We start from the raw sequence: 144179 nt of genomic DNA, 5'->3' as shown, positions 1-144179 counted from the left end.
TATGTCTGAAATGATCCAATTTAAGGGGTGGTTCCTTTAAGGCTTGTCAGTAAATGGCCACTGTTATGATGTCATCAGTATCACCATCAACTCACTATTGCAAATGAACAAGTGTTTTGAAAACATTATTCATATAAAATGTAGCTGCTGTGAGATTCAATAGGCTACAGATTTAAGCAGATTATGGCAGAAACATAACGTATACTGTATACTGTATCCAGTGTAGACAGCCTCCATGATTATAATTGGTTCTATTTGCTTTTGAACACGACAACGCTCGCATCCGATAGGTGTAACGATTATATTTTATTCTGTTCTGTTTGGGCTATGTTTCATTGTATTTTTAGGGTATGTATATACAACAACAATGTCATAAAAATTAAAAAGTTTTTCCTTTGTACAGATGACGTTATCAAAACACAGATCCGTGCAAATGACTAAAAACTCTGTATTACGTATGACTACACTGTAAACCCTAATGCTCAAAATACTTAATTCGTTTGAGTAGGACAAACTTAAATTAAACAAATTAGTTCAGTTAAATTAACAGTTATGAGTATTTAAAACTTTCTTTTACTTTTGAGTTCACAGCACTGACATATTTCAAGTAAACTAAACTGTTTTAGTTGCAGCAGATTTCTAATTCCCAGCATGCTTTGCATCAGACTGTCTAAATGTTGAAATAAAGTGTTATTTTGTGCGTTTTTGCATAAGATTAACATAGGGAGACATAAGTTAGTGTTTAATGTTGTGTTATGTTGGGATTGACAGGGGGTTCTGTTATGTTAGTTTTGTAGGGTTACCGTTCTGGTGAAGAGTAGACCGTGTGGTTAGGTTGAGGATGGGCTGCAAAACTTTTAAGACCACATATACTGTATGTTGTTTGATTATATACATGCAAGTATATATTGACAGTCTCTTTGATAATTATAATAGCATGTGTTTTTTGCTAACTAACATTTAACCAAGATTTGAATGTGATGTTTATGTAAATTAACTATATGTACTTGAGTAGGGCGAGGCTGAGAACTGTGGGAGTGAAGGAATGCCAGTGATGTGATTGTTAATGAGAGACACCTGTGCACCACACTAGCATTGCTCCACTTCCATGGCTCTCGGCCCCGCCCCACTTGTCACAAAAAAATTAAGTTCTACTAACTTAAAAAAAATAAGTTAGTTAACTTAAATGTTTTGAGGTAATAAGTTTCCTCAAATGTTTTGAGTATTCTGAACTTATTGAGTTTTACAGTGTACACGCCTGCGCACATACGCATTCTTTTACAGTTTTTTACCATGCTAGCCTCAGCGAGCGATCTAAGGCACGCCTACCAGAGAATGGTCCTCGAGACAACTTCGCCACATTAGTAGAGTCAGTGCTGCCATCTGCACCCACCAGCCTCACTCCTCCTGACACCCAGTCAGTCATCACCCAATCAGACAGAGCTAAAGCAGAACTCCACCACAGACATGGAGCCTGAGCCTGCCGGAGTTAAAGTGCCAGTGAGCCCAACTGATCCATACCCCGCCTCGGAGCCTGAGCCTAACGACATATCTAACCAGGTGCGCGAGTCACCAAAGGAGTGCTTGTGGAATTCGAGGACAGGGAGGGAAGCTCCGCCCACACCCCCGCCACTGTGGCTGAGTTATGCCTGGCCTCTGGACATTTTTTTGTGAAATTTGAGGAGGATATACCTCTGGATCTTCTGTTTCTGCTGGTCCAACCCAGCTTCAAGTCTCCTTAATCTCCTGTCTTTCCTTTCTTTCCCACCCAGCCTCCCTCTCCCACCTCCTCTACTGAAACCAGCCAGTTTGCCAGCCCTGCCACCGCTGGTTTCTGTCTGTCCCTCGGCTCATCCTCAGTTGGTTCCATATGGTGGTGTGGATCCCCCTTAGGCCTTCCAGTCCACAGCTCCATCTTGTTGTGAGGATCCCATCGCCACCTTCAGCAACTGAGCCCTGGACTCAACCTCAGCCCTCGACCCTTCAGTTTCAACTTGGCTCCATGCTCCCTCATCTCCACCGTGGTTTTAGACTCAACCTCAGCCCTCCTACCCTTCAGTTCCACCTTGGCTCCATGCTCCCTCGTCTCCACTGTGGTCCGTCATCCCACCAGCTTCGGCGGGCTCCCACATCCGTCCGTCTGCACCCTGGTCAGGTGTAACCCTGGTTCCACCACCAGGATTCCTGTGATGCCAGCTGCGCCTCTGCCTTCCATCCCTTCTCCATCAGCACGTCAGCATGTCTCCTCGGCTCCGTCACAGGAGATTGCATCCCTATTTTACACTATATTTGCACATTCTATATATGCCTTAATGCATAGAAGATCACAAGTTTATCTTAGCAAAATGCAAATGTCAAATTCTATTGAAATTAGTAGAATGTCAAACCTCCAGTGCGTCACAACAGAAGGTTGTATTTTTTACCAACCTGAGGTAGTGACATTGCCATGATCTCTCTACTTTTGCAAAAAAACACATACACCTATTCACAGATGCATTAACAGGAATAATTCTCCAGGATTATCAGGCAGGTTGATCTGTGCCTGTCAAAAAGCGGTGGTCGGCGCTTGCTCAAAGTGGATTACCTGGTGAGGAACTGATTGGCTGAGGGATTTAAAGATGTTTGTGCGTTTCGTTTCTGTTTATTTTCTCTTTTTTATCTACTCAGGGTCAGAGTAATTCCTTTAGCAAGGTCTCCAAACTCTATAATCTCCTCAAGATATACCGCCAACGCAAGGTCAAAACTCGCATACAAGACCCTGTGGACGGGATGCATAAAAATGAGAAAATCCACAGACTGACAGAATACATCATGCTTTCTTATCATAATGGTGTCAATGTACTTATACATGACCCTTAGAGTTAAATAGCCTGTACACAGTTGTGCACAGTTCATTTCATTCATGAACAGGTTAAGTTGCTAAATAATGAAAAGGAGCTGATATGTAAATGTAGTTGGTTATATATGCTATTATGCTCATGGTTCTGAAGAGGTTTTTTTGTGCAGCATAGCTAAATGGATTTGCATTTTGAAAGAGTATTAAATCAAAGTATTTCAAGTGAGCAAAAAAATTGTGTTTTAACATTTAGGCACAATTTTGATTGAGCGCTATTACTTAGTAATTAAAACTTACTAATTAGTTTCTTGTTCGTTCATAGTAGTTACTAGAATGGTAATATTGTGTTACTCATTTGTTCCTGTGTAGTTTATTAATGAGGGAACAGTATTCTAAAGTGCTTAAAAAAAGGTTTAGTGGGCTACTATACCTTTAGGGCAACAGCCCTCAAATGTACTTTAAAACATTCTCCACTCTTCATGATTATCAAAGTGCCACCCTAAAGATAAGACATGATGACCTGCCATCTCTTTTACAGTCACAGTAACATATAGGGAGTATATAAAAACATTGTTCACAGCCGACATCTATTGATCCAACAGCATAGCCTTTGAGGAACTGGGGATTACGAGTCGTGTCTACAAGCAGCGATTGATTTTCATTCCCCTTCCCATAACACCTCAAGGAAGAAACTATCATATATCCTTTTTTTTGTTTTCTGCAGTATGGCAGTGGTCACTGCTGAATTTCATCTGTCACCGAGCAGCCAATTTTGCTTTCACAGTCGAAATGTCCACTGGAGCATGAATTTCCCCTCACACTCCTCTTCAAAGGTGTTGTTCTTAGAAAGCATACTGTACCTGTGACCGCATGTTAAGTCTGCAATGAGAAAATGGCCTACAGCTCAAATTTACACAAATTTTACAAAATTATACAATATTACTTTTCAGAAATGTTTGCAATCGGAAGTAATACATTTTTATCATACTGACTTTAAAGAGGTGGCAATAGCACTCAACACCACCTCAACACCCTATTGTAATGTATATATCTGAGTGAAATGGCTTCTGGAACAAGAAAAAATGTTGGGCAGGACTTGATTTTGTCCATGGGGAATTGACTGAATGGTTGGACGGTGGTTTGCTATTGGTCAATCTCATGTGAGTGGCAGGCTGCCCTGCTCTTGCGCCAGTAAACGTGTCATCAGAGAAGAGAAGAGATGTCGCTGCAACAGGGAGTGGAAGTTATTTTGATTGTAAGTTTTGATTTCATGGTGACTTTAACTAAAACTATAATCAAAATTTTAAATGCAACGGGTTCTATGTTTGTGAAATGCCTAAAACTGACCTAAAAATTATAATTCTGTAATAATCATTTTCATCATGAAAGAAACAATAGCATGACACAATGCACACTCCTGAGGGGGAGAAAAATGGCCAAAGCCAAGAATGGCAAAATATTTAGTGGTCTTTTAATGGTCTTAATCATTTTAATCACAAATCACTGGTCAGGAAATTTGCAAGATTTGCACAAATACTGATAATGTAATGTAATATAATGTATGTAAGATAATGTAACTTGCATGGAATAGCCTTCCCCTTTGTTTGCTTTAAATGTTTAAGCTGTGTGGATAAACTTGCAGACAGCTATTTACAAGAAGAGTCAGTGTTGTTCCACTCAGTTGAAAAATTTCTCCTAGTTAGTATGACCAGGCCAAAACATGAGCCTGATGGACTGGTTCTATACTAGGGGTGTAACGATACGCTCAGGTCACGATACGGTACATATCGATACGGAGTTCACGATACGATAAGTATCACGATATTTTGAACAAAATGAAACTGAAATTCAAACAAGATTTATTAAAAAAAACATTAACAAATTTCAATAATTTTCCTTGTTGTACATACAAGATCACATTTCAATAAAATAAATAAATTTACAATTTTAATGAAAACCTTCTGTATTCAAATTAACAGTTGAATAGGGCTGTCTGTCACTGAAAAAAATGTTAAATTTAACATGAACTTAGAATTATGAATAGGGACGTCTAAAAATGCGTGGAAGGCGCAGCCGCACCGCTTCTTTCCAAAGCGCTTGCGCTCCCGTGGCGTCGGTCGTTGCTATGCAACCATGAACTGCGCCCTCGAAGAGGATCAGGAAGTTTCTGCAAAGGATAAATGATTTCTAGCCCTTGCATTAGTTTTACTACGAGATATATTGATGGAGATAAGATATAAAAACCACCATGTACAGCTATGATCAGCTGCTCGGCTGAGCTTTTGATGTTTTGTTACGGAAAGGCCATAGCTGATCGGTTGATTCTAGTCACACGACCTGCGGTGCGCTTGCGGCATTCTGAGAAGTTGAGAATTGCATGCGCGTCGATCCCATTATGAGCGTGCCTGCCGCGCGGCTACATTTGAAAATAATAACTGACTTGCACACGGAAAAGACGCAATATGTGAACGGCCCCACAGAACTTCTTAAAGCAAAGCATCGCAAGCGTCTTTTGCCTTTCTGTGAGCACAGCTGTTGCTGTGCACTGCGGTGAAAGAAAGCCACGACTTTTCTCACGCGACCATGCAAGAGACTGACATTAGAAAAGTTTAAACCTGCTTGCAAGATTCAATGTGTGCCCGAAACACTTGAACTAGAGAGCTGATTGAGACACACCATCTACGATAAATCGTTACACCCCTAATACTTATAGTAATTTAAAAATGTGGTAGCATTGGATCTGGACAGGAAGGATAACTCTGGGAGTTGGAAGGGGTGTGTCGTGATTCTGCCTTCTCACATCGCGATACAGGTTCGTGGACCTGCGTATCGCAATTTCGGTTTCATATCGCATATCGTTACAGCCCTATTCTATACATTTATTAATTTTGATCTCAACATAACACAAATCTCAACATAACACAGACTGTTACGTAACAGTTGGGGTGTACGCCCCCAACATTATGAAAGGCATTACACAAGGGCAGCTAGTATTAACGTCTGAATCATCAGACTAGGTAAGAAAGCAAGGACAATAGCGAAAAATGGCAGATGGAGCAATAATAACTGACATGATCATTGATATCATGATATTTTTAGTGATATTTATAAATTATCTTTCTAAATGTTTCGTTAGCATGTTGCTTAAATGTGGTTAAACTTACCATCAATTATTACTGTATTTGCAGAGACAAGAGCAGTCACTATTTTCATTTTTAAACACTTGAAGTCTGTATAATGCATAACCACAACTTCATTCTTTATAAATCTCTCCAACAGTGTAGCATTAGCCGTTAGCCACGGAGCACAGCCTCAAATTCATTCAGAATCAAATGTAAACATCCAAATAAATACCATACTTACGCGATTACACATGCTGCATGACAAACACTTTGTAAAGATCCATTTTGAGGGTTATATTAGCTGTGTAAACTTTGTTTATGCAACGATATAGTCGAGAGCTCTGGGGGGGGGGCGGAGAGCGCAAGCAATTAAAGGGCCAGCAGCATGAATCGGTGCATAGTTAATGATGCCCCAAAATAGGCAGTTAAAAAAAAAATATTAAAAAAAATAAATAAATCTATGGGGTATTTTGAGCTGAAACTTCACAGAAACATTCAGGGGATACCTTAGACTTATATTACATCTTGTAAAAAAAATGTTCGATGACACCTTTAATCCTAAGCAAAATACAAGTGATTCATCGTGAAGAGGCAAATAGACACAAGAAGTGCTCACAATAAAAGTTTCAGACATTGCTTACAGTAGCATAAGCTAGAATAGGGAGGGTTTAAAAGAAGTGATTTTTTTTTTTAATGAGGTTAAGTGCTCTCGAAAGAGATGAGTTTTCAGCTGTTTTTTTTGTTTGTTTTTTTGAGTACTGCCAGGGATTCTGTATTTCAGATCGGAGATCATTCCACCAGCAAGAAACAGTGAATGAAAATGTTCTGGTTCTGTCACTTCTTGGTTGTCTTTGGATTTGGGCAATTTGCAATTAAGCTCATAACCATAGTAACCATAATCGCATTAAACTAGTTGGTGTACGCCAATTTTAATTGCAATTAACAGGCATGTAAACACCTAAATTGCATTATTTCCACTCTGACCAAAGAGCACATGTGCTCAGACGTACATAGATGCTATGTTTTGTTCACACAACTTCATGAATGAACTCCGTGACATTAATCTGAAGTTTCTTGTTCTCCAAATTGCTAAACTCTGTCAACACAACTCGCTGCGTAGTCTCTGCTCTGTATCTTCATCCAGATGGCGCGAAGAACGTGACAGAGGTGTCTTAACCTAGTTGCAGCAGTGCAATAATATTACGCAGCGCCCGTGAGCCCCTGCTTGCACAGGGAACGTGCCTTGCAACCATGGAGACGTTTGTGAGAGACGCTGCGTAATATCATTGTTCCTGCTGCAGCCATGATACGGCAGCAAAGTTCCTTGATTATTACGCCTGAATGAGAGTATAGTTCCTAGCCATATCAGCCTAGAAAATCGCAAATTTTCATTTTCTGTCGGTCTTAGTACACGATTTAACTACAGAAGAGTCAAGTTTTAAATAGGAAAAATATCAAAACTCTTTGGTCATTTTTAAGCGCGATGCTAACGGTCTAATCAGATTCAATTAACTATGCTAAGCTATGCTAAAAGTGGTACCGCCAGAACCGGAGATCGGCTGAATGGATTCGAAAACAGTAAAACTCAACTGTTTAACTCTAGGGGAGTTGGAAAATTAGCCTATTTTCAAAAAAAGTGGAGTGTTCCTTTAAAGGTGCTGTATGCGATTTCTCAAATTCGTTGTTGAATACTGTTGATATTTGAAATCAACCCATACAAACCCCTCTCACCCCTCTCTTCATTGTGCCACCCCCAAAACTCACACTCCAATCCTAACCACCCTGCACTAAGTCTATCTCGAACCCCAGCCCAATCGCTGCTGGCATGCGAGGCGAATGCACTATCAATGACGCTAAACACCTCATTCTCTAGCAGGCGTCAGTGTGCAGTAGTTTACCTGAAAAACTCTCACTGGCCTCTGTTACACAGGTAATGAGAGTGGATGTCTGTTTATCACAGCTGACGCAAAACAAAATGCTTCACAAAAAATAAAGCGCAGATGATGAACAAATGACAAGGAAGCACAAAAAATTAACATACAGTACACAAGAGTAAATAAAACAAGAGTTTCTTGTTAATATGACATTGACTACAACAATCACGATATGCTTACATCTTTTAACACATTTTTAAAAAAATATTTGAATTAAGGTTGAAGATGTCAATTTTCATATATGGTTGGACATCACATTTGACCACTACTCTATGGCAGTTCATTGACTTTCCAACTGACCATCAAACCATGCGGCAAAAGAAAGCTACTTTTATGTTGACTGTGGGCCTCCCTGGAGTTGCTGGAGCCGTTGATGAACTGATGACACATCATTGCACTAACTGTAAATGAGGAGACATACATCAATAGAAAAAGATTCCATACCATCAATACTAATGTGTGATAATTTTGCACAATGCAAAGCTACTACTTTTAAATAAATTTAAATATTAAAAAAATGTGTTTTTCTTATTATTGTTTTTTTTATAATAACATCAAATGATTGTTATTGTGCTGCTGTGACTTCACCCTTCCAGGCTCACTATTGGCTCATTCAGAGGTTAAGGGCGGCCATTTTGAGTTGACATCATTGTAGTCCTTAGTTCACAACACTTAAGTCAGCACTCAGGGTTCCCACTCTTTTTCAGTGATCATTTTCCAGGACTTTTCCAGGACATTTTCAATTTTACAACAATGGGAATAAAAGACTGGGATTATACCCTAAAGTAATATATTGCTCTCTAAATCTTTAAAAATTGCCATGACATAACTATAAAATCAGTTTTTAATATGAGCTCTTAATCATACATTATGACTATGGAAGATTTTTTTTTTTTTTTTTTTTTTTTTTTAAAATAAAAAAAGGTAATTGCGACTTTTACTTTTTATCTCACTATTCTGACTTTTCTCGCAATTGCTAGTTTAATTGTGATTTGATATTCGCAATTGCAAGATATAAAGTCAGAATTGCATGATAGAAAAGTACAATTCTGACTTTTTCTCGCAATTGCAAGTTTATATCTCACAATTCTAAAAGTAGTAAGAATCGCAAGATATAATCTGTAAAATGCCAGAAAAAAGTAATAATTACTGATGCACAATTATTTTTTTGGCAGTAATTTATTGCGTCTTTACTTCTCCACCTGTTGTTGTCTGACCCTGCTGACCCAATGAGCCTTTTGCTGTCCAATGGTCCTGCCTTAACTGCAATTTTTAGTATTGCACTAGTATTGCATCCTTCTCGTGGGAATTTTAATTTTTGACCTTTCAGTCTGAAATAAATCTCTTTTTGGCTCATTTTACCTGTAAAAGAAAACAAGCCTTCATAAACTAACCTCATAAACTAACTTCATAAACTAACCGCCAGCAGTTCCTGTGTTGTGATTCGACAGCAGCTTAGCGCTCCTTGCCCGGAAAGGTCACGCCTCTTACCATAACGTGCGCTGCACATAGTTTTACATGTGGATTATTGTGGTTTTGTTCTGAATGAACACAAAAGACAATAATTCCAGACTGAACTCTTTAATCTCCACAAGCAGCGACAGAAAATGTACAATGTTAGCACTCACTCAGAAGAGTACCTCATACGGAAAACAGCCATATACATAAACATAGTCCCCTCTTGTGGCCATTATGTGCACTGCAGTCCAACATTAACTATTGCAGTAAGGATACCACAATAATAATTTTCGGGAACCGAGTTAAACATAAATTGTAACCATTGATCTCTAAGTACAGTGTCCCTGGGAAGGCCAAACAAAGGTGATTGGACTGCGGGATGAAAATAACAGCATTTCGACGACATGGCGACAAACACACTCTACAAACGAAACTCTGGCTCTTCTCCGTGGGAGCACAACAAGACCACGCCCCCTTTTTTGTGTATTCCTGTGGGCGGAGGTTAGTCAAAAAACTGTTTTAGTGACGTCATTAAAGGAGGAAGTAGAGGGATGTAGTCCAAACTGGCCGTTCGATGTAGGCGACTTCTGTTAAATAAAATATCTCGCTTGGCATTGAACTTTGAGCTTTAAAATTTTACAGATTTTATTCATACTCTAACAACAACATTACACACTAACTAAAGTTTGAAACATGGGATCACGAAGAACGGGACCTTTAATAGTAGTTATTAAGATTGATTGGTTTTGGAATTGGTAAAATGTGCTTGGGAAAAATATGATCAGAAAATCAACTTGCATAATAATTAAGCAAAAGATTATGCATTTAAGCAGTTAATAACATACTATAATATTATAATAACAACTGCTGCAAGTGGCAACACAAGACTAAACATAATCATTGAAAAAATACTACTCTAAAATACTACTCACGTGTCAAAACTCAGCATTCCTAAATATCGCAATTTCTGCAAAATCTAATGGTGATTGTTTTAGGTCAGTGATAAACTCTGGTCTCGACTAAAAAAAAACCCCAAGAACTTTTTAAAAAATAATTTTCCAGGACAACTACAAGATTTTGCAGGACATTTTAAATTTTCTTTAATTTTCCATGTGTTTTACAGGACTGGAAAATTTGTCATCAATTTTCCAGGTTTTCAAGGTTTTCCAGGATGAGTGGCAACCCTGAGCACTTAAAAATCTGTCTTATACTTTACTATACGTTGCTTTTAGCTTCTTTATAAAAGTCTCCTACTCTTAGAAAACTCCTACTCTTTACTAAGAATTTTTTTGACACTTAAGACACTTTGAAACTTAAGACTATCCTTAAGAGCATTTCTAGGAAGTTTTATACATACGGGCCCTGATCATTAGATAAAAAAAAAAAAAAAAAAACATTTCATTTGTGGGAAGCAAGCCATTCTGCAATATTCTCCTGTACTCCAAAGCAAAATTACTCAAATGACTTTTCACAGTGAAGTAGTTCACTTATACCAGCAGCTAAAAAAGGCTTCCTACACAATGACACTTCTTCCTCCATGCTTCACTGTGGTGAATCCAGATAAACTATTCAAAAGCACAAAAGTATATAAAATCAATTCAACTCATGACCAATCACTGCAAGGAACCATCCTTGTGATTGATAATTGATGGTTCTTTGCAGTGATTGGTCATGAGCCAAGTTAATTTAATTTATTTTTGTGCTTTGAAAAGTTTATCTGGATATGCCTGATGAAGGCCATGGGACCGAAACGTTGTGATAAATAAAAGATTTTGATACTTTTGTTTTGATAGTGTGCAGGACTTTCTTTTGATTTAGATTTTTGACTATTTTGGTCCTTTCCCCTACGCACCTATCACCTGCAAGATGTGCGAAGGTAATTGCTAATTAATGGTTAAGACAATTAAAAGCTAGTGTTTATCCATTTTGGGAAGGAGTGTACCTTCACACACCACATTTAAAGGTGCCCTAGAACCAGTTTTTACAAGATGTAACATAAGTCTAAGGTGTCCCCTGAATGTGTCTGAAGTTTCAGCTCAAAATACCCCATAGATTTTTTTTTTATTAATTTTTTTAACTGCCTATTTTGGGGCATCATTAACTATGCACCGATTCAGCGCGCTGCCCCTTTAAATTGCGCGCTCGCCTGTTTTTCTGAGGTCTTTTAAACAAATGAGATTTACATAAGAAGGAGGAAACAATGGAGGTTGAAACTCATGTATGTCTTTTCCATGTACTGGACTCTTGGTATTCAACTATGCCAAGGTAAATTCAATTTTTGATTCTAGTGCACCTTTAAACAATCTCTCAAATGTGAATGGACTCTGAACAAGAGCAAAAATAAAGAAACATTCTGCCTTTTGGATCTGTTAACAAAGCTATAATAAAACCATCCTCAGCATTACTTCATGTCAAAAAAGATTATGTGTACGTGAGTGTTCAGATTGTTCCATGTACATCTGCCATCAAAAACAGTGTTATGTATCTTTATCTCTTATGGCTTTTCGTGCACATAAGAAGAATTACAGAATGAGATTGTATTTGCCTTACAACCTGTTGCATCACAAGCAGCTTTTAATAAACTGTATCTGTGAAATGGAGGCATTTCTTTTTGTAGTTTACTGTGAGAGGCACCGTTTGAGTACATATGACTAATGACTGTAAAGAGTTTCAATCTAAAAACAGAGTCAATATGACAAAAAAAAGGAGAGATATTAATCTAAACTAATTTATTATCAAAATCAGGTGTTTAGACAAACCGTAAAGACTGATTTATACTTCTGCTTCGAGTGTACGACGTAGCCTGACGTGCACCTAAACGTGTTCAAAAATGTAACAACGCATCAATTCTACACGGAACGCAATCTCTGTGATTGGTCTGCTAGAAGCCCTCCCTCAGGTAAAAAAACTGACGCAGAACAATCGGAGAAGAGCGAGCATTTAAACTTCCATAGGAATGACAAAATGCTTTCAGGGGACACATGCAGTCATACTGCAACAAAAGTTGTTACCTATTTGCTGCTTCTCTGCCGCTTCTATTTGTAAGCTTCTCTGACAACATACATGACAAGCTGCTTCTTCTTCGGCTTTTGCCTTGATACGCAACATGACTGCGGACACTGCCTACTAGTGGTCTGCATGCGCGCCAACGGGGACAACGACGCAGAAGTATAAATGAAAACAGACGCATAGCCTATGGCGCAGAGGCTCTGGCGTAGGTCCAACGCAGCAGAATAAATCAGCCTTTAGACTTCTAGAACAATGTCCTTTGGACAGATGAGACGAGATGAGTGGAGATGTTTGGCCATAATGCACAGCGCCAAGTTTGGTAAAAAACAAATAAGCATATCAGAACAAACACCTCATACCAAAAGTCAAGCATGCTGGTGGAGGGGTGATGATTTTGGGACTGTTTTGTTGCCACAAGACCTGGGCATCTCAGTCATTGAGTCGACCTTGAACTCCTCTGTATACCAAAGTATTCTAGAGTCAAATGTGAGACCATCCGTCTGACAGCTAAAGCTTGGCTTAAAACTGGGTCATGCAACAGGACAATGATCTAAGGATCATCAGCAAATCTGCAACAGAATGATTGAAAAAGTAAAGAATCAAGGTGTTGCAATGGCCCAGTTCAGTCCAGACTGAAAAGCTGTGGCGAGAGCTGTGCATAAACAAATGCCCACAAACCTCAATAAACTGAGGCAAAGCTGTACAGAAGAATGGGCCAAAATTCCTCCAGAACAATGAGAGAGACTGATAAAGTCATACAGAAAATTATTACATAAAGTTATTGCTGCTAAAAGTAGATCTACAGGCAACTGAACCTTCGCAAAGACCCGACCCCCTTAGTAACTGTTGCTTTGTCCGACAAGCCATGGCGCTGTTACGTCACACATAGTGAAAAATACACTGCGGAGAAAAGAGGACACCGACAGAGCAGGTTACTTATGATATTAAACAAAGTCCCAGCTTTCAAACTGTGTAATTTAAGAAATTTGAACATAAAAATAAAAAAACATTTAATGTGTTGTGACAGATCGCTGTATTGCCTCAGCTCAAGCAGCTTGATCATCTCTTCCTACTAGTTCATTTATAGCATCAAATAAACATGAACGAACATGAGAAGGAATGTTGTTTCAAACGCGGAAAGACGTCAGTACAAGTTCAAGTTCACCGAGGTTAATCTTCTCCTCCTGACTGCTTTGTTGGACAAAATGGTGGATTTGCCGTTATGATTGGTTCGATTGCTTGTCAATGAGTGGGTGTCCTAACTTAGTAACCCATGGTTATTCCATCTTGGCTTTATTTTAGTTTTTTATTAAATAAATAATGACATGACGACGAACTGCAGTCAGGTCGAGACCCCGATGAGAACGACGAGCATGCATATGAGCATGCAGATGAATTGAATGTTCATTTCTCTACCATAAGCTGTCTCCAAAGGTGATTCAGAGAATTTGGCAGTACATCCAACCAGCCTCACAACCACAGACCACATGTAACCACGCCAGCCCAGGACCTCCACATCCAGCATCTTCACCTCCAAGATCATCTGAGACCAGCCACCCGGACAGCTGCTGCAACAAGAATTTCTGCACAAACTGTCAGAAACCGTCTCAGGGAAGATGTGTGTGTGTGTGTGTGTGTGTGTGTGTGTGTGTGTGTGTGTGTGTGTGTGTGTGTGTGTGTGTTTAAGTAGTAAATGTATTTATTTATTTGTTTATTTATATATTTTTGAGGCTCTTGAAAGTGTGACTAGAACTTTGTAGTCATAGCTCAGGATAGTGAAAGTTATGGGACTGTTTGTGCTTTTGTGCTGCCATAAGCTAATCAGTGTTGTAATAGGTCATTTTTACATATTTCCAGAGTGATCAGTCATATGACATTTATGACTCAGGCAATTGGCTGAAAAAAATGTGTTCCTAGAACTGGGTGCCCTGAGCAAAGATGGCAGCAAACAGGTGGTGTTCTTCCAAGGAATCCTGTGCCAGATGACTAATTGCCATAGAGATAAATGGGGATGTTAATGGATACCTCTCTCTAGGTATATTATTTTTGGCTTAAGTTTTTGGCTTAGTCAGCATGCCAATTAGCCAGCTAAGCTACTAATATCAGGCAAATAACATATCAAAATATTGATTATTGTGCTGTATGATAAAATGCTATTTTGAATATTTCCTTGGTATATCTGTTTTATTTAGGCAACAAATCAGAAAGAGTCTTTATAGTCAATGTAAATCCACAAAACAACATCATATGAAATTTACTATATGAAATACTGTTTGTGAATTTACTTGGGTTTTTCTATTAAAAAAAAAAAAAAAAAAATCACTTTTGTCTAGCTCAGGGGTTCCCAACCACATTCCTGGAGGCCCCACAACACTGCAAGACCTCAAATAGGTGTGTCAGACAAAGGAGATATACAAAATATGCAGTGTTGGGGGGCTCCAGGATCGTGGTTGGGAACCACAGTCTAGCTTAATAAAGATCTTAGCTGGTTTCTGAGGCTATGTCCACACGAAGCCAGAGCTTACCCTATCCGATCTTTTTTTCCCCCTTGTCTCAAGAAATATCTGCGTACACACAAAACCACTGAAACAACTCAAAACGATGTAGTATACATGCCAAATCAGTATGTGGTGCTGCAATTCTGCAATAAAGATACACTAAAAACAAAGAATAAGACTTGAAGCATGCGCATTAACCTTGCGTGCTGTAAAGCTTCGAAATAAAGCTTTATTTTAATAAAGCTTTAGGCTCAGTAGCTTCTGCAGCACAAACACAAGCATGTAGTACGCTATTATTGTTGTTGTTGCTGTTTTGTGCCGTTAGCGGTGTCTGACTAGGGTCGACCCGTGGGGTGATGACATCATCGTTTCACAACATTTCACAAAGTTTGGCTTACAATGTTTTTTTGTTTTGTTTTTGATGTTTTAATGTTTTAACCTTAAATTTCATGTCATTTCCATCTAAAAATCACCATTTATCCAGAGATGGAAATGACATTTTTAAAAATACAATGACTCCAAAAGTATCTTTAAGGATAATTTCATAACTAGCTATTCATGTATCCTAAATAAATATAAATATTATCATAGTTTTTAATCAAATGTTTGTTTTGCAGTTAATATCCTTATAAATGGAAGCCTAGTGGGCAAAAACATATAGCCGTGACTCGATAGAATCGATCATCAACTGTGTGCCAAGTTATTACCACAATATAATATCTAAAGGTTGGTTTGTTTGTTTAATGTTTATTCAACTTGTGTCATGACCATGGTACTTTTGACTGGTATCTGTGCAAGGATACCAGAAAGAGGCATGATGTAACTATCCTTAGAGCACTATTTACATTGAGTTGAGTTCAAGTTGAGTTCCCCAAACTTTAAGGATGAAGGACGTGTTGAAATATTCTGTGGTAAAATCAACAGAATGCAACAGATGAGTAAATATTAAGTCAGAATATCAGAGCCAGAATATGTCTTCAAGGTCAAATTTAAGGGGTCAGATTTTAAAGTCAGTTTTAAAGCCTACAGCATATCTCATACTGCCAAACATGAAACTGATCAAATAAATACATAAAGCTGCAGTATTAGTGAATGATTTTGTGATTCACAGCTCAGCTGAAATGTCAAGTCACAACAGTTTCAGCTCAAACTGAAATGCGGATGTTTGCTACACTCTTCTGTTTCCTTATTTAACTGGAGGCTCATTATCACCATCCACCACATTAGCTGCAAGGCACTTTCTATGAATGTGGCCTAAAAAAATTAAAGGTTTAATTATTCTGATCCTGACATACACTGCAAAAAAAATATTTTCTAACTCAGTATTTTTGTCCTGTTTTCCAGTACAAATATCTAAACATTCTTAAATCAGGATCCATTTACTTGAGAAGCAAAATGACAACATATATGCCTGGTTTCACAGACAAAGCTTAAGCCTAGTCCCAGACTAAAAGTCATGCTTGAGCTGACTATTTTAACAATGGCTTTACTATTTTCTGGACCTTGAATGTGGTAATTACGTTGCTTTCAATGGGGGGGGGGGTAAAAAAACCTCTCAGATTTCATCACAAATATCTTAATTTGTGTTCCGAAGATGAATGAAGGTCTTATGGGTTTAGAACGACATGAGGGTGAGTTCTTAATGACAGAAATTCGGGTGAACTAACCCTTTAATCTAAGCGCTGTTTGTGAAAACAGGTAATTAAATCTTAAAAGGTATTAAACCTTAAAAAAAATGTATCAAATTTAAGTGAGTTGCTTAATACAAGAAAAAATATTCTGCCAATGGGGTCAAGAAGCAAGAAAATCTTTTTTCTTTTTTTTTTTTTTTTCAGAGTAATTTGTAAGTTAAGAATTTTTTTCTTATATTAACTTGAGTAAAAGCGTTGAATGGTTTGAGCTTGATAAATGCAATCAACACTAGAATTAGCACAAAGACTGGGAAAATGGAGTGATGTGTCAATGTAATTCATTGAATATTAATTGTTATAAACTCAATTTATGAGCTTGAAACCATCTAATTTTCATGGTAGGTTAATTTTAAATTATTATCTAACATATCCAATAGTTATCACAAAAAAAACAAAACACTTTGTCTCTAATGCTTATAAGTCGTAGGACATCAAACAGCCACAAGCGAATCTACATCCCTTGGCCACACACTCTTACACAAACACACACTCGTGCTCAACTGCGTAGTTTAGAGCTGTAATGTCTTTCCACTGTCAAAACATCTGCTTTGGAACCGTCTTCAGGCTTTCCCTCAGATAGCTGACTGTTCTGTGTGCTGGTTGCCCAAAGGCATCGAACAAAGCACACAAAGGCAGGCTGACGAAACTGTGGCACATACAGTATCAAGCTCTGGGAAGTTAAATTTGCCCAGTGGTGCTGGGTTTCATATCAGCCTCTTATTCTAAGATATTCAGTTCAAGTTGGGTCACACCACTTAAGCATATTTATTAATAATATAATTAGCTTTCATTTTTCATCCGGCAGTATAGTATCGGCATCTTTAGTATGGCTTTAAATTCAAGTTGACAGGAATTTGCTTCACTGACGCCGATGGCACTTACTTATAATGTCTTCAGAGTTTCAATATAAAGTCTTTGTAGTATTGTAGTCACTTGTACCTTTAAGTGCTGTTTCAGGTTACTGAATCTGTCCTGATTTTTAGAGCCGTGTAGGATGAAAATGGGGAGAAAAAAAACCTATCAAGGTCAACTTCAGAGAATTGTCTTTGTAATTTTCTCTAAAAAGAACATTATGCAAATTAAATTCAGCATTCTTCAAATTCAGCTTTGCCATCTGCCTCGTAATTTTCTCAAACATTTCATCTGATGCGAGACAGCTGGAGTAGCTTATTATAGGGACGTTCCAATTACATTTTTACCATTTTCTGTCTACCCGCATTGCTGTTGATCCTCGCAGGTCTTTTAAAAACCTAAATGCACAATAATTGCAGATTTTGGAATGCGTCTGGTAAACTAGCATAGCTCAATGCATTGTCTCCTTATTACAGTTTCCATCTCATGTTATGTCTGCTCTGATTGCTTGTTCTACATTTGAGGAATGTTGTAGATTCTTTATTTGTACTGCACTGAAGTTATTTATCTTTTAATGGATTTGAGCACAACTATGCAAAACACAGTAGTCTGCATTTCCCTGTCATACTTCTATATAAAAAGTTATTGCCAAATTCATCAAAGGTTTGTAGTTGCATATATGCATATATATACAGTCGTGCTCAAAATTTTTCATACCCTTGGTAAATACGACCAAAGAAGGCTGTGAAAATAAGTCTGCATCGTTAATACTTTTGATCTATATTTTAAAAATCTACAAAAATCCAACCTTTCATTGGAGAATAATAATTTTAAATGGGGGGAAAATCTCATTATGAAATAAATGTTTTTTTTTCTAATACACACTGCTCACAATTAATCATACCCTTTTATTCAATACTTTTTGCAACCTCCTTTTGCCAAGATAACAGCTCTGAGTCTTCACCTATAATGCCTGACAAGTTTGGAGAACACCTGACAAGAGCTCCATGTTGGTGCTTCTTCTCTTCAGTTCACTCCACTCATTTTCTTTAGGGTTCAGGTCAGGGGACTGGGATGTCCAGGGCAGAAGCTTCATTTTGTGCTCAGTGACACATTTTTGTGTTGGTTTTGATGTTTGTTTTGGATCATTGTCCTGATGGAAGATCCAACCACGGCCCATTATATGACCTCCAGCAGAAAAATAGGCCCACAACATTAAAGATACAGCAGTATATTTCATTGTACACATGGGGTACTTTATATTCCTGTGTGCACTAAACCCATCTTGAGTGTTTGCTGCTAAAAAAAATTTTTTTTTTTTGCTTCATCTGACTATTTTAAAATTAATTGTAAGCAATGTGTATTAGAGAAAGTATTAACGATGCATATTTATTTTCACAGCCTTCTTTGGACATATTTACCAAGGGTATGAATCATTTTGTTGACAGGAGCTGCGTCTCATTTCAGAGGCTGCGTCCTTCAGAGATCACATTTCAAGGCTGAATACTTCATCAAGGACGTCATATTTAAGAAAAGTAACATAATAAAATTGACTGATATTCATTGTGAGGTATAAAATAGGGCTGCAACAACGAATCGATAAAATCGATAAAATTCGATTATTAAAAGAGTTGGCAACGAATTTCATTATCGATTCGTTGTGTCGTGCGACTATTACGCCTGTCAATGAGACGCGGAGATGTTTGAGTATATAAACGCGTGGTTGAGCGAGAAGCAGAGCGGAGCAAAAATAAATAAATAAATAAATAGCAGAGCGGAGGTAGAGGAAAGACCATCGGAGAGACCCGTGACCCGTTGTTCTGAACAGGCGTGCCGTTGTCAGGACCCCCCAGTTTTGAAAAGACAGAAATCGACCCCCGCACTTTTGATACAGGCTGCTTCAATCAGTCACACTATACATGGGTTTCATGTGACGTCACTGTATTCTATCGCCGCCATATTTGGGACCGGTCACAGCTGCGCGCCCTGTTAAAGTCTATGGTGACAGCAGCTACAACTACCAGAGGAAGGCCAACGAAATGCTCTCAGAAGGTTCACAACAAGTTTACAATATATCTTGGATATGTGGTGCTGTTAGCCGTTTCAACAGTCGTCAGAACTACAAATTTATTTGATCCCAAAGTAGTTAGATCGGCAGAATTATTGGCTTCATTCAGAAAGGACCACACCACTGGCAGCCAAACAGCAATGCACAACATAATAACTGCTGGGACTGTAATTTACATAACATTACAACGAGAACACTATTGTAATAAAATGTTGTGAATTCTCTGTGTTGTTGTTTCAGCGTGTTGTTGTGGAAAGAGCGCGTCGACTGAGTTTGATTACATTGATTACATAACTTGTTCAAACTTCACTTGTGCATTCGCGTCATTTTGTACAGATAAAACGTATTAATTTTATTAAGTATAAATATCTGATTATTCTCATAAAGGAGGTGTTTCGTTGAGGTAAATAACCCACAGAGCTGATGATCATAGCTTCGCTCGAGCGCTCAAAAAGTAAGACAAAACATTAATATGATTGCGACTGTCTTCTTTTTATACATGATATTATAATCATATATACTTGTATAAAATATATATAAATATATATATAAATATATAAAATATACTTGTAAAATAACGTTGAGAATTATTTGGGCTTATTTGCTGTGTTTCGGAGTTTCAATGACCTTACTTCAAGTTCATCTGTGCGTGATTTTGTGCAAATACTAGTTGTAATATTATTTTTATTTTGTATTAATATCTGGATTATTTTATATAGGATGTGTTCCGATGAGTTAATTAACTTTCAGTTTATGGGTTTTTTATTCTCTTCAGCTTCAGCGTGCGCAGCTCAAACAGCAATGATTAAGTCATTAAAATGTTTAACGTTACTACACAGTAATATTAAAACTTTAATATTTTTTAGAAAATGAATGCATTATTTTTAATAACTAGCTCTTATATTGTTCTAGTATTATTTTCATCAACACATAGTTTGATTAATAATAAGGATCATGAACAATAACAGATTTTTTTTTCTCAAATCATCTCATTTTGATAACAGTATTATTTGAGCTGCGTGCGCTGAATGAACACCCGTAAACTGAAGCGCTTTGCTAGAAGGTTAATTAACTCAACGGTACACATCCTATATAGGGTAATTCATATATATTTATACAAGATATACATAAAATTACAACTTATATTTGCACAAAATCATGCACCCATGTACTTGAACCAAGTAATGTAGTCAGCTGGTGTCGTGAATTTGTTCATCCTGTAACAACACGCCGAAACACAGCAACTAGAATTCACAATATTTTCAAATAAATCAAATAAATTTGTAGTTCTGACGACTGTTGAAACGGCTAACAGCACCACATATCCCAGATATATTGTAAACTTGCTGTGAACCTTCTGAGAGCATTTTGTTGGCCTTTCTCTGGTAGTTGTAGCTGCTGTCCCCATAGACTTAAACAGGGCGCGCAGCTGTGACCAGTCCCAAATATGGCGGCGGGCATAGCGGAAGTGACGTCTTTGAAACCCATGTATATCATCTTTTAGCTTTGGATATTTTCTTTCAAATGAGACCATTTTCACGTTTTTTCACACTTTCGTTCATAAATAATCAACTGTTTTGTCACGAATGTAAAGAACAGGAAATGCGCTTCGAACAGAGAAACACGCGATCTCCAAACAATCGATCAAAGCATGCTAACGTTTTAGGACAGGTCGATGGTATATAAATCATGCCCGAATGTCAATCAAGCCAAACTGTCCATTCAGAAACCGAGAATTTGACCACTTGACAAGGTAAGGAGGCTGATCTCTCAGGTTGACGCGCGAGCTGGCTTGACCGAAGTTTTCGTGAGGATTTAAGGTTTATGGACTGCTTTGATTTTGGTAATTACATCTATACAGATAAAAGCATTGATGGCATCTATGAAATAGATATCTGAAGGCGAAACAAAAGTGATATGACCTCGTCCAGTGAGGAGGACGCACGAGAGGAGACCTGCGCGTTTAATTGGTATGTGTACTGTAATACTGCATTTACAATGCTTATCAGTGGCATACATTTCGATTGCGAACGTGAAAATCCAAAAGACCATGACTAAAACTAAATAAAAATTTGCTGTCAAAATTAACACTGATCTGTTGTCATGCATTTATTCTGTGCTTTGTCCCATATCGGTTATTGTTGACAAATATATGTTTGTTGTACTTTTTAAATTTCATTTTAAAGTTTTTTATAGCATTTGGTCATCTTAAGCTAAACAAAATTATACATCTTTTTGTGCAATTTATATTAAAAAAAGCCCTATATATTTGGCAGATGTAAAGCATACATGTGTATGTTTTTTGTGTTAGTCCATTTGTTTTTTATTACTTTAACAGCTCAGGGATGTTAAAAGAGCAACCTGTTTTTGCACATTCTGAGGATTTTTTTGCACTGTGAATTTGCACTGTCATTTCTGTTTTGTGAATAAAAGGTTGGAAATTAATTTTTTTTCCCCCTCCGATTCATCGATTAATCGTAAAAAAATTCGTCATATTAATCGATTATTGAAATAATCGTTAGTTGCAGCCCTAGTATAAAATACTGTAATTTCTTTCTTGCGTTGCAATCTAACGGTTAACTTTCTTGAGACTGCCTCGATGATGTATGCAGCCTTCAAAGGGTGCAGCTCCTGAATTGGGACACAGCCCCCCAATTTTACTTTTTTGAAAAAGTTTTTTGAATTTTCTAAATTTTCAGAAATTACGAATTCAGCCAATCAGATTCAAGCTTGTGATTTGATTTAAACTCTAGTGTTTGCAATATTGCAATACTCTCAGTGTGTTGTGAATTCAATTAAAAAAAAAATAAATAAAAAAAAATTGTCCAGTTTTGTTTATTTATCTGTGTGGAACTTTTGTCAGTCACTGCTGATATTACAGTGCTTCCGATTTGTTCATTACATTGCAAATGGAAGGTCAAGTAGGTTAATGTTACAAAGGCATGTATTCGAATCTCCCACATGATCACAATGGTTCAAAGTGTCTGGACAGGATTATATATATAGTATAGTCAGAAGATAGAACAAGAACAGAACATTTTGATGGAGAAAAGTGCTCCATTTCAAGCTTTAAGAAAGAAAGAAAGAAAGAAAGAAAGAAAGAAAGAAAGAAAGAAAGAAAGAAAGAAAGAAAGAAAGAAAGAAAGAAAGAAAGAAAGAAAGAAAGAAAGAAAGAAGGGGAGTAACAAAAGTCAAAGAGAACATTATTTAGTATCTTTTCATACCTCATTACTTCTGCTTCAGAGGTGAGTCTGTTCCGTTGTGGCTCTGGTAATGAGTGAGGTTTTAATTACCCACTGATCCTGTGCATCTGCTGTGACAGAGAGAATCATTAGAGATGCGATTTCTGGAGTATTACAGATGGATGAGAAATGTTTGTTTGGTTACTTCAAACAGTAAGCTAAATAATAATAGTAGTGCATAGATATTTAGGGGACTTTGTAAGAAATTACAAATAACGCGAGTTATAAATTTAATACAAACCAAAGCTGGTCCCTAGTAAGCATGGCGCTCATGCGGTGCAAATCCAAAATCTGTTGTGCTTTGATCAATTTCTCCCTAAAACTTCCTGCACTTCTAAGGGCAGCTACATGAACTTGAACTGCGTGTGCTTGTTATTTTGCATTTTAGGCTTATTTTAAGCAGAAAGTATGTGTGTATTCTGCATATGTTTTTGTTGCAAGTGTATTTGTTTAGTTTTTTTATATAACGTTAGGCTAGTAAAATAAAATGTGGAAATTACGGCGTTGTTGTGACTGCGGAATTGACGTTTAAAATTGTGCAAAACAATCCCGCACCCTGTTGAGGCCCATAGTATTACTTTAATTTAACACGAATAATTAGTATGTTACTACCTTGAAAGCGATAACGATGTTTCTTTTGATATTTGACGATAACGGCGCTCTGCTTTCGTCCAGCTAACTTACGTTCTTCTTCATGGAGTATTGGCGCGCGCGCGACCAAGTAAAATCCGTGTAGCTCGCAGCGCCATCTGTTGGTGAATATAATCACTACACGATCGCTCTTATAACCAGCTATGTTGGTCGGTTTTTTTGGGGTTTTTTTGCAAGGTATTTCGGGAACGAGCAGTAAAACGGAGATATTTCCGGGGACAATATAAGTCTTTAATAACACTTTTTTATCATTTCAACACATTCTTGCTGAATAAACGTATTAACTTCTTTCACAAAAAAGAAAGACAAAAATAGGCTACTGACCCCTAACTTTTGTTACTTTTCAACTATATTGTTACCAAATATTTCTATTTTAAATAAATTCTGTTATTTTTTTATTTATTTTTTTATTCATCAAAGAATCCTGGAAAAAGTATCACAGGTTATAGGCTAAAAAATATTAAGCAGCACAACTGTTTCCAACATTGATAATAAATCAAATCAGCATATTAGAATGATTCCTGAAGGATCATGTGACACTGAAGACTGGAGTAATGGCTGAATAAAATTCAGCTTTGCATCACAGAAATAAATGATATTTTAAAGTATATTAAAATACAAAACCATTATTTTAAATTGTAATAATAATTCAAAGTATTGCTGTTTCTGTTTTTGATCAAACCTTGAAAGCGACAGCATGTTTTCTTTCAAAAACATTACTAATAGTAGTTTGTCCAAACTTTTGACCGGTACTCTCATTACATGTGGCATGTCGTGAATGCGCTCTGGACCATTTACAGAGGCTGTGGATTACAGGTAACAATGCTGTAAATAATGTTCCATTTCTTGCACAGATTTCGCTTCATAAGACCACAATGTATCGTCAGCAGCCATGGGTATTAATTTGCCAGTATTTTTTATTTTTTTTTTGGACCCTCAAAGTGACAGTAGCCGTTGACTTGCATTATACGAATCACCAAGGACAACAGATTTTAGCTCAAAATCTTCTTTACTGTTCAACTGAAGAAAAAAGTGACCTACATCTTGGATGGCCCATGAGGATGAGTAAATTAACAGCAAATTTTCATTTTTGGTGAACTATCCCTTTAATTCACATAAGTATAAACATGGAGACACAAATAGGAAGTCTAAAACCATCTGTAATGGACATGGACTGAAACAAGTAGTGTCTGGAGCGACAAGAAAGGCCAGTCAGCTTGATTCAATCTTTACCAACATTGCTCTGTTTGAGTCTCCTGAGCATTTGCCCCCTGTTGGCTCCTCTGACCATCAGACTATCATGCTGAATGCTGGTAAATGGACCTCCAAGCCTATTCAGCACATTTTCTGCAAAAAAATGTACCCTTGAGGCTATAGTTCCTTTACTTCCACTATCAGGCTATTTTGGTCAAAACATTTTCATTAAAGAAAGTTTCTACTACAAATATGCCTTGGATGACCAAATTAAAGTCATCATGAAATAAAAATTGACCCTATTTACTTTGTTAGTGCATATTACTAGTTTTGTGTTGAACAATTAATCCGTGCAAGTTAATACACAGAAAAAGATTGTTTGTTGTGGTAATCTTTAAAGGTGCCCTAGAATCAGAAATTTGAATTTACCTCAGCATAGTTAAATAACAAGAGTTCAGTACATGGAAAAGACATACAGTGAGTTTCAAACTCCATTGTTTCCTCCTTCTTATGTAAATCTCATTTGTTTAAAAGACTTCCGGAAAACACTCGGATCTCAACATAACATAACTCGGGATCATTAATATGTATGACCCCAATATTTGCATAATGCCAGCCCATTGGATGCATTAGACAAGGAAAGGCAGTATTAACGTCTGGATCTGTGCACAGACAAAGTAAGCAAGCAAGAACAACAGTGAAAAATTGCAGATGGAGCAATAATAACTGACATGATCCATGATATCATGATATTTTTAGTGATATTTGTAAATTGTCTTTCTAAATGTTTCATTAGCATGTTGCTAATACTGTTAAATGCATCTCTTAAAGGGGCCGTGCTGAAAAAATCAGTGCATAGTTAATGATGCCCCAAAATAGACAGTTAAAAAAATTAATTAAAAAAAATCTATGGGGTATTTTGAGCTGAAACTTCACAGACACATTCATAATTAAATTCAACATATACGAATTGAGTTAGAATTAACCAAATTAATTCCTTAAAAGTCAACCATTTAAAATGTGTAAAATTTGCAAACACCATTACAAAAACCACAAACTGACATAAAAAGCAAAGAGTCAAACTGTCCAACTAAATGAAACACTGATCACCATAATGTTAACCAAACATTTTCAATAAAATAAACATCTAAATCTTTGTTAATTCTTGTGTTTCTCTTTCTTTCAGTGATTCTGCTTGTTATCATCAGGTGTCTTCAAAAAATAAATAAAGAGTTCTTAATTCATCTGTTATTCAGATATTTTTTTTTTTTAATTTTACTTAAATTTTACTTAGGTTAATTCTAACTCAATTCTATTTGTTGAATTTAATTAATAATATTGCTTGTAATCTGTTGCCAAAATTTTGTGGAGTAGATATAGTGTATTACTTTTTACAGTGAGCCAAAACTGTGGTTTTAAGGACTTTGCACACTGAGTCCGAAATTTTCGTATGCATTTTTCGTATTCATAATCCAAAAAATTAGTCAAGCACAGAAATCTTGCACGCCAAGTCTGATGCGTATTAATTAATCCTTTGCGGAAAAATTAGCAAAAAAATGCAAAATGGGGTCTTCAAGCAGAGAGGGTGATTTTGTTGTCCTCTCTCTTGTTAAAAAGTGAAAAAGAAAGGAAATATTGGGTCCATCCAATTCTGAGATTGCTTAGAGAGGAAGAAGAGTTCCACCTCCTTTTCAAGGAGCTGCGGGATTATCCCAAAATCACTACTGTAGGTGTAGGAAATACTGATGTAATACATAGTCATAAAATCTTTTATATTCCGCACTTTATCAGTTATTTGTGTCATGTGAGAAGAAGTGAATCAACTTGTGAGATGCCATTCTAGATTTTGCTGTTTGCTTGCACGGTGGCTCTGAATTGTCAAAACACCTCTCAAAATGCTTGCTACAGATGCGAAAAACACAGAAAATTGAACCAGATCCGATTTTTTTTTTAAATTTTTTTAATGGCAGATGAAAGTTTCGGAGACAGTGTGTAAACATGATTGGCACAATGTGAGGTCTTATTTATTTTTTAACGTGCAAAAATTCCGGACGCAAATTTTGGACTCAGTGTGCAAAGACCTTAAGTCTGTGAAGGCATTAATGAGGATGGAAGGAGACTGGAAAGAAGTGGTGTCTCAGGATTATAACATCTTGCAACATGAGTGTGATACCTTGGTTAAGCATTTTGCTTCCGTGTGGCATCAAGTGATCAACACTTCTCCCTCTGAAGATGATGTTATTCACAAGCTGTCAAATGGTGGTATTGGGCAAGTTAAAGCTAGACTTTGCAAAATTAATGCAGTGAAGGCTGCTGGTCCTCACTGTATTCCTCCTTGGGTCTTTCATGAAGACCTTTCGTGAAGAACTGGCACTTGTGTTATGTGGTATCTTTAACACATGCATTCAACATAATATCTTTCCAAAACAATGGAAGGAGGCTATGGTCAAAGCTGTTCATAAAAAGTGAAGCCTTGTTTTGCAGCAGATTACTGCCAGATTTCATTAATCAGTTGGGTTGGTGTATGTGTAAGTGTAATTTGGTGTAGGTGTAAAGTGTCTGAAAGAATCTTCAGAGATGCCAACGTTCAACAAATTGGGTTACTTTTTCACTGTTGCCGTGGGTTCTTTTGCAACTCCTTGGGTTGAAGTGGCTGCACTAACGTGATATTTAACTCCCGGAAAGCGTTTTTTTACAGCGATACCCCACGGAACGCGATTGGGATAGTTTTGGACAAGTTTTTGCCTAGTTTTGAGAAGCAATTGAGTGGATTTTGTGGTAAAAAACTGACAACCCCATTTGTATTGTTCTTTTTTGCATGTAGGTGAGTTCAGAATACATTCAGAATTCATGATATGTTCACACTAGAAATCTGATATTGGCTGATAATAAACAACAATGCGAACAGCTATCAGATCTGTGCAAAAATCGGAATTGAGCATTAAGGCTCGTAGTGTGAACGTAGATTGCGCCATTGCAACATCCTCCCTTTTAGTAATTCCTATGCTGATGAACACCAGGCCAATTGTTGGCAAGGTCACTTTTTAAAGAAAAACTACATTAGACTGAACACCTAATCACCGTGTTCAAAATTTCGCATTTTTGTAGCTTACACAGAGACAATAACGGTATCGTTTTCTAAAACTTGTACTTGAACCCGTTTTCAAAAGTTTGTGTTTTCAGGCCCCCAAAACACAATTGTCGTGTAAATGAACGGTCAAAATGCATAAAAAGCTGCTTCTGTTAACAGCAAACCCCGCCTTCTTTGATTTTATTGGCCATCTCAATCACTTAAACACTGATGAGCGCTGAAGCAGGTAATCCTAAAATAAGCAACTAAATTAGCAGCAGCATCAATATCAAATATTGGGATGACAATTTGGCCATATCTTATTATTGCAATAAACAGTAGCTAGCCTATGCTAGTGTAATATTCTAAATGCAGAAAACAGCTGACTGCTGAGAGTAAAAATAGATATATTCACACTTTAGATATGATAAAGACTACATGCATGGAACTAGTGCAATTTGCTAGTGTAGCATCATTTTTCTTGGTGGTGATTGCACGAAACTGCTATTTTCTGAATTCTGTTGGTCTCCTGCTCTGTCCCCCACCGGCTCCATTCATCCTCACTCCAGCAGAGAAGTGCAGACTTAGCAGGACACACCATCTGAAAGTTTTCTCCTTAATAAACAGGGAGCTGAGACTCACAGTTTACCCATTTCCCCATTTGTAACAGAAATGGTGGTGTACACTGAGAGGAACAATACTCTTTGATACCATGACTAGAACATCCACTGAAAGCTCTTTCTCATCAATCTCTCTCTCTAAAAAAAGACCAAACCAAAAGTTGCAGTGTTTTCTTCCAGGTACTTATGAGACCATCACCTCCATGTTTTCTCTCTGTGTAATGACTTCTCTCAGGACAATGAAGATACTGCAGCTAAATTTGGTTTCTCTTCTGAGAGCTTAATCTCGTTCTGTACACACACAGTTCGGTCATTTACGGGAGTGATGTGTGTATTGTACATGATTCATTCCCCAAAAATTTTGGTAATGTTTATTCACTGAAAATTCCTGTGCTGTAGCTCTCAAATCAAACATGGAAATTGAAATCGAAGTATAAACATTGTTAATGAAAGAATATAAATGCACGCTCAAAGCAAAGGGTGAAGTCAGCGTATTAAATAAAAGCTAAATTTAAAGATATATTGACACAGAGAAGAAAGTTGAGGAAAGAAAAATGAATCTACAGGAAGTTCTCTGTATTATATAGCTGTGACTGCGGTCGTTGTCTGCTGTGAATACAAATGGAAACAGCTGGAAAGCTCAGGGGAAGACATCTCCACCGAGCTTTGCTTCAAAGTCACATCAAACTAAGCGTGTGTGTGTGTGTGTTTGCATGTGTTGGTAAAGAAACGTCAACATAATCTAAAATGATTACTTGTACTTGCTTAGTATCTATCTATCTATCTATCTATCTATCTATCTATCTATCTATCTATCTATCTATCTATCTATCTATCTATCTATCTATCTCACAGAAGTGAGTACACCCCTCACATTTTTGTAAATATTTTATTATATTTTTTCATGTGACAACACTGAAGAAATGACACATTGTTACAATGTAAAGTAATGAGTGTACAGCTTGTATAACAATGTAAATTTGCGGTCCCCTCAAAATAACTCGACACACAGCCATTAATGTCTAAATCGCTGGCCACAGAAGTGAGTACAACCCTAAGTGAAAATGTGTCAATATTTTGTGTGGCCACCATTGTTTTCCAGCACTGCCTTAACCCTCTTGGGCATGGAGTTCACCAGAGCTTCACAGTTTGCCACTGGAGTCCTCTTCCACTCCTCCATGACGACAACACGGAGCTGGTGGATGTTAGAGACCTTGCGCTCCTCCACCTTCCGTTTGAGGATGCTCCACAGATGCTCAATAGGGTTTAGGTCTGGAGACATGCTTGGCCGGTCCATCACCTTTACCCTCAGCTTCTTTAGCAAGGCAGTGGTCGTCTTGGAGGTCTGTTTGGGGTCGTTATTATGTTGGAATACTGCCCTGTGGCCCAGTCTCCAAAGGGAGGGGATCATGCTCTGCTCATTCATGGTTCTCTCAATGAACTGTAGCTCCCCAGTGCCGGCAGCACTCATGCAGCCCCAGACAATGACACTCCCACCACCATGCTTGACTGTAGGCAAGACACACTTGTCTTTGTACTCCTCACCTGGTTGCTGCCACACATGCTTGACACAGTCTGAACCAAATAAGTGTATCTTGGTCTCATCAGAGCACAGGACATGGTTCCAGTAATCCATGTCCTTAGTCTGCTTGTCTTCAGCAAACTGTTTGCGGGCTTTGTTCTGCATCATCTTTAGAAGAGGCTTCCTTCTGGGACGACAGCCATGCAGACCAATTTGATGCAGTGAGTGGCGTATGGTCTGAGCACTGACAGGCTGACCTCCCACACCTTCAATCTCTGCAGCAATGCTGGCAGCACTCATACGTATTTCCCAAACACAACCTCTGGAAATGACACTGAGCACGTGCACTCAACTTCTTTGGTTGACCATGGCGAGGCCATCGTCTTGGCCACCATGCTGCAGCTCAGTTTCAGGGTCTTGGCAATCTTCTTATAGCCTACGCCATCTTTATCTAATCATCTTTTAGATCCTCAGAGAGTTATTTGCCATGAGGTGCCATGTTGAACTTCCAGTGACCAGTATGAGAGAGTGAGAGCGATAACACCAAATTTAACACACCTGCTCCCCATTCACACCTGAGACCTTGTAACACTAACGAGTCACATGACACCGGGAAAAGAAAATGGCTAATTGGGCCCAATTTGGACATTTTTACTTAGAGGTGTACTCACTTTTGTGGCCAGCGTTTTAAACGTTAATGGTTGTTGTAACTAAGTTCAATGTCAGGAAGAAGGAGGCGGGAACCGGCGAACATTCCACAAACTTTAATATAAAATAAACAAAGAACAAAACGAAAGTAATGCCGGCAGACGTCCGCGAGGGTCGCAGTGCCATGCGGTGGCACTGGACGCTCGGTGGACGGCCCGATCCTCGACCGCCTCCTGGCGGCCGCCGATGGCTCCTCCGACTGAGGGCAACCGGCAGCGAGTCCCCCGTCCCCTGCTCCTCCCCTTCATGGCAGACGGCAGCAGGCTCCGGCCCACTGCAGACGGCGGCGACTCCTCCGCTCCCTCCAGGTCCAGGACGGCAGCCACCCCTCCTCCTCCCAGCAGCACGGCATCCGGGTCTCCGTCCCACCTTTCACAAGGCTCCAGCACCACCGCCTCGGGCAGCCTCTCGCGGTCTACACACACTCCCGCGCTGCCCGAACTCCGCAGCACCGCGATCCCCCTCAGCAGCGAGGGCTCTTCGACAGCATGTCCTTCCTTCCTCCCGGGTTTCGGCACCAATGTAACGAAGTTCTATTTCAGGAAGAAGGAGGCGGGAATCGGCGAACATTCAACAAACTTTAATATAAAATAAACAAAGAACAAAACGAAAGTAATGCCGGCAGACGTCCGCGAGGGTTGTTCTTTGTTTACACAAACATAATAAAACATAACAGAAAGTCCAGGCCTGGTCCTCTCTCCTCCTTCACTGTAGTCGCTCCTCCTTTTATGCCTCCGGAGCTCCTCCGTGAGAGACTCGAGGCCGGCACGCCTCGCAGGTGACGCTCATTATCACTCACGTCACCAGCCTCGCGCCGTTCCCTCACTGCTCTCGCCCGCCCTGCTCGTCATAGTTGTGTGTTGAGTTATTTTGAGGGGACAGCAAATATACACTGTTATACAAGCTGTTGTCACAGACACGCCAGTCTCTACACTCACCCAATCACAGTGCACTCCCTCACCAGAAAACTAACAAGCCACACCTGACACTCATCACAAACACCATCAAAAGCATTACAAAGGACACTCCAGAACACTCAGTCACTGTCCGTTCTCGTTAATGCATACCAACCTGTTATGCTTACCTCAAGGACTCCTCCAGCGAATACTTACCTGTCTCTAGTGTTCTCCACGACTCCTAGTGTTCTCTGTGTCTCCTGTGAGTGTCTCTGTGTCTCATCAGCTCCTCGTCTGCCTGCCATACACGATCCCTGGGAATACAAGATAAGCATCAGCTCCACGATCATCATCAGTCACGGAATATATCTACATTTACTCACCTGCACTCTCTGGTTGTTTAATAAACATCTACTTGCACTTTACCTGTGTCTCCGTCCCCTGTTGTCACATGAAAAGATATAATAAAATATTTACAAAAATGTGAGTGGTGTACTCACTTCTGTGAGATACTCTATCTATCTATCTATCTATCTATCTATCTATCTATCTATCTATCTATCTATCTATCTATAAGGTCTATAATCCTTCAAACTTCAATGGCTTTTTAAGCTTTTTTTTTTTTAATCTGTCAAACATGTTTGTCAAGCCGTCATTCAAAGTTTGTCTTCGCTTTTCTAGTTAATAATAGTTATTTGAATTTCTTTGCTATTTCAAATTCAGTTTGCAATTGTGCATTCTGTTTGCTGCCTAAAATGAAAATCAGCAAAGGTATTCTCAACTCAATTCTGAATGGTGCAGAACCCTGCATATAGACACCCTAACCATAAATCAGGTTTTAGTGTTATTTTTTACATTTCCAAGAACCATTTCCTTTTGCTCTAAAATTATTGTTTTCTTCTTTGATTTCCTCCATTCTTCTTTTCTCCGTGGCCCTTTGATGAGAGGTCAGTGGCGAGGTGCTCAGAGAGATGTGCATAAGAGCTCTGGTGCTGAACATAATGGGCTGTTAATGGATAGACAGACGCACCTTCAGAAGTCCAATGAGAAGTGCGGTCTGGCACGGCGGCTTCATGCATAGCCCCTCGTATCAATCAGTGGGTGTTTGTGTTTTCTGTTTCATCTTTAATGAAGCCAAACTGGAAGCCCTCATCGCTGCTGCCTCTTTAGCGCCAGTGCTGTTGTGAGACCCCGGGGGTCACCGCAGCGTTATAATGAGAGAGAGAGTCTACAATTACAAGTCAGAGCAAAAGTACCTTATTCACTTTACTTTAACTGATTTGTCTTGATTAGACAACACACTCTCACTGATGTCTTAAGGTTTTTTAAAAGTTCAAGGGTCTTCAACAGGGGTCGGTGGCAATACCACAGGGGATCTGCTGATTTTGTTTGATCTCAAAATATTTTTTGTAAAAACAAAAATAAAATAAGTAAAAAATAAAAAAAATCAATCAAACCTTTTTTACCAAGTTTTACTGTCACTCTCACATTAAAATATATTTAGTGAAAATGAATTCTTTTTAATTTGTGATAATTTTGACTACACAAACTACGAAAACATTTTATTATATAAATAGTTTATGCATAGAAAAAAAAAACTAAATTTTCGATTCATCAAAATATCCACCATTAGCAGCTATCTGACCTAAACTGGGTTCTAATTGGTTCGTTGTGCTCTAAACTTAATTGGCAATCAATTGTTGAAGCTATTAAGGTGTGCTGCTGACCCAAAAATCTTTTACAAACCTGGGCCAAGTTTAAACCAGTAACCAGGCATCACAGCTGGCAAAGGGGCATGTCTGTTGCCATTATTAAGTAATCAAAATGAAAATTATTATTGCGGGTCTTCACTGATAATGTCAAGTTATTGTAATGTATTTGCACCAAAAAAAGGATTTATGCTGATATCGTCCAAAACCACACTTTGCCAGGGGTGTTTCCAAACTTTTGGAGGGCAGTGTGTGTATGTATATATATATATATATATATATATATATATATATATATATATATATATATATATATATATATATATATATGGTGAACTTTAAAAATGCAGCATAGGATCCAATTGAAGCAATAATATTTATTAACAAAACAACCAAAAATATAGGAAACAGAACAACAAGGAACTTGGGAAACAGAATTAAAGCATTAAAGAATTGTGGACTTGAGACTGCCAGGTATTCCAGAATGCATCTCGCATTAACCAGCAAGCATCAATAGTAAAGGAGAAAACCCGCATAATTTAAAAATATTACTGTTCTTGTCATGATATGTAGTTTTAAGATTTTTTCAGGCGAGAATGTATTGGTTTAAAGCTCAAATTTATGGCTTATTGATAAAGATAGCGCCTTTTTGAAAATTTGATCTGACATTGTTGGAGTTGTGAGATCCAGGCAATCACCGGGCGCTCTGTGCCCAGCCGAGAGCAGCCTTACCTCGGCTAGTCCTTCTGACGTTTGCCGCTGACTCTGATGTTAAACATGAGATAATTCGTCTTTTGTATATCTAACAGGTGATCTTTGGTCTCACAAATCTATCATTTGTTCCGTGACAAATCATTTTGAGGGCAAAGTGACGTTTCATAACTTTATATATTTAGGCTATTAAACTTTACCATTGTAGCCTACTAAAGTGCTGATTTTGTACAAACCCGATTCCAAAAAAGTTGGGACACTGTACAAATTGTGAATAAAAACAGAGTGCAATGATGTGGAAGTTTCAAATTTCAATATTTTATTCAGAATACAACATAGATGACATATCAAATGTTTAAACTGAGAAAATGTATAATTTTAAGGGAAAAATAAGTTGATTTTAAATTTCATGGCATCAACACATCTCAAAAAAGTTGGGACAAGGCCATGTTTACCACCATGTTTTCTATGGGTGAAAGATCTGGACAACAGACTGGCCATTTCAGTACCCGGATCCTTCTTCTACGCAGCCATGATGTTGTAATTGATGCAGTATGTGGTCTGGCATTGTTATGTTGGAAAATGCAAGGTCTTCCCTGAAAGAGATGATGTCTGGATGGGAGCATATGTTGTTCTAGAACTTGGATATACCTTTCAGCATTGATGGTGCCTTTCCAGATGTGTAAGCTGCCCATGCCACACGCATCCAGTATGGTTTTCCGGCCTTGACCCTTACGCACAGAGATTGTTCCAGATTCTCTGAATCTTTGGATGATATTGTATATGATATTGATATGTGCACTGTAGATGATGATAACTTTTGCAATTTTTTTCGCCGCAGCATTGGGGGAATTGGTGATCCTCTGCCCATCTTGACTTCTGAGAGACACTGCCACTATGAGAGGCTCTTTTTATACCCAATCATGTTGCCAATTGACCTAATAAGTTGCAAATTGGTCCTCCAGCTGTTCCTTATATGTACATTTAACTTTTCTGGCCTCTTATTACTACCTGTGCCAACTTTTTTGGAATGTGTAACTCTCATGAAATCCAAAATGAGCCAATATTTGGCATGACATTTCAAAATGTCTCACTTTCAACATTTGATATGTTATCTATATTCTATTGTGAATAAAATATAAGTTTATGAGATTTGTAAATTATTGCATTCCTTTTTTATTCACAATTTGTACAGTGTCCCAACATTTTTGGAATCGGGTTTGTACGCTTGACTGAATTGTTTGCTTTATTTCTTATTGTATATTCTTATACCTTTTTATGATGGCTATTATTGATCATTAAAACTGACATTTAACAAAAAGAGACAGGGTTGTGTTTAATGTTATAATTCATTTTATTACAGTGAAGATAATCAGAGTATGCACATTAATATGTTTAATATTTTTGAAATGTAAACATTTGTTTGTTATTTTGTTTGGTTAAATACTATATATGCAGACATTGAAGATAATCAATGAATGCATTGCCTGAACCACATTTGTGAAGCTATTAATATGTTTTTTAAATAAAACGAAAAGAGGCAGACTGGTGTTTTATAGCACATTTCGTTTTATAGTTGCCTAAAATGTACAGAGATAACCGAAGCCAGAGCGAGCTGAGTGACATTATCAAGTACACTGCTGTGCCATTTGCAGTATCACCAGACTTGTGTTCTCCCGTTCACTGGAGTTTGTTCTCCTGAGTCAAACTTGCCAAGTCCTAACTACCAAGGACGCAAGTCCGAACTTGGTATTGAGAAACGCCTAAGGTAAGGAGGCAAACAGGAACTAAACACAAGAACAAAGGGGACAGAAAACACTTCAACTTAAAAGTCCTTTACAAAACAGGGAAACCCAGGCTAGGATCATGACGAAAACAAAAAATTAGTGGAGTACTTTTTACAAGAAAATACTATTTCAGTTTTTCTACTTCAAATAATTTTGTGTTTAATGTGTTACTTGTCATTTTTCATTGTAAGTGTTTGTGAAATGTTTCTGAGTGAAAATTGTTTGTACTCATTTTTGGAGACAAAACGGAGTAATGCATTTTAACACCGGAGTGTCTATTTATACTAAGTTCAAATAGCGTCCCTTGTTGGCAAACGCTATTTACACTATTTCCGCCCACCAATGTCTTGTTGGGCCACTCAAGTTTTAAGAAAGACTCACAGAATTCAGCTTCTTCAGTGAGTAAGGCTTGCAGACCTGGCTTTTAACACGATCGACACAGGTTCGAATCTGCCTTTTGCCGAGCTTGCATCTAAAAGTGGAAATAAAAACCACGAACAAGTGTTTAATAAGTGTTTATTAGGTAGGGTCCCAGCATCCATTTAATAATTTTAATAAATATAATCATTTACACTCTATGTTATATTGCATCATGTTAATGTACAAAAATACTGAGGTGCAAATAGTATTTGCCAATATAAAATATAGATAGCATTACTATTTATTTACTCATATTGCAAAGAACTGATACTTTTACATGGTGTAAATAGAATCGCTATTTTTACCTAGTGTAAACAGCATATCGCTAAGAAATTGCTGTTATTGTTACTTAGTGTAAATAACATCTATCACTAAGAAAATATGTGTAAATAGCATCTATTGATATTTACACTTAGTGCAAATAGCTGCTGCCTTTTAATACATTGTTTTGCATTTTTTTAAATAGGCCTTTCTAAATTGGTTCCTTTTATTTGGTGACCTGATTCAAAAGTTGGCCTGAATGATTCATTAGCAAATCAGTCTCATTTTCAATGATATTTGAAAATTGAAATGACAGGAACTGTGATGGAAAAAGTAATTTTAATTGCTTCATAAGCACTCATCACGTGTATATAAATCATATGCTGCATTTATCAATTCATTTCCATGTTTTTATTGCCAGATTTGCGTGACCTTTTCTAATATGGTTGACATGGCTGCTAGTTGCTAATGTGGTATTGATGCCAGCATTGCAGAATGAGTCTCCTGATTTTTGCTGGTTTGCATAGCCATGCTGTTCTCCAGCAAAACTTGGTAGGTGAAGGTGGTTGACCAAAGAAGTCTTGCTGGTTTATGTCTCGCTCAACATAAGCCAGTCACCTTCTTTTTGCAGGGTAACAGCAGGTCTCACCGAGTTAAAACGGTCACCGCTATCAGTACGACATTCACTTTTTCAGCTGTTTGAAATTCTCGCCTCAAGGCATTCGGATACTTTATTTGATGTAAAACACACTCAGATGGTAGATGTTTGCTTGTCCTTGGCAAAACAGTCATTGACCGGAGTTACCTCTCCATGGTGCAGTTTGGAACCGTGAACGTGGCTCTGACAACAAACAGACGACTCGAAAATTTTCTGACAAGAGTCTCTCTGAAATATGTTCTTATCTTCTTGATGGCTGTCATGTGTTGTCCTTGTTCCTGCCAAACGTACGTCTCAAGACTGTTGCTCTCTCTCTGTCTGTCTCGCACTCTGTCCCGTTTTAACTCGGCGGTGTTCAACGGCTACAAAATCAAGGCTCTCTGGGCTTGTTGTAGGACTTTTTAGAAGTCATACGAGATTGTAGCGTCTCTTGAGGCCTACCAACATCAACGCTAAGCCCTCAGGTTCTTCATTCAAAGTCACATCAGTTTCTCTGTGGGACCTGGAGGGAAAAAAAAGGAGAAGAAATACAAAGAGAAAAAGCACAAGTCAGTCCCTGATTTTTTATTTTTTTTTTCCATACTCTATGCAGAATTTCAAACAAAATAAGATCAAACAGCCTGTAATATCTGAGGGATTGAAACCAGACAGACGTGTAGAGAAGTAACAATGAGCTGGACTACATATATCAGGATGCCTTCATGATGTTTATGAGAATAAAAGTTGACCTGTTCACAAAGTTTTACTCACTTTGTTGACTTTAGGTTACTTGGTTTTCATTATCCAAAACACTAGTGTGTATGAATGAGTATGTAATGTCTAAGATAGAAAGATCTAGAATAGAGTGCTACAGAAATGAAAAGTCCATCCTGAAGTTAGTGGGTTTTTGGTTAACACAAGCTCTGACATAAAGTACATGTCTTGATAAAGCAAACAAGTGGCTAAATGGGACTTCAGAGGTTGTCTGAGAAATTAAACTCCATCACTTGGAGCAGAGAAACTCATCTATGTGTTCATGCAATCTATTCTAACTCAAACTTCCCAACTTGTAGTTTTAACATAAAAATGTATTTGTTGGAAGCTTAGCGATGATGATATTGAAGTCATGTGACCATGGTGTATTTCCTTTATAGTCTACTTTAGCATTTTACTTATTGTGATTGTATTTAGGCTTCAAATTTTTTGTGTTCATTTGTGAAGATTATCTCGAAATAATCCATCATATTGGCGTGTTGTCAAGTGTGATTCTAACTTTCAAAAATACATCATCCCTGCAGCACTCTATTACATGGTGGAAGGTCCAAGATCTCAAAGTCCACAAGGTCGTCTTAAGAATGACCAAATGGAATATGTGCTGATTCTCTGGTGGAAAATCAGTGGAATGGTGATATGAGAAGTTGAAAGAAATGCACTGCAAAAAATGAATTTTTGACTTGTTTTTAAATGATCAAAATATCGATGTACCCCTTTGGCAGATTGTTTTAAGCATAAACTCACTTAATTTTTTTTAAAAGAAGACTTAAATACAAAGTTCTGTCACAAAACTCTAGATGGCACAGGCTGATAGGTCCTTAAAGGGATAGTTCACCCAAAAATGAAAATTATGTCATCATACTCCCCATCAAGTTGTTCCAAACCTGTTTAAATTTCTTTCTTCTGCTGAACACAAAGGAAGATATTTGGAAGAATTATTGTAACCAAGCAGATCTCTCAAAGAACAAAGAAACTCATACAGGTTTGGAACTAGAAGGAGTAAACGAAATGCTGTTTTGGTCATTTTGTAATGCCTGAGCAAAGACTGTCCTTAAAGTGGTTCAGTATAGTTCCCTCCCAAAAGTGCATCACATGATTGTGTTCACAGACACCAGGCATCTGAATGCAAAACAACATAACAGCATTTATTAGGTTTCATCAGCAAGTAATTATATACAGAAATTATTATATACAGTGGCTTCTACTGCTGCAACTTTCATTTTTCTTAGCGATATTTAGTGCCAGTTTATAAGGAAGTGATGATTTTGTTCTTTGACTCACTGGATGGAAACAGTGCTTTATTCACAAATGTTTTATGCGATATGGAAACATAGCTGTTCTCTACAGGCACAGCTGATTGGCTACTGATACAGCAGGAACCAATCAGCTCGCTGCTCAACCTTCAAATACTTGGTCAGCATTTGCTGTAGCAGTTGCAGCACACTTTCAGAAACCCTCCACCTTCCCCAGCTCCACCTGTATAGATCTGCTATGGGTAATTCATGTATGCTATATTGTACAACAGCATCATGTCTTATTTGCTCACAGCAGCATTTTGTGTATGTATTGACAGTAGCAAATCAGCAATAACAGCAGCAGCATAGCAGATATATTCTGCCATGACCAAACATATCAACATTGTCATATCCATTAACATGCCAAACACAGAGTTGTAATGACAGAAATATCTTAAAGGTCCCGTTTGTTATGATACAGACGGCACGGAGACAGAAGTAAAAGCAGGTATAGTGGTTTATTAGAGAATCAGCAATAAGCAGGTGAGTAAATGGAAGATGGAGGGTTTCAATGAGAAGGTAGAGGTTTGATACTGTCCTTGTCTTTGCAGATGGAGTTGGTAGTCGAGGAGATGGAGTATGGTAGACGAGGAACACTCACACACACGGAAGGAGGAACACAGGAGGTGGAGCCTGACGTGTCTGTGACACCGTTCTTCGTGATCCCATGTTTCAAACTTTAGTTAGTGTGTAATGTTGTTGTTAGAGTATAAATAAAATCTGTAAAAGTTTTTAACGTTCAATGCCAAGCGAGATATTTTATTTAACAGAAGTCGCCTACATCGAACGGCCAGTTTGGACTACATCCCTCTACTTCCTTCTTTAATGACGTCACTAAAACAGTTTTTTGACTAACCTCCGCCCACAGGAATACACAAGAGTTGCGTTTGTAGATTGTGTTTGTCGCCATGTTGTCGAAACGCTGTTATTTTTGTTATTTCGTTACGTATTTCTGAAGGAGGGACTTCATAGGACAAGGAAGTCAGCAGCCCGTTTTTATGACAGTGGAAACAGCTGTAAATTAAGTAAATTATGTGAAAAATACTGTGTTTTTTTACACGCGAAACATGAATACATGTTATATTGCATACTATAAACACAATCAAAGCCTCAAAAAACCACGAAAAACGGGACCTTTAAATTATTTTCCTTCTCAAGTAAATGCTTGTAAGAATTTGCAAGTATTTGCAATAGAAAACAAGCAAAAATACTAAGAACATAGCCAAAATTAGTCTTGTGGATCCTTGAGCCACACCAATCTGATTTTGTCACCTGCAAAATGAAAGTGCAGTCAATCAGTTGTAAAGACTGTGTCGAACAAATTCCTGGACACTTTTGTGAGGAGCATGTCATCGTAGCAGGCATGAAAATTATACTGTTCACTGGCTGCTTCAACTAGTTCTTTTGATCTTGCTGTTTCATAAATGACTTTTGTCACACGCAGTGGTGGTGAGTATGTTGCGCTTTGCCTCTTCAGATGAGGGCTGACGCATTAACACTTTTGATTAGCATACTGCAGTGTCCTCTGCTCTCCACACCTCTGTTGCATTCATTCACCTGTTAAACACGGTTCTGCTCAGTGTTGTTTGTGTTAGGATAATGAATGAGGAGTGTTTTGGCACCTTGTCATGTCTGATTTCATCAGACCTTGTTATTTATACTTCAGAAAACTTGAGGTGCACACTTCTGTAAGAGAAACATGTTTTTTCTGTTGTCAGGGTGAGAAGATGTGGAATTAACCACTCAAACATAAGCAATTATATCTTTAGTAGTCCTTATCTTAAAGGGATAGTTCGCCCAAAAAATGAAGATTCTGTTATCATTTACTCAGTTGTTCCAAACCTGGATCCCATTGACTTCCATAATATGGAATATATATATATATATATATATATATATATATATATATATATATATATATATATATATATATATATATATATATATATATATATATATACAGCTATGGAAAAAATTAAGAGACCACTTAACATTGATGTATGAACTTGGAGAGGTCTCTTAATTTTTTCCATAGCTGTATATATATATATATATATATATATATCTATATAAATATATATATATATATATATATATATATATATATAAATATATATAATGGAAGTCAATGGGGCCCATCAACTGTTTGGCTACCAACATTCTTCAAAATATCCTTTTTGTGACAGAATTTTAATTTTTGGTTGGACTATCCCTTTAACTACCCTGCTGGGGGTGGGGAACAGGTCAAACCAGCTTAAAGGTGCAATATGTAAAATTTTCTGTCCGCTAGAGGTCACTAGAGGTCTATTCAAAACAAAGGCGTAGCCTGATGGCGCCAAGTTTGAGCATGGAATCTTGGGACATGTGGTCTTCACCTCAATGCCCGGTGGAAAAGAAGTGGGATAGGACTCGGGAAGAAATCATGTTCATGGATGTGATTATTAACGTTACTGTAGTATGAAGCAGAGCAGGACCGAGTGTTGTGGGAGCTGAATGAGGCCGCTGGAGCCATTGCACAACACACGCCACGAACAGTGGAACTTTCATTATGACACAGTCACCGACGCTGCTTCCGCTTTTCCAGTCATGAGTTTGAGGTAACGCAGCTCTGTTTATCATATTAGATACATTTGAGTGTGTTGAAAATGTTATAACGTTACTCTGTGCGTTCACTCGGCTGCTGCTGTGAGACACTGTTGCACACTGCAGTAAGATAGATCGATTTTAGAATATCATATTAAATGCTGGATGGCTTGTGTTGATAAATGGCATGAAATTAATTTTAAAAGGTATTGTATGATGGAGAAAATTCTGTATTACTGTTAATAAAAATAAAGCTGCATCTGATTATGCTATGTTAGATACTTCACAAAATAGTGTTTTTCTCTGAGGCATGGTAAAGCATGGTACTTGCAAAAAAACAAGAAAATTAGATTTAAACAATAAGATTAAACGTGTTGAGCTATATAACAATAATTAGTTTTCTGTCTATAAATATATCAAAAGTTGTATTAAAACATGTAATATATTAAAGCGTATTTGGTGTTTCCATGGTTTCTACAAAATAAAACTGTAAACTGAGGGTAACGCGAGTATGACGCAATTGACGTCCCGGAGCCTTGGTTAAAGCTGCAGTCCGTAACTTTTTTTGGTTAAAAATGATCCAAAATCAATTTTTGAGCAAGTGCATAACCAGCCAGTGTTCAAAACTATCTCATTATCTTATCTCAATTCACAACGGTAAGCTTGTAGTAATGTTTTATAATAAGAGCGACATGGTGGATTACAGCGGGAAATTCGAGCATGCAGCAGTTCGTCTGTGCGACTGCAACTTTAAAATTGCAATTTTCTCACAATTTACAAATAGTTGCAAACATTTGGGATTTTGTACGTACTTAAGTGAACAAAATATATAACACTGGCCTAGTGGTTTTTGGATATTTTAGAGCAAAATTCTTACATATTGCACCTTTAACATTAGTACCATGTTTTTGAATATTTGGCAAAGTACCATGATATTTTTGGAAATGCTTTGGAGCTCCATGGTAAGCATACATGAAATTTGTGCACCATGGTTTTTGCATGAATTTAATCTACAAATATGGTACCACGTCCAAAAAAACATGTACCATGGTATTTTTTGTGAGTGATACTGATAAATAAAGTTTTGGGGCAGCAAAGAAAACATTTGACAAAGAGATATCCATTGACTGCATAGAAAATAACCTGCACTCTTCTGAATAATTTCTGAAACATCTCTGCTTGTAAATTTCACAAATAATTACAATGCAATTGGGTTACACTTTTATTTTAAGGTGTCCTTGTTACACTGTAATTATACATTTATGTACTGAGTAATCTCAAGTAACAGCTCTTGACACTGTAAAATAAAATGTTACCCGAAATTGCAAGTAACACAGTGACATTGAATGAAACAACATGGATTCAATTATCTTTGCTTTATTTTACACGTTCACACCATGTACCAGAAAATGTTCAAATAATGCTGTTTGGGTAGCCATTTCCTGAATTAGGATTACATATATCAAAAGAGAATTTCATTGACCTCATTAAAAGCTCCTTAAATGCTCAGTTATGTCACTTTTGGTACTTATTCAAAACAAGTGAGACTTGAAATAGTTCTCATAAGGACACACAGTACTTTGGGTGGAGCCCACCAGATGTTCTGGCCCAGTGAGAATAGAGCCTCATTTCCCTCTTGTGGTGATTCAGTGTCATAGCAGGGAGGATTTTCTGTCAGTGTTAGGTCAAGGCATAAAGTTGATCTAATAAGATAAAGAATAAATAATTTAGAGTAATAGGCAGTAAGCCTACAAAAAGTGCCAACAATAGTTAAGAACATTTATAGGCCTAAGTGTTGAGATTATGGGTTCCACTTAAAGATGAGAAATAATGGATGGATTAAGTACATTTCAGAAACAAACAAAGACTAAAAGTCTAAAAGATTAGAGACACTTTATATAATAGGAAAGACTTTATATAATAGAACATAAGAAATATAAAGCTTACTTATATAAAACATACAAGTAAATATCATTTGCAGAATTGTCGTACACTTGTATTTCAGAAACAATCCACCTGAAATATCCTTAACCTTGAAAGATGCTAGTTTGTGTTCTTTAGTTTGAACCTTGCAGGTTTGATACCATGTTTTTGGTTACCTGTCCAGAGCTTTAACTACTTTGCCTATCCTGTATTATAGTATACAAATGTACCATGGTATTATGGACATGTTTTTATTTCTTTCTGACTGATTTATGTGCCATAGTATTTACACTATGCTTCAAGGTACTTCCAAGAATAGCTTGGGAACTACAATGATATTTTAGGAGTAGCCTGCCTTGATATGCTGAGAAAACATTGTTGTAAGAGGGAGACTCTAATCCAAATGTTCTGTATTTGTAATGTTCTCTCTCACTGTAAATTCATAAGACTGTCGGCCAGTCTGTTGATTGTCAGAAGAGGGCGCTGTTGAGTTTCTCATCTCATAAGAACTGGAGCTCTGTTGATACTATTTGCTCTGACTATTCCGCTTAAAGCAACTGTCAAAAAATGTAAAACATAAAAACATTATATATATATAAAATGGAATTACATGGTGATATCATGAATATACCAAGATGGAAAATCCATTGTGCTCTTTCAAGTACTGTTTAATAACGTGTAGCTGAATAATCATGCTATACACAAACACAATGTCATATAAGTATACTATTATTCAAAATGTAAGTTCCTTTTTGTAAGGGAATTTATGTAATATGCATTGTATAGGCCTATACGTTACAAATAATCTCTCAAGAACACAAAAGGAAAAGCGATACAGATGAAATGTAATCTTATATCATGTTCGAAACACAAGGTGGCATTGTTGTTCTTTCCCGAGCTGCTTTCTCTTTATCCGGTTCACAAGGAAATTGGCCATTCAGAACGATACTAAGATTTATTCATTGCCCCACTTGTTGAAATATGAGACTAGTTTACATATTTCTTGTTTCAATTGCTTTCAACCCGCTTTCATGTCTTTCCCTACCTCATGTATAGGTTCATTACAGACACTAGAGGGCGCGCAAACTAAAAAAATGCTGTTAGCCTATATTATATTATTTTTGTTTATTATTTATATATATATATGCAAATTGATATAGTTTACATTATGTCTGATTTAAGGCAAAAAAAAATGATCGAATTGGTATTTATTCATTATTAATTTTATAGGCTGCCTAAGGAAAAATACATTTTCGTCACTATATCAACTATCTTTTTTCACTAAAAATATTATTATCATTGTTGTTGTTAGTTATAATATAAATATTTAAATAATATGGATGTTTGTGCAATAAAAGCTTTAAAATGCACCAACACTAAACAACAACAACAACAATAACAAAAAAAGTGCGTACATGAACTGCTGCCGCATTTTTCTATCTATCTTTCTATCTGACTATCGCTTAGGCTGTTTTCACATAGACTACACATACATTGATGCTTATGCATATGTATCATTAGAGCAGAATTAGTATGGTTTATTTTCATGCACACGCATGCATTCCCTATTTGGCCATATTGGATGATTTTTGCTCGTGCATATGGCGAATGGATGGTGCACTGAGTGACTGGTGCGTTCAGTCGTGCGTCAGACACAGAGGTCCTCCCCTTGTGTTTCCATGTTGCTCCCCCCCCCCCGCTCTCTTTCTATCCCCCTCCCTTCCTCTCTTCTCTTCTGGCATCCCCCATCCCCCATCGCTTTATGTGCTTCCATACAGCCTGAAAAATCAACCGGAGGAGGAAACCTTCACACTCACGGAGAATAGACTGACCCTCAGCAACCCAGAAGATCGCTCTAAATCGGGATCACAGACTGGATCAGGGTGACCCATCTAAACCATCGCACACTGGTAAGTAACATTTTATGTAGTGTGATTTTCAAAGTAGTGTAGTGATTTGCAAAGTCCAGAAACACCATCCAACCACCATTAGAGCTTCACCACCATCAAACAGCAGCAATGCTTTTCTCCTGCCAGTGTGTGTTAGTGATGGTGAGGCTCTTTCTAATGCTGTCTAATGGTGATTTAAAAAACAACAACTGATGCACTCGCTTCAGCTATTCGAGTTCAGAATATCGGTTAACGCCGTTTTCGGGACGGATCCATGAATGAGATGGATTTTTCATGCTGACTTTGTTCATTCCCTTGTCATGCATTTGGACATTCCATAGAGCTGAGACACAGAGACACTCAAAATGGTGTCTGAGGAGTTTGAGGCCTTTAAACACACAAGAGATCAAATCATAAACGCTGTTATGAGGAAATACTAAGCGCGATCAAAAAAATCGGACGCGTCCATGTGTAACAATGTAACAGCGATTATGACGCAATAAAAGATCTTTTGTTGATCAGCGTTACGGTGTAACGCGCATTTGAGCGCCTGTGCTACTTTCTCTCTTTTTTTCTTTTTTTTTTTTTCTCGCATTGATTCACGATGCTTTCGGTTTTATGCCATTATAATTTTTAATTTGCCATATTTTTATCATTGCATCTTGATTTATACAAAGGAAAACCGCACATTAGTCGGTATGGTGTGTTTTTGACCATTTCTGTGCATGTAATTTCATTTTTACAGCCATCCATACCTTGTATGTGGGTACTTTGTGTTTTAGCAAGGGAATGCGAAACAAAATTAACTCCATCAGCTGATGTAACAATGGGTGATATTTTACATTGCATTGTCTATGTTACATATCGATAATTAATGTACATTTTATGTATGTGTGTGTTGTGTTTTTAATGTGATTGTCTAAAAATCTATATATTATTGCGTCAAAATCCAGAAATAAAACATTATTGGACATTTAAATGAAGATAATCAGTATTGGCTGGTGTAATTATAATTGATTGGTTACACTAAAAAGAATGGTATTGTTCTAGCTCTAACCAAAATCATGTAATGTGAAGTTACCCAACAAACAAAAAAGGCCAGAAAGCTGATGTTTATTTAAATCTGTGACGATGCTCTGAATCAGTGATGCTTGGATTCTTGCAGACGGCTTCCTTGTCATGTGCTGTCCAATCCACCATTCCTGCAATAAAAGCGTCAATAGCTTTTCTGATAGATGGTCTTAACGTCACAGTGGCTGAACAGGCGCAGAAAACGCTTCGTTTGTTTTCATTGATAGTTTCATTATCAGCTTGAAATTCAATTTGTACAGAAAAGCTTGCCATCGCAGTATGACTGCAAGTTATTAAAGGTTTATGGATTGTGCTGCAAGTATGCTGAAGCATTTGGGGTTTTGTCATAATTAAAGGACTTCTTTTAGTCGTTTGTAGGAGTGACAGGTGCTGGAATGGAAGAGTGGGGGGGGGAGGTAATCATAAAGATAATTTAATCATACAATTACTATTGTTTTGCATTAATAAGTGCAGTTACAAATAATGTTACATGTTTATTTCTTAAAAAAAGTGCATATTTGACAGTAAAGCATTGAACTTGAGTTGAGATGCAGATAAAACTGAACTTTTATTAACAATAGTAACATATTTTTAGGGGGGAAAATGAATAAATATTCTACTCTTAATAAAAGTAGGCTACCATTGTTCTTCTATGGTATCATGCTAAACTGACTGATAGCTTTAGTGATTATAAAAGGAGCACTCTTTAATTTCTGTGTAATTCATTCGCAATTTGAAGAAGTTTTTGTTTTTCATGACACTTTGTGTACAAATAAAGTGTCAAACTTTGAAAAATTATTATTAATTTTAATAATGATTTCATAATGTCTAAATATAAATTCAAAGGTATGCGAAAAACGTGTAAAAATATATATATTAGGGAGTGGAAATGGCTAATAATCCAATAAGTGCTCTTCTGCTGCCATCAACTGGTTATAGTGGTAATTTCATCTTTTTATTTTTAAATAAAATTGTTTGTTTGCCACCAAGTGTTAGTTTTCCTGCATCTTGAAACTTTTAGTTTTACAATCGTTCCATCTTTAAAGGATGAACAAATAATGTTTTGGGTCATCACATTAAAAATAACATTTAAATTGGATAATATTTAGAAAAAAGTTTTATGAAGCACTTGAAAGTCCTTGAAAAGTGCTTCAATTTGACTCTCAAAAGGTTGAACAAAACCTGAAATGAATAATGTAAAAACATTATTTCTGCCATAATACCATGGTTACAGTTATCATTTCTACATGATATGTGGACTGAAAAGCCTTCTATAACTTGTTCGTTCATGGCCAAATCCTAACAGAGAATTCCGTGCTGAATTTGAATGCTTCTCACTAGATCTCGCCGCGATGTTATCATCCTGCAACGAATTTAAACGCTTTCTCACTGGATCTCCCAGCTCTGTGTAACGTTGTTGCGTGATCGAGATCGAGATCGGCCCGCGAGTAAAGGCTGCTTTCAAAAATTGAAAAATGTTGCAGTCGGAGGATGCATTCTAAGGTAGGAAGGCATCAAGGCACGTCAGAATCCAATGTTAGCCTCACTTCCCACCTCCCGATATACCTTCATTTGATTGATTTTTGAAGGCAGCATAGATGTATCTCTCACTGCCTTTGGTATCCCACAATCCTGTGCTTTCCATTCTGTGACAGTTAAAAAATAAAAAATAAAGATGGCATCTGAAAGTTAAGGTTGGTGATCAGTTTGTGTGTAAATGTTTGTTTTTGACCAAAGTTTTCCACTTCTGATGTCATGTCTAGTGACAAATTTCTATTGTAGTAATTAAATATTTGCTTAATTATCACCAAAGCTTGATATACTTTGCTGTAGTGTAGATCATTAAACAGTTACGCTGCCTCAGAAGTCTGTCTGAAATGAGTTTTGTGAGGTAACTTTGTGCGCAGACACAGCCAAAGCCCAGTTTATACTCGACGCGCCGGCACAGCAAAATTGACATCACCGTTGTATGGGTAGTTGTGCAAGTTGAGTGTAACTTTTCACGCAGCTTTGCTTCTGAAGATACACGGCTTTGAGGTGATTCTGGCCAAGTAGGAACGTCTGTACCGGCATCTCTTATCAGCACCCAGTTTGCGCTTGTCTAAATTAATTGCTTACATTTACAAAATAAGCCTACAATAGCAGAAATAAGCCTTTTTAATAAAAATAAAGGGCCATGTTTAATGAAATTACAAAACATTTAAGAGATTGTTATTTAATTTAGTTTTATGCATATGTTCTCATATCCATATATTTGTTTTTAATATCACATGTTATAATCTCCCAGGTTTAGTGGGTTTTACAGGATTCTTTGGTTCTTTTGTAGCATGGGTTTGGTGAAGTGTAATAAAAACAAACACTGTTTCTTGATGGTTTAGAAGCTAATTACTCCAAGTCGCCTGCTGTCATTTCAAAGAATACTACAACGGTGAGCATGTCAAGTAATGTATAAATGCGTGCAGCAAGCGAAGGCTCACGGTGCGGAGCCAGGCAAAAATTTAAACAAGGCTTAAACCTGTTCATGTGCTGCGCTGTCTATTATTCGTCTGAGCTGATAAATGGTCCACGCTGTGCAGCTCAAACGAGTGATGTTTCATTCCACTTTCGTTTTATTTACCATTTGATGTTTCTCATATGCAACAGAAATGGCAGCTCTTATCAGTTGGGCAACGTGGTGGTGGCATCAGTGCAACCTCAAACAAAATGCAGTCGCATCGGCAGGAAAAAAGGTTGCAAAATGCGACCATTTTGGTCACAGTCTGGAGCCCTGTACTTTTTATAGGGATTTGGATTGAAACGAAATTGTATATGTAAGTAAAAACATAAACTGTCACGTGATTTATGTATAAGAAGTGGTTCCCTACATTATTCTAGGAAAACATCATGTGATTACTGTGCCAATGCAGTAGAGCAGCTCTGAATATTGCTATTAAATGAAAGATAAAATATGAAAATATTTTATTTATGTTCATATTTTATATTATAATGAACAATGAAACTTACAGAAGCTTACATTTTAACAGGCATAATAAAAGGTTCCGTCGGCATAGTTGAATAACAAGAGTTCAGTACATGGAAATGACATACGTTGAGTTTCAAACTCCATTGTTTCCTCCTTCTTATAAACTAGGTAAGCAAGCAAGAACAACAGCGAAAAATGGCAGATGGAGCAATAATAACTGACATGATCATTGATAACATGATATTTTTAGTGATATTTGTAAATTGTCTTTCTAAATGTTTTGTTAGCATGTTGCTAATGTTCTTTTAAATGTGGTTAAAGTTACCATCGTTTCTTACTGTATTCACGGAGACAAGAGAGCCATCGCTATTTTCATTTTTAAACACTTGCAGTCTGTATAATTCATAAACAACTTCATTCTTTATAAATCTCTCCAACAGTGTAGCATTAGCCGTTAGCCACAGAGCACAGCCTCAAACTCATTCATAAACAAATGTAAACATCCAAATAAATACTGTACTCACAGGAATCGATGTATGCATGATGAACACTTTGTAAAGATCCATTTTGAGGGTTATATTAGCTGTGTAAACTTTGTTTATGCTGTTTAAGGCAGTTGAGAGCTTGCGGGGGCAGGGGAGTGGGAGATTTAAAGGGGCCGCACGCTTAATCGGAGCATATGTAATAATGGCTAAAAACAGACAGTTAAAAAAATTAATACAAAAAAATCTATGGGGTATTTTGAGCTGAAACTTCACAGACACGTTCAGGGGACACCTTAGACTTATATTGCATCTTTTGAAAAGGCACCTCTTGGGCACCTTTAAGCTGAAAATAACTGAAGAAAATATCTATTTGCTAAACGAATTAAGCCAGCTAATAGGATTGATGTTCTTTTGGTTTCTCTACCCAATATTTAGAAAAATACTGTAAATACAGATATCGGTAATCATATCGGCGCGTGTTAAAAATGAAATTATCGTTATTGGACGGTATTGGATGTGCGATGTCAAGTATAGGGATCGTAGTTGATCCGTGATCCATACGGACCAGGCTTTACAGTTCGAAGCGCACATGATTCTCGGATTAATTGCAAAGTGTAACCATAGAGTGAATGTTTATCATTTGTATGTGTTTTGGGTCCTGTCAGTTAGTTTAAACATTTAAGCTATTTTTTAAACCATTCAAGCACAAGAAGATGCGAAAGAGAACTCAATTCAGATCTCACACGCTATTTACTGTGCACACAGAACTGCACACCGAATTCCAGTCTTTTTCGCATCTATTCGTGCTTGAGCGTACACATGCATGAAAAATTGTTAAATTGGGCATCTCGGTTACGGCTTATGTTAACAAACTTTTGAGAAAGAAAACAGATGAGTATCATTATATTGGATCCGTGCATTAGGTCTAAGCAGATTCACTCCCCTAAAAAACACACCAGTTATTCTAGAATGATTCATTCTTTCCAAATAGAGCTATTCTTTTTTTTTCATATCGCAATATAAATTGAGGAAAAACAAAATATCTTGCTACGATTTTGACAAAACTCACAGCTACGTTTTCCTTGAACAGCTTTCAGACTTTGCAAGAACCTCTTATTCATCTGTCAGTGCAGAGTAATTGGGCTGCTGATATTTCTCACGAGTGTTGAAAGCCTGCAGTTTGCCACAAACATGTTACAATGCGAGTCTGTGGCAGCGCGTTAATCGTGTCTGCGCACTTCTGCGTTAATGCATCTTTTGTGAGAACTCTTTTTTTATTGGAGGTGGTTTTATTTTTGAGTTGAAAAATTGATGGATGTTTTTTGATGAATTGTCTGTGTGTGAGCCAAATACACAGTGAAATGAGAGGATTATGATCGACGGCACCTCTCAGCTGTGTGTTAGCTTATACGTTCACTTTAATAGTGCTTCTAGACCGCAGATTAACCATACACATGCACACCCTGAGGGGATGTTGGTTTCCCCTGATAAACAGGAGCAGAAAATGTTCAGAGATTCTGCCTTGTGGCTACAGGGAAATCCCATTAGATTTGCGATTCCGTTTCAAGGTATCAGTGTCTCCTCATGAGATCATCTAACAATAACATATAAAATGTAACGTCATACATAATATTATAATATATAATTGAACATGAGTATCTTGTGATTTGGAATACAAACCTGCAGTGGTCATAATGAAGAGTTTTTGTGCAGAGTTTGTGAATAAGGACCGTGCGCGGTAGATTACTTATAAATTTTAGTACGATATTGATTGCAAATTACATCGTGAAAATTGTAGTTGGTAATGTAATCGGACTACTTTTTGATTACTTTTAGATTATATTTTGAACTAACTTTTAAAAATCTTGTACCATAATGATTTAAAAATACAAAGAGAAATTAAATATATCCCATTCTTTGTTATCAACATCATAAAGTGCATTAAATATGACAAAAATGGGGTTCATGAAGGAACTGCAGGGAATTTGATGAAAAGCTAATCATTAATGTAAATTTTAAAATACATATATATAAAAACAAATACAAATTAAACACTTTATTATTTGTTTATCTGCATATCATGTGACCATTATTAAGTGACATCAGAGAACCATAAATATTTGAATGTGTTGTAAAATTATTAACTTAAAATCTCAGGGGGACTTGATAGGTCAAAGTTGTTTGGCTGACAAAAAAAGTTTGGGAAATCCTGCATTTACATTGAAATGCATTGCATTTTGATAATGTTTCAAAGACAAAATAGTTTCAAATACGTAGCAATATATGGTTAATTGACTTACTGGGTGATCATTCAAATAATAATTAACATGTTTGTCTGGAGTTGATTAGATATGCAACGGAGAGAAAACATTCCTTGAAAGTGAAATGATTTCTGTGAATACAGAAAGGAAATGTCTATAAAGAAAAATTTAAAAGAATAAAAAAGAAGAGTTATAGAGAATCAATAAATTATGAATTTACTGGCATTTGTGTGAATATATAATCATCAGTCAATAATAAAGGAACTTTAGTCTGATTATGAGTATTTTAAAATGTGATTTAATCCAAATACAAGTACCCAATTTGGAAGCTGATTACATAATCCAGATTTCATATAATCAGTTACCCACCAATATGTAGAAATTAAAGTTTAAAAAAACTATTATGTTACATTTTTTAAAAGATTATGATTATTAATGGCGTTATCATTATTTCAGATCTTCTAAAAGCATAACATACACCAGAACACAAAACGTACTGTGGGAGTACCATGGTAAATCTTATGATTTGTATTTTTGGGACATATACCATGGTTCCTTAATTATTGAATGATTATAATATTCATGTAGTGTTCTTACAGTGTTTACATGATAAAAAGAGTAAATGTCCACACACTATTTTAATTGCACTTAATTATTTATTTTAATTTAAATTACCTTATTTATTTCTTTAAATGTTGTATTTGTAGAATAAAATTTGTAGCAATAATAACAGGTTATTTATTTATTTATTTGCATTGTGTGCTACACTCAACATGGTTTTGATGTGCATATTTTTTCTATAATTAGAATTAGGGTTTACCATGGCACTTGGATTCATACCATGGATTCATAATTAGTGTGTAAATTTTAGCGGCATCTAGCAGTGAGGTTGAGAACTGCAACCAGTGGTACTCACCTCTACTCACCGCTCCCTTTCAAAGAAAAATAGAGAAGCTATGGTGGCCGTCTGGCCGACACAAGTCAAGGATGTCATTGTCGTCTGAGACAGCAGAGAGTAGCCAGTCAAGCAATGAGGTTTCTTCTTACTTCTAACAAAGAACGGTCTCTGCTTCTAATAATCCAGACGACTACTACTACTACTTCTTCTTCATGCGTATTCAATGTAGTGACGATGCATGCTGCCTCTAAAACATGAATGATTTAGAAGAACAACAACATAGTGATGAAACGGGCTTTGTAGAGTGTTTGTCCGTTTAGGGCTGCTGTAGAAACATGCTGGCGCAAAATGGCAACTTGACGTAAGGGGACCCATGGTGTATGTCGATATAAATGTCTCATTCTAAGTTAATAAAAACATAACGATTCATAATAATAATAATAATACATTTTATTTGTAATGCGCTTTTCTTAAACCCAAAGCGCTACAGTAAAAGAATAAAACAAAAACAACAAAAGCAATACAATTCATTAGAGAAAGACAGCATTATGTAAGGTCCACTAAAAACATAGTTATGTACATTTCTGTCAATAGATCCTCCCAAATTTTACACATTGCACCTTGAATCGTTAGTCTATACTCAAACACATTTAATGCACCTTTATCATTCATTTATGTTGTTTTTCTTACAGGAAAGATTTTTAAAAGTCTCTTCATGGAGAACCATATAATGAACAATCAGAGATTCAGAGCAGAAGGTGGATCTTTAAGAGGATAATAACCAGCTTGTGAAAGCAGGACTTTACTAGAGTTAGTGAGATTATCCTTACAAAGTCCAGATAATTCTACTTTGATGCTAATTTTTCATGATGAAACTCAAATGCTCTTTGGTTAAAGACTTCGAAGAGGTGGCTGAATATATCTTTGACTTTTAGAGCTTTCAAAGCCTAATTAGTGTTCCTTTTTAGGAATTAGTGAGAAATTAGACCAAATTTTGATGACAAAATGGCATTAACAAGTATTGTGCGGATGTTAGTGAGTGTGTGTTTGGAGTGATGCTGACGCTAATTGTTAGCAATGTGAAGAGCAAACGTCTACTAAACATCATCCGAGCGGCGTGTAGGCTGAGACGGTTCTGGATGGGCGTATTTTTGGACTTTCTGTGGGCAGACACTGAAATCACAGCCTTGCTGAATTTCTCTGAGGGAAAAATGAAACTCCTACTGGTTTTGTCACACCAAGCATATTAAAATAAAAAAAGATTAGTCTCCTTTTCAAGGGAGTAAACAAAGGAGTCTCTCGCTGTGCGAGTGTCTCTGGCTCCTTTGAAAAGCTGCTGTAATTGAGCTACTATAAACTACAGATCATAAACACATCACATGCATACACATATGCTCACAGCCACCCAAATATTCATTCACGTCTATTTCAAGACATCCCACAGCTGTGACATGTAACACGTGGTTTAGGAGCATTTTAAGTAAGTGTAATGAAGGTTCTGTTGTGGTTCTTTGCAGCACCACAGGTTGAGTAAAGAACCTTCTACTTATCTTTTGTCTATATAGGGTTTTTGAGCTGCTTTAATGTTCTTTTTTGGTAAAAAAGGTTCTTAATGTTTCATAGTATTTTTTTATTGATACTTTAAAGTGCCGGATGGTTTTCTTGAGACCCAGTGTAATTTTAATATTATTTTTATAATTAATTTGTGTGCGAACAGTAGCGTACATGCGTAAAAAAATGAAGTACCGATCAGTAAAAAAAAAAATAAATGCTTAATCGGACCTGATACGTATTCTCGAGATCAACTCTGGACCTCCCTAGTTGCATGGTAATTAAAGGGTTAGTTCACCCAAAAATGAAAATTCTGTCATTTATTACTTACCCTCATGCCGTTCCACACCCGAAAGACCTACGTTAATCTTCCGGAACACAAATTAAGATATTTTAGTTGAAATCCGATGGCTCTGTGAGGCCTCCATAGGGAGCAATGACATTTAGTGTTAGTTTAGTCAGTGTGTGGTAGACAGTCCTGCAATAGTTAATACATAAATGCATGTATGATGCTGTGTGGCATTATAAATATGTTTGCACACCGCAATATTGCACCGAAATATTAATATTTAATTATAATATTATTAATAAAAATGTTACTAATTTACAAATAAAAGTATTTTATATAAAATAAAATTTAAATATTATAATATTAATAAATAAAAGTATTTTCTTTTGAAATAAATAGGTATTTTTAGTATTATAAATTTTGAGTTGTATCTCGTACCACCTGCGAGTGCATGCTTGAGAACTATATCAAGAAGCCTTTTGGTTGTAATTTGTAGTTGTATTTTGAAGTAATATTGGTTTATGTACAGTCAAACCTACATGCAGACTGTTGCTGTTTATAGATCAGATAATTGTATTCAGGAGAGTGATTTCACATGTATATACTATAAAAATAGTATGGAGGAAGAAGGTGTCAAGGTGAAGAAAGGAAAGAAGCTGAAAAATGCACCTCTTGTGGTGCCGTCGTTTGTGGCACCGTGTGTGTATCTCGAGGGGGTAAATGGATGTAGAAAGAATCAACAGAAGAACCTGGGGTTTGAATACAGATGGGGCATCTCAGCACACCATGTTGGTTTTGAGGCAATTGTTTGCTGGATAATGTCCTATACAAAATAGGACATTATTTTGTATAGGACTCATATCTCTCATATCTTCTCACCATCGCCCTCTCAGCATTACTGACCTTTGGGCAGTGCGCACACACACTTGCCTTCAGGTCTGACCAGCTGGCAGACAGAGTTTTCACATACAATAGCTGCCCGTCAGATCATCTGAATGTGCGATTGTTTCTGATATCCATTGATAAGATGAAGGAAATTACAGCTGTGTTTATCCTCTGTGTGTGTGTGTGTGTGTGTGTGTGTGTGTGTGTGTGTGTGTGTGTGTGTGTGTGTGTGTGTGTGTGTGTGTGTGTGTGTGTGTGTGTGTGTTTGTGGTATGGTCTCTCCACCAGCTGCTGGCTCCTCTCCATTGTCATAATTTGCACAGAAATCCTGCTGAACCAACACATTTAGGTAAATGTGGACTTTGGGTAGAGAGTGACTCGGTTTGTGTGTGTGTGTTTGGATGCTAATTTAATGTCACACAAGTACTGAGCATGTTCAGAGTGAACTCCCTCACACAAAGACTGTACGACAGAGAGGACAGAGAACGTGAATGAATGCATACATTGGCAGAATATTAGCATACTATTCAGTATATGCTGGGTTCTGCTTGTTGTATTTATAAACAATAATAGTGTGAAGCAATATGCATTATGCAATGGTAAAAGTTTCAAACTAATATGATCTAATTCAGTGAGTGCCGTTAAAATATTTTGCATTTTGAATCCATTATTTTGTGATCTGAACTAATTGAGGCTGTTTGGAATGGAATACTACTACTAAAATTTGCCTATTATTTTGTAGAAAAATAGTATGTAAATCAATATGAACTATTCAGTGATAGTCAACAGTGGTATTGTACTATTTTTTTTTTTCCTGAGTCCTGAAAAGTAGTTGTTTATGTAAAAATGTATTAAAATTTAGCAGTCCAGTTTGAATAATTTAGAACCTATCTCTATATTGTATGTAAATATGATTCTGTTTCAAAGCCAATGAGTTGATATTGCTTCCTGTTTGTCACACTGGAAATGTATGGTTTAGTACATTGCATTGTGGGAAGCAGCAAATGTAGTAGTAGTAGTAGTAGTAACTACTAGTAAAATGACAGTAAAGACATCAATATAATATAAAATATTCGATTTCAAATAAATGCCGTTCTTTTGAACTTTCTATTAATCAAAGAATCCTAAAAAACATATCACGGTTTCCACAAAAATATTTTCATTGATAATGATAAGAAATGTTTCTTGATCAGCAAATCAGCATATTAAAATGACTTCCGAAGGATCATGTGACACTGAAGACAAAGAGTAATGATGCTGAAAATTCAGCTTTGCATCACATGTATATACTATAAAAATAGTATGCTGTGAGAAGTAGTTCCAGTCAATCCCTTTGATAAGAAAACCATTCCCTCCTTTTTTCCATGGAGGAAGAAGGTGTCAAGGTGAAGAAAGGAAAGAAGCTGAAAAATGCACCTCTTGTGGTGCCGTCGTTTGTGGCACCGTGTGTGTATCTCGAGGGGGTAAATGGATGTAGAAAGAATCAACAGAAGAACCTGGGGTTTGAATACAGATGGGGCATCTCAGCACACCATGTTGGTTTTGAGGCAATTGTTTGCTGGATAATGTCCTATACAAAATGGAGGTTGTGCCTCAGTGAAAGGCAGGATTTGAGGCAGAATAGACCTTTTTAGAATCAGAGAGGACAAGCTCTTGCAGGGCAGTTAAAACAATGGCGTTTTTTGGGAGAGAGGCACTCCCCTCCATGCCCTGTTCTCATTCAGGTCCCGTTAGGGAGCCGCTGGGTGGGGAAGGGCCTATTGTGTGACTGTTGTTTTTGAATAGCTAATTAAGCTTCTTATAAGTGTTTTTATGAAGTCACTGTGAGATTAAGGCTCGAATAGCTTCCCTTGGGTTTCCGGATGGCTCAGGTGTAATCTTTCCTCAGCTCCTGCACCTGTAAGTCTGTAACAAATTACTAGCATTAACTGCAGCTGTGTTAGAAGTTTTCTCTTGTGCAAATCAAAAGTTAGTGCTTGACCCAGTTAGAGGAACATTCAGGGTTCAGTACCACTTAAAGGAATAGATCACACCAGTTACTCCCCCTCATATTCCAAACTTGTACTTGTATGGCTTATTTTGTACTCTGGAAAACAAAAGTACACTTAATTTTGGGGGTGATTAGGTTTATATATATATATATATATATATATATATATATATATATATATATATATATATATATATATATAATCTTCTATATACTTTTATTTAGCAAGGAGGCCATTGAAAATTTTATTTGAAAGTGGACTAATCCTTTAACCTTAGTGATGTCTTCATTATTTAATGTATGTTTGAATAAATCTGTTATGAAAACAATTTAATACAATTTATTGTCATTTAAATGTTTATATTTCACCAACAAATTGGATTAGAAGCAATTAGCTATTTGGGAGTTGATTATTACTTTTGAAAAATGAATTTATTATTAATTTATTATTTATTTTTAGCTTCAGTTTTTGGTCAAGTGCATCCTAAAGTTTCGTTTTCGGCCCAGAATTTTCATCTCGGTACATCCCTGCCTTTTAATTATGCAACAAGGTGTTTTTGGAATAACAACACCAAAATTATATGAGTACAAAATCACTGAAATTGATATTGATACTGTTAAGTGACATACAGCATGTTCATACATTGTGTTAGTGGTCTGCTATATGAGCAACAGAAAAAAATCCGATAATACTTTACAATAAGGTTCATTAGTTAACATTACTTAACTACATTAGTTAACATGAGCTAATAATGAACTGCCCTTATGCAGCATTTATTAAAGGTGCCATCGAATTGAAAATTGAATTTACCTCGGCATAGTTGAATACTAAGAGTTCAGTACATGGAAATGACATACAGTGAGTCTCAAACACCATTTTTTCCTCCTCCTTATGTAAATCTCATTTGTTTAAAAGACCTCTGAAGAACAGGCGAATCTCAACATAACACCGACTGTTACGTAACAGTAGGGGTGTACGCCCCCAATATTTGCATATGCCAGCCCATGTTCCCAACATTATGAAAGGCATTAGACAAGGGCAGCCAGTATTAACGTCTGGATGTGCACAGCTGAATCATCAGACTAGGTAAGCAAGCAAGAACAATAGCGAAAAACGGCAGATGGAGCAATAATAACTGTCATGATCCATGATAACATGATTCTAAATGTTCTAAATATTCTAAATGTTTCGTTAGCATGTTGCTAATGTACTGTTAAATGTGGTTAAACTTACCATCATTTATTACTGTATTTTTAAACACTTGCAGTCTGTATAATTCATAAACACAACTTAATTCTTTATAAATCTCTCCAAACTCATTCAGAATCAAATGTAAACATCCAAATAAATACCATACTTATGCGATTAGACATGCTGCATGACGAACACTTTGTAAAGATCCATTTTGAGGGTTATATTAGCTTTGTAAACTTTGTTTATGCAATAATAGAGTCGAGAGCTCGGGAGGGGGCGGAGAGCACGAGCAATTAAAGGGGCCACAGCCTGAATCTGCGCATTTCTAATTATGCCTCAAAATAGGCAGTTAAAAAAATTATTTAAAAAAAATCTATGGGGTATTTTGAGCTGAAACTTCACAGACACATTCAGGGGACACCTTAGACTTATATTACATCTTGTAAAAAAACGTTCGATGGCACCTTTTATCTTTGTTTGTTCATTTCAACATTTATTAATACATTATTAAAATCTTGTTAACATTACTTAATGCACTGTGAACTAGCATGAACAAACAATGAACAACCGTATTTTCATGAACTAACGTTAACGAAGATTAGTAAATGTATTGCTCATGGTTAGTTCATGCAAGTTAATATATTAACTAATGTTTAACTAATGAACCTTATTGTAAAGTGTTTCCAAAAATCCCACTCATAGTCTGTATCGGAGCTGATGAATCGTAGTAAATCTTCTGAAAACAGAAAGCAGGTGTAGGAATGCAGTATTTATAGATTGTGTGTATGTGGATACGCATGTCTATGTATGAACGTTTTTTTGTGGGATCTCAGCTGTTGAAGTGCTTCTTCTACTACCAAATTATATGACAGAAGCTCACACGTGGTTTGTCACCAGCATATGAGTAGCTTTCTCTTTGTCTGTCCTACTGTTTCTCTTGTTATTACTGTTGGGAATTGAGAACCTGTTTTTTGTTCAAAACTTGGAATTGGAATCGGAATTATTAACGATTCCTGTCCCTCTTTGTCCATTTCTCACCATCCTGTCGTTTGAATCTGTAATGTTACTGTAAATCACCGTTATTCCTCTCACGTTGATATTATAGACCTTGGCAAGTGCAAGAAAAGGAAGAAAGGGTGAGCGAGATGACGTGAGGGGGATGGGGAGGAGAGATGGTCTGGGTTACTGCTGTGAATTTACGGTGGTTCAGCAGGCAGCTTGGGAAATGAGACGGGCTTTGTTAAACACAAGACTGTCTGGGAGGATTTTCATTCATTCAGGTCCTCGTTGAATGTCAGGTAGTTCGTTCCTTCATTCAATTCTGCATTCGATGAGAGTCCTTTAAAACAGTACATTTGTACCACAATTGAATGGGTTTCATTGATTAACGGCTGTAAACTCTAAGTATCTAGAGAGAATTATTTTGTTAACTCAAAAACATTTGAAAACATAATTTGTGATCTCTGTTATTTGACCAAGCAGTCAATTAGTGATAGACTCATACATTGGCCAGATTAATCAGGGCTGTTTTGAGATTATCTGACATATCCTGCCATATTATGCATGGTTATCACTAACTATGTCATGATATATAGAATTCAATACATTACAATATATAATTGGTTAATTTTTTAAATTTTAGAGAGAAGCCCAGTGTGAATCTATGGTTTTAATCTCTCATGATTGGTATCAGTCTGACTTTATATAAATAAATAATTATTAATTATAAATACAAGAATCTGAAGGACACAGTATCACAGTATATAGATATATGATGGTATCGGCACAGCCCTAATGCATGTTGGTTTCCAAATCTATTAAAGGATTAGTTGACTTCAGAATTAAAATTTCCTGACAATTTACTCACCCCCATGCCATCCAAGATGTTTATGTCTGTCTTTCTTCAGTTGAAAAGAAATTAAGGTTTTTGAGGAAAACATTCCAGGATTTTTCTCCATATAGTGGACTTCACTGGGTCCAAATTGCAGGTTCAATGCAGCTTCAAAGATATCTACTTGATACCAACTGAGGAATAAGGTATGTACATAAAAATGTTCTTTTTAACCACAAATACTCGTCTTGCACTAGCTCTGTGATGCGCCACACATTACGTAATCATGTCGGAAAGGTCACACTTGACGTAGGCGGAAGTACCGCGGTAGGGTAAAAAACTCATTTTCTCCTCCAAATTCCCTACGTTGTTTTACTTTTTTTTTGTAAAGGCCATTTGATTTAGTCTTTGCACATTAACTTTGTAGATACTGGATAGGTTCTTCCGCTGATGTCACGTGTGACCTTTCCAACATGATTACGTGATTTGTGGTAGGCCTGCACGATTCTGGGAAAAATATGAATCACGATTTTTTAGCTTAGAATTGATATCACGATTCTCTACAACGATTTTTTTTCTCATGAAATGTAATGTTTATTGCACACATGAACCATGACAAAACAAAACAAATTGGAAGTACCAAAAATATTTGTTTTGGCACCTATAGAACATTGCACATCACCACAAGCCTGTAGAGGCTTCAATATAGAACTACCGCGCTCGCTTGACGAGTGAAACACGAGACTAGCGTTCACACCAAACGCGAATAGAGCGTCAAATTCGCGTCTACCGCGTCTAGTTTGCCGCTAGAACATTTTGAATGCATTCGCGCGTCTAGAGCGAAATAGACGCGCGTAAAAAACAAGCGTATGAAGCGAAATTGACACGCGTCCGAGGCGAAATCCGCTTCTTGTGGGAGGTGCAAGTGCTAGGCGGTTGTCTGTTTGCAAGATGGCTGATGTTGATCGTGCGTTCATCGAGAGAGATACCGCTTTGTTTGTATTTGCTCTGGAGAGCAGAAAAGCGGCGTAGGAGTCAGCGTCGCGGGAAGGCTGCGGGTCGATAAACGTGTACGTGACTCAAAAGTGAAATGTGTACAACTTACCAGGTAGCCCAATCTCCTCACCGACACTCTTCCAAGCGAGGGCCTTCTTATTCCTGTCTGAAGTATGAACTTGTGTCATAAATCTCTGTGTGACTGCTCACTGATAATATCAGTCGTTCTTCCATTTTGAATGAGTGACTTCGGACGGGCCTGCCGCCACAGCAGCAAGCAGGCTCCTGATTGGCATAAATTCGCGCCGCGTTAACCAAAGTTCAAATTTTTCAACTCGGGCGTCAGACGCGAATTCGCGTCAAACGCTAAATGCACAAAAAGCACCATTCGCGCGAAACGCCTCATTCGCGCCGCGAGACGTCCAGTGCGCGTAAACGCGTCTTTACATTGACTTAACATTGAAATCATTCGCGCCAGACGCTCTATTCGCGTTTGGTGTGAACAGGCGCTTTGTCGTTGGCTGAGGGTGAAGAGCGGTCCTTTCAAAATAAAGGCTGATTTTTTTTTTTTTTTTTTTTTTAAATCGAAGTCATTTAAAAATTAAATCTTGAACAGGGTGAATCGAGATCGCGATTTTATAACGATTTATCGTGCAGGCCTAATTTGTGGCGCATCGCAGAGTTGAAAAATTAATTTGCAATGCAAAACAAGCATTTGTGGATAAAAGGTATATATATATATATATATATATATTTTGTTTTCTTTAAAAATGACATGATTTCGCTAGATAAGACCCTTATTCTTCGGCTGGGATCGTGTAGAGCCCTTTGAAGCTGCATTGCAACTGCAGTTTGGACCTTCAACCCACTGTACCCCACTTAAGTCCACTATATGGAGAAAAATCCTGGAATATTTTCCTCAAAAACCCTAATTTCTTTTCGACTGAAGAAAGAAAGACATAAACATCTTGGATGACATGGCATGGGGGTGAGTAAATTAACAGGAAATTTTTATTCTGAAATGAACTTGTTAGTGGATTTTGAACAATTTCTGTTTTTGTAATTGTTTTGGAACAGATATGAGTAAACTGGGCACAGTTAAAGGCTGATAAAAGGTTGAATATATCAGCCGATATGTTGTAAGCTGCGTGATAACTCTGTTTGAGATGGCCTATGTCTTTGTGTGAATGTGTCTGTCTTTGACAGTAGCCCATGACACCAGGGTATGCATGTGTGTGTGCACTGCGGTACAGGTTAGCTTGTCTTTCTCCAACTGTTTGCACAGCTCACACAGCTGGACCTCACAGCAGAGACTGTTTTGTCCCCACAGCATGCCTACTGGCACACACACTCACACAGAAACACAGCAGCTCTTTGAGCATTTATTATCTAAATAATTCAGACGCCCCTGTGCTTCATGGGTCCCTCTCACACCCTGTGTGTGTATGTGTTTATGTGCCTTTGTGCGCAGTGCCTGTCAGATCAGAGTGACGGAGACGGAAAACCTCTTTTCCATCACCCTTCTCTCATCCCACACTGCAGGAATGAGGGACGGACGAGAGGAAAAGACACTGCTGTGCACTGATGTGCTCTTTATTTCACTTTGTTTGTTTTGTTGGTCTACTTGCGCTCATGCCATCCATCAGATTATTTACATGGTGTCTGAACAGAGAATTATAGGAATCAAATAGATTTTGACATTTCATTTTTTTGAAGAAAATCTGAGGTCTGTTTGCACATACATCCATTGTGCGTGGTTGCTAGGGTGTTGTTAGGTGGTCACTAGGATGTTGTTGCTAGGTGGATATACAGACATTAGATACAGCCTACACATTAATATTGCAGGCTCTTATACTTAAAATTTATGACTGTATTTCTGAGTATTTGTGTGTCTTTTACTCTTATGTGGTGCTCCACACACACCACGCCACTTGATAAAAGTAAAACCGGTCAAAATCATTGTGTTATGTTCAGGAATCAATCAGGAATATTCCATCCCTCTGGTTGAGCCCTTGGGCTGTTCTGTGCTACTTGCAGCGGCCATCATTAATTCAGTGTGTTTGTGCTGTTGAGCAGAAGAGAAGAGAGATGTGTTTGCCTCAGGACCAATCCACATAAACGGGAAAAAAACGTTTTATCTTGACAGTAACTCAAAGGTTCAGAAACTCGAGTTAGATATAAAATCTGTGTTCGTTTGACTAGCTCTGCATGCAGAGATCGGTTAATGTGTGAATGCAGTAGGAATGCAGAAATGTTGTCATTTTGGCAAGTGAAGATGAAAAAAATTTGCTTATGTTTTTATGATTGCCATTGTGTTATTCGGTATTTTTGAGAAGGATTTATCATGGAATTAAAGAAGCTCACTACAGGTATATGTGTTCATATGTGCCTTGAGAACCATGTGGTAACCATGTTTCTGTAATGCTTCTGCTGACTTAAATATGGTATTCGGTCTGAAATATCATTAATATTATTGGTAATACTTTACAATAAGGTTTCATTTGTTAACATTAGTTTACTACATTAGTTAACATAAACTAATAATAAACAAAACTTCTACAGCATTTATAAATCTTAAAGGTGCCATCGAACGTTTTTTTACAAGATGTAATATAAGTCTAAGGTGTCCCCTGAATGTGTCTGTGAAATTTGCAGCTCAAAATACCCCATAGATTTTTTTTTTTTACATAGACATGCGTATCAACATACACACAATCTATAAATACTGCATTTCCTACACCTGCTTTCTGTTTTCAGAAGATTTACTACGATTCATCAGCTCCGATACAGACTATGAGTGGGATTTTTGGTAACACTTTACAATAAGGTTCATTAGTTAAACATTAGTTAATATATTAACTTGCATGAACTAACCATGAGTAATATATTTACTACTCTTCGTTAATGTTAGTTCATGAAAATACGGTTGTTCATTGTTTGTTCATGCTAGTTTACAGTGCATTAAGTAATGTTAACAAGATTTTAATAATGTATTAATAAATGTTGAAATGAACAAACAAAGATTAAAGGTGCCATCGAACGTTTTTTTACAAGATGTAATATAAGTCTAAGGTGTCCCCTGAATGTGTCTGTGAAGTTTCAGCTCAAAATACCCCATAGATTTTTTTAAATAATTTTTTTAACTGCCTATTTTGATAATTAGAAATGCGCAGATTCAGGCTGCGGCCCTTTTAATTGCTCGTGCTCTCCGCCCCCTCCCGAGCTCTCGACTCTATCGTTGCATAAACAAAGTTTACACAGCTAATATAACCCTCAAAATGGATCTTTACAAAGTGTTCATCATGCAGCATGTCTAATCGCATAAGTATGGTATTTATTTGGATGTTTACATTTGATTCTGAATGAGTTTGACAGTGCTCCGTGGCTAACGGCTAATGCTACACTGTTGGAGAGATTTATAAAGAAAGAAGTTGTGTTTATGCATTATACAGACTGCAAGTGTTTAAAGATGAAAATAGCGACGGCTCTTGTCTCTGTGAATACAGTAAGAAACGATGGTAACTTTAACTACATTTAACAGTACATTAGCAACATGCTAACGAAACATTTAGAAAGACAATTCACAAATATCACTAAAAATATCATGTTATCATGGATCATTGTAGTTATTATCGCTCCATCTGCCATTTTTCGCTGTTGTCCTTGCTTGCTTACCTTGTCTGATGATTCAGCTGTGCAAAGATCCAGACGTTAATACTGGCTGCCCTTGTGTAATGCCTTGAACATGGGCTGGCATATGCAAATATTGGGGGCGTACACCCCGACTGTTACGTAACAGTCTGTGTTATGTTCAGATTTGCCTGTTCTTCGGAGGTCTTTTAAACAAATGAGATTTATATAAGAAGGAGGAAAAAATGGAGTTTGAGACTCACTGTATGTCATTTCCATGTACTGAACTCTTGTTATTCAGCTATGCCGAGGTAAATTAAATTTTCAATTCGATGGCACCTTTAATCTCAGCATACTAATACATTTTTAAAATCAAAAGTTGGACAGTTAAAGGGCTAGTTCACCCAAAAATTAAAATTCTGTCATTTATTACTCACCCTCATGCCATTCCACACCCGTAAGACCTTTGTTAATCTTCGGAACACAAATTAAGATATTTTAGTTGAAATCCAATGGCTCTGTGAGGCCTGTATAGGGAGCAATGACATTTCCTCTCTCAAGATCCATAAAGGTACTAAAAACATATTTAAATCGGTTCATGTGAGTACAGTGGTTCAATATTAATATTATAAAGTGACGAGAATATTTTAAAAACACTTATATTCAGGAAGCATCGTAGCATTATGAATCAGCGTGTTGAATCAGCTGTTCGGAGCGCCAAAGTCACGTGATTTCATCGGTTTTGTTGTTTGACATGCGATCCAAATCATGATTCGACACACTGATTCATTTATGCTAATTCTAGCAGCATCTAGCGGTGAGGTTGCGAATTGCAACAACCATCTTTGTCCACCGCTCAACTCCTCCCTTTCAAAGCGCATAGAGAAGCTACGATGGCCGGCACAGGACAAAGATGTCGTCGTCAGAGACAGAAGAGAGTAGCCAGTCAAGCAAACGCACTCTAGAGCAGTTTGTCCGTTTAGGGCTACTGTAGAAACATGGCGGCACAAAATGGCGACTTCCATGTAAGGAGCCCCGCGGGGTATGTAGATAGAAAATGGCTCATTCTAAGATAATAAAAACAAAATGGTTCATTATGTAAGGTCTTTATACACCACTGAAAACATAGTATGTATATTATATTGCATTTCTGTCAATATGTCCACCTAAATATTACACACTGGACCTTTAACACATTACAATAGAAAACAGTTCTTTTAAATTGTAATAATATTCAACAAAATTACTGTTTATACATCTTTGTATCTTTGTTGCATCTTTGTATCTTTGGTGAACATAAGAGACTTCTTTCAAAAACATTTTACCCAAATTAAACATTAACTGACAAATTATGTGAACATTTTTTTTAGTGTATGAAAAAGTAGGTTGTGGAAATTAGACATGATGTAGGACCTTAATATAGTACAATCTATTGAATGGACAAATGAAATAGGGCATCTATTCTGAGGATTTTTGAATGAATGAAAGTCATGACTAAGCAGCAGAATACGGTCAGATTGCTTTTGTTTGAGCTTTGATCAGCAAAATTTTTGCTTCTTTGTTGTTGCAGTCGTACCGTTCAGTACAAAGAATTACAGATTGGATTGTGAATGAAGCAGCATTACTCAAGACGCAGTCACAGGAAATCACGTCCTGTGCTGCAGAAAGCTGGTTAGTGGTGTGTCCCAATGTCACTATGACATCATCGTCACCGTAGGGTCACTGCAGGGTCAAAATGCTGAGTGTGTGAAGTATGCATGTGTCCTTAGATTTACCCCGACTGCCCAGTCAGCAGGGAAAACCTCCACCTGACTGAACTGCTGTCTAATGCGTTTTGAAAGACACAAGAACCCGATTGAATCTCACAAATGTTCAGGTCGCATTTTACCCCAAAATCAAAAAAGGAATAATACATTTTGCATAAAGAAAATTAAGCCTAGTTTTAAGAGCATTAAGATTTATAAATTGTGACTTTATTTTCATGACAATAAAGCACATTTTCTTCATTACTGTGACGTGCATTGATGTTTTTCTTTCGAATTTGTTTATAATTCTCATTATTTTTCATTATCTCAATGATTTTGTGATTTTATTGCAGTTATAAAATGCATATGTTTTATTTTTTACTAATATAATTATTTTAATTTACTGATTTATTTGCATTTCTAACTTTTTTTGCTTTACAAAAAAAGAAAATTTGATAGAATTTGATAGTAAAGATGTTCATGATCCTAAAAATAGACCAACAATTTGTGGTTAAAGTGTTTATTCACCCAATAATGAAAATTCTGTCATTTATTACTTACCCTCATGCCGTTCCACACCCGTAAAAGACCTTCGTTAATGTTCGGAACACAAATTAAGATATTTTAGTTGAAATCCGATGGCTCCGTGAGGCCTGTATAGGGAGCAATGACATTTCCTCTCTCAGGATCCATAAAGGTACTAAAAACACACCTAAATCAGTTCATGTGAGTACAGTGGTTCAATATTAATATTATAAAGCGACGAGAATATTTTTATTGCGCCAAAAAAAACTAAATAACAACTTATTTAGTGATGGCCGATTTCAGAACACTGCCGGATCGCGTGTCAAACCATAAACTGCCAAACTGCTGAAATCACATGACTTTGGCACTCCGAACCGCTGATTCGACACGCTGATTCATTATGCTCCGATGCTTCCTGAAGCAGTGTTTTGAAATCGGCCATCACTATATAAGTCGTTATTTATTTTTATTTTTTTTTATGCACCAAAAATATTCTTGTTGCTTTATAATATTAATATTGAACCACTGTACTCACATGAACTGATTTAAATGTGTTTTAGTACATTAATGGATCTTGAGAGAGGAAATGTCATTGCTCACTATGCAGGCCTCACGGAGCTATCGGATTTCAACAAAAATATCTTAATTTGTGTTCCGAAGATTAACGAAGGTCTTACGGGTGTGGAACGACATGAGGGTAAGTAATAAATGACAGAATTTTCATTTTTGGATGAACAAACCCTTTAAATATGATATGACCCAGACATTCTTGACAGGATTTGTTCAATTAAAAAAATATATATATAATAAATAAAAATAAAAAAATCACTCACCAATTGGAAAGATTTAGCCGCCATAAATATTTCTTACTGACCGTTAAACTGTATTCTGCATAATTGTTAATTTTTTGTCCTAATGAAATTATTTGCTAATGAATTACTTAGCTATTATTTAGCTTTATTGGGCCCTGCAATATACGATAGAATGTATTTTAAAGATATGATTCACTTTCTATAAATTTAAGCTGTGCTCACAGTTTAATGCGGAATTATCAAATCATATCCAGATTCACATCATCCTAAATATTGTATCAATAGCCAAATGAGGTGAATGTAATAGCTCTCAGCTTGATTTTACATCTGGATTTCCCCTCATTTTGTTTCCCGTCTCCTGATGCTGCAGGGCAAATATAATGAGCACTATGCAACGCACCTTTCAACAACGTGTTATAAAGAGCAGCGTGTTACATAACTGCAACATAACTGCCAAACTCTGTGTTCTGCCTGAGAGAGAAGGAGAGGAGTGAGAGCTCAAGGGCACTGCAGTGTGTTCAGATTCACCCTGATAAAAAAAGGAGGGAGAAAAAAAGAGAGTTATTCATAGAGATTGAGGAAAGGGGGGGAGGGGAAGGAAAGGAGGAGGAAAGACGCTGGAATGGAGGAGGTATTGATTTGGTTAGAGAGAGGACGGAGGAGATCATGAAAATCAGTCGAAAGGAGAACGCAAGCGAGGAGAGATGGCAATCATAAGGATTCTGATTTTGAGTCCACGTAACCATTCCGTTTTCTTAAAGGAACAGATCACGCAAAATAATGTTATTTTATTTTTCTGTTATTTTTCTATGGAACAGAAAACATTCTGAAGATTCTTTGCACATCTTGTTTCTATAACAGTTCATAACATACATATGTAAGTGACCATGCCTGTCAAGCTCTGAAAAGGACAAAAAAATATATATGTAAACTGTACATAACTGTATTTTGCATTATTTTTCATTATTTAAAACAATTAATTATTTTCCTACTATTTAGCTTTTTAGGACTCTGCAATATACCAATTTAGAGGTAGAATGTATTTTAAAAATACGATTACTTTCTATGGATTCAAGCTGAAAATTTTGTGAAATTGAATGTGTGTGTGTGTGTGTGTGTGTGTGTGTGTGTGTGTGTGTGTGTGTGTGTGTGTGTGTGTGTGTGTGTGTGTGTGTGTGTGTGTGTGTGTGTGTGTGTGTGTGTGCATTTTTGTGATTTGAGGACACAAATTTGTATAATGACATGGGTATTACACTGGTATTACGACGTAAACATGAAATATGAGGACATTTCATGAGTCCTCATATTTAAAATGGCTTTAAAAACAATGTTTTATCAAAAATGTAAAAATGCAGAATGTTTTCTGTGATAGGTAGGTTTAGGAGTAGAATGTACAGTTTGTACAGTATAAAAACCATTACGCCTATGGAATGTCCTCACTTTGATAGCGAAACAAACCTCTGTGTGTGTGTAGGTGTGTGTGTGTGTGTGTCTGTGTGTGTACTTTTTTTTTGGCTATACTTGTGAGGACCAAATATCCTCCCTTATATTGTGAAATACTTTGACAACCCACTAGTGAGGACATTTGACTGGTCCTCACTAGGGCTCCACAACAATTAATCGCGATTAATCGTTTGCAAAATAAAAGTCTGTTACGTAATATATGTGTGTGTTCTGTGTATAATAATTATGTATATATAAATACATGCACATACATGTATACATTTAAGAAATATATACATGTATAAATAAATTTATATATATATTTTATATTACATATAGATATAAATATTTTATATATAAATATATATTTTTTCTTAAATATATACATGTATGTGAGTCTCAAACTCCATTGTTTCCTCCTTCTTACATAAATCTAATTTGTTTAAAAGACCTCCGAAGAACAGGCGAATCTGTTGTTAGCATGTTGCTAATGTACCATTAAATGTGGTTAAAGTTACCATCGTTTCTTACTGTATTCACGGAGACAAGAGCCGTCGCTATTTTCATTTTTAAACACTTGCAGTCTGTATAATTCTTAAACACAACTTCATTCTTTATAAATCTCTCCAACAGTGTAGCATTAGCCGTTAGCCACAGAGCACTATCAAACTCATTCAGAATCAAATGTAAACATCCAAATAAATACAATACTCACATAATCCGACGCATGCATGCAGCATGCATGATGAACATTTTGTAAAGATCCATTTTGAGGGTTATATTAGCAGTGTAAACTTTGTTTATGCTCTGTTCAAGGCAAGCGCGAGCTCCGTGGGCGGGGAGCGTCAGCATTTAAATGGGTCGCACAGCATAAAATCGGCTCATATTTAATGATGGCCCAAAACAGACAGTTAAAAAAAATTAATAAAAAAAAAAATCTATGGGGTATTTTGAGCTGAAACTTCACAGACACATTCAGGGGACACCTATCTTGTAAAGAATCGTTCGATGGCACCTTTAAATTTAGTGTTTTGCACGTTTCTGTGATGGGTAGGTTTAGAATTAGGGGTTGGGTTAGGTGACAGAAAATATCATTGTCCTGATATAAAATCCCTGGAAGTCTATACAACGTCCTCACTAAGATAGCAAAACTAACGTGTGTGTATAAATGAAAAAAAAAAAATAATAATTTTGAGGAAGAATGTTTATATAGGCTTTGTATTGTATTCCATTTGCATTACAAAACGAATTCAGTCATTCTAGAACTGTTTTTTCTCTCTCTCTCTCTTTCTCTCTCAATATTTAGAACTAGTTTTCGATTCCTGACCCTAGAAGTAGCCTAAAGGTTGTGACACACCAAGCTGACATCAATGAACTAAAGCCGGCTGTGTTTTGCCTCACACCGGCTGCGTCTAGGCCAAAAAGCTTTACTTGAACACCCCACAAAGACTACATCTGACTGCCAACTATGCGTTCTATGCCTGCATGTAAGGAAATAACTGTCTATATCAGCAGGTATCATTAGTCTATATTCGTCATTCAAAACAGAAAAACCAAAACTAGGACTGCAGATCTACAATCCGTAAACAAATCAGCGCTAGCTTACCATTTTGAATCATGCTGATCACTTTGTCCATTCCAGGCAGCTCGTCATGTTATCATGAAATATTCACGTAGGCTATTGGAAGCTCTGGTAAGATGACGTAAAATTAGAAAAGCCTTCTGTCTGTGCCGTCTTGACCTCCTAGCTGGCTTTCATCACTCTCGCTTTTATATTCTCTTGCACTGACTTGTTCGCTAAACTAAACAGCCAATCAGTGTGATGTCTCTCACTGAAAATGCTGAATCGGGCAAACTCCCGCCAACATGAGGCTGACTAGAGGTGACGTATGGAACACAAAAACTAGCACGACAGACACTCACCAACGGCCTGACGTTAGCTAATGGATGAATATCGGCTTGGTGTGTCACAGACCTCAGGAAGGAGAGGAAAGGAAAACCTTTACTAAGGCAAGGAGATAGTCTTGTGCACCTGTCCCTGTGTATTCTCTCTCTCTCTCTCTCTCTCTCTCGCTCTCTCTCTCTCTCTCTCTCTCTCATGTGCATTCATTAATATCAGTTAATTGCAGTTTTTTTTTTTTTTTATTGCCCTCTCTGAGCTCTGGTATGCATTAAACCAGCCGTGTATTAGAAGTCTGCCATTTTCCTGCACATATCTTCCCTCATGAACGACTCTTCGGGGACGTAGGAAAGGCAGTCTGGCGCGTTTAATGCTGGTTAGTTACCCGAGTGCGCGCTCGGAACCCCATTCTCCACCCTTGATGAGCCACTGTGCGTGTTCGGCTTGTAGAAGAGCACATAAAGTAGTGAATAATACCTGCTCAGGATAACGAGTGCTCTTCACTATGTTCTGCCTCGTATTTTGCTCTGCAGTTTGGTCATTGAACCATAAAAGGGTTCTTTTGTGTCTCTGTGTTTTCTAGTTAATTATTTCAAATAGCATTGCTGCCATTGAGGGTTGTGTGTTGTATGTGGTCTATGAATATGATATATGGTTTTTCATGTTAGGGTGAAATATTAATATCATAAAAATAGAAAAACAAACATCCTTGAATATTTATATAATCATTTTATTTGGTTAAAAAGCATATTTGTGTTTTATGAAGGCATGAAAATGTTTATCGGCGTTGAAGAGCTGGAAATATCAGGAAATCTGAAAGTTTGTGCAATTTCAGTGTCATTATAGTATTTATTAATATTTTAAATTAGTTGTTATTTTATGTTTTCTATTGTCATTGTGATTTTAGTTTAAATTTTAGTAATTTTAGTGTTTTTATTATAGTTTTTATTAGTTTTGTGTTCATTTTTATTTGTTTTTCTTTTCACTTAACGTTTATTTAAATTTAATTAATGTTATTTTTTAAATGTTGGAGATTTAGTTAAAGGGCTAGTTCACCCAAAAATGAAAATTCTGTCATTTATTACTGACCCTCATTCTACGCCTGTAAGACCTTCGTTCATCTTCAGAACGCAAATTGAGATATTTTAGTTGAAATCCGATGGCTCAGTGAGGCCTTCATAGCCAGCAATGATATTTCCTCTCTCAAGATCTATTAATTTACTAAAAACATATTTAAATCAGTTCATGTGAGTACAGTGGTTCAATATTAATATTATAAAGTGACGAGAATATTTTTGGTGCACCAAAAAAACAAAATAACGACTTATATAGTGATGGCCAATTTCAAAACACTGCTTAAGGAAGCTTCGGAGCATAATGAATCAGCGTGTCGAATCATGATTCAAACTGCTGAAATCACGTGACTTTGGCGGTCCGAACCGCTGATTTGACATGCTGATTCATTATGCTCCGAAGCTTCCTGAAGCAGTTTGACTTGATACAAATGGAAGTCTGCCGCAGAAATCTACATAAAATTATTTGTGAAAATCCTTATGTAATTCACAAGGGGAAAGATCATGCAAATTCATTGGTGAAAAATTGTAGCATTACTGATTTGTGCCTTTATGGCACAAGAATCATGGAAGATATGTTATCTGGTCTTTAATTTTCCATCAGTGTGATGATATTTGATAAGAATAAGAATCCCAAGGCAGTCAATTACGTCACGACTGAACGTGTTCTGAATACACATATACAATTTCAGTAGATTTCCCTGTTACATCTGTGTGCCAGTTTGATATCCTTCATTATGCCATCAATCATACCGTCCTACTGAGGAAGACATTAGTGCAGAGAGAGAGAGAGAGAGAGAGGTTCTGGTGTGAGGGTCACCTTCATCCACGAACAGCTCAAGGTGATCCTGTCATGGCCTGATTAATGACTCACGGTCTGCAGAACACAAGCAGCTCAGAGCCGCCTCTGCACATAAAAAAGAACATGCACATGTACAAAGAACAGCCAAACCTGCTTTACATCACTTTCAATTGTCTACTAAAGAGCAGTGATATTAACCTGAGGTGACTGCAAGCATGGCTGCGTAATACCTTCACTAGAGGGCACTATTGGATTGTTTAATGAAGACACATAACAAGGCGTTAAGAAAATGTGCATACATGATTGATGCACTTCATACTTGCAGAAATTACAAGCATCTAAAATCTAGCATATGTGAACGTGCATCAAATGTGCTATTTTAGCTGTTTATTACTGATAAACACTCTAGGATATGTGTGTTTATGTGGCAGGACTTCATGCATTAAAATTGGCAATCTGGCAGTTAATTAGGAAGCAAACAATGCATTTGCTTTGCATGCATATGACAATGGGATGGGTGGTGACACTGTGTGCCTTCAGGTGCATTCAAGAAAAGTGAAGCTAGATTCTTTTTGGTGTATTTTTTTTATTTTATTTTATTTATTTATTTTTGTTATCATGCAACCCACCAAATGCAAAGTGCTGCTACAACATGTGAAATGATAGAATAAGTGAAAATTCTGTGCATTAATGGCAGTAGTTTGCTTTTCATAATGGTTTATAAGCAATTTCTTATGCTCTTTTTTTCCCCCAAAGAAATCTACATTGTTCATTTAGCTTTTCAGTTAATTAAAACCGTTATTGGTGATGTAGCATTAAAATATTCTTTGTTATTAACCTATTTTATAATTTTTTTTCTTATAAATATCTTTTTTTTTCACATTGGAGTAAAATTATTTTTAAAAATCGTTATCCGGTAATTACGTGAGAAAAGGTAATGCAAATTCATTGTTGAAAAACTGTAGCATCCTCTGGCCTCCATTTCACATTTTATTTTAACACATGTCTTTAATTTTCCATCAGTATGATGATATATTATACTTAAAGGGTTAGTTCACCCAAAAATTAAAATTCTGTCATAAATTACTCATCTTCATGTCGTTCCACACCTGTAAGACCTTCATTCATCTTCGGAACACAAATTAAGATATTTTTGATTAAATCCAAGAGGTATATGATTCGTCCATAGACAGCAATATAATCAACACTTTCAAGGTCCAGAAAGGTACTAAAGACATCTATAAAACAGTCGACGTGACTGCAGTGGTTCAACATTAATTTTATGAAGCAACGAGAATACGTTTTGTGCACAAATACAAAACAAAAATAACAACTTTATTCTTACGCAGGTGACGTAGTAAACACAGTAAAGGCTTCTGTATTTACGTCCGAATGCCGCCTCAGTATTGGCCAAAGCTGCACATGTGAGCAGCACAACGCATGCATGTGCTGTTGACGCAGGAGCCAGCCAATAATGAGTCGGCGTTCGGACGTAGAACCTGGAAGCGCTGAACGTAAACAATTTATGAGAATGACACAGAAGAGAAGATAGTGTTGAATATAATCATTATTTTTGCGCACAAAAAGTATTCTCATCGCTTCATAAAATTAAGGTTGAACCACTGCAGTCACATCGACTGTTTTAACGATGTCTTCTGGACCTTGAAAATTGATTATATTGCTGTCTATGGAGGAGTCATATACCTCTCGGATTTCATCAAAATGATCTTAATTTGTGTTCCAAAGATGAACGAATGTCTTACGGTTCAGAATTTTCCTATTTGGGTGAAGTAACCCTTTAAGTACAAAATAACTCTAAATGCTCATCACTAGTTATTACATTTAAAGGGATAGTGGAGCCCAAACTTAAAATGCAGAACATAAAAGAAGATATTTTGAGAAATGTTATTTTTGTGCCAATAAAAAAAGTCAATGGACTCTTTAAAATATCTTCTTTTGTTTACCGCAAAAGACAAAAATGCATGCTAGATTGGAGGGTGAGTAAATGGTGAACTGTCCCTTTAAGCACATTTATTCGAAGCAAACATTCCTACTTAAGCAGTGAAAATGACCAAAGTGCTTGTCCTTAATATAGAATAATGTGAAATGGAGATGACATTCCTTGATTTTCCTGCATACTAACCCTTTTAAAGTGGGTGGGAATGAAAGTGTCTCATTAAAGAAAGTGATATTAAGTGGGTTTGACTGCAGTTTAACTCCCATCTACATGCACACAAGAACACAAAGCCAGCACTGTTTGTCCCTGACGCACCGTTATTCACCCCCATACTGATCTGTCCATCAGTGTGTGAAGGTGTGTGAGCTTTGATTTCTGCTGCTTGTCACCTTGTCTCTCTCTCTCTCTCTCTCTCTCTCTCTCTCTCTCTCTCTTTCGCTCAGGCCGCTGCTTTGCTTGCTTTATGTTGCTTTGCTGTGTTTTGCTTTGCTCTGCTGTGCTTGTGCTTGATGGTTTGCCTTTTAATCATATCCTGCTCTCGTTTTTGTTTGTTTCCTTCTTTTTTGTCATTTCCAGATTTGCATATCCATTCTTCCTACCTCCTTCATTTGCCTTTCCTTCACTGAGAATGGCAAGCGGGCATTCCACTGACAAATTCAGTTTTCTGTACCCAACAGACACCAGTCAGAACGTTAAGAGGTCAGTCTAGTGCTCAGCACCTTCCACCGTGTATGTGTGTGTATGTATGTGTGTGTTTGGGGTTGGGTCAAAGTTGATGTTCTGTTCACCCTGATGTGTGTACGTTTCCACCTGTTTAGACCTACATATTGGCTAGGCTATATGTCATGTTTCTCTCCTCTAGGGTTTGTTTGACCTTGCTTTGTTTAGTCTCAGAGCAGCACACAGCTTTCACCTGCTCATTTCTATTTTTGTACCTCTGTTCAAGCTTATTGAAGTCAACATGAAATTTCATTCACAGCTCTTGTTACTTTTATAATGATGATGTGGTGGATTTCAGACACACATTATTTTGTTATTTGTTTGATTTAATTGATTAGCTTCTGAAAAATGGCCATTATTTATTCAGTGTCACATGATCCTTTAGAAATTATTCTATGTTGATTTGCGGCAACATTTCTTACTGTCAATGTTAAAGGATTAGTCCACTTTCAAAAAAAAATTTCCTGATAATTTACTCACCCCCATGTCTTCCAAGATGTTCATGTCTTTCTTTCGTCAGTTGAAAAGAAATTAAGGTTTTTTGATGAAAACATTCCAGGATTATTCTCCTTATAGTGGACTTCAATGGACTCCAGATGGTTGAAGGTCAAAATTTTTAATTTTCAGTACAGCTTCAAAGGGCTTTAAATGATACCAGATGAGGAATAAGGGTCTTATCTAGTAAAACGATTGGTCATTTTCGAAAAATCTACAACTGTATATGCTCCACATATACATATTTCCACAAAATATCGCCTACTTCTGCTTTCCGAAAATGGCGCCGGTTTCATTTTTTCCACAAGTAGAATAGGACATACGGCTTTTTGAAGAATACTGAAAGCGTAAGCACGTGCAAGATGATAATTTGTAGATAAGACCCTTATTCATCATCTGGTATCATTTAAAACCCTTTGAAGCTGCACTGAAACTGTAATTTTGACCTTCAACTGTTTGGAGGCCATTGAAGTCCACTATATGGAGAAAAACCCTGGAATGTTTTCATCAAAAACCATCATTTATTTTCAACTGAAGAAGACATGAACATGTTAAATTATCAGGAAATACTTATCCTTTAAGAAATGTTTCTTAATGTTGTTGTGGAAACCGTGAAACATTTTTTTCAAGTGTTTATTTGAAATGCAAATTTTTTTTATAACATTAAATGTCTTTACTGTCACTTAATGCATAAATTTAATGCATCTTTGAATCTCTGAATAAAAGTACAAATTTCTTAAAAAAAAAAAAAAAAAAAAAAAAACACGGATCCCATGATAATGTAAATTTGTATGTTTATATTACAATAATAGGGCTGCCCCCTAATAGTTGATTCAGTGATAGTTGACGAAAAGAGGTTTAGTCAACTATATTTTAATTAGTCGCAGAAAACAAAACCTTTTTTTCTGTAAAGTCACACAGTCCGGTAACCTGGTCCATGTGGTAATTGCAGTGTCTCGGGCAGGAAATCCAAATGTTCACCTGTCATTCACTGACCTCAAATATAGCTTATCATTTACACATAACACATAAGTAGTAGCCTAACGTTAGCAACATGGCCGCTATTATTTGGCTCAAATCCAAGTGTTCATGTAGAGGTCACTTGCATTTTTTCCTGAAAACAGGGAAAAGAACTTAAAATACCCTGTCATTTTTGGTCATACAGATAAGAGAAATACATCATAAAGTTATTTTTATTTGTGTACACTCAAAACAACAACAAAAATAGTTCTTCTGAAAAAAAACAGAATGTGCTTTCTGCCGCCTTTCTTCTGGAGCGCGTCACAAAAATTAACCAAAACTCACTCAAGCATATGCCTCACATATTCTATACGCCTGAAGCTTGAAATGTCTACATTTAAATGAATGAACCAATTCAAATTCAAAAACAAATAATCTCTTGATTATTTAATCTGTATGATACATGAAATGGTGAGTCAGCATTGCCCAACACTGACTCAGAAAGCACTTGTTTACCAATAAATGATTAAAATGTTAAGTAAGTCTTCTTGCTGTTTTTTTCCCAACACATTCATAACTGTAATGAATGCGGACTCATGGTAAGATCCATTTGCAGCTTTTATTAAAGTGAGAGTGGTTGTACAGGCAGGGTCAATCAGGAGCAAACAGGAACAGCAAGGGACAGGCAGAATCGTGGTCAAGGTAAAGGCAGTGGATCGAGGCAGGCAGATATCACTCACAGGTCGGTGTACAAAGCAAGGGTCAGGACAGGCAGCAACGGGTCAATAAACAGGAAACAGGCAGGATCGGTAACAATAAACAGGCAGGCAATAAACACAGGGAAACGCTCGGAAATATCACACAGGGTAAACAAGACTTCGCGATTAGATGGTGTGAGTGAGAGTCCTTTTATAGTCCAGGTAACAAGCTGCAGCTGGGTGTGGTGATTAGTGAGGAGTGTGTGCATGGCTGTATATGGCGACAGGTGATTGGTGTGGAGTGAACATGTGACTGACAGGGAGAATTGTGGGAAGTGTAGTCCGGGGAGTGCCAGGAACAGACAGTGATCGTTACATAACGCCCCCCTTCCGGAAGGCACGTCCTCGCGACGTAAAAGGCACGAATAGGGAGGGAGGGTGGGTGCATTGGAGCTATAGCGGGACCATGGTCTCCAATGCAGGCTCCAGGGTAGCCACGGTGGATCAGGTGCCACGGGTAACCATGACGGGTCAGGTGCTACGGGCAGCCAGTGCAGGTAAGGAGTGCCATAACTCCACGGCGGGTCATGTGGCTCAGGCAGCCACAGCAGGTCAGGTGGTTTGGGCAACCACGGCAGGTCATGTGGTTCGGGCAACCACGGCAGGTCATGTGGTTCGGGCAACCACGGCAGGTCAGGCGGGTCGGGTGGCTCGGGCAGCCACAGCAGGTCAGTTGGTTTGGGTAACCACGGTAGGTCAGGTGGTTTGGGTAACCACAGTAGATCAGGTGGCTTGTGTAACCACGGCAGGTTAGGGTCCATAAAACGGCTATAATTGTTCAAAGGCCAATGACGGCAGTGGCCAGGCAGGGTGCCCACCCACAAGCTCCCAACCTGCAAGCTCCCCACCCTCAGGTATACTGCGCGAAGTGGCCGGTGGGGACTTGGGGATGCCAGCTGCTCGGACTGTAGTCAGTGGAGGATCACTCATGCTGGAACGCAATCCTCTCCGCTCTCGGACAGGACCAGCGACGTGACGTGATACTGTATGTTCAATGGGGACATGACGTAACTCGGGGCGATCAGCGGAGACGTAGCGTTGCTCTGGGCGATCAGCGGAGACGTGGCGTTGCTCTGGGCGATCAGCGGAGACGTGACGTTGCTCTGGGCGATCAGCGGAGACGTGGCGTTGCTCTGGGCGATCAGCGGAGACGTGATGTTGCTCTGGGCGATCAGCGGAGATGTGACGTTGCTCTGGGCGATCAGCGGAGACGTTGACTGGTGTTATTGTTATGGAGGCCGCCATCTTGTGAGTGTCCTTTGGCGCGGCAGCCATTACGTGATTAAGCGAGGGGTCGCATTCCTCCGCGACACAGGAACAGATGGTGATCGTTACAATAACCATTACTTTTCCTGGTGTGCTGTAGCAAGTGTTAAATATGCGCATGAGTGCTAATCTGCATTTAAAGGCTCAGTATTATAGTTTAATAGGCGCTTTCTCTGTGATGTAGTACAGTGTCAGCAATGTTACAATGTAGAACACTCTTTCCAATGTTACATATAATATTCTTTTCAGCCCTGATTAAATTAATATCATAAACATCCAATTGGTTGACTAATGGCTTAAATTAACGACTACTAGTCAATTAGAAAAATCTTTATTTGGGGGCAGCCCTACACAATAAATAGAGGTCTGATATCAGAGATCTTTACAACCTGTCGAGGTAAAACTGGAAACCCAATTCAGATGCTCCCTCCAGTGTACCAGAGTATGTCGCTTTAACCTTATTAGCTGATAATTCTGATTATGTTCAAGATTTACACATTTTTGATGCAAGGAGTAAAGTAATGCATTACAAGTAACATGCATAATGCAGTCAGATTACTTTTTGATGTAAGGAGTAAAGTAACGCATCACAAGTAACATGCATAATGCAATGATTACTTTTTGATGCAAGTAACGCATTACAAGTAACGTGCATTATGTAATCAGATTACTTTTTTGATGTTACGAGTAAAGTAATGCATTAAAAGTAACGTGCATTACGTAATCAATCACTTTTTGATCTAACAAGTAAAGTATCGTATTACAAGTAACATGCATAATGCAATCAGATTACTTTTTGATGTAAGGAGTAAAGTAACACATTACATGTAACATGCATAATGCAATCAGATTACTTTTTGATGTAAGGAGTAAAGTAACGCATTACAAGTAACATGCATAATGCAATCAAATTACTTTTTAATATAAGGAGTAAAGTAATGCATTACAAGTAACATGCATTATGTAATCAGATTACTTTTTTTTGATGTTACGAGTAATGCATTAAAAGTAACCTGCATTACCTAATCAGATTACTCTTTGATCTAACAAATAAAGTAATGCATTACAACTAGGGTTGCACGGTGTACCGGTACTACGGTAGTATCGCGATACTAAAGCTTCAAAATACTGGCGATGCCATTGTATTTTTCAAACGGTAGTATCGTCAGTACCGTAAGGAATGTTGTATGTGCGGCAGGTACACTTCAATTGAACATGCGTGCCTGCAAAAACATTACAAGAGACTGCCGTTGACTGTCTGCTGTGCCCTGTGTAGTAAATGCTCTGTAGAATTAGCGCCTTATTGTTTCCTGATGCTTCAGTTAATTTTGCAATGAGATAAAGTTGCGCTTGCACGTTGTTGTTGTCATTTAATCTGGAGGAAGGGTCTGAAATTCACTTAATTAACATCATAAAATCTTTATATAAGACTGAATTCTCGCAGTTTTCCGTTGCTCATTTGGCCACTTCTGGAAAAGATTAAATAGTTTGTTTCTAGAAACACGACAAACACGATTCAGACAAATGCAATTCCATTCATCAATAAGTTATAGCGGGTTTGCTCTCGGTTCTTATCAATCATACCAATCGTGATTTTTTAATTATAAATGTATTATATGTTTTAATATAGGCTACATAGCCTACTGCTCTCCAGTCAGGGTTAGATATTTCAAGATAGGCTGGCAAAAATGCTCCTGATAGTTCGTGACACGAGCAAGAGCGCTGTTTTTGTTTAGTTTCTAGATGAATCTGTTTTTGAACAAATTGGGCGAGTCACTGACTCACTAATCCATTCATTAAGAAAGTCATTTGCTTCGTTCCTGAATGAATAAGCCGTTTTGAACGAATCGGTTGAATGATTCATTGACTTGATCATTAACACTTGCTGCCACCTACTGGCGACTTTAGTCTCCCATCTAAAAGTAGGTCTATTCTATCATTTTTTACCATCTAAAAGTAGGTCTATTCTATCATTTTTTTCCGCCAACATTTTTATTTCTATATTCAAATTTTATATTTGAAACATTAATATCATAACATTATTTATGCAATTGTAATTGAAGTGTAAATGCATAAATGTTACATCGTAATGTCAGTTCATACAGCTTCTGTGCAGTGCTAAGATGAATTTTGTTTACAATGATTCATTTGATTGGTAATAAAAGCCTGTTATTCATTCTCATTAATGAAGTAGGCTATTCAGAGAAAAATCTGGTCTGTTTTCATGTTTTTTATGAAAGTTTGGTTCATTTTGTATACTGCATGGTATCGCGATACTACTTGGTATCGTGATACTTCAGCTGGTATAGTATCGTAAGACATTTTTATGGTATCGTGACAACCCTAATTACAACTAACGTGCATTACATAATCAAATTTCTTTTTTATCTAACTAGTAAAGTAATTCTTTACAAGCAACATGCATTGCGTAATCAGATTACTTTTTGATCTAACAAGTAATGCATTACAAGTAATCTGTATTACATAATCAAATTTCTTTTTGACGTTACGAGTAAAGTAACACATTACAAGGAGTTGTGTGTTATGTAATCAGATTACTTTTTGATCTAACAAGTAAAGTAATACATTACAAGCAACATCCATTACATAAACAAATTACTATTTGATCTAACAAGTAGTTTATAACAAGTAAAATGCATTACGTAATCAGATTACTTTTTGATGTTACGAGTAAAGTAATGCATTAAAAGTCGCATACATTACGTAATCACATTACTTTTTTTATGTTAATGCAAATTACATTATAACACAAATACATTTATTAAAAGTCAAAAAAAGTGACTGCAGATTAAGTATTTTCAACAACAACAGTTCCAGTAATAGTATGAATTGTAGCTGAAATATAGCTATTGATTCATGATGTCGACTATAGTGGACCGATGATTAATCAGAATTTTCTCCCAATCTAAAATCAGTAATTGGAAAATTTAACTGTGATGACTCATTAGATATTGCTTGATGCTACAACATTTTTTGTACCTGCAAGAGTCTCGTAGGATAGAAGGAATGGGTGGATATTCCGGAGCAACTTTGCATTTCTGACTGGCCATCAGCCATCTTGGTTTGAAGGGGAAAAATTCTACATACAATGGCTTGCCTCTTGGTGGCAATTTATAGGATGATGCACTAGGGTCCACTGTAGTGGTTGATGTGCAACTATGCAAGAAAATGCTTTTTAAATAGCTGTCCAATGTAGTGACCTCTATGCATGAAAGGGTATGGCAAATTGGTTTTACATCTCTAAAGCTTTCAAATTAAATGTTTAAAAAAATGGAAAGGTGTGAATTTTATTCTCTTTTTTAATCTTTAATATGCATTTAATGCTGCATAAAGTGCCTTGTGACTATTTGAATGTCATGACCTTGATCTTTCATACATGTGTTTGTGAGTGTGTCATCCACTCGCTCTGACGGGAACATTACCCTCTGACATATCACCTCTCCCACACACAGCTCCATGCTCACACAGCCTTCTCCCGTTTCCGTCGTGTGTGGCCGAGGTGCAAGGGGAAAGTTCTAATGCATAATCCTCCCCTATTCATGTGCTTTTCAAGGGAGATCAGATGCACACACATGCACAATGAGAGAGGGTAACACACTCTCACACACACACACACACACACACACACACACACACACACACACCATTTGCCGTTAGGATTAGATTAACCTTAGTCCCAGACAATCGATAACTAGTCCTAGACAATCACTAGTTTAGTCTCACAATGGAAACAGCCCTCTAGTGCTGTTTTTCTCATTTTTAACCTAGTTTCTGATTCTAGTTGAAGCCTTGGTGAATGTCCATCACTTTAGACTTTAAGGGTGCAAAATTATTTCAGACCTTTCAAGGAGCATGAGCAACAGGATATGGTGTCACACTCGAGGGCTTCTGTCTTCAATAAATAATACATTGCATGACACATAATAAATAACAAATTTAAATGTACTATCCTGCTTTTCTTTTTGATTCAAGTTTGTTTTATTTTAAACGTGTTTTGAGGCAAAATGAGGGCTAATTCACTAATAGTAACTTTAGTGCGTTTGTATCTAGTCTCCTTTATTTGTATGACTAGAAGTAAACAACACAAAGTGTAGTATGACCTCCACTTATTAGGTATTTAAAGGTAATATAATTTTTGGCCACCATATAAGTATCCGCTGATAAATGTTCATATATTGAATATGATCGTTATTATATGTCCTGATAAGAAGATTTGGGCAATTAAAGCAAATAATATATTATTTCCTTCAGCTGTGACACTTCAGATGTGCACTGTTCACCATGATTGTTTTGAATTGGTTTTCACAACAAAACCCACCCAATTGCTACGCAAAACTAGCCCAAATTATAGCCCAATCAAGTTTCAGGGGGGTCCCCTGGTAAAAGTCACGTTCTGGGGGGAGTAAAATTCATTTTTGGTGGGGTTCCCCTGGTAAAATTCACATTCCAGGGGATAAATATCATGTTATTTGGGGTCGTTTAAACCCGCGGACACGAAAAACAATCCACGGCAACAGTGTTAAAGTAGCCCAATTCCACAGGAAAACCACTGACTTGGCAACACTGGAAATATCATTGGAATCACTTTGAAAAGGAAAATAAAGTTACGTTTAACATGTGCAGATCCACAACAGGATTTACACATTCACATAAGAACATAACTTACTTGCATTCACGGTGTTCTGTACAACAGATATAAGTTAATATTATAAGTTATAAGTAATATTATGTTTATTTTGTGTATATATAGGCTATATATCTGATTTATCTCATATAGGATGCGTTTGATTAAGTTAACACGTTAGTAAAGTGCTTCAGTTTACTGATGATCATCTTTAGCTTCAGCACACACAGCTCAAACAGCAATACACAACATTGATACTATGATTAGGACTGTCATATACATTACTGGTTGTCATTCAGCTCTTCAGTTTCAGCACATACAACTCAAACAAATCAATGGATGTGTTATTAATAACCAGCACTTTTATTTTTCTCATATTATTTTAATCAACAATATGGTTTAATTAAAATCATTTCATTACTGTCTGTGCAGAGGCTATTCCATTTTATTTATCCATGGCACATGCATTTTGATTCGGTATATGTACGTAATGTTACCCAATGACTTGTTTGCATTCAGGCATTAATTTATTTATTTGTTTGACAATAGTTATTTTTTTTTTTTTTAGAAGAAAAAAGAAAGTTGGCCATGGAGTGTAAAATTAATTTTAAAACTTACACTGGTTCAAACTAACTGTTTTGGTAATCAGGCTCTCAAAAATTATATAAAAAATTTCTATTTATATTTAGATTCATCGGCCAATATATCGGTTATCTGCATTCAAATAAAAAGAGTTATCGGTATCGGCCAAAATTTTTATATCGATGCATCCCTAATAAACAACAACAGACAGAAAAATTGACATTACCTTTAATACCATTACAAAAATAATCAAATCATGTGAAAAGCCACTACTGAACATGAGAATATTGTCTTCACTGAGACTTTACAGTATCATCTAAATTAAAACTTTTAGGGATTTTCACACTGCGCTTAACCCCGGTTTATCGTCATACTAAACACCGCTTTTAACCACGGGTAAAGGAACATTTCACACTTAATATTTACACAATTTAGAAGCGGGGTTAGCACTGGTAGTACTTTTTACCCAGGGTTATGAAACCCTGCTCCTTATATTCACATGCTTTGGGCAGTCACGGAAACACAATGTGTATATAAACAGTCGTTTTTAGCATTTGATAAATGTCAAACGGCGATGGAAAACATGACAATTGGAATGAAGCAGAGACTTCATTCTTGCCTTTATAGTTCAAAAAGTCCGTTCAGGAAAAAAATACTTGATATTACAGTCTGCAATGTTTTATATGTAAACGGGTCCCATGCTGAGTTTGTCCAGTCATTGACACTTGCACTATGAATATGTAAATATGTACGTTAAATGTCACCTTATGAATACCCAGGATTAATTGTTAACTCTAGGTAAATTATGAGCAGTGTGAAATGTGAAGCAAGATAACCCAGGATTTCATTTACCCAAGGTTTAGAATGAACCAGGGATAACCATTTCAAGTGTGAAAAGCTCTTTTACATAATTCTTCAAATTTAAGTAAAAGTCACAATTCGATACATATCACGATACTGAACTCACAATATGATATTATTGCTATACTCCAAGACATATGGTAAAAGGTTAACAAAAATGTACTGTTGATTCAAATGCTAAATTTGGCATTACATTGGGGGTGAAAATGAATAGGCTTGGTGCTGGTAACCCAATGCACAGGACAATGGTGACACCAGGATAAAAATATTCATGATTCTGAAGCTGAAAATACAGAATTCTTTCACTGCATAGATATATTTAAAGGTGCCCTAGAATCCAAAAGATTTTACCCAGGCATAGTTGAATAACAAGAGTTCAGTACATGGAAAAGACATACAGTGTGTTTCAAACTCCATTGTTTCCTCCTTCTTATATTAATCTCATTTGTTTAAAAGACCTCTGGAAAACAGGCGAATCTCAACATAACACTGACTGTTACGTAACAGTCGGGATCATTAATATGTATGACCCCAATATTTGCATATGCCAGCCCACAATCGAGGCATTATACAAGGGCAGCCAGTATTAACGTTTAGATCTGTGCACAGTTGAATCATCTGACTAGGTAAGCAAGAACAATAGCGAAAAATGGCAGATGGAGCGATAATAACTGACATGATCCATGATTACATGATATTTTTAGTGATATTTGTAAATTGTCTTTCTAGATGTTTCGTTAGCATCTTGCTAATGTACTGTTAAATGTGGTTAAAGTTACCATCGTTTCTTACTGTATTCACGAAGACAAGAGCCGTCGCTATTTTCATTTTTAAACACTTGCAGTCTGTATAATTAATAAACACAACTTCATTCTTTATAAATCTCTCCAACAGTGTAGCATTAGCCGTTAGCCACAGAGCACAGCCTCAAACTCATTCAGAATCAATTATAAACATCCAAATAAATATTATACTCACTGGAATCGACGCATGCATGCAGCATGAATGACGAACATCTTGTAAAGATCCATTTGAGGGTTATATTAGCTGTGTGAACTTTGCTTATGCACTGTATAACTGCACTTATAGTCAAGAGCTCAGGAGGGCAGGGAGCGAGAAAGGGGCCGCGCAGCCTGAATCGGTGCATAGTTAATGATGCCCCAAAATAGGCAGTTAAAAAAATTTATTAAAAAAAGATCTATGGGGTATTTTGAGCTGAAACTTCAGACACATTCAGGGGACACCTTAGACTTATATTACATCTTTTGAAAAGACGTTCTACGGCACCTTTAGGCCACTTTTTACTGGTAACATAAGACATTTGGGTAACGCTTCATTTTACAGTGCCGTAGTTACACGTTACTACATGTACTTACTATAGTAATAACAGTAAATCATGCATAATTACAAGTAAGTAACCCTAAAACAAACCCTAACCCTAACTGTAACTCTATATAAGTACATGTAGTTAATTAATATTACTCAGTACTTATTTGAGTAATTGCAATGTAACTACAGCACTGTAAAATAAAGTGTAACCGACATTTGGCATTATCAGGACCCACAAATATCCCCCCATTGCATTATTATACATTATATTCAACATTATATATAGTAGTTTAATGTAGTACTGACGCTAAAACTCTGTAAACTTGAATTTTTTCCCATAGTAATTTTCATTTTGGGTTAATTATACACAATACAGATTGTCATTATCCAGAATATAGGCCTATTGTGATAAATTGTGACACAATATATTGTTACACCCATATTGAAAAATGTCTTGTGAGACTGTTGAGCTTAGGGATTTTGAGACGTGTGTGTGTGTGTGTGTGTGTGTGTTATATTTTGTCATTTTAGTTTGTTTAGGCAGATGATTGTGTTGCAGAAGTTCATACCTGTCAAAACAACACTGGTGTAACTCATATGCTTTCTCGCTCTGTTCTCTCTGTCTGTCTTTCTCAGTAAGAACAGGCTGTCTTCCACCATGAACCCGGTGTACAGTCCCGTGCAACCGGGAACCCCGTACGGAAACCCCAAGAATATGGCATACACAGGTACGTAATGAGACACTCACACATATTTAAAAACAACATAACATGCTTTATTAATAAATGCCTGTGGTCTTACTTTATGCAATTCATCAGTGCATGCTAAAAAAAGGTTTGTTTACATAATCTTTCGTTAAAATGTAATGAACGGACAGAGAAAGGACTTTTCTGCTGATGCAACCCAGACCACAGATAATATTAGCCAATAATATCATCTACTAATGAGATTTTCCCATTTCATTCTGAAATATATCAAAAATTAAAGGTGCAGTAAGTGATTTCTGAGAAATGCTGTTGAATGTGGATTGGACAGAGCACCAAAACACACTTGTAGCCAATCAGCAGCAGGGGGCGTGTCCACTCTTGATGGGGAGGAGAGAGAGTGAGCAAGAGAGATATTTGAAGAAAGACTGTAGAAAGAGAAATGGCTGAGAGACATTACAAAAGAGAAAAGGTCAGAGGATTGTCACTGGACCTACGTTATTATTAGAAAAGCTTCCCAGCACTGGAGAGATGTTAGAAAGCGGGAAGGCCTGAAAACAGACACTGAGGCTGTGTCGTTTCTGCTCCATATGTGAATGGCGTTGGTTTTGCTATGTTTCACAGAACCAATATATGCTGTTTGTTGTAATGTTAGCTGTAGTAACACATAGGCCTGGGCGATAAAACGGTATCGATATTTATCGACGGTACGTCTTAATTGATAACGATAGAAAATATAGTGAAAATAATAGTTTCACTTAAATGCGTTAAAATGTAAACAGACATGAAGTTCGGTTGCATGAACAACTCTCGCAGATGCGCTACAATGCAAACAAGTTGCTGTGGAGTTCAATTGTGCAATCGCTACGTGAAATCAGAACACACAAACACATGAAAATGAGTGCTACACCTGCCGGCGACGAGGAGATTGTGAATAAAAAAGGACATATCAGCTAGTCAGTGTGGCAGTTTCATGGTTTCCTTTCGTCTTACAGTTGATCTACTTCATAGTTCGTCTTGAGAGAGCAGTTGTCATGTCGGTATTAACAGCTGCACAGTGTTTTCAACCACACAGTATGTCTGTCTTACAAATATTCAAATTATTACAGAAGTACTGAGATAAAAGTGCAGATATAAGCACTAATGTCAGCCGAAAGAAACTGCGCTGAAAATGACGCATTTATTGATTGCGTTGTTTCACCACCAGGTGGCGACAAGTGACTGTTAAAAAAATGTATTTGACGTTGAATCTTCATTCAACAGATTGTTTCAAATACACTGATTCATCCAGTAATGAAACAAGAGTATTTGTCATTGAATCATACATCCAAACAGATTTTTTAAAAATAATTAATTAAACATTTTAAAGTAGACTGCAGCAATTCATATTTTGTCGGAACCTCTAGTAAATTACATGTTATTTTATTTAGTTGTCATTCAGAATCGTGATCTAGTTTGACCAAACAAAAAAGTTTCTCAATTTATCCAGAATTTTGCAGCTTTAACTTTTTCTTTAATGCTTATTTATTTAATCTTCATATAAAATACAAGAAAAAATGTTGTTGTTATTATTATTATTATTATTATTTGTTTGCCTTAATTAACAATCCATTGGTTAAACTGATATTTTTTTTTAAAAAAGCTTATTAAAATATTTTCAATAATTATTGATACAGTATGAAAATTATATCGTGATTACATTTTTTAGCTGTATCGCCCAGCCCTAGTAACAGGACAGTTTTAAAGGATTAGTTCACTTTCAAAAAATTTTTTCCTGATAATTTACTCTTTAATCTGATAATTGTCTTTCTTTCTTCAGTCAAAAAGAAATTAAGGTTTTTGATGAAAACATTACAGGATTTTTCTCCATATAGTGGACTTCAATGGCCTCCAAATGGTTGAAGGTCAAAATTTCAGTTTCAGTGTAGCTTCAGAGGGCTTTAAACGATACCAGACGAGGAATAAGGGTCAAGGCAATCATCTGTTTATATAAAGCATACAGTTGTATTTTTTTTTTTTTGAAAATGACTGATCGTTTCGCTAGATAAGACCCTTATTCCTCGTCTGGTATCGTTTAAAGCCCTTTAAAGCTGCAATGAAACTGAAATTTTGACCTTCAACTGTTTGGAGGCCATTGAAGTCCACTATAAGGAGAATAATCCTGGAATGTTTTCATCAAAAACCTTAATTTCTTTTCGACTGAAGAAAGAAAGACATGAACATCTTGAATGACATGGTGGTAAGTAAATTATCAGAAAATTTTATTTGAAAGTGGACTAATCCTTTAAGTGTCATTGTTTGTCTGGAGCTGGTGTGAACAATGAACACTTGCTTGAATACTCTTGTGTACTGTATGTTTATTTTTGTTTTTCCTTGTTGTTTATTCATCATCTTCACTTTATTATTTGCAAAGCATTATTTTGCTTCTCTTCAGCTAAGATAAAGAGACATCCCATTGAAGGGAGGGATGTGTTTGTTTGGGTTGGTTTCAAATATCAACAGTGTTCCTCGAAAATCACTTACTACACCATTAAAGGTGCAAATTCTGTTTCATGTTGTCTGTAAAGGGATAGATCACCCAAATATGAAATTCCTGTCATCATTTAGCTGTCCTGACAGCAGCATTCGTCTGTGATGTGAAGGAATGCGTGTGCATTAATGCAGACATCACCTCTCACTTCTGTTCCGGGTGTTGGGGTGTGTGTGTTTATGCATGTAGAGCTGTGTGTGTTGTGTGCGTCTGTGTCACTCATGGCAGGTGTTTGTCTGCTGCCATGACAACAGTGGGCTCATATTTGATGTGCTCTTATTGAAGGGATTCTCTGGGTCAATAGAGACTGTTTACACACCAACATCTACTCTCTCTCTCTCTCTCGCCTCGCTTTCAGTCTGTTTCATTATGTCTTTGTCTCTGCAGTTACCCAGAAGAAATGTTATTGCTTAGAGGTTTTCTCACTTACTATGCAAGTGTCAGTTTTATTTTAGAAAATTCTTCAGGAGGAATTAAAGCAGTTTTTGTCAAGAGTATTGAGCTGTAATATATGAATGTAAAAAGCATATAGCAGATTATTTGATGAGAAATGAGTTTGTATTGAGACCTAGGACTTTGGTATCTAGGCAAATTTGAGTAATTTTTTGTTTTGAGCAAATTTGTTGTTTTGGATCGTGGTAGCTGGCTGGTCTGAGCTGGTCATTAGCTGGTCAGGGTTGTCTTCTAGTCAGGAATGTATTCATTCAAACCAGATGTATAACTGTATGTGTAACTGTAAGACAAACTTGAATTAATGAAGTAGAATCAAAGCATAAAGAAATTCAGTAGAATTCAAATAACTGCTGTAAATGAAGTTTTTACTGTAATACATGTCATTTCTTACTACAACTAAACCTATACATTTAATAGACAGAACCGTAGTTCACTGACAAGCTACGCAATATCACGTTCATTATCGCAAATGAATCGCCTTCGATAATGAACGTGATATTGCGTAGCATGTCAGTGATCTACGGTTCTGTCTATTAAATGGCGCTCCATTTGAAAGCAGGTGATGGCGATTCCGTGGTAATCAGGGAACCGGCTTCACTGGCGAAATGCGCGTGACAATCGCATGCGATATATCGCCCAGCCCTACTATACATGTATTCACTTAATATATATGGGATAGATTCAATTAATAATACATCAGTTATATATCCATTTTATTTATCTTTTGAGTGTTACCATAATAATTATTATTATTGGATATATATTATATTATTATTGGATATATTAAAAATGCATAAAAAATGCATAAATTAATATATTATTATTTAAATTATATATTGGTTTATATCGTTAATACTGGCAAGCAGCCTTTTGAATATAATAATTAGCACTTTCCAAGCCACTCCCTAGCAACCAAACAGCGTACCCTAACAACCATTTAGCAAGACCTATATACACTATATTGCCAAAAGTTTTGGGACACCTGCCTTTACGTGCACATGAACTTTAATGACATCCCATTTTTAATCCGTAGGGTTTAATATGTAGTTGGCCCACCATTGCCGCTATAACAGCTTCAACTCTTCTGGGAAGGCTTTCCACAAGGTTTAGGAGTGTGTTCATGGGAATTTAGACCATTCTTCTAGAAGCGCATTTCTGAGGTCAGGCAGTGATGTTGGATGAGAAGGCCTGGCTCACAGTCTCTGCTCTAATTCATCCTAAAGGTGTTCTATCAGGTTGAGGTCAGGACTCTGTGCAGGCCACTCAAGTTCCTCCACACCAAACTCATTCATTCGCTCGTCTTTACGGACCTTGCTTTGTGCACTGGTCATGTTGGAACAGGAAGGGGCCATCTCCAAACTGTTCCCACAAAGTTGGGAGCATGAAATTGTCCAAAATGTCTTGGTTTGTTGAAGCATTAAGAGTTCCTTTCACTGGAACTAAGGGGCCAAGCCCAACCCCTGAAAAACAACCCCACACCATAATCCCTCTCCACCAAACTTTACACTAGGCACAATGCAGTCAGGCAAGTACCGTTCTCCTGGCAACCACCAAACCCAAACTCGTCCATCAGATTGCCAGACAGAGAAGTGTGATTCGTCACTCCAGAGAACACGTCTCCACTGTTCTGGAGTCCAGTGGCGGCGTGCTGTACACCATTGCATCCGACGCTTTGCATTGCACTTGGTGATGTAAGGCTCAGATGCAGCTGCTCGACCATGGAAAGTATTCCATGAAGATCTCTACACACTGTCCTTGAGCTAATCTGAAGGCCACATGAAGTTTGGAGTTCTGTAGCTGTTGACTCTGCAGAAAGTTGTCGACTTCCGTGCACTGTGCGCCTCAGCATGAGCTGAACCTGCTCTGTGATTTTACATGGCCTACCACTTAGTGGTTGATGTCCTGTTGTTCCCAATTGCTTCCACTTTGTTATGATACCACTAGCAGTTGACCATGGAATATTTAGTAGTGAGGAAATTTCACGATTGGACTTATTGCACAGGTGGCAACCTATCACAGTACCACGCTTGAATTCACTGAGCTCCTGAAAGCGACCCATTCTTTCACAAATGTTTGTAGAAGCAGTCTGCATGCCTAGGTCCTTGATTTTATACACCTGTGGCCATGGAAGTGATTGGAACACCTGAATTCAATGATTTGGAGAGGTGTCCCAATACTTTTGGCAATATAGTGTACCTGCATCAGAGCATTATAGAGACATGGGGGTTGGCTCTTTTGACTTATGCTAGCAAACAGGATGCCCAACATGCTACGCATAATACATTGAATAGCTACATGCTAATAGCAATTCGTTTACAGTTCAAATATGATAAAAAAACAAGTCAAATGTGCTAGCGTCATGTTAACAACATGCTAATCATGTTAGCATCTTGTTACAGACATGCTAGCAGTGTAAGGGGCAGTATAGTTGCGCACGGCAAGCACCATTCACATTTTCTTCAGGAAATGTACATTCTAGTTATTATTATTATTATCATCAGTTATATAATTACATTTATAAATGAATATTTATTATTACTATAAGTAGTAGTAGTAGTATCTCTATCTCTTGTCTAGGAGAAACATTTTATATATTAAATAGATCACATTTGTGATATCTGGGTATGAGCATAGTTCACAGACCTAATATTTATCTGATATATACTGTATGTATACTGTGTGTGTGTGTGTGTGTGTGTGTGTGTGTGTGTGTGTGTGTGTGTGTGTGTGTGTGTGTGTGTTTTTGATGTTTTGAAAGATCATCCTTTTTTCCTTATTGTATGAGAACTGTGACTTGCTTAATAAAGTGGAACAACCTCTTTAAGTAGGTCTTCCATTTACCTAAGTAAGTAGACCTGGTGAACTATTTAACAAACCGGTCTGAGATAAAATTTCATTCACATTACCAAAAAGAACCAAATAATAAAGCGACTTCCAGTGAGAGAGATTCTCCATATAAGACAAGACACACAGCACACAGTTCATTGGACACATTCTTATAATGATTGTGTGACATTATTAAAGTACAAGCAGTTCTGCATGTCTCGTGTAAATACAGGAATGAACTGAAGTGAATGAATGATGACATGAAATGTTAATGTCCCGTTTTAAAGAGAGCTGCGGGTCAGTGCAGATGTAAGCGGAGAGAGTGTTGTTTGTATCGGAGGCTGGAAACACTTGTAATCAAATTGTGTCTTTGTGAGCACTGCTTAACGGATGGATGGCTTTTCAGGTCATTTCAGTGGTGAGATGGAGGGAGAAAATGTAAAGGACACTCTGTACTTAAAGACAAAGGCCCAGTTTCACATACATGGCTTAGATTAAGCCAGGATTAGTCTTTAGTTAAATTAGGACATTTTGAGACAAAAAAATGGCACTAACATCTTTTAAGATATGTCAGTGCAAGTTACTTTCAGTTCAAACATGCATTTTAGTCTAAGACTAGGTGAAACCGGACAAAAGAGTTTGAACTTCTGGTGTCTTCAGATGAATATCACCACCATATCTTAAAGGGCATATTGCAAGTTAGAGCTTCAGTGAGTCAATGTATAAAAAAATAATGTAGGAAATAGATTTTAAGATAAAAATACCTATAAATACACTGTGAGATTTTTGTGAGAATATTTTACTTCCGCATCTGAAAAATGCAAAACCAGAAGTGACGTAACGTGAGGGAGTGTAGTCAATTTAAACAATAGGAAAAAATGGATCGCAATGACAGTTCAGACGCTGAGGAAATTGTAAATGTTTATTCGTACTCGTATGACGGACCACAGCCATACAATTAGCCGAGAGCAGGGACAGGCCAGAATTAGAAAGAACAGTGGTCAGAGGAGACGAATTGAGTTGTGGTGTGAGGAGAACCGGTGGAAAACAAGGCAGGAGACCAGTGTTAGCTTGTATATATATTGTACAGATTATTATCATGTATCAGACAACAGCAAAGCTAGGATTGGTCATCAAGGAGTATTGATACTTAGCAATAACAGAAACTTATAAGCTATGATACTATTTGGTGGTTGGAAGGCTTTAAAAAGTAAATTGTGTTATTTAAAATACTTTGACTTTCAGCTAGCTGAATGAAACCACCATATTTAAGCCATTTTATACGTTGGTTTCCCTGAAAAGTCTGGCGCTTTCAAAATATTGTTTGGGAAACTTGTCTGAAAACAATCATTCTGTTTCCGTTTGCTGCAGCTAGAGATGCGTAAATTACACATTTTAGCTTTAAAGACAAAATAAAATCAATATTTCAGCATGTTTACTTTCTTAAAACACACTTCTTGTTTTATTGTTAATGATTAGTCAGTGCACATTATTCCAAAGAAAATTATTTGGTGGTCTTTGTAATTTTTCATCATAATGTAATGTGTTCCATTTCTGAGATTGCTTTGTTTTTAATGTTATATAGCCAAATAGCTATTTCAGTCATTGTTTTGGGTTAATTCCTTTCCTAAAATCTTGATAATAGTCAAGTTAAGTCATATTTATTTATATAGTGCTTTATAAAAGTCTTGGTGTCGCAAAATTATGAAACAACTACAACAGTGTCATTATTTCAATTAGTGCAATATTGAGTTCAATTAACATTGTCAATGTTGCAGAGTTCATCAATTTGATATGTTACATTTTTGCTCATGTTTAACACAGTAATTTAATTGCAGCAGTAATAGCAAATAATGATATATGTAAGCACGGCTGAAGGGTGTTGTTAGGCACGACATGAAGCAGAGTGCCTGCAACCCCTTCAGCCATGACTTATTCACGATACAGCAGTAGCCTCAGGTACCTTATTGCTTTTGTAAAATGGTTACCACACAATACAAATATTAAAGCCAAAAATATGCATCAATGCAACTTTCATGTAGTAAACTTTCATGAAGTAAGCCTTCCTTCCACCGGAAAAAAATAGTCCCTGACCGTGAACGGCAACATTATTACGCCATTAGATGGCGGCAAAGACGTGTGTCAGTCAGTAGCTAATCATTGAACATGGAACAAGACGCAACTGACAAATGCTTTGACTTGCGCTGTCAGTCACAGAAAACCCCTTAAATGTTAAAAGGACAAGATAATGCATCAGACATTCAAACTGATTTTTTATTATTAACATAGGACTGACCTGACAGAAAATGCTAAAACAGAATGCAGGTAATAAACTCGTTCACTCGATCTCTTTCTCACTCTTCTACTTTGAGATTCTTGCTTATTTAAAATAGCCTGTGCATTCTTCTAAATATCTCTTTTTATGTACAAATAGACATGTAGAAGGGTGAGTAGATGATGGCAGAATGGTCATTTGTCATTTGTGGGTGAACACATGATCAAGCAGGTCCTCACAGGCTCACTGTTATGAGTGTAACAAATTGAACGGCAGTATTTCTCCTGCTTCCTCCAGTGTTGATATAATGCATTCCTTGCAGCGAGCTGTTCAGACCTGGATACGCCCGTCCCATGATGCCTTGTACGTCTGACAGCCCGTGCTGTTCAGTATGGAGCGATGCACTGGGTTTCACACTCATTCGACTGTGTCTTATTGAGACAGACGTGACGTAATGGAGGCCATCTGTGCTCATCCTGTTCAATAAAGAGCTCGCCTGGCTCTCCTTTCCTATGTTATCACAGGTTACAAAGACTGATTTGAATCAGTATATTTGGAAAAATGAATAGCCTTTTACAGAAATGAATCTGCATTTGCTTTCGTTCATTTATGTTCTGGTGACTCTCTGAAAAAAGAAAATTACTTTTCTAATTTATTGTATTGCTGAGTGAAACAGGATATTCAGCTTGAAAAATGTTGGACAGGACTGGATTTTATCCAATTGGGAATGGATTGATTTGTGATAAGTGGGCATTCAATGTGAGAATGGAGCCAAATTATGTCCTAAAGCCTATATAGATATTGAGCTATTGATTATTTTATAATCTTATCCAAAGCTCAACAAGAAGAGGAGTTCGCACACATAATAGTAAAAGATTTCTTACAAACAAATACTTTATTTAGAGGCCAAATGCAAAGACAAAACCTTTTTGATTCACATCATCAGTGTCGTATTGTCTTTGCATCTGGTCTCTAAATAAAGTATTTGTAAGAAATCTTTTCTTATTATGTGTGCGAGCTCCTCTTCTTGTTGAACTCTGATATGTTCTTTGAGCTTACACACCAACGTCATTTTTTTCAAATTTTTTCAGTATTTGGTGTGGATGTTCTATGGCTTTTTTGCTGTTTATAACCTTATTCAAAGAAATGAATACTTTCATTCAACAATTAAATTGATCAAAAGTGACAGTAAAGTTATTTATATTGCTACCATTTTAAATAGATGCAAAGAATCCTGAAAAAAATATCACAGTTTCCACAAAACATATTAAAGGATTTGTTCACTTTCAAATTAAAACTTCCTGATAATTTACTCACCCCCATGTCATCCGAGATGTTAATGTCTTTCTTTCTTCAGTCGAAAAGAAATTAGGGTTTTTGATGAAAACATTCCAGGATTATTCTCCTTATAGTGGACTTCAATGGAGCCCAAACGTTTGAAGGTCAAAATTACAGTTTACAGCGATCCCAGACAAGAAATAAGGGTCTTATCTAGAGAAACCATCGCTCATTTTCTATTTTATTTTTTTTTAATTATATACGTTTAACCGTAAATGCTCATCTTGAACTAGCTCTCTTCTTCTTCTTCTCTATTTCAATTCCAGCAGTGTAGACGCAGCTAATTGTATTACTGCCCTCCACAGGTCAAAGTTTGAACTAAATTCTCATATACAATATGCTAGTGCAAGTAAATAACTTTAACCTGTGGAGCGCAGTAATAATAAAACTGTAATTTTGACCTTCAACCATTTGGAGGCCATTGAAGTCCACTATAAGGAGAATAATCCTGGAATGTTTTCATCAAAAACCTTAATTTCTTTTCGACTGAAGAAAGAAAGACATGAACATCTTGGATGACATCGGGGTGAGTAAATTATCAGGAAATTTTAATTTGAAAGTCAACTAATCCTTTAAGCAGCAGAACTGTTTTTTAACAATAGTAAGAAATGTTTCTTGAGCACCAAATCAACATATTAGAATGATTTCTGAAGGATCATGTGACACTGAAGACTGGAGTGATGATGCTGAAAATTCGGCTTTGCTACTTTAAATTGTAATAATATTTCAGAATATACTGTTTTTACTGTATTTTTGGTGACCAAAAGAGACTCTTTTCTTTTATAATTCACTAAGGAAAATTGTTTATCTTATTTATTAGAAATTGTTTAAATGTTGGCAGTTCTGACAAAGATCAGTAATATGTGCTATTGACCAGTGCAGATCAATTCAATTAATTGCTAATGTTGATTATGAGCATGTTTTAGTGTATTTTTTTTTTTTTTTAACTCTTGTCTCTTTGCATGTGTACAGGTTATCCCGGAGGTTATCCTACGACTGCCCCGACTTACACAGCCAACCTTTATCAGACAGGTAGCCCAGGATACCCACCAGGTGTGTACACATACTCACACACACCCACACACACCCTCCATACTTTCCAATGAATATGCCATAATACACATTTACATTAGCAAAAATATATGAGACCAAACATTCATTGACACTAATGAAACACATGCAGTATTCACAAACACATACACATCCTAATGCATTATACTGTCTAGCCTCATTTTGATGATGCTGGCCTGTAATTGAACAATTAAACAGCATATTACGGTTATATAGTGCTGGTTCCAACTAGTGACATAATGCTAATACTCATTATATACAATAAATCTTCATAATGATTAGAAAATTGGCTTTATTTGTATTGATATAACTGTGCTACTTGAAAGTGACTGATGTATGAGGCAACTAATTGTGTTTTGTTCAGTAATGAGCAGTTCCCTGAAATGATTTTGGTCAATAAATCTGTTTGTGTCTCGATCCGGCAAGTTATATGCGAATAATGATATTTTAGTAGCTGTTTTCAGTAGTGCATCTGCATAATTTGAGTGTGAAATTCAGTCTCGAGAGAAACCAGATGCAGTGAGGAGGAGTCATGTGAAGAAGGTTGACTTTAAGTGCAGATAATTTCCCACTAGTCTTGTGTTAACAGGCTTGTTTGAGTCAGCTATGTGTGACTCAACTTGAAGCATGGTGTTTAACACTGTTTTGTAAAAAAAAAAACCCTGTTTTTTGGTATCATTTTGGATCAGGATGTAAATGGTGCACTAGTGGAGTTGGTTTGTGAGGTCTGTGATATGATCAATATGATGAGTGCCGCCCTGAACAGATATGATTTTTCTGTATAATTTCCTCTGTAATTTTAGGATATGACATTCCACCTGCCAATCTTACATGCTTATACAGGCTGTTTCTTAGATCAGACATCAAGTTGACATTTTGCTGTTATATATTCATATTTTTTATGTTTGATCCAGTTACTGTCTTGCTTGGATATTATCTTAGATACCAGTAAATGGTAGTTTTGGTTGACCAGCACTATTTTCACACAATGTTACACTTTCTCCACAAGTTCCTGTAGTTTTCACCCAATATCTTCATGAAAAGCACGTTGATCTCAAAGATTTCTGCAAGATCCTTTTTCTTTTTGTTAAATATACTATTATAAATACATGCTACAAAAATAGTCTGTGTGGTAAGACGTGCATTTAGGCCTGTGGTTATCAAATGTTAAATACAAAGAATAAAAACATAACTAAATGATAATTGAGCATAGTTGAGATAGCAAATTATCTGCTTTTAAAAGGGAATTCCTGTCAATTTTGTTGTTGACATCAAAGACTAAAATATCCACCTATAATGTCTTGGTGCAAATTCATCATTTGGTAAAAGGTAGTCAAATTAGGCAAATGCTAAATGGGCAGATCAAAAATGATGACATGGTTTATGCAGACTATAGTGTGTTTTATGCAATGAATAACTGGCTACCATCAGACTTTGTGTTTGATAACAGTTTTGGCCCGGTGTTGGGTCGGCACTTGATGTCCAATCTAAAATCTGGGTCCTGAAGCAAAACCATCTGAGAACCACTGATTTAGACTGATTTCAGTTTAAATGCACCAAACAGTGAAAAAATATCCCTTGATTGGAAAAATGTTGGCTGTTGTACTTTGTTTGTAGTTCATTACTTATTCTTTACGTACGATGCCATTTGAAAAATACATTTAAAAAGACATTGATTTTTATTTTTGACCCTTTTTTCTCTCTCCATTTCTTAAACTTTATTTTTGATATATTCCATATGATATTAAGGTAAAAAATAATGTCAGTGTGTCAGTAGTCATGACTAGCTTAGCAATATTTTATGTATTTTAATTTATTTTAATAATTACAAAATATTCTCATGGCCAAGTCGTTAAATATCTAATAAAGGTTAGCGCTATTTTACATTAATTGGAAAGTTTTAATTAATATTATTGAATTTAGTTATGAGCGATCTGTTACCGGCCATATTTTCCGGTTTTATTTAACAGTATCTACAAAATTGATCGACCTATAAACAATGGCATTTGAAATTGCATTTAAAAAAAACATTGATTTGATTTCTTTCTCAATTTCCTGTACATTATCTATATGTTTCATATAACAAAATTAAAAGAATAATAAAAGTCTTGGTAGTGATAAAGCTTGGCTATATATCAATTTTAATAGTTATAAGTTTCAAGTCATTGTTAATTTTCTAGTGGAACGTTTTCATTCATATAATTGATTTTAAACTATTTACTATCTTACTATTTTAAACGATTTACTATCTGCGATTAATAGGTTTTCAGCCATATTTTCGTTATCAATATCACCTTATTCCATTATCTGTAAACCTCTACATATAGGCTATATTCCATGTATGGATATTGTAGACTACTGTATCATAATTTCATCATTATAAGCATTATAGTTATCATAATAATTATCTGAATCACATAAAGTGCATAAAACGCAGCACTGAACCGCTGCAGTGATGTCATGTGTGAGGTGTCTATGCGGCACTGATGCCATTGTGTGATTCCAGCAGTCTCTCTTTCTCTTTGTCCCTCTGTGCTCTCTTGTGATTGGTAACATCTCATGAGTTTGCACCATCGCCCCCTTGTGGCTCTGAAAGGATTGCTTCATTAGGAAGACTTGCAATTAAATACTATTAAATCATTTCACTGATATGTTTATCTGTTGTAATTTACGTCTTATTACAGGGACAGTCCTCCTGGAGAAATCCAGGGTTACGTGGCGTTCTTAAGGGCAGTAGTTCACGTTTAGATATTTAACCTCTATGCCAACACGTACAGTCATTATGGATTAGCATCTTCCTATATTACTAATGATAATTTTTTTGCATTATATATAGTGTGAACAGTATGCAGTTTTTTGTATGCATTGAATCCACACATGACCTACTACATTCACAAAAATGTGCAGCATACAGTATGTTTGTAGAACACTGCATTGAATAGCTGACAATGCAATGCACTTAATCTTCCATTTCCAGTGTAATGAATGAAAAGTTACCAACCATGATTTTGTTATTTTAACATAATTAAGACATTTTACACAAAACTGGATGAAGTGCAAAATAACCGTTCTGACATAACTGCAATATATGAGAGTTTTCCAATCTCTTCTATTGTAATCCATAATTCCGATTGCGATATGTCACTTAAAAGGGATAGTTCACCCAAAAATTAAAATTCTGTCATCATTTACTCCCCCTCAAGTTGTTCCAAACCTGTTTAAATTTCTTTGTTCTGCTGAACACAAAGGAAGATACTTGGAAGAATGCTTGTAACAAAGCAGATCTCGCCCCCCATTGACTACTATTGTAGGGGGAAAAGATACTATGGTAGTCAATGGGGGGCGAGATCTGCTTGATTACAAACATTCTTTCAAATATTTTTCTTTGTGTTCAGCAGAACAAAGAAATTTAAACAGGTTTGGAACAATTTGAGAGGGAGTAAATGATGACAGAATTTTCATTTTTAGGTGAACTATGCCTTTAAGATTTTACTGCCAAATACACAAAATGGAGGTAATTATGGAAAATAATCATTTTAATATCCAAGATGAAAATATGACACCACTCATATGTTACGTAACAAAACGTTTATCAGTGAATAATGCCTATTGTTTTATGTACTATTTTCATCAAATATTAGGTAGTAGTATACAGTGCATACTCCGTAGTGTTCAGTATGCAGTAACCTAGTATTTTAATTTTGAACATAGCCATTGAGTGGGATGTATTGATATTCACTGTTGTTCAGCTTAATCGGAATTGAACCATCCAAATGCAAGCCCAGAGTTTTTGTTTACAATACATTTACATTTTACATTTATTTTAGGCTTTTATCCAAAATGACTTTCAAATGAGGAACTATGCAAGCAGTTTCACAGCCAACTTGCTCTGTAAAGACATTTTAGTAGCTAATATTTTTCTAGTTTAATTTTGTAATTTATTGTTGAATAGAAAAATTTTTTTTTTGTAGTTTCTGTTTTGATTTTTTAAATTCTACTTAGAGGTGCAAGTGTTACTGCTTGAACTGTATTTATTACTGTTAGAGAAGCATTTCAATGCCAAATATAGTGCATTTAGTGTCTTTTATGCAACGCCACATCCCATATTAGGTAACTAGGTACCTAGGTTGGTAATATTAGCTTCTTTTACCATAAAAACTGACCACTGTGAAGATTTCCATAAATTCAGCAACTTCTTGCTTCAGAATTTTGGGAAGTGTAGGCAATTAAATAATTTTGAAATCAATGGTTTCTATGGTAGATCTATCTATCTATCTATCTATCTATCTATCTATCTATCTATCTATCTATCTATCTATCTATCTATCTATCTATCTATCTATCTATCTATCTATCTATCTATCTATCTATCTATCTTTTTTTTTTCTTTCTTTTTGAGTAGTATTTTTACTTCTGGAAGCCCACTTTTGCAGTCTGTTAATACAAGGATCCAGAGGGACAACGAGAGGAGGAGAGGATAGTCAGGGCACCGTTTTGGAGATTAAGATGTGGCGACAGTCCTGACGCATATGTAACCCTTCTTGTGTTGTGTTTGTTTGGGACAGTGCTGCTGGTGAAGCAGGCCTGGCCCCAGACGGCATCAGCTCCGGGGCCCGGAGAAGGCTCCTATGACCTGGCCGTGGACGCTGGCTCAGAGAGCAGGCAGTACCAGGCCTCATCTACAGCATTCAGTAAATATGATTACTATACTCTACTGTAACTGCTGTGTGTTCCCCTGTTACTCTATAACACACAAACACACACCCTTTTACCGCGTTCAGACAGTCAGTCCAAATCTGTTTTTTGTGTATATCCAATTGGAATCTGATTATATTTAGCACGTGTGAAACAGCAACAAATCACATGAAATGCTATTTTTACAAATCCCTTTTCAGCTACAGTCATATGTGGTTTGAAATTCTGTTCAAATCGCATTTCTGGAAATCCGCTTCAGTCCGTTCAAATAGGATTTTGTGTGGTTTATGTCACTTTATCACATCACGAAAAATGTAAACGTGTCGGACGTTGTTATATCAAACATGCTGAAAGTCGCTGCTGAAACAAGGTTGTGTTGTTGCAAAGTGCCGGTCGAGTGGAAAATTACTACACAATGGTGACATGTTGAAGACTGGCAGAGATGACAGCACGGAATAAGGCCACGCATACCAGCCTCCTGTGTTTCTGCACAGCTACACTGTCAGTTTTATATAAAAAAGACAACATCTGTATTGCAAACCCCTCCACATTGCTGTTTTTAGCGTATGTCGAGAAACTAATGCAGATATTCTGGAAAACATAAGAGCATCAGACAAATCAGATCTGAATAGTTGAGATGCACAGTGTGGACAGTCAATAATTTAGATCACATTCCAGCTGGATACACATATAATCGGATTTGGACTGACAGTGTGAACATAGCTATAGAGTCCAGCCCTTATCCTCATTGTTCCGTTTCCCCAGAGTGCGTATATACACACACACACACACATGCAGTTTTGGCACTGCAGGATTCAATCACATAATGACTTCCACTCATGCTGTGTAAACAAACTTTACAATAAGCTCTGTTCTAAAACCTAGTGAGCTGCACTTCTGCCTACTGCATACATAGGTAGCTTCCTTATTAGGCAGCATCCTAAGTGAAAATGGAACCTTTTTATTTTATTTTTAAATATTTTTATTTGATCAAAGATCTGATTTTCCCATATATATTTTTTTCTGACCTGAAGTAGGATCCATGTGAATTCTGTAAATCCAAGGAAACATTGCTGCATTTATTATTTTGAATTTGATTATTGTTATAATTTAAAAAATAATTTTTTACAGTACAATGGTATTATTGCAATAGTAATATATTTCTGTTTTGACTGAATTCATTTGAATAATTTAAATAATAATGAAACATAAAAAAAAGTTTTTTTTGTTGTTGTTGTTCTTAGTTGATCACATGACAATTTTATTTTGATTTAGATTTATAACACTCTACATGGGCAGCAACTGACATAAAGCACTCTGGAGACTCAATTCATTACTTTTTTATTTCAGTAAAATTTGACATTAGCACATAAAATGATTTTAATAAGATTTATATTATTTTTATATAAATAGATTGACAGAAATTGACATTTCTCTCGCTTTGTGCAACATCTTTGATTATTCTTCACAATGCAATATCAGTCCTTCCAGGATTTCACAGGACTTTTTTCAGATTTTTGCAGCCTAAAATGACTGAATTTGCAGCGGCTTATATTTACAGCATGTTTTCATGGTTTCACAGAGATCATCACCCCCAGTGGTGAAACATTGAAATTTCGAAAAGTTTCGAAACACTTATGACGTAACGAAGCCTCATTTACTGAAATCACGTGACTTTGGCAGTTTGATACACGCTCTGAACTACTGATTTGAAACAAAAGATTGGGAAAGCTGCGAATCTTCATGAAGCAGTGTTTTGAAACCTTCCATCACTAGATATTGTTGAATAAAGTCGTTATTTTGTTTTCACATGAACTGTTTTAAATATGTCTTTATTAGCTTTCTAGGCATTTAAAGGGTTAGTTATCTTGCTGTCAATGGACGCCTCACTGAGCCATTAGATTTTATCAAAAATATCTTCATTTGTGTTCTGAAGATGAACAAAGGTCTTACAGGTGTTGAACGACATGAGGGTGAGTAATTAATGACAGAATTTTCAATGTGAACCCTTTAAGTTGTAAGGTGGCACCAGCCCCTGATTTGTCAGTGCTGTGAGGACTGACAGAAAAGCGCTGAGCTTGAGTTGAGATGCAGATAATAACCTATTAACTTTTATTTTATTATTATTAAATATTAAAAATAAATACTAGGGTGTGGAAATGGCTAATAAGCCAATAAGTGCTCCTCTACAGCATCTACTACAGTGGTAATTTATTATTTTTTATTTCTTAGTAAGTTTTTGCTTTCCTACATTAAACTTAACATTCAAAATGGGCAATATTGAAAGCTTTGAAGTACTGGGAAAAGTTGTGTGAAGCACTTAAAAGCAGTCGAAAACATTAGACCATTTCTGCCACAAGTTATTTCTGTTAGTGTCTCAATGTTTCTCATGGTTTCCAGATTACACATGCACTGAGAAGAAACCGCTTGAATTCACCGCAGAATTAATAACCTCGCTGTGTAATCTTGTGAGAAGCATTTAGGTTCAATTTTTCACAGAATTCTCTGTTAAACCACAGATATCAGATCAAATATCAGATATCAGATCAAATAGTGTCCACAGCGGCACCGTTTGATCTGATATCTGTTTTTTAACACAGAATTCTGATTTCACAGCGATGAAACTAATTCTATTCATTTCTATAATTCTATATAATTCTCAGCGCACACGTAGAAATGTTGTTGTGTGAACGAGATCGGCCCGCTGCTCTGAACTCCAATCGTGACGCGGTTGTCTATTATTGGTCCGAGCTGCGAAGCTCAAACGAGTTGACTAAATGCATATTTCGATGACATCACGGGACGTGTCTAAGCCCAAAATCTGCTGTAATTAAGAAAATAAAATGCAAGATCCTCAGATTACTGCAGAGTTTACTTGATTTTGCGTTAAACTCAGCGATCGCGAAATCCTGGATGGACTGCACTGCTACATATATATATATATATAGCTTATGTCAGTTAACATTTCAAGTAATAAATTTGTGTTTTTATGGTTTTAACAATAATAACCCTAAAATGCAAGCTTTTGTACGCCTTTGTGTCAGAGTGTGCCTTAAAATACTGTCTAGGTAAGCAGCTCACTAGAGTTTGTGACAGGTAAAATCTCACATTGCATACTGGAGACACACTATCCGAGATCTAAGGTTTCATTCTCACCGTAGACAGCAGAGCTTTTGGAATTGAGATTGCAAAAAATTGTGTTGTGGGATTGAATTAGACAGGAGTGGCTAAGCTAGACTAAAGACAGTTGAATCTGGTTTGTTGCATCAGTGGTTTGTCAAATGTGAAGTAACGACTGATAGCATGTCTTTGGTATGTAGGTAATCTATTGGTGTGTTGTGTAAATAATAACACCTCAAGCAATGTATTCTTGACTTCCGTTTGTGCAGCTGAATTCACGTTCTTGTGCTTTTTGCTACTACTTTGTTGTCAACAATCCTCTAATAAATTGCTGGCGAATAAAAAGCCTGACAGATGGTGTGTGTGGAAAGAGAGAAGGTGTCGGTGTGTGTGCTTGGTTGTTTAATGTGTAATATCTCTTCCTTGAAAGGGTGTGTGAGTGTTTGCACTTCATGTGTGCTTTAGTTTAGTTTGGCGCACTCCCTCCTTACACTTCTAGTGTGCTTTACTGTTGCTCACCAGAAGGTGGCGACATGGGGGTTTTGGAAATCCAACCAGAGCACATGGACATGTGTGAAGGAATATTTTATAGAATTAATATGTATTATATTCGATTGTTGTGTGCCAGATGCCTATCAGACCTAACAATCTCTTTCCGTCTCTGTTTCAGGATACACTGCAGGAACGCCTTATAAAGTCCCCCCTACTCAGACCAACGGAGCCCCTCCTCCCTATTCCCCGTCCCCTAACCCCTACCAGACGGCCATGTACCCTATTAGAAGTGCCTATCCCCAGCAGAACCTCTATGCTCAGGTAAGACCTTGTTCTATACTGTGAATATTGAGAAGTTGCTTTGAAACAATTTCTATTGAGCAAGGCACTATAAATATAAAAGTGACGGCTAACACGCAGCAAGCTGGAATAACACCATCAGTCAGTAATGCTGCAATTTTAACATTTTTTTCTGAAAGTTAAAGGATTAGTTTATTTTAAAATTAAAATTACCCCAAGCTTCACTCACCCTCAAGCCATCCTATCGGAGTTATATTAATAAATATCCTGATGCATCCAAGCTTTATAATGGCAGTGAACGGGTATGAAGCTCAAGAAAGTGCATCCATCCATCATAAATGTACTCCACATGGCTCCGGGGGGTTAATAAAAGCCTTCTGAAGTGAAGTGATGCATTTGTGTAAGAAAAATATTCATATTTAACTTATAACTTAAGTTATAAAGTAAAATATCTAGCTTTTGCCAAACCGCTTTCCGTATTCAACTTAAGAAAGTGTAAAACCTCTCAAAATGCCTACGTCATACAGCTTCCATAGTCAACTTAAGAAAAAAGCATAACTGGCTTGACGTAAAAGTAACTATTCCTTCTGTGTTGTTCAGAGTCTGTAGTGCTCATAAATGTAATGAAAATACCCTTAGACCTTTTAAATGTTTTTCTGCGTTTATCCCTCATTTTTGGGAGTTTGTTGTCATATAGGGTTATATTTTTTTAAATGCATCAAGGTGCCCTCAACTCTGCTTTTTGTGTTTTTTGTTTTTTTCTCCATGGTCATATTTTAATATTCATGTGTCTGTATAATGAGTGTTACAGATCTGTGTTTTATTGGTTGTTTTCTCCTCTTTTCCCTCCTTCTACTCTCCCACTTTTCCACAGCTTTACATGCCCATTTCTAGAGACTTTTTCTACTCTGAGGTGTGAACAACCAGGCTAAAACAGGGGGGATTTCATGACACATTAATGTTCATCTAACAACAAAAGAAAAAAAGAATATCACCCACTGCTCTTGACTGAAAAACTTTTGTAACTTTGATAAGGATTAATCTATATTTTATACAGTGAAGACTATGCAGTGTTTTATTTTGATTTCTTTATTCAATTTCTGTGCCTGAAAATTGTGATGTTTTACTGTCTGGTATCTAAAAATTGGAACCACTATTACAACCAGGCCAGTAGAAAAAAAATCCTTGGCGTTGAGCCCTGTGAAAGTTAAAATGTGATAAAGCAGTGAAAGTAACAAAAGCTCCTACGATACATTTTAACAGGCAAAATAACTGAAGGAACATAACATATCTGTTTGCTAAATAAATTAAGCCAATTAATTTGATTCATATTTTTTTGGTTTCTCTACCTAATATTTGTAAAAATTGCAAATGCAATGAATATACATCATTATCAGTATCGGCAAGTACCAAAAATAAAAGTATCAGTATCTGGAAAAAGTGGTATTGGTGCATCCCTATGGTAAATATTAAAGTGATGTGCTATTAGGATCTGATACATCGCTATACCACTGCACCACCACAGTACTTTTTGTTTGTTTGATTTATTTTATCCAGCTTAGAGCTTTTATCCTTTATTTGCAACCAAGACTATTGGGATCCCATAACACCCACTATGCAATACAATGGATCACACCTAACTGGTTTTGAACATACAACCTTTTAGCTACTTGTAACAATTGCATTATAATTTGAGTTTATCTTCTTCTCAGGGTGCTTATTACACACAGCCAGTGTACGCCGCCCAGCCTCATGTAATCCACCACACCACCGTGGTCCAGCCCAACAGCATCCCCTCCGCCATCTACCCCGCTCCTGTACCCGCGCCCCGCTCCAACGGTGTGGCCATGGGCATGGTGGCTGGAACAACGATGGCCATGTCTGCTGGTGAGAAGCTCAAAAGTGATAATATTGTTGAATATTGTTGAAGCTAATAAATAAACAAAATATTAGTATACATATATATATATATATATATATATATATATATATATATATATATATATATATATATATATATATATATATATATATAGTAATCTTTTGACAGCCCTAATATATATTATTTATTCAAAATCCCGCTGTATGTTGCTCAGAGACACACAATAGTTCTGCTCTGGCTTTACAGGCAATATTTTTGTTGGCAAAATTGAGACAATAATAAAATATGCAATATTGTGTCTAAAATATAACACAATATTAATTTCTATTTATTGAACTGTTGTATATAATCATTTTTCACATTTGCACTTGTGCTGTATCAAACAACACTGATATTATGCTCATTACTTGTGTGATATTGCATAACTATTGCCTATCATATGATATAAATATGAGACAAAAATCATACGAGGCATTTTTGCCCTGATATCTTGAATTTTAGGGGCATTCTAACTGATTTCTCTAGGGTACATCACGCATTGAGTTGTTGCCCTGCTTCATGTTCATCACCAATCAACTGTATGAAATGTAAGATGAACGCATTAAATTGACAGTCCTAAAATATATATATAGAGAGAGAGAGAGAGAGAGACAGTGTGTGATAGTGAGAGAGAGTATTAATTATCATAATTTAAATAATTATGTATTTTATTTTTTTTAAATAAAATTAATTAAATGTATAATAAAAATACATTAAATTAATATTTATTTAATAATTTATTATTTACATTAATTACAGATACAATATATGCACACCCTTTAGTTTATACATATATATGTTATATTACAGGAACCTTGCTGACCACCCCTCAGCACACTCCGATCGGAGCACACCCCGTCACCGTGCCAACGTACCGACCCCAAGGAACACCTGGGTACAGCTACGTGCCACCTCACTGGTAGAGCCCACCTGCCAATCATGTGAGTTCCTGCCCACACGACACATTCATCCTGGCTCCACCCAACCAGTGAAGAGCAGTCGCTGACTTCTTCTCATTTTCTCTCCCTCCATTGCAGATCTGGAGTCAAACATTGTATGCAACTACTCAAGTCTTACATCGGCGCTCTGTGCTCAACAAGGAGGTGCCACGTCTGTTTGCAAGAACAAAAGAGAAAAAAGTGCAAGGGTCACTTTATGCATTCTTACGTGTTTTTGTAAAAGCTGCTTTTTTATCTTTTTTATTTAATTTGAATTTTTTTTCTTCTCATTTTTTTGGGATGATGTTCTTGCATTAGGTTATTTTAATTCTTCATTGTTCCATAGTTAATTCTGTAAGAACTCCAGAATGATTTCGACCAATCACGCCTCTTCAAACGATTTGTCTTTGTGTTCAGTATAAACGCTGGTGTGTAGGAATGTACCGACGCAATATCAGCACCTCTTCGGATCATAATCATCCAATTATGCTGCCAAATTTTATAACCTTTAGATATTAGCACAGGGTTCATTTTTTTTTTTTTTTTTTTTTTTTTTTTTACTATTATTATTTATTTACAGCGGCGTTTCATTTCAGCTTTCCCCATTCTCCCACAGAACTCTCTGGAATCGTTAAATTTTTTTTTAAGGAAATTTGATTTGATCTGATTCAATTCTCCCTCATTTCATTCTATCATCGATAACAAGGGTGTCTTCCAGCTTGTAGCTGTTCATGTAGATTTGTAAGGAATATATCATTAGTAGGGCAGTGCAAACGTGGTTTAACCTTCATTAGGATAAAGAGTACATACAGTAATCTTAGTTATTCACTAAATAGAGAACGTTTGAGTGAGCTGGTTACTTTATTAGCTTATGTGTCAGGATAGCGTAAGCTTCTAAACTATAACGTGTATATTCGATTTATATAAATGCGCGCGCATGGGTGTTCTCGCAAGGAACACGGCGGCACGCGAGCATGCGTTCACGGCGAATCCACGCGCGGAGAATATTGAGGGGGAAAAAAAACTATCAGTGGCACTTAGCTGGAGCCTCTGGCTGCGATGTCATCCCGGTGGCATTGAACCTGATCAAAACATGTGCCAACTTTGAGGCCAGACAGGACGGACGCTACTCTGACGGAACGATTAGGATCGCATCCAGAATTCAAAGGGACTTTATCGCATCGAAAATAGCACTGAAAGCAAAAAAATTTAAAAATAAATAAATAAATAAATAAAAAAAGGAAGGGAAGGCGTTCCAGCATTAATTTCCAATCAGCTCCGGGTTTAGAGTGGGTCTAACCCCTGGTCCTCTGTGAATTCTTGGGCCTTTAGGCCTGTAGTTGCACAGATTTTAGGCGTAGGAACGGAGTTGTTCAATGCAATAATAAGAACGGCCTGCTTGAATGGCTTTTAATTGTAATTTACAGCATTTTTAGAGAGAGATGAGAGAATTTTGATTTCCTATCCCAAGGCCTCGCCTGTATCCATGAATAGTGTACTCAGAAGTGACATATCAAGTATTCTATGAAATGTTATCATACTGAAGCATTGCACATTGACAAATAGACATAACTTAATAACCAATTATACGGTACACTCTCATATTTAATGATGTAATTAAGAAAATCAAGCATTTACTCTGCAAACCATTAGTCTTGGTAATGTCTCTGGAAGTAATATTATTGTCAGTACATAACAGTATCACTCTCTTTTTGTTATTTGTTTGGCTGATCAACCACTATTTCGATATATAGTACACTCAAAGTGGGAAGAACTGATTCTCTGATCTTATGTGAAAGTAATAACGTCTAGTAATGCATGTGTCATGCGGGTGAATGCAGTATAGTGTAATCGGATGGAAACTATGCCTTTGCAAAGCATGGTTGCATCATGTTGAATCACAGCTTATGGATTGCTTTGAATAATACATTTACTTTACAGTACATTCCCTTCGACGTTTGAAGTAAAGGGAGAGAGAGTGAGGGCGCAGAGTGTCTGAATCCCACAAAAAAAAAAAACATAGGAGAAAAAAAAAAATGTTTCACATGAGTAAAGTGAAGCCTTTTTTTGTTTGTTTTTGCTTTATTTTCAGAACAATTGTCCTGTAGTTTTTATTATTATTATTGTTTAATTCACATTATTCTCAATAGTGATTCTCATTAGAATCTCTGCAATATTGTAATTTTTACTTTTTAAAGATATTTTTCAGTTAAAATCAACAAAGACAGCAAAATATCATGATTCATAAATAATATAAAGGAAATTGTAATGAAAATAATACTAAAAAAAATAATAAAAATTTTAAAAATAGGCTTCATTTTCTTTACGCAAAATACCTAGACATGTACTTGACGGATTACGTGAGAATCATCTGAAAATTACTGTAACTTCGTTGCATTATATACTACAGTATAATAATTTGCCTTTAGTCAGAGCGAATCTCTTGACAAAAGCAAGTAAAGCGAGTCAAGAGGCCTTTGGTATATGTAATATTTGTGTAATGATGCATTTTTTTATCGGCATGATGTCATCATCAGTAAGTAATGCAAATTAGTCAAACCAGGCTCATTGGTTGATTATTGGATGAATTCACAGCACATTCTGTTTCTCTGTAGCTGTTTTGATGACATATGATGTCATTTTCATGCCCTCTCTGCCCTACTCTTTCGTTTTTCCAGCTGGTCTTATACAGTATTATATCAAGCAGTGAACTATATTTTCTTTGTCTTTTCATAAGTTTGCATCACAAGACTTGATTGATGCAACTAATCGCTGTAGTCGACATATTAAACATTGACTGATCCGTCAGACCTCTGAACTCTAGGACTAGAGTGACCTTTTACACTGCAAACGAATAAAGGGTCGATTCAGAATGAGAGGACGTTACCATCCACTCTGACATGTAATTTAGGCGCTTTTTACGTAAGTGTTATTTAAAGTTTTAATTAATGATTGATGTTCATTTTTCTTAAATAGAAGATCTTTATAGTTGATCTGGAGTGGAGTGATGCAGTCCATGTGGTTGAGAGGCATTTCAGAGCACAAGTCTTCAAAGGGTTTCCTCTTCCTCTACGTGCATTTCCCCAATCTGGCTTTCTCTTCTTCTTTTTTTATGTTGCAATGATAGGAGGGACATAATTCAGCGATCTGTAGCTACACTCTTAAAATAAAGGATTTTTATAGTTTCATGAAGAACCTTTAACAGCCATGGAATCTTTCCATTGTACAAATGGTGGCAAATTCTTATTGAACTATTTGTGAAATTGGATAAGAGCAAAGCTGTTGCATTTTCTGGAATGTAACACAGGGTCATGGTGAATTTAAAGGGGTAGATCATCCAAAAATGAAAGCAGTTTGAACATTTTGATCTTTTATGTTCCGCTGAAGAAGAAAAAAGGTCAAAGATGATAACAGAACTTTTATTTTTTGGTGAATTATTCCTTTAATCCTGAACAGCTGTATCAGAAAGTTTTTTTCAGTACACTGTACACATTTTTTTCCTGATTTATCACATTTTTTTCTTAGATAATTAATGTAGTTCAGATAACATAATATTTTGAGTTTCTGTTGAATCAATTGCCTTCGTTGTATTAACTCAAATTTTTAATTTCAATGAACTCAACATTTTAAGGCAACCAGGTAACTTACTTTTTTAAGTTAAACCTACAATTCTTTTTTACAGTGTACTCCGATATTTTCCCGCTCACCACATATTATACATTTTGATGTATTTCTCTCATTTTAAAATGGATTGATCCGTTTTCTGTGTGAAATCAGGTGATTTTTTGGGAATCATTCGTAAACTGAGTCATTTTCACTCGGCGTGATGTGGACGACGCTTCGATTTCCTGTTGTTTTTTTTTCTGTTTCTAACGTATTGAGAACATGTGATGTCTATATTGCAAACCCATGCACTGTTCTGTTCTTTTGTTTCAGGGCATCGATCAAAGGATTGTTTACTAGCGCCCGTGATGCATGCAACGGGTTATTAGCTCTAGTGAAGTCAGTGTCACGTCACCAGTATGTAAAGGTATTTCTAAAGTAATTGTGGCACTGGTTTCACACTCTTGCTGAAAACCTGTGATATGTACCATTGGCTTTGACGCAAACATACGAGAGGTTGCTATTTCACGCTACTGTTTAGGAAAACGGCTATTTATGTTTGACCCATATGGTGAATAAGACTTTGTTGTTTGCATTCTAAATGTAAAGCAAAAAGGGGAAAGTCTTCCAGAATTGATCTCCCTTCAGTGAGTGTTAAAGAGTCCTTGCCCCATAGTATGCATTACGCACTGCAGCGCGGTTCTGGCACCATGGAGATCTCATTCCTTCGAGGTTCCGGCAGGTCCGAAAGTGTTTTCGCGAGTGCCGGCCAGACCGTGCTGTACTACCATTTGAGCAAGGAGACCCGCATCAGGCTTGTGAAATGAAGTGTAAAACTGTTTTTATTTTGGGTTTTTTTATTGTTTTGTTTTTGTTTTTGAAGATCAGTTAGTGATCTCTGTGACATAATTAAGCCAAGTTTGTAATTGTATAATATTTACTGTAAGATGTAGAACATTCAATAACTATTAAAATCTTTCCAAAAATCTTTCCGTATTTTTTTTTCCTGACACATACATAACATCATGATGATGATTGATAGGTTCTTTTTTGGTTCGGTCAATACATTTAATTAAATTGTCAATTGGTTGAATTATTATTAAAAGATGGTTTACCCCTAAATAAATGTTTAGTAGGAGGAAACTTCAAGGTGAGTAACAACTTTTGATGTGATTAAAAACTGTATATTTGACATTTAAATATAGCAATTATTATTAGTATTAAATGTATATAGTAGAAAAAAGATTAAATAGGGTTCTTTATAGAACCATATATGGTTCTTAAAGTGATAATTCACCCAAAAAATAAAATTTCTGTCATCATTTACTCCCCCTCAAGTTCCAAACCTGTCTGAATTTCTTTATTTCTTTATAAAAGATATTTGGAAGAATGTCAGTATCAGTAATCAAACAGATCTCGCCCTCCATTGACTACCGTAGTAGGAAAAATAAATACTATAGTCAAGGGGGGGCGAGATCTGTTTGGTTACTGATAATAAAATTTTTCCAAATATCTTACTTTGTGTTCAACAGAACAAAGAAAATCATACAGGTTTGGAACTACTTGAGGGTGAGTAAATGATAGAATTTTCATTTTGGGTGAACTATCCCTTTAACTCAATTTTACAAACCATTTATGCCAAAAGGCTTCTATGTAAGGAAAATTTCTTAAATGATTACATAATACTTTTTGTGTATGTGTGTGTGTGTGTGTGTGTGTGTGCTAGTGATAAATTATGCCAATGCTGTTTAATTCATAAAATTATCAAAATAAAACATTTATTGAAAACTTTTATTTGAACCTTTAAACACCTAACCAGACGCGATAAGGTTCCAGCGACGAGCAATTAGTCTGTCCACACTAGACGGGACGGGACAAAATCAATCAAAAACCAAAGCCAATCAGAAGAGAGTGTGGGCGGGCTGTCTCGGGCTCATTAACATTTATTAAAGGGGTCATGAACTGCATTAGTTTATTGTTTTATAATGTTTCCTGGGGTGCACTTATAATGTTAGTATGCTTTTTACATCCAAAATTGTCATAATTCATGAATAAAAGGCATTTTTCCTACCCTGATTTTAGCCTCTGATTTGAACGCTCCGTTTTAAAGGGCGTGTCTGATGTGAGATTTCAGTGTAAACACCCACTGCTGTGATTGGCTAACATCTTTGCATATGAAAATATCCAAGTATTACTCTCTCTTTTAGCGCATTTTTACTGTTACAGCTCTAAGGTTAACTAATCGTGAAAAGTGTTGCATTACATTTAGATCTATGGCATATTTATATTGCGGCATGAAAGGTTGCAGAGATGAACACTGTAGCCGATCACAGACATGTTGAGCACATGAAAGCAGTGATCTCGTCATTGCAACTCAATTTCTGTTGACGTTTAGTCACGGGTTTGATTTACTGACACAGATAAAAATCTTCTGACTGTACATGAATCAATAATATCATGTTGTTGCATTACTGTCGAGTCCAGGCACTGCACAATATTTTGTAACCCTCAACAGCATGTTTATTGTTTGGTAGCTCGATCTGGTTTAGCACCACATGTTAGTTTTGCATGTTATGTGTGAATCGGTGAGCGGGGCTAATCAGGCAGTGATGAAGTAGGCGTTGATCTTCTTCTGCGGAGGCGGTGCTTGCTGCCCTTTGACGTCATAGATCCCCACTTTGTAAATCCTGTCGTTTGCTGGGTCTGGTGTAGGGCTGGGCGATATATCGTCAGTAAAGCCGTTTCCTGATTACCTCGAAATCGCCATCACCTGCTTTTAAATGGAGCACCATTTAATAGACAGAGCCGTATCAAGTAGACAAGCCATGCAATATCGCGTTCAATATCGACGGCGATTCATATCGATATTGAACGTGATATTGCGTGGCTTGTCAGTGAACTACGTCTATGTCTATTAAATGGTGCTCCATTTGAAAGCATCAATTAAAGCTTTTATTGGACTAACAAGGAAGTTTTCAGCTTTAAAACTTACAGGATATTCTTATAGTATGATGACCTGTTATACATCAAAAGCTCAAGGAAAATTTGATTTCTCATGTCATGACCTCTTTAAAGCACATAAACAGTACCTGATATTATCATTGCCATATGTTGTTTCAGCCGCGCCTACTTGGAGAAATAGAAACCGTTTCTAAAACAGTCGTTGCGCCTTGTTAGGACAAAAACTCTGATTAACATGGAAAATATACCTTTTATCACGTGTTGCGGTGTCGCGTATGGTTAGGACAGGGTGTTAAAAAGGTTCTATACTGAACCTTTTCTTCTAAAATTGTCATTAACATTTTATTTATTTTAGTCTGATTTGATTTTCTGTTGGCTGGTTTTAGAGGGGTTTTGAGATCATCCTAAACCAACTAAGACTAGAAAACCTGGTTAGTCGAGTTACTTGATTGGATGGAATTTTTGTCTAAACAGCTGCTGCCAACAAAAAAGTCCTTAAATCTCTCTTAAAATCAACAAATTTTATCTTTTGTAACAAACCCTCTTTAGAAATGTGGATGGCAAGTGTCAGCAGGCTGTTTTTTCTTCTTCTGCATTTGGAGAGAGTGGATGTAGCCTACGCGTTGCAACATGAATGAATCTGTGTTTCCATCCCAAAGACTTTCAGTGGCTGCAAAGAACATGAGCAGATGGAACATTTTTCATAGGAAGGAAGCATTTATATTGTGCTTCATGTACTATTACCCAAAGCGCTTTACAATCATATCTGGGGTCTCTCTTCACCCACCACCAGTGACGCATCCACCTGAATGATGTGACACAGCCACAGTATAACGGCGCCAGTGCGCTCACCACACACCAGACGAGATGAGAGAGAGAGTGATAGAGCCAATTCAGTGGAGGAGGATTATTAGAAGGCCATGATTGATAAAGGGAGGGAAATTGGCCAGGACACCCCTACTCTTTACGAGAAGTGCCATGTGATTTATTTAATGACCACAGAGAGTCAGGACCTCGGTTTAATGTCTCATCTGAAGGATGGGGCCAATTTACTGTATAATGTCCCCATCACAATATTGGGGCACACATGAGCACCCCCTGCTGGCCTCACTAAAACCTCTTCTAACAGCAGCCAGTTTTTATCAGGAGGTCTCCTATCCAGGTATACTGACCTGGCTTAAAGGGTTAGTTCACCCAAAAATGAAAATTCTGTCATTCATTACTCACCTTCATGTCGTTTCACACCCATAAGACTTTTGTTCATCTTTGGAACACAAATTAAGATATTTTTGAAGAAATATATGATTATTATATGATTTGTCCATTTAATCAACACTAATCAAATCTAGAAAGGTATTAAAGACATTGTTAAAACAGTCGACGTGACTGCAGTGGTTCAACCTTAATTTTATGAAGCGAGGAGAATACTTTTTGTGCGCAAAAACAACGACTTTATTCAACAATCTTTTTTCTTGCCTGTAATTATCAATATGCAGCTGACAGAGTAAGCACAGTGAAGGCTTCCGTGTTTACGTCCGAATGCCAGTTGAGTATTGGTCAAAGCTGATCATGTGATGTGTGATGTCATATGTGTGTGATGCTGACGCAGGAGCCGGCCAAGATTCGGTGTTCTGATGTAGAATCTGGAAGCGCCAGACATTAACAACATTTGAGATTGACACAGAAGAGAAGAGATTGTTGAATAAAGTTATTTTTGTTTTGTTTTGCTTTATAAAATTAAGGTTGAACCACTGCAGTCATGTCGATTTTCTTTTTTTTAAAATGTCTTTAGTAGGCCTACTTTTCTTTCATCAAAAATATCCTAATTTGTGTTCTGAAAATGAACGAAGGTCTTACAGGTGTGGAACGACATGAAGGTGAGAAATTGACAGAATTTTCATTTTTGGGTTAACTAAGCCTTCCAACTATTATAAATATTTTTTTCTCTCATTGTTCACTGTGTTAAAGGTACAATTTGTAAGATATTCGCAGTAAAATATCAAAAAAACACTAGGCTAGTGTTATATATTTTGTCCAGCTGATTACTAACAATATCTCTAATGTTTTCAACTACTTGTAAATCATGAGAAAATTCCCATTCTAAACAGTGACACGGGGCAGTGCAGTCGCCTGTCAATGACGTCAGTTACTCTTTGTTACCGCCTTTACTGACGTAGAAACCACATGACAAGTGCCGTGGACAAATGCGGAAGTAGTGTCTAGCGTCCAGCAAACCACTAGCTTGCTTCAAGCAGTTCCTTACTTACTTCTTGCACGCTTTATGGTGGATTGTGTTACTTATTTATGGAACATAATAACTGTTTACCATCTGCCGCTGGTTCTGTCGACAAGGACAGCTCCCGTAAACGTAAGCGTACGGGCCAACCAAACGACCCAAGAAGAGTTTGGGACAAGAGGAGAGAAAGAGCGAGGATCAATATCGGTGTTGCATTTTCTAGATGGAGAGAGCTTCGCAACAAACTTCACCTAGAAAGAGATGCCGATCTTGCTTGTGTTTTACTCGACAGGTGAGTTGTTTTGATTCGTATCTTTACAGAAAACGTAAAGTTATGCCATTATAACGATCAACACGATTAGTATTATGGGGCATATACGCCAAACGCGGGGCATCGCGTCTCTAGACCCGCGCGAGGACGCGTCTGATCCAGTCTGATCGCGTCTTTGCATTGACTTTGTATGTAACGTTAATCTACTCGCGTAAATCGTTGAACTAGCATTAGCTATGTATGCCCAATTATTGTGTTTGAATGTACACAAGTGTATATATACCCAGTGGTAAGATGTTTTCATATCATCTGACTAAACAGTATCAATTAATTTGATAATTTACTGTCAAACTATATTTGCTGTATTGCATTGCAATATAGCATGACGCAATATGTAATGGTGGCAGATTCAGACACTTACGAAATCCAGTATTGGATAGATTTTGTTAGTTACTGTAGCAGCTACAGTGTAGTTATCATAATTTTACATCATAACCTCACAATAAAAATTGTGCTGTCAATACATATGATACATATGGTAAAGCGGAAGCAGCGCCGGCTATAATAATCACATCCATTAAGATGTTTTCTTCCCAAGTCCTATTGTCCTATTGTCTAAGTCTGTTGAGGTGGAGACCACATGTCCCAAGATTCCACACTCAAACTTGCCGTCATCAAGCTACGCCTTTGCTTTGAATAGGCCTCTAGCGGACAAAATTATTACATACTGCAACTTTAAGAGACAGTGATCATCTTCGGAAAAAACAATTGAAGATCTAATCCATATGAATTTAACAATTAAGTCCACTTTTTCTGAAGAGACATCACTTTATATGCATATGATGATGAACAGACTTAATTTTAGGCTTTAAGCTACTTACCCATAAACATTAATCAGCGCACATAAACAAAAGCTCAATCGAATCTGAATGACGCACGAGAACAAAAACCTCTTCAGGGAGCTCAAACATGCTGCGTACCACACGAGAATGAACCTCATTGGTTATACACCACTAGATTGTGCTCGTGCCCGTCTTTCCGTGCTCCCGGGCAAATGGGTATCCTTTGAAAGGCTCGCACACACAGTTTTTCTGGGCATTAGTACGGTCACAACTTAGTTATGACATTGTTTTGGTTTTGTTTGTTTTTTTCACTTTTATAAATAGGCTAATTTTCAAAAAGAATATTAGGCTACTTGTAGCTGTCAGGAATGGATACTGACTTTACTTTAATGAAAGAGTCTCCATTACATATTTTAAGGACTCAAAAACCACACTGGTGTCTCAAACTTAAAGGGTTAGTTCACCCAAAAATGAAAATTCTGTTATTTATTACTCACCCTCATGCCGTTCCACTGCTTCAGGAAGATTCAGAGCACAAATTAATCAGTTTATCGAATCATGATTCAGATCGCGTGTCAAACTGCCAACGGCTGAAATCACGTGACTTTGGCGCTCCGAACAGCAGATTCGATACACTGATTAATTTGTGCTCCGAATCTTCCTGAAGCAGTGTTTGGAAATCGGCCATCACTAAATAAGTCGTTATTTTGTTTTATTGGCACTCCAAAAATATTCTCGTCGCTTTATAATATTAATATTGAACCACTGTACTCACATGAACTGATTTAAATATGTTTTTAGTACCTTTATGGATCTTGAGAGAGGAAAATGTCATTGCTCCCTATGCAAGCCTCACGGAACCATCGGATTTCAACAAAAATATCTTAATTTGTGTTTTGAAGATTAACGAAGGTCTTAAGGGTGTGGAACGGCATGAGGGTGAGTAATAAATGACAGAATTTTTCATTTTTGGGTGAACTAACCCTTTAAAGTTTAGAAACAAGTTTAAAGCATAAGGTAAATATGAGAAGATTTCTCTGGGAATTTCTAGTAAAGATGTTTTGCTCAGGCAGAAAGATAATTTTATTAAGATACTAAATCATCACTATAATTTATTTATGTATTTATTTGTATTTCCAAAATAATTGCTCTGTTACAGTTGACCTGTTCTCCCCTTGTCTAAATCAAGCTAAGATTCTAGAGAAGAGTAATTCCTTAACTTGTTTCTTTTCCAGTTAAGTTTTAGTTGGTTCTATTGAATCTGTCCCAAAAACATCATTAGAGGTCATTTCTGGGTGAATTTAGAAAGGAAGTAATGTTTTATTTGTGTTGTCTGTGTCCATTTCCTGTCCTAATCTTCCCAGTGCTGCCAGCTGCATGTTCCCCACAATCCAATTTACTACATTAATTAGTATTAGTTCACGTGTGCAGAATCGAACAGGCGTTCTGCTGGGGTCTTTGTCATCAGCGGGGGATTATAAAGTCAAACCTGACACCGGACATTAGATACAGATGGGGAGATGAACGAGGATGCTTTCAACCTTCATAATTATGTGCAAGCTTCCATTGGCAGTCTCGGGCCATACAGCTTGAGCTTTCAGAGGCTCCTCGCAGTTCAAGACCCAGAGGCACCGGTCCGGTCTGTAATCCAACCCTGGATGAAAATGTCTGTTAGATTTTAACTGGCACTCAACTGGTCTGATGCCATGAAGAACCTGAACTTCTGCATCCCACTCAACATGAGCCGTTCATGCACATGCTCCAACAAGTTCCGCAGTGAGCATGTAGGCGATGTGATGCATTTCCCAGTTCACATTCATTTCTTGTTCTTTCTCGCTTCTAAGACCAAAGTACAGAAAAAAAGAAAAGAAAATGAGCCCAGATGTGGATTCAGCTACACGAAATAAAGGAAATTAATGTCTAATCACCAATAAGTGTGGGCATTTTGGACCTAGAGCTTTCAAATTTCACCATACACTACAACACAAAGTTTCAGTAGGGTTCTATATAGAACCATAGGGTCCTTTACTGTTTTAAAGAACCCTTTATGCCAGAAATATTCTACAGTATCTTTACTTTAAAGACAGCTTTTTCACCATAAAGTTTTGTCAACTATATCAAACTATATACACTCTAAAAATGCTGGGTTAAAAACAACCCAAGTTGGGTTGAAAATGGACAAACCCAGCGATTGGGTTGTTTTAACCCAGCGGTAGGTTTAAATGTTTGCCCAACGTGCTGGGTAGTTTTATTTAACTCAACTATTGTTTAAAAATTACTGTATTGCTTAATTCAAATTAACCCAAAGTATGTTGGAAATGAACATTTATTAATGTTCAATGAATAATTATTAAACAAAAAACATTTATTAAATTGTTTATTAATAAATGTATATTAATAAACTATTAAATTTATATTAATAAAAAATATTAAAGCATATTAATAAACATTCACCTTTTGTCTATTATTGTTGTCTCTAATTACATCTGGTTTTTATTTATATGTTTTTGAACGAAGTCTCTTATGCTCATTAAGGCTGCATTTATTTCATAATAAATACAGAAAAAAATAATAATATTGTGAAATATTATTACAATTTAAGATTATGGTTTTATATTTTAATATATGTTAAAATATAATTTATTTCTGTGATGCAAAGCTGAATTTTCAGCATCATTACTCCAGTCTTCAGTGTCACATGATCCTTCAGCAATCATTCTAATATGCTGATTTGATACTCAGTTATTATCAATGTTGAAAACAGTTCTGTGATTAATTTTTCAGGATTCATTGATGAATGAAAGGTTAAAAAGAACAGCATTTATTCAAAATATAAATCTTTTCTAACAATATAAATCTTTACTATCACTTTTTATCAAATTAACACATCCGTGCTGAATAAAAGTATTGATTTCTTTCAAAAAAAAAAAAGAAAGAAAGAAACCCAAACTTGACCCCAAACTTATATTGTTACAAAAGATTTGTATTTTTAAAAAATGCTGATACATTTTAAATTTAATTCATCAAAGAATCCTGAACAATATCACAGGTTATAAAATAATATTAAGCAGCACAACTGTCAGCATATTAGAATGATTGCTGAAGGATCATGTGACACTGAAGACTGGAGTAATGATGCTGACAATTCAGCTTTGCATCACAGAAATAAATTATATTTTAAAGTATATTAAAATAGAAAACCATAATTTTAAAATGTAATAATATTTCAAAATATTATTGTTTTTTTCTGTATTTATTATGAAATAAATGCAGCCTTAATGAGCATAAAAGACTTTTGACTGGTAGTGATTTTATATATATATATATATATATATATATATATATAATATCATTACTAATTAAACATTTAATAGGTTCATTTGAATTTGCATGTATCGAAAACATCTTCCAGTTAAACTGAGCATTTGCTTAAAATACATTTGATACTATATGACCCAGCTTCTGTTGAAATATTTGTTCCAGCTTACTGAAAATGATGGGAGAATGTTTTCATGAATAATAGAACCTCTTGCAGTCTAACGTTTGCCAAGTTTTGAGAGATTTGTCTACAGTTGCCAAGTTTTTTATTTTCATACTTCTGGAGCAACATCATTTGTGTGAAAGGAAATTATCAGTTTGATCAGTTTATGTTTACATTTAATCATTTAGCAGATGCAGATGCTATTATACAAATCGACTTAAAAATGAGAACAATGGAAGGTATGTAAGAGGACAACTGTATGTAAGTGTTGCTTCAAGTCCCAGTTATTCTAGCACAGTGCAAGAAGCAAGTTATTTCTTTTAAATGAATAAGAGAAAAACAGAATAGAAAAAGAACAAGGAAGTGTTGTTACAGTGTAATCGTTCGCATTTAGTGAATCTAGAGTTGGTTTCACCCTTCGGTGCTGTTCGGTTGACCCCAATGATGTTTACTGAAGAAAAAAAAAAAAAGAAATGTTCTCTTCATACAAATGGCATGAGACTTTGTAAAGTTGTCAACACTTCATATCTACAAATAAAAAAATAAAATGGATGATATCTGTTTTTATGTTAGGTCTCTGGAGATCCCAGTTAGAAAATTGACAAAATTCAAAATCGAAAACAATGCAGAACACACATAGACAGAAATGAAATGACTTTAAACATCCACAGTGCAAAATGATCATGCTCACACACACACACACACACACACAGAATCCATGTGCTTTATTTGCTCATTTATTATTGCTGTTCAGTTCATTGCATTTTGATGTTCATGTCGTGTATTTGTACTCAATGTGTAATATAACTGTTTATTTCTGTTCATTTTTGTTCTGTTTATTTAGTAACCGACGTGATTAAATTTGTAGAATTATATGAAAAACAGATTTTTTGAAATAAATGATAAAATCTAAAGACTCCAACTTTTCTCTTTGTAACATCTTGTTCAGGTTTGATTCTAATCATAATGTAACATTATTGAAAAAGGTTTTTTTTTTTTTTTTTTTTTTTCAGTACAAAAATGCTAAACTTTTATTGTTATAATTGTGGTTTCATAATATGTTGATATGAATCCAACTTGAAAAAGTTGTGAAAAGATGTCTTTCAGGTAGTCAAACAGCAAATAGTGGAGTTTTTACTTTTAAAACTGCATTTTCCAAAAGATGGGCAAAACTCTAAACCATGTCAGATTATCCATGTTATCCTCGTGAATGGAAGTTAGAAATGTGGGTCTTTTATAAAGTGAATTTTACATAAAAAGCTGTTTTTGTATAAAAACCTATTTTTAAAAATATTTTATAATTTCTTTATATAAATTTAGAAATGATAAATCCTCTAAAAACTTCACAAATGTGGAGTAAAAACATTAATAAACGGAGTAAAATTACATTTGTTAATATATATATATATATGGTTCTCTGGGGACCCCAAACAGCAGGAGTGTACACCCCAAATGAACAGAGCACAAGGGTTAAGGACATCTCTGAGTTTTCATCTAGTGTTGGTTTAAGGACATCTCTAAGTATTCTAAGTATTACATTTCACTCAAGTATTCTCATGAGGTTATGCTTTAACTTGTTCTTCGCCTTTCCAAGTGAGTAAAAACATCAGCAAGTTTGTATGGATCACATAAAACCAGTTACCTGTACTGCTTTTTAAAATTAGTCAGCTGCAGAACAGCTGTGAAACTTTTTTTTTTTTTTTTTTTTGGTGTAAACAGAAACCACCTGCCTGCAGGGCAAAATCATGTAGGCTGATAGTAGTTTGTTTGTTGATATCAATGCCAATGAAGCAGCCGTTTTAACTTGGGGGCAAATTGAGTTATTATAACATTTCTTTGTTTATCCCCAAATTCTGTGAGATAATCAATATCTAAGCATTATGTGCCATAGGCTCTATATGCAGTAGTAGGCCCTAGCCTATACATACATTTAACAACAAACATTTTCAGATAGGCTATTCTTCCAAATTCCATTTTTTTTACTTTCCAAAGTGTTTTATTGGCTATTTACACACAAAATTACCAAAGTAAAAACAATTACCGAAATTAATGATTACATTACCAGGAATTAATGACTCAATTCATTCTGTAAGACATGCCTACGTCTTTCAGCCAATCAGATAAGCCTACTGGGCTGGACGTAACGTTACGTTATTAATATAAATGAGACGGGGCGTGTTACTGCGAGCATGGTGTCGATGACGCGCACGTCTAAAAGAAGAAGAGAGAAGTGCTGAATTATTCGTTGCTTCTCTTTTCTTGGTCTGTCTAAGGAGATTCACTTTTACTTCGAAGAGTTTTTATTTACCAGTGATCAAGAGGGGAATAAACTAAAGAGTGGATGCGAAGGTAAGTTTAGGAAGCTATTTAAACAGTTTACTCTTTGTTTACGATAATCCTGTGGCAATCAAAAATGAGCATTTTGATTACATGCATCAGCTGCTTATTCTGGGCAATTCATTGTGATGTTTAGCTACTTATGAATGCAGATACTAATGAATGCTAATTCCTAATCCAGGTTTTGTTATTATAGATATAAAATCTTTTTTCTTTTTTCTTTTTTTTTTTATCATTTTTATTTTGCCTGTCCTAGTGTTAGAAAATTAATATAGAACTACATTATGGCCACAAATAAATATAAAACAGTGAAGCATAAAAGAAACCAGTTTTAATTGCAATAACAAATAAATGCAATAGACCTACCCATAATTAATTATAATTACCAACATATGTTGTTAACTATTCAGATTTTATATTGATAACTGGGATTTTATATAGCCTAGTGTTAAAATGAAAAACTAATACAATGTAATAATAATAATAATAATGCTCTTAATAAAAATGTTTGACTTTTTTGTCATATATAGGGTGAATTCAGGTTGATTGGAACTTTTTTTTTTATATATATATATATATTCATCTCCATGGCAAAAAGTGTCCCAATAACCCTGAATTCACCCTATAGATTTTATAGGTAAAATCTTTTTACATTCAAAATATAACTATTTGCAGAGAAATCCATTTATTTCTCGATTGATTTAGTAAATAATTGATTTAATTGCATGTTATCAAATATTTGGTTTATTTGGGTCTTCTTTACGTAAAGCACTTTGAATTACGATTGTGTAAGAAATGTGCTATAGAAATAAAATTGCCTTGCCATGTACAGTTTCCGCTCCACACCATCTGTCATGTTCATTAATTTTTGTCCATTTAGTACAGTAATGCAGTGATGGAATTCATGTGAAAAAATATCATTCTGACCTGATTGACATTAACATCTGTATAAACAGCTCTTTGGAAGTGATGCAGGATTCCACTGTAAGTCATTGTTTGCAGTGTGGATTCCAGTGGGTTAGTGATGCTTCAGTGAATGGCTTCTGTGTTTCTTTTATGTGCTTGGACAGACACTGATGTCTCATTAGGTTAAATAACATCATGGTTATGGGTAGAAATGTGTGTAGAAAAGAAAACATTGCAAGAGATTGTTGATCCAGACCATAATCTTCAATAGCTTCCTTTTTATATATACTTTGACCTTCTTAAATTCATAACAATGGCAGCCAGTGGTGCCAAGGGCAGATTGTATTCTCAGCGTAGAGAAAAAACACAAGCCAATCTCTAAGAAAAGATAAAAGAGAACAATGTTCGACTTAGAAACATGACTTTCTTTATCAAAAATAATCCACTGTTATCTGGTTGTTGCAGTTTTGCTGTGGGGAAATGTCACCACATAATGTTGCTTGGAAGCAAACACTTGCTTTAGTGTGCTATTTTTGCACCTGACTAAGTATGATAAATGCGTGCAAGGTGAACAACCCTCCTACCACCAGTATCTGCTTCCATTTTAATGGCCACAAACTGACACTGTCACTTGTTTATTTTGTATAACCTGGGTTCACAGTGTTTGAGATGATTTGTTATTGTCATTGCAAGGATTTGCAAAATTAATGAGTGAAATAAACGTTCAAGACCTGACAGGATATTTTTCCATTTTTCATTTCAACAGTTGTTTTGTTTGTATAGCAAGTCTACTAATAAAGACAGCTTCAAGTTTCCCAGAAAAAAAGGTGTGGAAGAGGATAATACATGCCTTCAACATGAAAATAAAACCATACTGCTGTCTTTCTTTACTACAATACTATCAATCAGAAATATGTCTGAAATTTGCGTAAGAGCTTTTAATGTGGAGTAACAGCTAAATTAAGACTCTTGAAGTCTCAGGTTGCTGCTCTCTGTTCCTCAAATGTTCTTGGTGATATTTGCATAAGTGTCACAAGAATATATGTACTCACAGTTAAACAGAACCTCATATACAGCATTCTCAGAACAAACGAGTCCAGATTGGGGTCTCTCACAGGTGGAAAATATGGATCTAGCCACCAGACAGCTGACGGCTATCCGTGTTTGCTTAAATCAACGGACATAACCACCACTCCCTCTCCGTTCCGCTCCTTGAAGCTGCATCGTCTCAAGTCAACATTGTAACATTAATACAGTTAAGATTCATGTCACAATCTACCATAATTATGAGAATCTCCAGCTGCATTCTATTTTTGACCGTGACTCTTACTTCATGCAGGGACTCAAATGACCCTGGGAACAGGAGAAGAATGACACTTTTCACTTTATGTAAACACTTATTTTAATTGCTAATGAAAATGCAACCATCATTGTTATCTTTGGCTTCTATATTTGCCTATATTTAAGTTTTGCCTGGAAGACAAAAAAATTCATACAGACTCGGTATAAGTGCTTTTTGGCTTATGTCCCTTCGTGACTTATCAGTGTGTTCTGTAGTGGACTGACTCAGTCATTAGGTTTGTGTTCCTCTCTGACTGTCAAAGACTAGAATCTGATTTCCAGTTGATTTCCAAAACGCTGTTGTCATGTAAATGATCGACCAAAAAAAAAAAAAAAAAAAGTTATCCGTTTTTACTTGAAAAAGGTGTTATAAATGACTACTTAGAATGTTTCATCTAGTTGTTAAGGTGTTCCCAGCTTTAGCTACAATCTGGCAACCACTAACACTCTGGCAACGGCCTGCAACAACGCACAACACCTCTGGCAATCACATAGCAAAACCATAGCAACCACCTAGAACACTCTTATAACTGCATAGCAACGCCCTGGCAACTACCCACACCACTCCAGAATCTGCATAGAAACACTCTGGCAACACCCACAACACACTGGAGACCATATAGACACCCTAGCAACCACCTAAAACACTGACAGCCACAAAGCAATGCCCTGGAAAACACCCACAGCACTCTAGCAATTTCATAGCAAAACCATGGCAACACCTTGGCAACTGCATAAAGACCCCTAAACAACCACCTAGAATACTCTTGTAACTGCATAGCAATTCCCTGGCAACTACCCACACCACTCTAGAATCTGCATAGAAACACTCTAGCAACACCCACAACACACTGGAAACCATATAGACGCCCTAGCAACCACCTAGAACACTGACAGCCACAAAGCAATGCCCTGACAACCACCCACAGCACTCTAGCAATTTCATAACAAAAAAATGGCAACACTTTGGCAACTGCATAAAGACACCTAAACAACCACCTAGAACACTCTGGCAGCCGCATAGCAGTGCCCTGGCAACTACTCACAACATCCTGGCAACCACATAGCAACGCTCTAGCAACCACCTAAAACACTCTGGCAACTGCATAGCAACACCATGGCAACCACCCACTCACATTTTCACAATAGCACCACTCACATTTTCCACATTTCTTTTCTGATTATTATTGGAATCATTATTGGAGAAACTGCAGTATTTATTAATCTAAAAAAAAAATTTGTGTCCATGGATAAAAGATATAATATATAACAATTATAATATAACGATTATAATAAATATAATACATAATGTGAAACATATATTATAAAAGTAAACTAAAATGTGACAGAAACCAATTTGATTGTATTTGAAACATTTCTCTTTTCCAGAACTTTGTGTTTTAGTTTAATCCCACCTGAGGCTGGTTTTCTGCATGGTCAGATGTGTGTTCCTAAACCTGTCTAGACAAATCCAGCATGCTGCTTTCATTCCATCTGTCTATGAGATGAATGAAGACCTGGGGCACAAAATCTTCACACAAATCTTCTTAAGAATGAATTTTAGAAAATTCTTAAGATGAATTCTAAGAAGTTCATATGAATATTTCTAACTGCATTTAATGAAAAACTTCTTAAGAAGTTCTCAAATACTTTCTTAAGAACATCTTAATTATCTTTTCTTAAGAAGAACAGGCTTTTCAACTGGCTTGACGGGGGTTAATTAGTCACTGTCATGCAAAACTAAGCTATCAGGCTAATCGGGTATCTGTAGAATATGCTATGCTAGGACATAAGCTAACTAATAATACAGACATTAATGGTCATTATAAGAGTTTAAAAAGCATTTATCATAACATGATTTAGTAGGAACTGAAATCAGAGATATCTATTAGTTTTTTTAAGTGCTTTGGTGCAGATTTAACAAGCAGTTGGTAAATTTTCTTAGTACTAATATCACAACAGATCATCAACGTTGATCCGCGACCATGGTGTGCTGTAGTCTGTTTATAGCCTACTGTTAGCCTTTTATATCTGCCGACTTTATTTAGGCTTCAAAATCTATAAATGTTGTGTTAACTTGTAAAGATTATCTTGATAGACAAAACGTGTAAGTGTCATAACCCTTTGTTAAACACAGAGCTTATTTTCTGCTATTTTCCAAAAGTCTATGGGAAAAATGCATAGGCTTTCAGTCGAGGGAACCCGTGCGCCGCTAACTTCTGGGTTGGCCTACAAAAACGCGTCATCCCTGGGGCACTCTATTAAGCCAAATGTTCTCATTACATATCACAATGATCTCAGTGCCTAAAACAGTGCAAATTAATGATATGAGTAATGTTTCGATTAATTAATATTTTTAAGCTTTTTATTTTTATATCACATTAAAACAGGAAAAGGAAAAAAAGTATTCACACAAGAAGAATTTACACAAAATTTACTATAAACTATAAGAAATAAAACAATCTAAAAATGACTGAAGACTGGCAAGTAAAATTGTATCCAAATTTTGGTTGACTGCTAAATAAATGCTTTTTGAAAAGCTAAATCTGTTCATCCCTTAAAAGCAATGCCCTGGTAACCACCCACAGCACTCTAGCAATTTCATTGCAAAACCATGGCAACACCTTGGCAACTGCATAAAGACACCTAAACAACCACCTAGAACACTCTTGTAACTGCATATCAACGCCCTGGCAACTACCCACACCACTCTAGAATCTGCATAGAAACACTCTAGCAACACCCACAACACACTGGAAACCATATAGACGCCCTAGCAACCACCTACTGACAGCCACAAAGCAATGCCCTGGCAACCACCCACAGCACTCTAGCAATTTCATAGCAAAACGATGGCAACACCTTGGCAACTGCATAAAGACACTTAAACAACCACCTAGAACACTCTGGCAGCTGCATAGCAACACCCTGGCAACTACTCACAACATCCTGAAACATATATATTATAAAAGTAAACTAAAATGTGACAGAAACCAATGTGATTGTATTTGAAACATTTCTCTTTTCCAGAAGAGAAAAGAGAAATGTTTGACTGCTAAATAAATGCTTTTTGAAAAGCCAAATCTGTTCGTCCCTTAAAACAAAAATGTCTCTTCAGAAATTTGGACTAAATTTATGCACTTAATTTATGAACTTTTTGAAGGGTCAAAGTGGTAGTTGTGTAGCTGTCAGTGGAGGGACAGAAAGCGCTCAGATTTCATCTAAAATATCTTAATTTGTGTTCCAAAGATGAACAAAAACAACATTTTTGGGTGAACTAACCCTTTTAGAAGGTATTTACGAACATTATTTTTGGGAATATGCATACTTCTTAAATTTTATCTTAAGAACAATTTAAAAAAAAAAAAGAGGAAGATAAAAACATGTTTTTGGGAATACAAAATAAGAAGAAACTGGCAAGAATTGAATACGTAGGAATGTTTTGATGTGTATCAGTGAGATGACCTGGGGTGGGCTAGACTAATGATTTAGGAATCAGAGGAATCAGGCACTTTAACAACAGTTACTCAAGACTATCTATGCAATCACACTATTGCAAAGATCTCTGGATTAAAGGCATCTGCTAAATACCTTGCAGGTATTACTACTGTGCAGACGCAAACATACACAGACTTAGACAAAGAGAAGGTCTTGTGAAACAGAATGTCTCATGTCTGTTGCACAACACTTCTTCATAATTACATCAGACCAGAGATGAAAGACAAGAACTAACAAAGTAGAGAAAGTCTTGTCCACTGCAGCAAAGTTTTCACTGATCATAGTTTAGATTAGCTTGTAAAAACTAGGTATTTCGCAATAAACCCACAATTACTGATAGCATTTCCTGCAGTAATGTATATTTTTGGTATAACCGGAAATGAGAGCGTTTACTTGAATGTCAGTGAAGGCAGCAAGATTTTGTGAAAGTTTCTGTTTTGCATGTTTACATACTACATAGACCTACTGTTAAAAGAATAGTGCAGTTGAAATATAAGAACATGTTCTGTGTGAACGACCCCTAAAACTATGTTAGATAGATTGATAAACTTGTGTGTGAATGAAAATATAACTTCTTGACTTCTAAAGTCACTTCCCCTTTCATTGCGTTTATCTGACTTAATTTGGGGACTTTTCTCAGGAAATATTGATAATGATTAATTTAAAAATTCATTTAATATTAAATCAACGTAGCATCTAATTCAATTAAAATGTGTAATCGATTGAAGTGTAACATATTCATAATCTCTGTTTATTTTTTATATTTACATTTTTGTTTAGATTTAGATTAGAATCTGATGAGAGAACTTTGTTAGGATCAAATTAAATGAAAGTTTTAAAAAACTGCATCACAGATTTCAGTAATTTCAGAAGCTTCTGTGAATGGCTTTTCAGCATTTGTTTAATAGACATGGACAAGTTTCTCTTTACATTACATTAAAAATAAAATTATCATTTGGACATAAAAGCTCACAACACATTGTGAATGGAGACTTTGAGGAGTCTTTGTAGCCACCCTTTATCACCGTTCTAGTAAATTCTTTGCTTTCTTTGATAGGCACTTCATTTGAATATGAATCAACTCATTCAAAATGGGAACTGAAAGGAGTAAAAGAGGAATGTAAACTCTTTATTTTCCTGTGTCTTTAACAGACATGTCTCACATGATCAGCCGGACTCTACTTTCTAATAGTAAAACTATTAAAATCAAACTAAAAAAATGAAATCATTTTAAGTATTGTGGAATAATGCTGCATTCCAGACAGCTCAGAATTTGGATTTTTCCCACTTCAATCTTGGAAATAATGTCTGGAACATCAAAGTCAGACATTGGGTTTGTGAACTCAGGGTATATCGATCAACCCCAACCATTGAAAGACTTCCAAGATGTTGCAAGTCTTTCTTCCAATGAGAAAAAAACATAAAAACAAACTTTAAAATCAGACATTAAGTTTATGTAATAATATGCTTTTATTCAGTCAACATGTGAACGTGACGTCTGATTGCCTGGAACTCACTGAGGTCTAAAGTGGGACATTTAATTTAGGATATTCCCATGTCCAACCTTGTCTGGAACGCAGCATAAGAACTATGTATAGACAAATTGCCGCCTACAGCCACTGAATCAAGCAATAGTGAGTCTGAAAGGGAATGATGTAATAGCGGCATTTGACACTATTCATTTGTTCATGATTTATTATTAACACATAAAATGGTACTTTAGTAACAGGTTACTTAAATGTTGAATAATTATTTAATGAATGAAATGAGAAAAGCCAATTTTAATTCCCTGTATTTATTAATATTCTTGACAAATTTTGTCCAAGTGCTACAAAGTAATTGGTTCAGCTCTTTGCAGATGCGTCTCTATAATATTTGAAATGTCTTTTTCTAAAGAACTTTATAAAATGGTTAGTTCCTATCCTTGATTCTGATTGGTCAATAGCTGTGTTTTATTCACCCAACATCCTTAGCAACCACTATTAGCAACGTAAACTGAATGTTCTCAATTGATATTGTTCATTGAAGCTTACTGTATTATGTAGAAGAGTATGAGAAAAAGCTTGAGTGAGCGAGTTTATTACCTGCATTCAGATTTAGCATTTTCCTTCAAGTCAGTCCTGTTCATAATAAAAAATCTGTTTAAATGTCTGATGTATTATCTTGTCCTTTTAACGGTTAAGGGGTTTTCCCGTGACTGACAGCGCTAGTCAAAGCATTTGTCAGTTGCGTCTTGTTCTGTTCACAACAATTCAGTCTTTTCAATGTAAAAGTCTTCACTACTGACTGACACGCTCATAAAGACAGTCTTTGCCGCCATCTAATGGCGTAATAATGTAACTTCTGTTGCTGTTCACGGTCAGGGACTATTTTTTCCGGCGGAAGGAAGGCTATTAGTAAGAGTTTACTTCATGAAAGTTGCATTGTTACATATTCTTGGCTTTAATATTTGTATTGTGTGGTAACAATTTCATAACCGTTTCATGAAGGCCCTTCAGCCGTGACTTATTCATGATACAGCACAGCCTCTCGTACCTTATTGCTTGCATATTACAAAGCTTTATGAAATGCTTGAATCTGATTGGTTAGTAGCAACATTCCAAGGTCTGCTATTGCCTGCTAATTGCCTGAAGTGCTATTGACACATATCCAACAACAATGAATTTCATTCACATTAATCTTCATCATTGATTTTTATTAATAAGTTGTTGCCACCCTGTGATTAAGTGACGCCCATGTACCATCTGAATTGTGTCATCATGCTATTTCTAACTAGGTTAGCATACCTCTCCAGCACTCTTTAATCATGTAGGAGTTGAGCTCTAATCCTAACACTTATGTACTTTTATGAATCACACTTATTCTTAAGTGTAGAAATAAGAGAAAACATAATTCTTAGAATTTTGACACACTTAAGCCAACAAATTTTACTCTGAGAAGTTTTTTTGCATACAGCCCCAGAATTTTAAACCAAATGTTTATACACTCTAAAAAATGCTGGGTTAAACCCCAAGTTGGGTTAAATAGGGACAAACCCAGTGTTTGGGTTGTTTTGAACCAATGGTTGGGATAAATTTGTTTAACTCAACCATTGTTTAAAATTTACAATATGGCTGTCTTAAAATGAACCCAAAATAGGTTAGAAATTGAAAATCAGACACATAATTACTACATGCAACAGTAGTAATCAAAAGGTTTATTATATAATATTAAACTTATTAACAAATGTTAATTTCCATCATATATTGGGATCATTTTAAGCGAGCAATACAGTCATTTTTAAACTATAGTTGAGTTAAAAAAAAAAACTACCAATTGCTGGGTTTGTCCATTTTTAACCCAGTTTGGGTTATTTTTAACCCATCATTTTTGGTAAGGTGTAGGATGTCCTCCATATCCCAACATCCGTTCTCACATCTGTCTGTTTAACATTTTTACACACAAAAAAACACACTCCATTGCTGGTCAAGTGATGCTTTCCTGCCCTAAATTTTCTGAACTGCATCTTGCATTTTTATTAGTGACATCAAGTATAAATATCTTCTCGTGTGAAATCACGACTAGGCAAGTCATATGGGAAAATGTTATCTGTATATCCAGTTATGTATATACCATCTGACTTGTGTCTTAACATTCAGTGTTATCCAACACCAGAGAATATAGAGTAAAATATAGCAGTGTAGGTGGCCTGAGTGCTTGTAGTATGATTAATGAACTTGCCCAGTGGCTCCTGAGAGTCTGACAAACACAGTTAGCTCCCTTACAGCCTGTATGAATCCTGTAACTTTATTGAATGTTTGTACTCTAATTGGGTTTGAATGAGCTATTTTCACTCTAATTTGGTTTTTACCTACTATATTTGGGCTATATAAATGCATTTTGTATGCACACACAGAATGGATGTGTGGTTTGCAACTCAAAACCTCCATAGTGCTGTAGGAAAGAAAAATCACAGTTGAGTGATTTATAATAATCCTTTATGATTGTTGCTTGTCAGACTGTATGGACATGATCCTCATGTCACACTGTGGGACCTCAGCTGTTATTTATGTCAGACTGTATGACAGTCAAGACGCGTTAAAAATGGACACGCATGCACATTCGGGGACTGTGAGCTGCATTACACGCAGGACTGAAATAGTGGCTAACAAAGAAATCTCTAGTGTTAATTTTGATAATGGCTTGTCTTAGAAAAAAAAGTCAATTTGATGGTCGTCGCAGGAGGTCGCACTGTGCGCCAGATCTTCTTACTCTGTCAGAATTTTTCAGAGGTGAAATCTGATCTCAACGGTCATTAATCGGCTGTCTGTGAACATGTCAAACTAACAACCAAAGGCTACAGATTTTAGCCTAGAATCAGAGGAATCTTTTAGGATTTGTCTGTAAATATTGTCTCAGATGATCAAATCATGGCCAAAATTGTACAGTGTGCACCCGGATTTAAATATCAGTGTTTCTCCTACACAGCAATGAGATTAATTTAAGAACGTTGTTCAAGTCATCTGTTTTTCTCCTGAGAAAGACTCCAAAAAGTCTCCTAGGAAGAGATCAGTAATACCTCGAACTGTGCCAATGTCAGAGATTTTAATATGAACTATGATTTCTACATTAAATGACTGTCTCATTTGTGTCTATTTTAATTAATCCCAACTGAAATTTTAGGAGAAACATACTGAGACAATTAAAGTTGATACTCAATGATAACTCAATCTCCAGTGCTGTGATAAAAGCAATAAAATTTTCTTCTGGAGTAGCATAATTCAGAGTGCATTGTTTTGAGCCTATATTGAAAGGATAGTGGACAGGTAATGATGGGGAAGGATCAAAGTATGAATTTATTGATTTTTATGTTTGGCTCCGTTTTCAACAATTTGGGGTAAATTGTATTGTAGGAATAAAGTGTTTGTCTACCATTCTTAATGAACCATAAAATAAAATAAAATGTAATATAATATAATGTAATATAATATAATATAATATAATATAATATAATATAATATAATATAATATAATATATAATATAATATAATATAATATAATATAATATAATATAATATAATATAATATAAATATAATATAATATAAATTATTTATTCATATTTTGAATTAGGTTTTATTTTTTATCATTTTTGTTATTTTCATAATTTTAGTTTAAGATTTTTTTATGTGATTGTCATTATTATTATTATTATTATTTAAATATTTACATATAGCTTTAATTTATATTTATTTTAGTTTCAGTTATTTTAGTACTTTAAATTAAACTTATTTTATTTCAGTTAGGGCACCATTTCTAATTTTGTTTAAGGTTTTTTTATTTCATCCAATATTTATATTAATGAAAATTATACTCAAGTATTTTGTTGTCTGAGGTCATATTCACTGAAATTGCTAACTTTTGTTTGTGTTTTTTTGTTATTTTTTTTTTTTATTGTCTATTTTAGTTTTAGTTTTAGTTATTTTAGTACATCAAGTTAAACCAAACCAAATGAAAATGAGAACTATAAAATATAAAATAAGTTTACGTTTTTTATATATATATATATATATATATATATATATATATATATATATATATATATATATATATATATATATATATATATATATATATATATATATATATATATAAATATATAATATAATATTTTTATTTATTTATTTATTTAATTTCAGTTAACATTTATTTTAACAAAAAAAAAAATGTAGTTTTAGTTTAACTATAATAACCCTGGCATACAGTCAAGCACCACTCACATTTTCTTTATTATTATCTATTATATTATTAATTATCATCCATGCATCTGTTTATGTACAACTCGACTGATGCGTAAACATTTCTGTTTTTCAGAATGTGAGAATATCCATTAAGATGGCATCTCTTAACAATTCCAGCTCCATTTTGCCTTCCTGCACCTACAAGGAGGACTTCAAGCGTTACCTCCTCCCGTCCGTCTACAGCCTAGTCTTCATCTTTGGGCTGCCGCTCAATTTCATCATCATCCTGCGGATCTGGGGCTCACGGCGCGCACTGACGCGGACAAAGATCTACATGCTGAATCTAGCTGTGGCGGACTTTCTGTACGTCTGTTCCCTTCCGCTTCTCATATACAACTACGCCAGCAAAGACTACTGGCCGTTCGGCGACTTCACCTGCCGTTTGGTTCGCTTTCAGTTCTACAGCAACCTGCACGGAAGCATCTTCTTCCTCACCTGCATCAGCTTTCAGCGTTACATGGGCATCTGCCATCCGCTGACGTTGTGGCCTAAACAGGGCGGATGCAGGCTGGCCTGGTTGGTCTGCGCTGGCGTTTGGGTGACTGTCGCCCTGCTATGCGCCCCCACGTTCGAGTTTGCCGCCACCGGAATCCAGCGCAACCGCACGGTGTGCTACGACCTGAGCGTTCCCCGACGTGCACCACAATACTTCCCGTATGGCATCATCTTGACCTGCCTGGGCTTCATCGTGCCCTTTCTGGTGATCGTGGTGCTGTACTGCAAAATGGCACGGGTTCTCTGGCAGGTTGGCGAAGCTCAAGAAGTCTCGGCCATGGAGAAGAAAAATAAAGCCATTAGGATGATCATCATTGTAACGCTGGTGTTCGCCATCAGCTTTTTGCCATTCCACGTGACGAAGACGCTCTATCTGCTGGTGAGGACCCTTCCTACAGCCCCCTGCGAACTGAGGAACCTGCTGTCTGTGGTGTACAAAAGCACGAGACCCTTTGCCAGCATGAACAGTGTTCTAGACCCCATTCTGTTCTACTTCACCCAGCCACAGTTCAGGCGCAGCACCAGAAGCCTGTTGCTTAAAATCACCTCGCTAAAAGACAAGACTGCCAAAATCTGACTAGAAAACACCTGGTTTTGTCTAAAATTACCATATATTAAAAGGTTAGTTCACCCAAAAATGAAAATTCTCTCATTAATTACTCACCCTCGTGTCGTTCCACACCGTGAGACACTTGTTCATCTTTGGAACACAAATTAAGATATTTTTAGTGAAATCTTAGAGCTTTCTTTCCCTCCATTGACAGCCTACGCAACTACCAATTTCAATCCACAGAAAGGTATTAAAGACATCATAAAAGTAATCCATATGACACCAATGGTTCAGCTCAATTTTATGAAGTGACACGTGACACGAGTGCTTTGTTTGTGCAAAAAAACATAATTTATAACTTTATTTACAAAATTTTAACTTCTACACATGCGCTAATGTGCGTCAGAGATGTAATATTTTGTAAATAATTTTTTCCTGCAAACAAACCACTCGCATCTCGTCATAAAATTGATGTTAAACCACTGGTGTCATGTGGATTACTTTAATGATGTCTTTACTACCTTTCTGGGGCTTGAAAGTGGCACAGTAGTTGCGTAGGCTGTCAGTGGAGGGACAGAAAGCTTTCAGATTTCATTAAATAGATTTTAATTTGTTCTGAAGATAAACAAATGTCTTACGGGTTTGGAATGACATGAGGGCGAGTAATTAATGACAGAAATTTAATTTTTGGGTGAACTAACGCAAGAGGGTGAACTAACTGTAATGCAAGACATTACAGTCCTATACATTGTTATTTCATACATTGGACCATTTTGAGATTTTAGGCTAGTTTGCTTCCATAACTTTTCTTCTTTCAGACTATTCAAAAGAACATCCAAAATACACATTTGGGTGTTTATTTTAATACTATTTACATTAGTAGTTTTACAAATACATATCTTTAAAATATGTATTTACAAATCTTTTTTTTGTTTGTTTTTTTCTCTCCTGCACTGAATCAGAAATCTCCACTTCAACAGCTTTACATACACCAAACTTTACAGTTTTGTAGAGGAGTTTGTTCATATCATATGTAACATTTTATTCTTAATAACATTTCCTTTTTCTAACTGCAGTATTTTCTGATTTATGGAGATGAGACATCCAAAATCTCCTTTGTCATCAAAATGAATCAAGAACTTTAAATCTGGCTTTATCCAATGTTCAGATTTCAGTTCTGGAGATGTATACAAAAGAGTGCATTTTTTTAAAAAAGATAAGGCATCATTAGCATATTTACACAACATTTCAGGAAACCTGAAATACAAAATTTCATGTCTTTATGTACTGTGATTTAATTACCTGGAGGGGTATGGTGATATCTATCAGTTAAACAATTATTTACCTGTGGTGTCTTGCATTAAGATAGAATAGGTTTTGTGGTGTCGAAACGAAAAAAAAAAAAAAATGTCGATATTTATAGACAAAACGTACAAAGCATTTAGAACCTGTACTGTGAAAGTGTTGCATGATGGTTGAAGGAAGTGACACTTTTGATTGATTCAGTGTTGCGAAAAATCATTTATGATGATTGGAACATCATACATCACCCACTGGACATTTGCATTTGCTTTGAGTTAGAGAACAACCCACCAAAGCATGCGCCGGTCATGGCAGATTACTAGTGGAGCTGTGAGCTCGTATCTGAGGGGTTTGAACCCCGTGAATGGCAGCTGAATGAGAGGATTAGTTTGACTGATCCAGTCAAGATCAGCTGATCTCTCCTTACATGTGAAAAGCTGGTGCATTTTATGAACATTTTATGAGGGCAATAGGAAATAAGTAAAGATGTAATTGCTAATATAAGAATTATAGAGCTGAGAAATCAGAAATGTTTTTATGCTAAGAGGATTTTGAGTGCAGCTTAACAACATAATTGTTAATAATGAAGTTGCATTAGTGGAGAAAGAAAAAAAGCATTTTGATTTTATTTTTTTTATAATATATGATTCCGTTTTGTGTGTGTGTGTGTGTGTGTGTGTGTGTTTATATTACATTGTGGGGACCAAATGTCCCCACGATGTAATATAAACCTGAGTTCACCTACATTGTGGGGACCAGCCACCGGTAAAATAACCGGTCACCACAATGTAAATTAATTAATAAAAAAACTAAATGATGTTTTTGTGAGAAAATAAAGGTGTGCACAGTTTCCTGTGATGGTTAGGTTTAGGGGTAGGGGTAGGGTAAGGGGATAGAAAGTACGGTTTGTACAGTATAAAATGCATTGCGGTCCCCACAATTCACAAAAACAAACGTGTGTGTGTAGGGGGACCATTCAAAAGTTTGGGGTCATTTTTTTTTTTTTAAACAAATTAATACTTTAATTCAGCAAGGATGCATCCTGAAAATAATGTATCACTGTTAACACAAAAATATCAATAATCACAACTGTTTTCAACACTGATAATAAAAATAATAATAATAATGTTTCTTGAGCAGCAAATCAGCATATTAGAATGATTTCTGTAGGATCATGTGACACAGAAGACTGGAGTGATGATGCTGAAAATTCTTTTTTACCATCAAAGGAATAAATTACATTTTAAAATATATTCAAATAAAAAAAAATAAAAAAAGCATTTTGCAATATTACTGTTTTTACTGTATTTTTGATCAAATAAATGAGCCTTGATGAGTATAAACGACTTCTTTCCAAAATATTTAAACATCTCAGCAACCCCAAACTTCTGAATGGTACTGTATATATGCATGATATATAGGTGTGTGACACCCCCTTTGAAACAGTGATGTGTGGAATTATGGATGAGAAATGGAGATGAATAGAAGCATTTGGAATGGAAAGAATAACACCATCTGTTTAACATACTACATCTGTTGCATATTATCTGAAGGACGGTCATTATCAGATGTTTGATGGTTTAATAACACTCTGTACAGATCAACATCCTTATGAAGGGACTTCTTGTCCTACAGGAGAAGGATATAGTGTTAACAACAACACATGTACAGTGCTGTGCTACTTTACTGTCATTGTGTGTTGTGTTTTCATGAACAGGGCTGTTTAATCGCACCTCAAATGGGTTGTAGTCTTTAAATCGAAGCATCAACGTGACCAAAATCTATAAAACCTTATCAGTACCATCAAGAAAAAAGCTAGAAAGCATCAACACAGTATATGTGGATGTGTTTCAGTCATTTGGCCAGTATTATGTTTGTAATTTTTTTTTTTTTTTTTTTTTTTTGATGAATTTTGTCTTGTATATAATCTATATATCTGAAGGGCAAAGAAGAAAATTTCCCTTCAATGTGCTCAGTGTTCGAAGTGGAATACTAACATACTGCATACTTCACTGCAATCACTGTATACTACATCTTATGTTTTTGTTTAATTTGTTTGTGAAACCATATTCATTATGCAGTGATAAACATTTCAAACAGAATTATCCTACATGACTTCTCAAGTTGAATATTTGATTCATCAAGTGACATTCAGTTATCATTATATTGAAGAAAAAAAAGAAAATTGCATTTTTGTGTGTTAAATGCATACAAACACTTTGCATACAGTATACTAATAGTGCAGAAATAGTAGTATAGTATGCTATTTTAAACAGGCTACACAGTTAACTAATGAGCAACTTCAACCTGCTTTGAAGCAACAAGCTTTTCTGTCTCGGGCATTATGAACGGCCAGTAGGTGGTATGTTATTAAACATAGTTCTGGCCCTTGATTCTGATTGGTTGAGGTCCGCTCGAAGCCGTTGTAAACATACAGCTGACCGCATTACATAAGTATCGCTGCTCCATTGAATGTGTATGTTGCTGCATTTGTCTTAGCAACCACTCTTAGAAACGTAAACATATGTTTGTTCTCTAACTGCATTATATAGAAGAGTATTGTGAGAGAGATTATCGAGTGACAAGTGTATTACCTGCATTCAAATGTAGCATTTTCCTTCAGGTCAGTCTTATGTTCATAATAAAAAATCCATTTGAATGTCCGCTGCGATCTTGTCCTTTTAACATTTAATGGGATTTCCCGTGCCCTGCTGACACTGGCAGTTAATCAAAGCATTTGTCATTTGCGTCCTGTTCCGTGTTCACAACAATTTGAAATATAAAAGTCTTTGTGACTAAGTGACTCACTCATAAAGACAGTCTTTGTCGCTATGTAATGGCATAATAATGTAACTTCTGTTGCTGTTCACTGTCGGGGACTATTTTTTTCTAGCAGAAGGAAGCCTTTAAATGATTTTACTTCATGAAAATTGCATTGATCCATTTTTTTGGCTTTAATGTTTGTATTGTGTGGTACCGTTTTATAAAAGCAATAAGTCCTGTGAAGCTCAACGTCGTGCCTAACTCCTCTTAGCCGTTATCACTTCGCTGTAAATCACGGCTTCTTGACTTATTGTTTAATTTTACCAAGGTAAAATATTGTTGTTTAAGCAGGTGTGATGTTTGCACATTAAACTGGTCCTTTGCTTTCTGCTTTTAAAGGGTCAAGCATTATTTGAACATTTACAGAGAGAAAGAATTTAAAGAAATTAAATAATTTATGAATGTATAACTTTGGGGCTAAATTTATCACTTTGCCTATATAACGATGAAAACATGTCACTGTTATTCAGTTAAAGTCATTCCATCTGTGTCTATATTGTACATGCATACAAGATATTTTTCAACACTTGTATTGTCAATGTTTTGCAAATGACAGTTAACATTATCTGACAAATTAATGTTTGCTTTTGATATTGATTTATTCATATCAAACACTATTTGTGTAGATAATTTGTAGAATCTCTAGATGTACGAAATAAGTATATTAAATGAAAATATTCAAATGTCTAAATGTAATTTATGATCATTTATGAAGTTTTTATGAATGTTTTTTTTTGTTGTTGTTGTTTAAATGTTTTTGTGTAATTTGGATTTGTCAAATTTAATTAATTGCCCATTATGTTCTTAACCTGGTATGTTGTTTGTCCAGTTAAGGCAAATCAACAAACTTTCTGTGTGTCATAATACTGAAACATTCATATTCAAGAAAGACCTACCCAAAAAGTACTTGTTGCACTGTAATATTTGTAAACTGTAACTGAATTATGTATAAATGTGAAAAAAAACAGAACCATACCTGTGCAGTTCATCACATTATATCACACCATACAAGTATAAAACACACAAAAAAGTAAGCTGTTGTTTTAATTATCATTTTAAAGCTAATAAACATTTATCTGTGAAAATGTGTTTTTCCTAAAAAGTTTGTTTTCTTCAAAATAAAAGACACTTGGTTTGATGTTTTATTCTTTTAAAGGGATAGTTCACTTAAAAATGAAGATTCGGTCATAGTATTTTAGAGATTCTGTCATACATTACTTCCATAGTATTCCCCCCATATATGGAAGTCTATTGTTTGGTTACCCATATTCTTCAAAGAAATTCATACAGGTTTGGAACAACTTGAGGGTGAGTAAATGATGAATTTTCATTTTTTTGTGTGAACTATCCCTTTAAGCAATGACATTTTTTACAGGAAATTGTATTTGAGTTAACAAGAATATGACCACTAGAGTGCACTGTAGTCGTGCAAATAAAAGGCAAGATAGACGAAAAAGAAAAGAGAGAGAGAGAGAGAGAGAAAAACCCCGTCGAAACAAAGGACTGCAAAAGTTTTTTACTGTAAAGCTAGTTCATGGACACTCTGCAGACAAACAGCTTTGGTTTAAGAGGCAATAATTAGATTTATCAGTCTGAGCCTCCCCAAAGCTCAGCAAAAAACTGAAGATGATAACGGTTGATCTTCAACGGTTTCCTATTGTGCATTTATAGACTGACGCATAATGTCAGCATTATCTTCTTTCTCACATCAAAAAGAGGAAAAGCTGGATCCCCCCTCATATTCCCCAGGGGTCTCTCTCTCTAACCCCGACCCCATGTTTTAGTCCCGCCCTCAATCCAAGGAACTATCTGTAT

General features: G+C 36.3%; 2 protein-coding genes and 1 long non-coding RNA gene across 8 annotated transcripts; 2 read left to right on the top strand and 1 right to left on the bottom strand.

Annotated features, from left to right (window-relative positions):
* The first annotated feature begins 45192 nt into the window (after positions 1-45192).
* On the top strand, positions 45193-114577 carry fam168a (family with sequence similarity 168 member A). Of its 6 annotated transcripts, none has more exons than XM_067389927.1 (10): positions 45193-45381; positions 76238-76360; positions 87914-88005; positions 98376-98456; positions 103040-103165; positions 106960-107102; positions 107956-107994; positions 108794-108968; positions 109489-109550; positions 109813-109941. In XM_067389927.1, exons 2-9 carry the CDS (start codon positions 76290-76292, stop codon positions 109503-109505), a joined length of 744 nt encoding a protein of 247 aa, XP_067246028.1. In that variant the 5' UTR covers positions 45193-45381; positions 76238-76289; the 3' UTR covers positions 109506-109550; positions 109813-109941. The 6 variants fall into 6 exon arrangements, with proteins under 6 accessions (XP_067246028.1, XP_067246029.1, XP_067246025.1 ...); XM_067389924.1 differs by lacking the exon at positions 109489-109550 and adding an exon at positions 110040-114576 and having other exon boundaries at positions 45200-45381; positions 109813-109943; XM_067389928.1 differs by lacking the exons at positions 103040-103165; positions 109489-109550 and adding an exon at positions 110040-114577 and having other exon boundaries at positions 45195-45381; positions 109813-109943.
* LOC137023190 (uncharacterized) lies at positions 110009-127940 on the bottom strand. Its single transcript, XR_010895489.1, has 3 exons — positions 127630-127940; positions 121548-121692; positions 110009-110114 (listed from the first exon to the last, which is right to left on the bottom strand). It is a non-coding gene; the product is annotated as an uncharacterized lncRNA (long non-coding RNA).
* LOC137023187 (P2Y purinoceptor 3) lies at positions 125539-140547 on the top strand. The gene is made up of 2 exons (XM_067389923.1): positions 125539-125683; positions 137268-140547. Exon 2 carries the CDS (start codon positions 137289-137291, stop codon positions 138264-138266), a length of 978 nt encoding a protein of 325 aa, XP_067246024.1. The 5' UTR covers positions 125539-125683; positions 137268-137288; the 3' UTR covers positions 138267-140547.
* The last annotated feature ends 3632 nt before the right edge of the window (positions 140548-144179 follow it).

Source organism: Chanodichthys erythropterus, chromosome 7 (assembly GCF_024489055.1).
Source record: "Chanodichthys erythropterus isolate Z2021 chromosome 7, ASM2448905v1, whole genome shotgun sequence".
Taxonomy (NCBI): Eukaryota; Metazoa; Chordata; class Actinopteri; order Cypriniformes; family Xenocyprididae; genus Chanodichthys; species Chanodichthys erythropterus.
The sequence above is the reverse complement of the archived record's forward strand: the minus strand, read 5'-3'. Positions and strand labels throughout refer to the sequence as shown.

Bases quoted from the DNA above. Each gene is read 5' to 3' on its own strand.
- LOC137023187 (XM_067389923.1), top strand. From the start codon at position 137,289: ATGGCATCTCTTAACAATTCCAGCTCCATTTTGCCTTCCTGCACCTAC.
- fam168a (XM_067389924.1), top strand. From the start codon at position 76,290: ATGGCAAGCGGGCATTCCACTGACAAATTCAGTTTTCTGTACCCAACA. The intron at 103,166-106,959 runs GTAAATATGATT...TCTCTGTTTCAG, and splicing joins GGCCTCATCTACAGCATTCA to GATACACTGCAGGAACGCCT. The intron at 107,103-107,955 runs GTAAGACCTTGT...ACTTTTCCACAG, and splicing joins AGCAGAACCTCTATGCTCAG to CTTTACATGCCCATTTCTAG.